The sequence below is a fragment of the Setaria italica genome, chromosome IX (genome assembly GCF_000263155.2).
Source record: "Setaria italica strain Yugu1 chromosome IX, Setaria_italica_v2.0, whole genome shotgun sequence".
NCBI classification, from domain to species: domain Eukaryota; kingdom Viridiplantae; phylum Streptophyta; class Magnoliopsida; order Poales; family Poaceae; genus Setaria; species Setaria italica.
In genome coordinates, this window is record NC_028458.1 from 5608027 (window position 1) to 5729922 (window position 121896).

At 47.3% G+C, this 121896-nt stretch overlaps 18 protein-coding genes and 3 long non-coding RNA genes across 40 annotated transcripts; 11 read left to right on the top strand and 10 right to left on the bottom strand.

The window, feature by feature from the left end:
- The first annotated feature begins 2999 nt into the window (after positions 1-2999).
- Positions 3000-5276, top strand: LOC105913620. Its single transcript, XR_001163049.2, has 3 exons — positions 3000-3261; positions 3979-4103; positions 4890-5276. It is a non-coding gene; the product is annotated as an uncharacterized LOC105913620 (long non-coding RNA).
- LOC101773074 (myosin-12) lies at positions 3669-13520 on the bottom strand. The gene is made up of 40 exons (XM_004981733.3): positions 13224-13520; positions 12996-13124; positions 12416-12559; positions 12156-12301; positions 11898-12054; positions 11740-11798; positions 11483-11642; positions 11238-11387; positions 11010-11146; positions 10786-10932; positions 10486-10587; positions 10304-10361; positions 10117-10218; positions 9987-10024; positions 9630-9756; positions 9383-9553; positions 9175-9306; positions 8979-9085; positions 8792-8852; positions 8512-8689; positions 8213-8418; positions 8021-8140; positions 7843-7941; positions 7536-7751; positions 7305-7444; positions 7114-7218; positions 6891-7005; positions 6739-6798; positions 6575-6640; positions 6274-6444; positions 6008-6163; positions 5499-5705; positions 5272-5418; positions 5112-5182; positions 4913-5012; positions 4756-4812; positions 4623-4679; positions 4459-4539; positions 4214-4296; positions 3669-4108 (listed from the first exon to the last, which is right to left on the bottom strand). Exons 1-40 carry the CDS (start codon positions 13224-13226, stop codon positions 3982-3984), a joined length of 4692 nt encoding a protein of 1563 aa, XP_004981790.1. The 5' UTR covers positions 13227-13520; the 3' UTR covers positions 3669-3981.
- Positions 6441-10973, top strand: LOC111255767. 6 transcript variants are annotated; one of them, XR_002675696.1, is made up of 7 exons: positions 6441-6838; positions 6920-7091; positions 7352-7462; positions 7580-7873; positions 8206-8320; positions 8448-8547; positions 10841-10973. It is a non-coding gene; the product is annotated as an uncharacterized LOC111255767 (long non-coding RNA). The 6 variants fall into 6 exon arrangements; XR_002675693.1 differs by having other exon boundaries at positions 8454-8547; XR_002675697.1 differs by lacking the exon at positions 10841-10973 and having other exon boundaries at positions 7580-7745; positions 7834-7873; positions 8454-8790.
- Positions 13521-19660: 6140 nt separating the features above from the next.
- LOC111255826 lies at positions 19661-21988 on the top strand. Its single transcript, XR_002675883.1, has 3 exons — positions 19661-21063; positions 21239-21327; positions 21620-21988. It is a non-coding gene; the product is annotated as an uncharacterized LOC111255826 (long non-coding RNA).
- A 26-nt stretch (positions 21989-22014) lies between these two features.
- LOC101773480 lies at positions 22015-24955 on the top strand. 2 transcript variants are annotated; one of them, XM_004981735.4, is made up of 5 exons: positions 22015-22826; positions 23638-23714; positions 23808-23952; positions 24046-24424; positions 24510-24955. In XM_004981735.4, exons 1-5 carry the CDS (start codon positions 22432-22434, stop codon positions 24645-24647), a joined length of 1134 nt encoding a protein of 377 aa, XP_004981792.3. In that variant the 5' UTR covers positions 22015-22431; the 3' UTR covers positions 24648-24955. The 2 variants fall into 2 exon arrangements, with proteins under 2 accessions (XP_004981792.3, XP_022678929.1); XM_022823194.1 differs by having other exon boundaries at positions 23638-23952.
- Positions 24956-29382: 4427 nt separating this feature from the next.
- Positions 29383-30732, top strand: LOC101785254 (photosystem II D1 precursor processing protein PSB27-H2, chloroplastic). The gene is given in 3 exon segments (XM_022829637.1): positions 29383-29490; positions 29492-29687; positions 30533-30732. Coding segments are annotated over 3 exon segments (504 nt in total).
- A 531-nt stretch (positions 30733-31263) lies between these two features.
- Positions 31264-40936, bottom strand: LOC101774449. 3 transcript variants are annotated; one of them, XM_004981737.3, is made up of 11 exons: positions 40748-40936; positions 40438-40558; positions 36955-40092; positions 36544-36676; positions 36308-36396; positions 35278-35516; positions 33854-33940; positions 32944-33043; positions 32338-32551; positions 32106-32255; positions 31264-31843 (listed from the first exon to the last, which is right to left on the bottom strand). In XM_004981737.3, exons 2-11 carry the CDS (start codon positions 40450-40452, stop codon positions 31836-31838), a joined length of 4173 nt encoding a protein of 1390 aa, XP_004981794.1. In that variant the 5' UTR covers positions 40453-40558; positions 40748-40936; the 3' UTR covers positions 31264-31835. The 3 variants fall into 3 exon arrangements, with proteins under 3 accessions (XP_004981794.1, XP_004981793.1, XP_022678791.1); XM_004981736.3 differs by having other exon boundaries at positions 32075-32255; XM_022823056.1 differs by having other exon boundaries at positions 32075-32255; positions 40741-40936.
- Positions 40937-42760: 1824 nt separating this feature from the next.
- LOC101785655 (late embryogenesis abundant protein 3) lies at positions 42761-43460 on the top strand. The gene is made up of 2 exons (XM_004986178.1): positions 42761-43183; positions 43287-43460. The coding sequence occupies exons 1-2, from the start codon at positions 42761-42763 to the stop codon at positions 43458-43460; spliced, it is 597 nt and encodes a 198-aa protein (XP_004986235.1).
- A 795-nt stretch (positions 43461-44255) lies between these two features.
- Positions 44256-45183, top strand: LOC101786055 (late embryogenesis abundant protein D-34). The gene is made up of 2 exons (XM_004986179.2): positions 44256-44894; positions 44996-45183. Exons 1-2 carry the CDS (start codon positions 44256-44258, stop codon positions 45155-45157), a joined length of 801 nt encoding a protein of 266 aa, XP_004986236.1. The 3' UTR covers positions 45158-45183.
- Positions 45184-55107: 9924 nt separating this feature from the next.
- Positions 55108-58480, bottom strand: LOC101775108. Of its 2 annotated transcripts, none has more exons than XM_022823361.1 (10): positions 58311-58480; positions 58066-58125; positions 57924-57963; positions 57370-57548; positions 56691-56729; positions 56518-56604; positions 56331-56391; positions 55758-55882; positions 55564-55655; positions 55108-55480 (listed from the first exon to the last, which is right to left on the bottom strand). In XM_022823361.1, exons 1-10 carry the CDS (start codon positions 58356-58358, stop codon positions 55360-55362), a joined length of 852 nt encoding a protein of 283 aa, XP_022679096.1. In that variant the 5' UTR covers positions 58359-58480; the 3' UTR covers positions 55108-55359. The 2 variants fall into 2 exon arrangements, with proteins under 2 accessions (XP_022679096.1, XP_004981795.1); XM_004981738.4 differs by having other exon boundaries at positions 55108-55477; positions 58311-58479.
- Positions 58481-60004: 1524 nt separating this feature from the next.
- On the bottom strand, positions 60005-67343 carry LOC105915067. Of its 11 annotated transcripts, XR_002676054.1 has the most exons (6): positions 67229-67343; positions 66945-67022; positions 66709-66842; positions 63714-64607; positions 62563-62692; positions 61823-62409 (listed from the first exon to the last, which is right to left on the bottom strand). XR_002676054.1 is itself a non-coding variant. In XM_012848724.3 (5 exons), exons 1-5 carry the CDS (start codon positions 67302-67304, stop codon positions 62115-62117), a joined length of 492 nt encoding a protein of 163 aa, XP_012704178.3. In that variant the 5' UTR covers positions 67305-67343; the 3' UTR covers positions 61823-62114. The 11 variants fall into 11 exon arrangements, 2 of the variants coding, with proteins under 2 accessions (XP_012704178.3, XP_014661214.2); XR_002676057.1 differs by lacking the exon at positions 66709-66842 and adding an exon at positions 60005-60243 and having other exon boundaries at positions 62280-62409; positions 66945-67310; XR_002676053.1 differs by lacking the exon at positions 66709-66842.
- Positions 67344-67474: 131 nt separating this feature from the next.
- Positions 67475-74595, top strand: LOC101775927. The gene is made up of 8 exons (XM_004981739.2): positions 67475-67636; positions 67780-68215; positions 68306-68593; positions 69568-69770; positions 69976-70148; positions 72328-72863; positions 73044-73116; positions 73788-74595. The coding sequence occupies exons 2-8, from the start codon at positions 67877-67879 to the stop codon at positions 74285-74287; spliced, it is 2112 nt and encodes a 703-aa protein (XP_004981796.1). The 5' UTR covers positions 67475-67636; positions 67780-67876; the 3' UTR covers positions 74288-74595.
- A 905-nt stretch (positions 74596-75500) lies between these two features.
- Positions 75501-77285, bottom strand: LOC101753523. Its single transcript, XM_012842577.3, has 3 exons — positions 76289-77285; positions 76042-76194; positions 75501-75950 (listed from the first exon to the last, which is right to left on the bottom strand). The coding sequence occupies exons 1-3, from the start codon at positions 77093-77095 to the stop codon at positions 75684-75686; spliced, it is 1227 nt and encodes a 408-aa protein (XP_012698031.1). The 5' UTR covers positions 77096-77285; the 3' UTR covers positions 75501-75683.
- Positions 77286-79903: 2618 nt separating this feature from the next.
- LOC101776332 lies at positions 79904-80784 on the bottom strand. The gene has a single exon (XM_004981740.2). The coding sequence runs from the start codon at positions 80569-80571 to the stop codon at positions 80206-80208; it is 366 nt and encodes a 121-aa protein (XP_004981797.1). The 5' UTR covers positions 80572-80784; the 3' UTR covers positions 79904-80205.
- Positions 80785-83290: 2506 nt separating this feature from the next.
- Positions 83291-86619, top strand: LOC101776734 (tRNA (guanine-N(7)-)-methyltransferase non-catalytic subunit wdr4). The gene is made up of 10 exons (XM_004981741.3): positions 83291-83520; positions 83848-84012; positions 84300-84480; positions 84642-84698; positions 84785-84855; positions 84999-85074; positions 85155-85214; positions 85343-85446; positions 85534-85594; positions 86023-86619. The coding sequence occupies exons 1-10, from the start codon at positions 83387-83389 to the stop codon at positions 86413-86415; spliced, it is 1302 nt and encodes a 433-aa protein (XP_004981798.1). The 5' UTR covers positions 83291-83386; the 3' UTR covers positions 86416-86619.
- A 4670-nt stretch (positions 86620-91289) lies between these two features.
- Positions 91290-92877, top strand: LOC101777146. The gene is made up of 2 exons (XM_004981742.3): positions 91290-91728; positions 91843-92877. The coding sequence occupies exon 2, from the start codon at positions 91880-91882 to the stop codon at positions 92639-92641; it is 762 nt and encodes a 253-aa protein (XP_004981799.1). The 5' UTR covers positions 91290-91728; positions 91843-91879; the 3' UTR covers positions 92642-92877.
- Positions 92878-94379: 1502 nt separating this feature from the next.
- Positions 94380-97211, bottom strand: LOC101777560 (autophagy-related protein 16). Its single transcript, XM_004981743.3, has 5 exons — positions 97070-97211; positions 96842-96974; positions 96426-96607; positions 96146-96341; positions 94380-95724 (listed from the first exon to the last, which is right to left on the bottom strand). Coding segments are annotated over exons 1-5 (1524 nt in total). The 5' UTR covers positions 97072-97211; the 3' UTR covers positions 94380-94713.
- Positions 97212-97373: 162 nt separating this feature from the next.
- On the top strand, positions 97374-105210 carry LOC101778233 (ATP-dependent RNA helicase SUV3, mitochondrial). Its single transcript, XM_004981745.4, has 17 exons — positions 97374-97690; positions 98240-98351; positions 98786-98907; positions 98987-99177; positions 99374-99514; positions 100530-100652; positions 100958-101035; positions 101379-101547; positions 101675-101787; positions 101908-101988; positions 102519-102584; positions 102814-102878; positions 102999-103044; positions 103126-103242; positions 103849-103940; positions 104033-104137; positions 104633-105210. The coding sequence occupies exons 1-17, from the start codon at positions 97621-97623 to the stop codon at positions 104670-104672; spliced, it is 1731 nt and encodes a 576-aa protein (XP_004981802.1). The 5' UTR covers positions 97374-97620; the 3' UTR covers positions 104673-105210.
- A 304-nt stretch (positions 105211-105514) lies between these two features.
- LOC101753943 (pentatricopeptide repeat-containing protein At3g22670, mitochondrial) lies at positions 105515-107888 on the bottom strand. Its single transcript, XM_012848902.2, has one exon. The coding sequence runs from the start codon at positions 107245-107247 to the stop codon at positions 105574-105576; it is 1674 nt and encodes a 557-aa protein (XP_012704356.1). The 5' UTR covers positions 107248-107888; the 3' UTR covers positions 105515-105573.
- A 6402-nt stretch (positions 107889-114290) lies between these two features.
- LOC101779047 (serine/threonine-protein kinase HT1) lies at positions 114291-117142 on the bottom strand. The gene is made up of 5 exons (XM_004981747.3): positions 116767-117142; positions 115375-115487; positions 115075-115283; positions 114678-114984; positions 114291-114589 (listed from the first exon to the last, which is right to left on the bottom strand). Exons 1-5 carry the CDS (start codon positions 117140-117142, stop codon positions 114374-114376), a joined length of 1221 nt encoding a protein of 406 aa, XP_004981804.2. The 3' UTR covers positions 114291-114373.
- A 1606-nt stretch (positions 117143-118748) lies between these two features.
- LOC101778633 (protein LIFEGUARD 2) lies at positions 118749-120006 on the bottom strand. Its single transcript, XM_004981746.2, has 2 exons — positions 119521-120006; positions 118749-119419 (listed from the first exon to the last, which is right to left on the bottom strand). The coding sequence occupies exons 1-2, from the start codon at positions 119792-119794 to the stop codon at positions 118941-118943; spliced, it is 753 nt and encodes a 250-aa protein (XP_004981803.1). The 5' UTR covers positions 119795-120006; the 3' UTR covers positions 118749-118940.
- Between the last annotated feature and the right edge of the window lie 1890 nt (positions 120007-121896).

Here is a 121896-nt window from a genome sequence, read left to right on the forward strand (position 1 = left end):
GAATAGATGGTTCTTTCTCCTTCCCATCTAACCGTTCTGGACCATTGGTAGGTGTTTTGTTATAAACATGAGTAGTTTAGTAATTGCATTTTATACCATGGTAGGCTGGTGCGAGCTGCTGGCTTTAGGCGGTGGTTTGCCGCTGTAGGCTGCAGCTTTGGATAACAAGATAAGGACGTCGGTACGGTGGCCCCGGCCGCGACACGGTTTACTAATTCCGGCGCCGCCCAGAGCGTTCTCCGCGACTCGCCCGTGTCTGGTTTTCGCCTGCGCCGGTGGCTTCCTGATCCCTCTTCGTCTCTCGATCATCCTCCGGCCGCAGCAAATATCTCGGCGGCCGACGGTGACGGGCGCTCGTTTTCTTCGCCCGCGCCGGTGGCTTCCTGATGGATGACGCGGTTTCCAGCTCCTGGCGCGGCACGGCTTGGCACGAGCGCACGACCAAGTCGGCGAAAATATCCGGCCAGAATTTTCTTTTAATTTTTTTTGGAGAAACACACTCACACAGCGGTCCCGTTTCAAGCGTCAACGTTCCTCCACAGGGGTCCAGCCCCACGAGGGCACAGTGTCTGTCCTGTACATGGAGATTCACGTGCCGCGCACGAGTCATGGAGGAAAATGAAATGTCCTGTAGTTCCATGAAGAAGTGCTAGGGCCATGTTTAGTTACTCCCAACTCCCAACTTTGACACTATGCAAAAAGAAGATTCCCCATCACATCAAACTTGCGGTACATGCATGGAGTACTAAATGTAGATGAAATTAAAAACTAATTGCACAGTTTTGTTGTACTTTGCGAGACGAATCTTTTGAGCCTAATTAGTCAATATTTGGACAATAATTCACAAATACAAACGAAACGCTACAGTGTGCTACAGTGCTGTAACAGTAATTTGGCACCTCCCAAATTCCCCAACTAAACACGGCCTAGGCCATGTTTAGTTACTCCCAACTCCCAACTTTGACACTATGCAAAAAGAAGATTCCCCATCACATCAAACTTGCGGTACATGCATGGAGTACTAAATGTAGATGAAATTAAAAACTAATTGCACAGTTTTGTTGTACTTTGCGAGACGAATCTTTTGAGCCTAATTAGTCAATATTTGGACAATAATTCACAAATACAAACGAAACGCTACAGTGTGCTACAGTGCTGTAACAGTAATTTGGCACCTCCCAAATTCCCCAACTAAACAAGGCCCTAATTGATGACCGAAGGCACAGCAAGCGAGAGAGGCCTAGAACAAGGCCAGTGCTGCACCCTGACGATCTAGTGTTCTGTACTTCTATCTAGGAAATGGAAGAGAGAATCTGGTTGGCTCTAGATTCTCCAATGACATGGTGCTGCAGATCATTGAAGTGCAAATTGCAATACTAGTATTTGAAATGGAGAAAACAAGCATACAAGAGTTTCAGACAATGTATACTCCCTCCTCCCTCCTAAAATAAGTATTCGTTTAGTTTTCAAATTTTATCCTACAAAAAGTGTTCTTTTAGCTCGTCGGCCTGTTCGCTTCAGCTTATTCAGCCGGCTTATCAGCCACCAAACAATGTTTTCCTCTCACAACAAATCAACTGTTTCAGCTTTTCAGCTGGCTTATAAGCTGAAGCGAACAGGCCCCGTACTAATCCTCATTTAATTAAAATAACACTCACATCAGTAAAAAAGTACATGGAGAAGTGTGCGCATTAAATCAAATGATCAATTAATGTTATTTTTCTGGTTCTAATGCACGCATTTGTTTAGGATTCAGAAAACCAAAACAGACAACACAACTTAATTAGGGGTAATGTGCCCGAAATTTTCGAAATAAACATTTATCTTGGGACGAGGTAATACATAACTATGCATGTTCTGAGAAACGGACGGTCAGCATGAATTCTGAAACTCTAGACTCTAAACGGGTCCATCCCTTCATGATCCATCCTTAGGGGGACGGTCAGCCTGAATTCTGAAACTCTAGACTCTAAACGGGTCCATCCCTTCATGATCCATCCTTAGGGGGTGATTGGTAGCACTCCACTCCAGAAAAAACAGCTTCACTCTACCAATTCCACGAAATTTCTTACCAAATACGTCCAGCTCCACCAACTCCAGCTCCAGAAAAAAAAGGTGAAGTTGAGGGGGCTAGATCCACGTTTAACACTGATTTCAAACCTTCTCGTAGAGTTGTGGGTAATTACCCACCATGCCACTAATTATACAGATACCGGTTCGCCAAACAAAACAAAAACACTCTCCATCGCCCTACCCTTCTTCTCCGTTGTTTTTTCCCCACCGTCGTCGGGTAGCGCCTCGGCCGTCGCCTCCAGCCGACCGATCTGGCCCCGCCACCCCTAGCTATCACAGCCACACCACCCTTAGCCTAGCCGAGCCGCGCTGCCTCCACCTGCCTCGGCCGCCGCGACTGCACCGCCACCTCCTGCCAGGCCTCGCCGCCCCCAGCCTGGCCGGGTGCCGTCGTCTCCACACGCCACCATGCCCCCCGCGGTAGCGCCTTGGCCTGCGGGATGACACCCCCCCTTGCACCATGGCTGTGCGCATCATGGAATGCGGGGCCACCTCCCTGCGCCATGGCCGCGCTGGGGCTGCAGGCTGCTAGGCCGCGGGTCGCGCCGCCGCTGCACGCTGCGCTAGGCTGCGCCGCCGCTGCTAGTCGGGACACAGCACTGAGCCCCGTCGCTGTGCCGGCGACTGCTGCCACCCCATGCAGTTGGATGGCCTGCACCAGTCCGCGACGGAATAGTGGCGTGGAGCGGTGAAGTTGGTGGATGTTGGTAAAGGAGAGGATGAGATAGATAAAAGGAGACTGACACGCGGTTCCATTTTTAAGGGTATAATAGACCTTTCAAAATAAGATCTCTTGTTTTCTGAAGTGCTTCTTACCAAACATGTGAACAATTCTAATATTTTTCTGGAATTGGTGAAGTGGAGTTGGTGGAGTGGAGTAAAAAAATTGTGGTGGAGAACACCCTCCTAATCACGACGGCCTGCACACCCAGGTCCGTTCCCAGCTTCAACGTCAAGGTGGCGGCCAGTCCGCATCTCAATTTCACGGCCAACTCTCGCTATCGCAGAACCAAAACCAAATCACGCGCGCCGCTACCCCCCGCTCTGTTTTCTCTGAGATGCGGAGTTGCCCATTCGCCGGGTCCAACTCCAGGAGAAGAAAGAGGGAAGCAGATGGGATCGTGGGACGGACTTGGAAGGGATCAAGGGAGCGCTGCGCGGGGGTTTCAGGCCCTCTTCATCCGTCAGGTAACACGGCCCTTCCACCTGGCTGGAGCCATTTTGTTCGGCAAGATTGGGGATGGTTTGGAAGCCTTGGAATGCAGAGAAGGGATGATGTCTCGTGCTGTTATTGTAGAAAACGGTTAAGAGACCTGAATCATTTTGGCTGATAATCTGATATAGTGATAATGTGAGATGTGTTCCGCGGAGTTAGTTTCCACGGAAAATTATAATTATGCAGACACGAAAGTACAATGGTTTGCTTATTGTACCTGTATACAGTATACTCCGGATCCTGCCTGGATGCTGGAAGAGATTAAAAGATGTTGAAGCTAATGCAGTTGGTTCGTTACAAGTAGGATAGTACTTACTCTGATGCTCATTACTCAACCATCACATGCGCAGCATTGCATTGATGGTTAGCTCACCAAGAAGATCAGGAATATGTTTGCGTTGAATGTGGTTGGGTACAAATATATATGTTTCCATTTATACACTTCCTCAAATAATTACAATGTCTGTTCCAAACAATCAAAACAATGGAAAGAACTGTATCAGGATATCCTATATTTCTCTTTCTTTTTTCCTGAACAAAAATCCTATATTTCTCTTTCCTGTAAACATTCCCACCCAAAAATTTTAAAGGGAAGAAAAAATTGCAACTCAATCTGTGCACTCCTATAAAAGAATCTTCAGTCCTTAGCAACTTTACAAATAGCTGTACCGGTATGTCTTTGTTTGTAGAAATTAGTCCGTATGCTGCTGCAGAAGGAAGTGAAACTGCGAGTTCTGCCTCAGTAGTGGCGGTGGCTCCACATCTGAAGGGTCGATGTCAAGCATCAGTCGTGCTATATCATCCAAGGATATAGGTATGCTGCATTTTAGTACGTTTTAGGCGTTAGATCAGTGGTTACTGTTCTGGTTTCAGTTAGGAAATCAACTGCATATTCACATCTTAGTACTGAACTACCGATTATACCTCGAGTCGTCATCTAGCAAGAAAGAACTATTTGGAGTAGTTATCGAGTCATCTGTCGTCATCGTTCTCATCTTTCCAATAACCTGAAATAACGTTTGCTCTTGTTAAGATGTTCTCTTTTGCAACACACAGATGTATTTCGCGCTTGTCCTCGAAAAAAAAAGTACTTCACACTTCCAGGGAGGGGAATGCACTTAGAATTGCATACACGTCAAACAATGTGAAGTTAGCAGATATGCACTTACCTCTTGGGATAGACCTTGTGCACCATATTTGTCATCCCAGAACATTGTTGCTATGCGATATATTTGAGTTATGCTCAGAACCTGTGGAAAACATGCAAATTTTTCATACTCTACAGCTCGCAAAAAAATCCAAGTGTTTATAAGATTTCTTCTTTACAACTTACAGGGCAAAGCTCATTCATGATTTCCTCCAGGTTTTTGTGTGACTTCTGATGCAGAACCTGTAACATGAATTCATTTAATGAGTAGACAGATGAAACTAGTATGTCTGGGAAAGCTGCATGTTTTCAGGCATACCAGGAAACCAACTGCCTGCCTAATGTGTTGCAGTTCATCCCAAGATGCCCCTGCATACTGCAATACAGCGATACATTTCAATTTAGAGGGCTCTTGCTGATTACAGCTATTGTCTTACTTTTTCTCTATTACAGAAAAAAAAAGGAGGGATCTTCACCTCTTCAGTTGTTCTAGAGCACCACTGCTCCAGTTCCTGTAAGCCAGCCTTTAAGAACTCCCCATTGCTAAAAGAGCAGCATTCCCGACGAAGTAGCAAACTAAACAAAAACAAAAAGGTAGAGGCATGGTACAGTCCAGAATCAACCATGTAAATTCAGTCAAGAATAGTTAAGAAATGGTACAGTATATAGTAATACCTGTTGAAGAGTTGCACATTCAAATATGCATATACTTGACTAAATGTTTTCTTGATTATCATTGGAGGTACCTACATACAAAATTAAAATTGAATTCAGTAATTCATTTCTGTAGTTCCTTAACTGTAAGGTAGCTGAAAAATATTAAGATTGGACTCACATGGTTATTTTTCATTATTTCCAGTGTATGATCCAGGCACTTAACAATGCTTTGCCAATGTACACTTGATGCCTGTCTTGATAGTGCATTAGAGTGTATACTTTTTAGTGATCCCCGAGATGGTCTCATGCGATTAGCTCTTGGAGCCTGTGAAGATCAGCAACAGCAATAGTTAGAGAATTGTATTGCCTCATATCCTGGTAACGGAAATGACTTCTTTGTGGTACCTGTATGCACAGAGTCAAGAATGGACTTATTTCCTTCTTCAGGTTATCTCTGATTGTCCCATATATCTTCTCAACATATGCTGTTAACTGTTGCTTGAACCGAATTGCTGGATATTTTGCCTCTACCATTGATGCAGTGTCAGGCCTTCCTACCATTCCACTGTATCCACTAGTTACACCTAATCCTGACGATGATATCCGGGCACTCTGAAATGAAAATGTTGGAATGTAAGCTCATGTTTACAATGTAAAGATCACTCCTTGGTACTAAATGAAAGTTGACCACTGAAATCTTGATGTCCCAGAAAAAAAATCGATAGGAGAAATCACATTATATCTTCAAAGGAGAATTAGGGTTTGAACTATGGCTTTAATTTATAACAACATTGTGCTCTACCAGTCTTACCGCTGCATTAGCCTATATTGGGAGCCCTGGGTCAAACTCAATGTTTCAACTTCAGATAAGAACCTTTATTCATGCAGAACAGAAGTCTGGATGAAGAACTTACCTGCACCATTCTACTGAACAGGCTGCCTGTTGCAGTCCGGCTGTGATTCGATCCTTTTCTTAATGAACTGCTAGCTTTGAGGGTATTTTGTAATAAGCAGAGGAGAGTTGATGTTGTCGACAACCAATAAGCTAGCTCTCCAGAACTTTCAGCACCCTGTAAATTAAATTCCGGTGATGAGTTTCTCAACAACTTGCTTGCCAACATTTGTAGTTCCTACACCATGGAAAAGGGAAAATGGTCTGCATGTTTATGGTATCAACAACCTCAACTGATGACCTAATTGTTTGGATGATTCGATCAAATATATTAGTCTTCTCTGCTTCAAATGAATGCCAGTGTAGGAGTGATTTGTAGACAATGCATGCGGCAGCTGGTTTTTTGTCATCAAATCTCCTGTCTCCTACCAGACTTTTAATCAGGGCATCATGATTTTCCTGTGTAAGTGTGAAGGAAATACAATTTGTGAGAAATCAGTCTTCAGTATGCTCATTGTGTGTGTCTTTGATACACAGAACTTTGTTCACCACATTAGTACTATATAAAACAATAAAACAGTGAACATACTTGCTGCCGATCCGTCAGTGATTTTTGTTTGCTTAGATTCTTTACAGGAGGAACAGCCACCTGCTCCTGCATGTCGAGCATAAGTTCCCATATTAATAAGATATCTGACTCAGATTATGCAATATCTTATAATATGTTTGCCAGGTAAAACTTATAGCACATACATTGGCTATTTTAACTTCTTCAAGCTGGTGTCTGTTATCAATTTCCTTGTGAACGAGGTTCTGACAGAAAATTCAGTGCAATTCTTTTAGTTATCAAATGGTAAATATTCCAAACCATTGTTTTCCCAAAAATTTTCTTCAAGGAAATTTACCTCCATTACGGATGTTTGATTCATTTCAGGAGTGACTATGGCCTGAACAGCAAGCACAGAATTACTGCGGAGCAACTGGATCTCTGACTCCAAAATGGCAATCTTGCTTTCCAGTCTAAACAGACAATTTCTTTTACTTGTGAGCCTTTATCATAGGATATGAACACAGTCCAGAAAGAAAAGAAAAAATGCGAATGCGAGGTATGCATATTGAGGAAGATACCTTTCTATCTGTTTTGATTTATCCTCATCTGCTGATGCAACAACCAAAGATTGTTGTCGTAGAACTTGGTTTTCAGATTCCATACTGGATAAACTTGTTTCAAGCCTGCAGCAAATAGTAGAGGTAGTGTATGGGTAGGGCTTGTAATCTTAACAAGTTAATTTGACCAAAGCAGAAAAAATCATTAATACCTTTCAATCATCTCTTGAAGTTGATTAACCTTGGATTCTCGTTCTAGTGTCTCCTGTGACAATTCATCAGATCGTTTTTGCAACTCAAGAAGCTTCTCTTCAAGATCTTCAGCCTTCTGTTTAAATGTACTTACTTCATCCTGGATCCAAACGTGGATGTGAGAATTTCTCTAAAGGGTTAAATTATATTATGTCTGAATAAAAATGTGGAATTTATTGGGGGTTGATTACCTCAAGTTCTTTATTTTTACTTGTCAACTGCTCAACTTCTGCAGTATCCACAACTGGCACTTCTACTATCTTTGGTGGTGCCTGTTCAATTGCTAACTTCGCGGCTTCTTTCTCCTTCAATATTGCTGCATGGGCTTCCTCAATCTTTTCTTGCATTTCTTGCAATGCAGATTGCAACTTTCCAATTTCTTGGCCCTTGGCTTCTTCAAGGTCAGTCTACCAGCAAGACAAAGTTAATAAACTCATTTGGGACCAAGTAACATACTAAAGCACTACAGAAACTGCCATATTGATCCAGGTGAATTACCCTCAAACGCTTCTCAACATCTAACCGCCATGTAAGTTCTTCTACTCTCTTTTCAAGCTTGTCTTTAGCTTCTTTGAGTGCACCAGTCTCTCTCGCTTCCTGTTTAGATAGCTATGCTTACTTTACATGCATTAATAAGGAATGATGTATTATGTTTCACATGTGAAGTTAGACAAACCATTCTCAGTTTCCGAAGTTCCTTTCTTGCAATACGTGCCCTCCACAAGCACTGAAGAATCAACGAAGCTCTCTTTTGCTGCTTATAAGCAACATAAGCTTTGTGTTGGCGCCATCGAGTCTGTGATTCATAAAGCAGTTACTTATGGTTTCTTATGAAAACTAACTACAAATCATCTGTTACAGCGCGAACCTGGATAATTATGGAAGCCTTGGTCTCTCTTCGGAACCTGTGTTCATTGCGAGCTGCCATTGCTCGTAATCCTGTCTGTATTACTATAGCTGATTCATATACTTGAAGGTACGCTTTTCTGGCAGAATGGGTACGTGCATGCTTTTGTATCCTAATTGAAGCAGCATCTCTTCTCATATACTCAAAAAGCTTTCTAGCTAGTCTTGCTGCAGGATTTGATTACATTATACGTCAGTTTCAGGTACGACCAGTTTTACTGACCTTAAAGACACAAAGTGCTCCGAGCAGTGAAGAAATACCTCTCCAGAACTTCTGAGATTTAATTGAGGCTTTTCGTAAGTTGACGAATTCCTTTCGCATAAGATGTGTCTTTATACGCCTCTGGATTAGTCGCGCAGCATTTGCCAATACTTCTGCTCTTCGAGCATCCAGCTCTGCCATCTGACCAGCTCTTAAGAATACCTTTGTTTTCCCTATCTGATATAAACAAAGGTCACATGTGAGATTAGGTCTTGCGAAAAAAGTTTATGCTGTATAAGATTGTTTTATCTCCTGTATTCACCCATTGACATAGGCTACCTGATATCCTTTCAAACCCATTCTATCACATATGGCTGCACAAGCGGCCTTCTCATCAGAGCTGCAAAAGCATTGAGCTCACTTTAATCGTTCAGAAAAATCAGAATATATTTTACTGGCATATTTCACTTAGAGCTTCACCCCTATTTATATCACCTACTTAAATCCCAAGCTAGAGCATTCATACCTGTCCACAAGCTCTGGTGCAAGCATTCCAAACCGATCAATGAACTCATCAAATGTCCTCTTTGTTGGATAGCCAGCACAGCTGATCCGGATTGCTTCCAGAACACCCTGTACCATGACCATGTGCAAATGTTGAACCAATTGAGTTGTAGAACTTGAAATAATGGAACATAGTAGAACAAATTCCACATACATACCCCACATCTCAATTGATTCAAGACGTTGAAGTTCTCAAAGATGCCTGGTTTCAGTACAGTATTAGGCTTCACACATCTAATGTAGTGAGGTTCTGTTGTACTCAGTGTTTCCATGAGGGATTGCAGTTGTTGCTGCATATATCATGGCTAAAAGGGTTACTGGCCATTCAAAAGCCAAACATAGAGATCTCGTTCCAATATGACACACCTTAAAGCGAGTACCGATTGAAGAGAATTTGGACTGTTTAGAAGTCTCCTCAGGTAATGGAGGAAAGAGATTTGCAACAAAATGGCACCTTGAAGAATTTAGTAGAGCTTGATGTTCAGCTACCACATAGTCTTTGTTCTTATCTAGGAACTGATCTGCTTGATATGTGACCTATTAATTGAACAGCTTGTTAAAACTCAATGCTGGTAGATCTTATAATTCATATCTTAACTGAATGGTTGCTTACATCTCCTGCATAGTGGTTGATTGTAAAGGCGGTGCGAGCAAGTTTGGGCTTGCTGAAGCGCTTATGTGCCTTGTATGTTTGGTACATCTTCTGGGCAAATGTTTCATGTGTGGACTTTGGAAACATGCTGCATGAAAGACATATGTCATATCCTTATATTTTCCTTCGAATTGCACGCCATGGAATTTTTTTTCTAGCAGGGAAACTATCCTATGTTAATATTTAGTGACAACAAAAATATATTGAAGAATGTTTTAGAGGTATATCAGTTTGCGCATGAAGATACATAGATAGTTTCTCAAATTAATCTTCTCTAAATTCCATTAAAAACAACTCCTTAGGGTCCACAAATCATACCATGCCTCATCCAGGAGAGCAATTATTCCTCCAGGTTTCTGCATGCAATGTTCGAGCGTTATTGATCAGCTAATATTTGACTCTTCTGTAAAAGGAGTACATATACTACTGATATGCTCCCAGAAATTACCTTCTCAAGCAGGTCCAGCACATCCTGATTGTCTACAAATTCAACATAGCTCCAGTCTATTTCTTCCCTTGTGTATTCCTCTTGCTCCATCTTAAACACATGCTGCAATAGGAACTCGTGTTAGATATATCCATAGACATTAGGTATTCATTAATTATTCTCTTAGTATCTTCAAATCTTGTCTAACCTGATTGAAGTGCTGCTGCAACTTCTCGTTTGTCAAATTGATGCATAGTTGCTCGAAACTGTCACATGTGCAGAATTTGAATCGTGTTTCAGCTTTTCAGGTACCAAAAAATAGTATAAAGCTAAAAATGCGAAGTCATACTTGCAGTAAGACCAGACAGTTCTAAACTGCTAACGGCAAACCTGTTAATCTTGAAGCTCTCGAATCCATAGATATCAAGCACGCCTATTATATCGGTCGCATCTGGATCCTGACCAATAGAGTTATTGATCTTGTCTACAATCCTGTCAATTAAAATAAGAACCCAATTGTTTAGATGGCCTCCAGTACTAGTGGTGCTGGTACAAGTCTGAAGTGGTAACTCAACATTCAGACTGCATCTTTCAGTCTGTAGTCTTTACATATAGCTGACAGCTAACACTAGTAGCACTCATGTTTTTCTTCTTTTTACGCATTTATGAACATGATGTCTTCATTCTTACCAGTCAAACAGTCTTGAGTATACCGTCTTTGCTAAAGCATCACGACTTAGTGCAGCAGAATCTGGATCAAGGGGTTTCGTGATATTTCCATCAGGTGTTACAATAACTCGCTGGCAAAGGGAATCTTCAAGGGCCTTCTCGTTACACCTGAAGACAAGTTTATGCTTTAGATAGCAGAAAGATGCAGATCATCCAAAAGAACTTTTGAAAGATACTGGACTTACATTAGCAGTTCTGCAACTGTTTTCAAGTGATGGACTGATTTATCGTCTCTCAACTTGGATGAGTCAATTTCCTTTCCTTTGGAGAATTCAATATTTCCTAGGTGAAGGATTGCAGCTACTACTCTGAAGATTGCATCCTTGAGCAGTGCAGAAGATGAATTAGTTCTCGCGTCAGCAATGTATTTGCTATTCTATGCAATTCTTCTTCTAATGTGGAGTACGGAATACCTGTTCCTCTTGATCAATGCCAACGATATCCATAGCATTTCTGGTTTCAATGTATTCTCTTGCATCATCCACATTTGCTACTTCGTAGCAGTTTGTTTGGTTCAAGTAATGGAATGATCTTGGGTCTCCTACCTTGAACCTTTTTACATCCTGAAATAAGTTGATCATTCTAAAGAAGTTGGTTTTTGGTCACTTTAACCAAGAAGAAACTAGAGGCTGTACTTTTTGTTCTTCTTGACAATTACCTCAGGGGGCGCGTTACAAAGCATGTAAAAGCAATGGTAGTTCCTCTCAGGATCAGAGACCTGACATACTCGCGATCGTTCGAGGAGATATGTGCGAACAGCAGCCCCAGATATCTTCCCATACTTGTCGAATTGGATTTCAACAAACTTACCGAAGCGACTGAAAAAATTGACACGTTTAAGTTATGCTATAAAAAAAAATCCAAAATGTAGTATATTGTCAAAGTGCAGTTGCAGTTACTGATTCAAGAGTCCACCTTGAGTTATTGTTCTTCACTGTCTTTGCGTTACCAAATGCTTCTAGTACTGGGTTAGACTATATATGCGCATAGTACAAGAATAACGGGAGTTAGCGCGGACGCTGAGATCAAAGAGGAGGAAAAATGTGAAAGAAAAATGACCAGTTTTTTCCTACCTCTAGAACCTGTTGCTCAACAGTACGCCCCTCCGTGCCGGACCTTCCTCCCATGAATGCAAGATACCTCATGAGCATCTTCGTCGTCTCCGTCTTACCAGCACCACTCTCGCCACTCACCAAGATGGACTGGCTCCCGTGATCATTGATCAGCGCCCTGAAATTTTTGCCAACAACAAGGAAGAACGCCGATCAAAGTTCAGAGGCAATGAAGCGTCTACAGAGATTCTGATTGCAATAACAACAGAACACACAGACCTGTAACAGGCGTCTGCAATGGCGAAGAGATGGGGGCTGAGCTCCCCAAAGGTGGCGCCCTTGTACTGCTCCATCATGTGCACGTCATACAGATGAGGCAGCCTCTGGAAAGGGTTCACCGCAATCAAGATGTTCCCGGTGTACGTCTGCCATGCCAACATTGTTAGCTAGCTGAAAGCCTGGAACTAACACAGTTCTGCTAGCTGTTCTGGACAGGAAGAAAACTGAGGCGGAGGTCTCTGGACGGCAGGGGTACTCACGTATATCTCGTTGAGACCGTACCGGCAGGAGAGGTTGTGCAGGACCCCTGGCTCGTGGAGGTACGCCAGCTTCGTCATGTCGTCCACTCCCGAAGGCGGCGCCTCCGTGTCCTTGGGGTATATGCTACCAAGGCTTGCCACAACCTGAAACCAATTGCTCCAATCTTAGAACGTACTACATGTTAAGCTGTGGAAATCAATCACAACGAGCATCGACGTCATCTCGCAGTAACAGGTCCAACCAGGCAATTCGACAAATCGTTGTCAGGCATCCGAGTTTGCCTTGATAAACTAAAGTTTGCCTTCAATAGTTCAATTCTGAACATTTTGCGTCATTCTCGATGAGTTCCGCGACTATTCGACGCCCTTTTTTCTGCTCGTGAGTCCATGCGATTCGCACCGAACAGTTTCAAATCTCACAGGCTCTAGCTCAACTCATTTGATCTCGACCACACAGTGCACGCGCAGTGCGCGCGTGAGTTTTCAAGGACTGCTGCTGCAGCGGCGGCGGCTACCCCGGTTGGATTGGTGAAAGAGAAACAAACCGAGAGTTGAATGAATGGGGCATCGGAGAACGCACCGTTTTGCCATTGGTGGTGGCGATGGTGGCGTCGCGGCCTTTGATCTCGGTGACGACGCCGTCGACCCAGGCCTCGCCGGGGTCCTCCAACCACACGTGCGAGCCGACGATGATGTTCACCGGCGTCCCCTGCGTGATCAAGCAACAAGTAAGGAACAGATTGCTACTCCAAGCACACACACCGTACCCTCTTTCCAGCAAGGTGGAATAAAGACAAGAAAAACTGACCATCTGGTCGCCGATCCCCGGCTGCCGGCGAATTCGATCAGCTCGTCGTCGTCGTCGGCCGACGGCAGGAACGGCTCATGGGAGCTCGCGATCACTCGATCGGAGCTGCGAGCGAGCGAGCGAGCGATAGAGGAGGTTATCGATCAGCGGGTGGCTGGCTGCGAGCTGATGCGCACGCGAACAGGTGGAAAGGGGGCGGCGCGGGGCGGTCCGCGGCCTGGTGGAGCAACGGAAAGCGTAGGGAGGAAGGAATATACAAGCTGGTGACCTGGTGTGCGGGGGGAGGCAGGGCGATGCGGAGTGGGGTGGCGGTCGCCGGGTGTGAGCTGGTTCGGCTCTCCCTTTTGCTGGGAGAGGGAAAAAAAAAGAGGGCGGAATCGCTATGGCCACTCGAGCGCCGCCCCCACGGAGCACGTGCTGTTGGAGCAAAATGACACCCGGCATGTTCTCCAGAAAGAACAAAATACATTTTTATTTATTTTTTATTATGGCCAATCTCATTATTAGGGCAAAAATGTCAATAGCCTGAGCTTACGGTTTTTTTTTTGAGACCAATAGCCTGAGCTTACGTGACGGTGAACTCATTGTAGATCGGTTGTTTAGGCCTTTAGAGCCCATCATCATACTAGGGGGTGTTTGGATACACCATTCTAAACTTGAGTACCTGTTTGGATACTAATTAATAGTATTAAATATAGTCTAATTATAAAACTAATTGCACAGATGGAGTCTAATTCGCGAGACGAATCTATTGAGCCTAATTAGTCCATGATTTGACAATGTGATGCTACAGTAACCATTTGCTAATGCTAGATTAATTAGGCTTAATAGATTCATCTCGCGAATTAGTATAGGGGTTATGTAGTTAGTTTTATAATTAGCTTATATTTAGTCCTCCTAATTAGCGTTCGAACATCCGATGATCCTCCTAAAGTTTAGATCCCTTACAGCTTAGACTTGCTTGCAGTCTTGCAGAAGGCAGGGAATGTGACTGGTGAAGCGACATAAATAGGCTCAAGCCTCGAAATTTGGAAAAAAAATTTGTTTCATAACCCAACAGGAAGAAAAAGCTGCTGCTAATCAATTGTCTCACGTACAGGAAGAAAAAACCCTTTCCAGGAAGCATAAATAATCGCGCGGTCTCGAGCTGGCCGAATTATCGCCAATCTGTTCGGTCGGTACCTCGATCCAAAATATTCAGAGCGTGGAAGTACCAAAGTGGTGGTCTGGTGGGTGCTTTGGGTGGTTCGGCCAGTCGGCCAGCTCGTGGCCGGCGCGGCTGTCGTGCGGCCCCGCTCCTGCAGCCTACACGAGCTCGGCGGCTTCTCGACAGCGGCCGGTCGGTGGGCGCTGGCCGCTGGGCGGTGGCTTCCAGCCTTCCCCTGCTTCTTTCGGCCGCCCGGTGGGGGAAACAAAAGGGACGTCCCCGAAAGCGGGGAGAGGAAAAATTGTGCCTTTCGGCCGGTCGCTTCGTTGGACTGGCCATCACCACCACCGCCAACAGCGTCTCGGAATCGGCGGCCTCGCCACCCGACTCGACAGGTTCCCACCTGCGTCTCCCTGCCGAATCTGACGCGAACGAAAACTCACCGGGGACGGGGAGCTGCCCGGCGCCGGGTCGCATGTGGCGTGCCGGCGCCGCCGGTTCGGCACGTCGGGACTGCCCTTCGGGCGGCACGTCTGTGTGGCATCGCGCGTGGGCTTGAACGAGGACAGGGTCCCACGCGTAAGTCATTGGGCCGTGGGCCCAATCGGAGTTGTGGTAGCCTGAGTAGGACCAAGTCAAACTTTCCTTTTTTTTTTGGGTGGGGGGGGGGGGGTGGGGGGTACCTTTGGCTACCAACATCTATAAATATTTGCATCACGAGTGAAATCTGTGGACCAGCCGACCGGATTCTGTATATTTGTACCGTCCTAGAGGATGGACGGTAGCCATTTACTCATTTCTTTTAGAGAACTTGCAAGAACAATCTGGGGTTTTTTTGGAGTTGGCGACAACCTTAATCCGCATGCATTGCAAGAGGACAAATCATAGAGTTTACGGTTAAATGTTTACGCATTTGGCCACCCTTGGCACAGAACAGAAAAAAAAAACAACCTAGTAGGCCAGAGCGTCCATCTGGTCTGTTAAAAAAAAAGCTCTATCAGACTATACTAGAGCAAAATAAGCAAGGGCATGAACATTCACCGATGCTCAAGTACAGCATTTCACTTTTGCTGCCGGTACTCGACGGCAGCTGAGAGCCATCACCTGATCAGCCCATCACCAGCATCTTGCTGCACTTGCTCAGTTTCCAACCTGCAGTTCCAAGCCGGCGGCCATTTGCAAACACAATTCACCTAGCTGATCCTCTCCGGTTGAATTGCAAGTGCTTCCAATTGAGTGTTTACAAACTACAAAGCAAAAGACCTAAACACCAGCAATAAGTAGTTCCATGCTTATTGTACCAATGACAGTTTTCAAAAAAAAATGTACCAATGACAGTGCAATCTACATGACAAGAGTTTATATTTTTTTTAAAATTGCCATTTATTCCTGGAGCTTAGTTGAATTACTGACAACAGAGATATCTAAGGATTTGAAATCAAATTAATAAAGGTTAACACTTTCAGATTATTCTCAGCAACATGTATCTGAATTTAACCTAGTCAAAACATGACGCGGTTGAATCAACCATCGACATTGCTTACGTTACGTTTTCCTGAACCACCAGAACCAATTCGAAATGCAGGTTTCAAAGTAAAAGATAAGCGAATTCCATACATGTTAAAAGACTACCCCCAACAGCAGTACTGTCTCAAAAGTCCTACACTCTTCAAGCATTCACTCCCTCATTGTTTGTTGTCCATGGAAGCCACAGTTACAGGATCCATATACCATGCATGCTGGGGATGGATTACATCAGTCAATCAGGCAAATATTACCATGATACCAGTATCCATATCATGGTTCCTACATCCAGAATGCCACGGGGTGCTCAAGCATCGACTGGGTAACTTCTTGAGGCATGCTGCAGTACCCCAACCAGCAGCTGTAGTCGCTGCCAGTCGTCAGGTCTCATTCTTGTCATACATCAGTGAAAATGTTGTCAGACGGAGAAAGCGATACCGTCTTGCTCCTCATTCACCTCATAGTCTTCATTCACCTCACCATCAGAGTCTTCATTCAAGTCATCGCAATAAGCAAGCTCATCAGCCTCATCGCTGGGCTCTCCATTCGTCTCATCAGAACCAGGCAGCTCATCTGCTAAGTCAGCTTGGATGGTGATGCACTCCAGGAGGCAGAAGTTGCTTTCGACGCCCATGTATACGAGGGTGGCACCTATGTGCTTCTCACCTGGGACCTTGCTAAACAGCTTCTCCTTGCTGAGCTTCATGGTCGGGCACTGCTGCTGGCTGGCGCCGTTTGAGTTGGTAGACGCTACATCACATGAGCATAGGCGGCCAATGTTGGCTGGATCTCCGGAAAGCCCAACCCAGGCATCCAACTCAGGGACGAAGTAAGCACGGCCGGTGAACGGCAGCTGCTATTGGCCATGCAGCTCCCACTTCCAGCCATCCTTCGACACAGGCTCCACCGTGTCCAAGCTGAATGTGGCCGGGACAGCATCGCCCCCAACGCTGACGAAGATGGTTCGCCCATCAGGGTGCATGGCGTAGGAGATGACATGCTCGCAGTGAAAGGTCGGCGTCGGAAGCTTGGACCACGCCCACACAGAGACAGACTTCTCCCGATTGGGGTCACCATATGGCGGCGGCGGGTTGAGCAGCTCGAAGGAACCGGCGGCCAGAGAAAAGAGCCTATCACCGACGGGAATGTAGGTGGGGTTGACCCGATCCGGCCATGTCCCAGGGCCATACGACAAGCAACGCATGACAACGTCGTAGATGGGTGCGCCGGGCGCGAGGCCGCCGGAGTCCATGGGGTGCAAAGTCAAGATCTTGGAGCCAAAAGCACCAGCAAAGCACTTGGGTTCGCCGCGCCGCGCTTCGAAGCGTAACGAGGCTGACGGCAGCCTACCAAATCCGACGAAGATGGGGCCTTCCGGTGGGGCGTCGACCGGTATCAGCTGCGGGCGCCTGTAGTCGGACAACAAATCAATCTTGCGGACGCTGTATCCCCCCGACCACTCGTCCAAGACGAGGTAGAGGTGCCGCTGCCGCTCGACGGGCCGCCGCTTTGGCATGCCCGTTTCCCCCTTCCCCCTCGGCATCCTGCGCCGCGCTCAACCGCCTTCTTGCTGCCCTGCAGTTCGAATCCGAGCATTCCATTGTGAACAAGAATCAGTCAGCCCTCATCCTACTACCGCAACTTAAGGCCCCCTTTGGCACGGCTCATCCCAAAACGGCTTCACCGGTGAAGCCAAAGCCGGTGAGCCAAAAAAACTGGCTTCACCCGGCTTCTAGTTCATTTTAGTCCCGGCTTACAAAACGGCTTCACGCTACAGTGTCTCGATTTGCGTGAAATAGATGAAGCCAAAGCCGAAATAAGCCGTGCCAAAGAGGGCCTAAATCGACAGGGGTTTGTCCCGCACGCCGGCACGCGTCGGCGTCGCGTGGGCTTACTATGGTAGCCCATTGGACCGTGGGCACAGCTGGAGTCGTGGTAGGAGTAGGTAGGATTGGGCTGGGCTGGGCTGGATCTTTTCGTATCCCTTGATTAATAATCCAAATATATGTTGTTAAGCCAAACAATCAACTAAATCTTGCACCACTATGTGCTAGCCATCCATCCGATACTATGTAGCCATGGTCCATGTAGGGTAGTCTCTTGTATGGATGACACTGCAATCTGCGTACAATAGTTCATATGTTCAAAAAAAAATTGTCATGAAGCTTACGAATTACTGTTGACAGATATATCTAGAGATTTTGGAATCAAATTAATAAAGGTTAACACCTTAGTTTTTTCCCTCAGGCATAGAAATCTGAATCCAACCTATTCAAAACCTGGTGCAGTTAATAAATTATGGACTTGGCTTTCTTAATTACTAAACCTTTTCCTGAACCTCCAGAACCAATCGTAAATGATTATCAATTTCATATAAAGCCAATCAAATTCAATACACACTAAAAGTTTACCTTCACATTAAAGCGCTTCCGATGATCTTTCTTCTCGATCACCTCATCGACAGAGTCCTCATTCGTCTCATCATCAGAACCAGTCGTCAGCTCATCAGCTTCGACGTAGATGCACTCCAGGAGGCGGAATTTGCCAACATCACCCATGTAGACGAGGGTGGCGCCCATGTGCCTCTCTGCCGGGACCTCGCTGAACAGCTTCTCCTTGCTGAGCTTCATGGCCGGGCGCTGCTGCTGCTGGCCGGCGTCATCGGAGTCGTTGACATCGTCGGTAGGAACCACGTCACATGAGCAGAGGTGTCCAATGGTGCCGGGATCACCGGAAAACCCCACCCAGGCATCCAAGCCAGGGTCATAGTAAGCGCGGCCGGCGAACGGCAGCTGCCACTGCCCACGCTGCTTCCACTCGCAGTCGCCATCCCTGAACACATCCTCCGCCGTGTCGAAGCTGAGGCTGGCCGCCGGGGCCGCCACGGCGGCGCCCCCAACAACGCTGACGAAGATGGTCCGCCCGTCGGGGTGCACGGTGTAGCCGGCGACGTGCTCGGACCGGAACAGCAGCTCCGGGAGCTTGTGCCACTCCCACATGAAGTCCTCCCAGGAGGCCTCGTCGCGCGGCGGCGGGTAGAGCCGCTCGAACGAGCTGCCGGCCAGCGCAAAGAGCCTGCCGCCGACCGCAACGTAGATGGGGATAGCCGGCGGCTCCGGCCACCGCTGGGGGCCGAACATAAAGCTCCGGGTGCGGACGTCGAAGACGGGAACGCCGTCCATGGGCTTACGATCCGTCCCGGAGACGATGGGCTGCAGAGCCAGGATCTTGGAGCCGAAAGCGCCCGCGAAGTGGGATGGCTGGCCGCGCTCCGCCTCGAAGCGGAAGATGGCGGAGGGCAGGCGGTGCGAGCTGGAGTACGTGGGGCCTTCCGGCGCGGCGCCGCCGCCGTCGATTATCAGCTGCCGGCCAGGGTCGTCGCCGGACGGCAGATCGATCTCGTGGATGCCGTATCCCCACGGCTAGTCATCCAAGACGAGATAAAGGCGTCGCTGCTTTTCCATGCGGCGGCGCCTCTTTGCCATGCTTGGTCCTTCCGTCCTCACCATCGGCATTGTGCGCGCAACCGTCGACGCGCCACAGATTTGGTTCCTTCCGTGCACCCTTCTTCCTGCCGCGGAGCCCGGGGAGAAAAAGGATTATGGGGAGCCGGTAAGACTTTTACGCTATACTACTGTTCGAAAAGACTGGTCCGACGGTTAAGATTAATTGTATACTACTAAAATCTTAATATGTAATATAAGTAGTATGTATGAGTAAGTATAAGGTATGATTGAAAATATGCAGATGGTATTGTTGAAATATATCGAATCTTTCTTAATTGTTTTATCTTCTTTCCTTTTACTCCTCATCTCTTCATTTCCACATCTCTTGCACGCGCACTGGGGCGGCGGCGGCGACTGCGCGGTGGGCGGCGGCGACTGCGCGGCGGGGGCGACAGTGGACGCGCCAGCGGCGGCCATGACTCCCCGCATCGGCACCGGCGACGGCCACGACTCCCCGTACCGTCTTCACCCCGCATCGGCGCCAGCGGCAGCCAGGACTCCCCGCCCTGTCTTCATCCCGCATCGGCGCCGGCGGCGGTCCCACCCTATCTCCCTACCGCATTGGCGCCGCCCTTGATTTCCCATCCTATCACCCTCCTGCATCGGCGCGGCCTCCGCGCGAGGAATAGCCACCGACCGGCAGGGTGGGTCTGCGCACAACAGGCCGCAATAGGCGGCGGTGGCGGCCCAAATTCGAATTAGGTTCGTTCTTGTTTCCTTGGTAAAATTCGCTGTCTAATTTGTGCTTCTGTTTGAACTTATTATACTATAAATTTTTGCTTCTGTTCGATCTTATTATACTCACTGTTAGGAAGGAATTAGCAACAGGGGAAAAAACCTTTCAGCATAATGGAACTATTTCTTATTTTTCTGAACCTCGCATGCAGGACCCTATCCTGTCAAAAGTGTCAATGTTGTCATTTCCTTTACACACAGTCCATTCCTATTAGACCTGCTTGTCACGAACATGCCAGCAATAATCATATTCCAAAGATACCTTGGGTAGCTTAGTTTACCTACCTTTTCTTTGCTGAAAAGGTTACCGGCATTTATTTCTCAGAAGAAAAATTGATTTAGAGCAGAATTGGTTTAACAACTAGGTTAGTCGTTTCATTATTGCTTTTGGTGATCTTAAGTATCATCTTCGTACATGGGGAGGAAATATGAAAGTAACCCTGCGTAACTTTTTACTTTTAGTGGCCTATTTATATGTAGATAATTGAAAAACAACCTAACAAGAATCATAAGGGACTAGTTGATGAAAAGTTTTTCGCAAATTATGTCATCCCCCTTAACTCGAATGAAACTCTTGCAAATGAGGCTGTCGTACAGAAACTGATCTGAAACTAGTTTGTGCGAGGCTGCATGGAGTAGTATTTAAATCCTAGTAGTGTTATTTAGTTTTGAAAACCCTGTACAGAACCGTCTTCAATTTTGTTTGATGATGCACCACCATTTACATCTGTGTATTTTTTTCTTCTGTTATTTTGCATGTCCTTTCCTTCCGTTTCTGAAATGTTCTAAGCAGCAGTGTATTTGGTTGATTAAATTTGCAGTGTAGTTGCTCGTTTTCCTTTTTCTTTTTCTTTTTGACTAAACAGGAGGGGAGGCTCGGTGCAGTCGCTGATCTCAAGGTAGCACAGCAATTCCTTGAAAAGAAAAGGTAACATAGCATGAACTGTATTCTCAAGGATATACCATGGGCTATTTTTCTTTTACCATTTGTCTGAGTTAGCTCATGGTTTAAGCACATACTATTTCCAACTGAACACTATAATCATTTGTCCTGTGCTTCATACTACACTCTTAACAGTATGTCTGATACCTCTTGGCAGCAGGAGTCTACCTATCAGGGAGATGCAACAGTTTTTCTTCGCATTATAGCAGCTGCAAGCCTCAACCAATGGTGTTTCTTTTCGCATAAAAGGTGATCAACTTGTAATTGCCTCTACATTTTTGTTATATCTTGCTTTCATGTCCTTGCTATTCTAAGTTGCAGGATCGGAATGTTTTCTGCCTTAAATTAACGCTGAACCATGTTGTACCATTTATTTGATCATAATAAACTGAAATAAGTATGATCCTTGATATTTAGGAACTAGAACTGTGCCATTGTTTGTTGACTATGGAAATGAAAAGAAAGTGATTGGATTGGAATATTCGATCAGAAAGTAAACACGAAAAAAATGAAGTTTAATCTATTTTTCATTGTTTTCCAGCGTGTAGGTCTCCTCGGCAATGCTAGCTGGAGAGATTAACATCAGGCCAATGTGAATACTATCCATGTCACAATTTTCACATCCAGTACGCTACGGGGTGCTCAAGCATCGGCTCAGTAACTTCTTCAGGCACGCTGCAGTACCGAAGCCGGCGGCTGCTGACAGTTGTCAGGTCTCCATTTTTGTCATAACTCGCTGAAAACGTCGTCAACCGGATAAAGCGCTTCCGATGATCTTTCTTCTCGGTCACCTCATCAACAGAGTCCTCAATCTTTTCACCATCAGAACCAGTCTGCTCATCAGCTTGGATGTAGACGCACTCCAGGAGGCAGAATTTTCCTTCACCCATGCGGACAAGGGTGGCGCCTATTTGCCTCTCTTCTGGGACCTCGCTGAACAGCTTCTCCTTGCTGAGCTTCATGGCTGGACACTGCTGCTGGCTGGCGTTGGTAGGCACCGCATCACATGAGCAAAGGTGGCCGATGGTCCTCGGATCTCTGGAAAGCCCCACCCAGGCTTCCAAGCGATGTTCATAGTAAGCGCGGCCCGTGAACGGCAGCTGCCACTGGCCATGCTGCTTCCACCTACAGTCACCATCCCTGATCACGCTCTCCGCTGTGTCGAAGCTGAGGGTGGCCGGGGCACATCCCCCAATGCTGACGTAAAGGGTTCGAACATCGGTGTAGCAAGTGACATGCTTGGACCAGAACGGCAGCTCCGGGAGCTTGTGCCACGCATGACACGGCGGTGGATACAGCCGCTCGAAGGAGCCATCAGCCAGGGCAAACAGCCTGCCACCAACCATGACGTAGATGGGCTTGACCGGATCAAGCAGCTGCCGAGGGCCACTCATCAGGCTCCGTGAAGGCGTGAACGAACATCGTAGCCGACGCAAAGTACAAGGGCTGGCTGCCCCCTTCCTCCAAACGGAAGAAGGGAGGGGGCAGGCGATGCGAGCCATTGCAGATGGGGTCTTCCCGTGCGGCGCCGGCAGCGGCAGGTATCAGCTGCTGGTCAGGGTCACCGGACAACAGATCAATCCTGCGGATGCTGTATCCGCGCGACCAGTCATCCAAGACAAAGTAGAGGTGTCGCCGCTTTTCTTTCGTACCGGGCCAATTGAGCCACCTCTCCATGGTTGCTGCTCCGTTTGTGTTCCCCTCGGCGTCAAGCGCGCAGCCACCTACAGATCAAAATCGAGTCCACTGTAAGTATCAGAATCAATCCGCCCTCTGCTCCAGTCCTACTGCAACTTAGATCGGCACTGAGGCACGGCATCGGCGGCGGCTCCGGGACCGCGGCGCGGCGTCCATGGCGAGGACGTGTGCCGGTGGTGAGCGGCCGAGCGGCGGTCCCAGCCGCGTGTGCTGGTGGCCGCGCAGAGCACGGGACTCCCGTGTCCGCGGGTGTGCGCACGGAGGCCCGTGGCCGTGAACTGACCAGTGCTGCGCTCGGCGCTCGCGTCCTGCAACAAGGAAGGCGGCGAGCGGCTCGACGGCCGGACAGAGGCGCCGTGCAAGAGGGCGGGCGGTGTTGCTCGTTTTACCTTAGGGATTGTGGACGGAAGGCGTGACGCGGTGGCGAAGCGATGCCGTGACGAGGACGAAGACGTGCTCGCGGTTCGACTTGGCGTCGGCGGCGAGCAGCATCTCCGCGCGACGCAGGGACAGCTCCGGCTCGGGCGGGGTGAGGTCGCCTCCTCCTCCTCCTATTCCCCCTCCCTCCTCCGTGTCGTGTGGCGGCGGTGGAGGGGATCAACCCCGGGGCGGATTTCACAGGGTTGGGCCCGCTCGCAGGGGGGGAAAGCGAGGCGCGGGCGCGGCCGTTGCCGGGCTTCTGTCGTCTAGCCGGTTGCGTTGGGCTTAGCCCAACTTGGCCCAGGCGGGTTGTCAGTTTTAGGGGCTTAGCCGGCCGGCCCTTATGTGCGGCAGGCCGGGAGCCCATCCGCCAACCAATCCACTCCCGATATCGCAAGCCTTGTTTTATTTATTTATTTATTTATTTTGAATGGTTTGAAGAAGCCTTGATGGGTGCTGCTCTGCTGGAGATAAGGTTCCGGATTACCAGAAGAGGCTCGAGGTGAACCAAGAACAAGGTACAGCGATCGAAGCTACGCTCTGTACTCGCGTTAATAAGCTCATCCATCCATCAACAGCCATTTCTCGCGTCCGTCGCTGCTGCGTTGCAGAGGTCGTAGCTAGGATCAACAATGCCTCCCCCTCCGCCGCCTCCGACGCCCGCGCTGAACAAGTGCTGCCGCTGCTGCTCGTCGCCGTCGCCGCCGACACCGCCGAAGCTGCAGCGAGCTGCGGAGACCAGGAAGAAGCCAATCTGTACGTGCCTTATCATCACCACTCTCCCGTCTCCTCCTACTCCTCGGCGGCGCTCTCGCATTTGATTGATTCCCGCGTGCTGTCGCGAAACAGAGCAGGCGGCGGAGCAGCGAGGCTGCCGATCACCAGGAGAGCCCACGCCGCCTCCCTCCTCCTCGGCCTCGTGGGCGTGGACGTGGCGGTGGCTGCGCCGGCGCCGGCCAGGGCGGACGACGAGAGCGGCGGTGGCGAGGAGGGCGTCCTCGGCGCCATCAAGTCTATCTTCGACCCGAACGAGAAGACCAAGGCCGGGAAGGTGCTCCCCAAGGCGTACCTGAAGGCCGCCAGGGAGGTGGTGCGCACGCTCCGGGAGTCACTGGAGGAGGATGACGGCGGCGACATGGCCAAGTTCCGGCGGAACGCCGACGCCGCCAAGGAATCCATCCGCGAGTTCCTGGGCGGGTGGAGAGGCCAGCAGGCCGTCGCCGCCGAGGTACGCCACGCCCATCCGTGCTTGCGCATCTTTCAACTCTGCTCAGTTCAATGCGTGGCGATCTTCAGAGATTGTTCATCTGCAGGAGTCGTACGTTGCGTTGGAGAAGGCGATCAGATCACTGGCGGAGTTCTACTCCAAAGCAGGACCTTCAGCACCGCTTCCACAGGATGTCAAGAACAAGATCCTCGATGACCTCAGCACCGCGGACGCCTACCTGTAGATTTTGCTTTCCACAACATTGTTCGTGGCTTCGTGCACATCTCAACGATGAGGAAGAGTTGATTCTAATTTCTACTCCGGTACTTTTATCGCAAATAAAGCTTCCTTCACATAACATGTGTTCCGGCACGATGCACAAAAACATTTTAGCCAGGGCATGATGGCATGCTGCATGCACGGAAGCCTAATTCTTCAGGTGGACAATTCTGTAGGCACCAGGAATTTGCCAACATTTTAGGAACACAACAGGAATTTTGTAGGCAATTTGGCTTGACGAATCAGGTGGACGCTTGACAGTTCTACCTTACAGAGATGAGAATTGTGTACAGAAATGATAGATGATTGCGGGAATGCACTAGCGAAAACATATAATGCTATTAACTAGATAACAACTGGCATAACATTTACGACCATTTGGTGGCTCCATTGGCCCTTGGAGTTTAGTTAGCAACGAAAAAAGAAAACTGCAGAACTGTCTTCCACATTCTTCACTAAAAAATGCGTGCCACTATGATGCATAATTTGATGTGCACTATTAAGATATGAATACAGTTATATGACTTTGTCAATTGCATTGTGATTCCCAGAAATGGGCTCTACGTACGGCTTGACTATTTTTGGGATTGAATAAATCGAACACTACGGTATCTGTTGGTGTCTAAATGTTGAAAATGAAACACATACATCATACGACACATGTATGGAGTTTGGAGAAATTTGGAGTTCATTAGATTTTTAAACCAAGTAAAAGGAGGTTAAGCGACATGTATTTTTATCATCTAGCAGAACCTTGTCTTCTCCATTAGAACTAGGCATTTGTCGCACCAGGTCGGGTCGGAAAAAATCTCGCTCATTTCAAGTCGAAATTTTTTGCATTAGCAGGTCAATTTTTGGAGGTAGACTCAGGCTTCCCATTCTTTTTAATTGAAAAAATAAATCAAATAAATTATCTTAACGGGCTCGGGTTGGTTGGAAATTTTTCGAGCTTAATTTTGCTCACCACACCCGGTTCTACAGCAAGCGTGGGCGCGGGCAAAATCGCAGCGGGCTCGGGCACAATCCCAGCGGGCTCAGGTTGAGCCCATAGGCCGGGCAGAACCTGTCGGCGCTGTGCTAGCTACGCACGACGCCATACCATGTATCGAGGGTGTCAATTCACACGACGTCGTACGAAAGTGTTCATTTCTGATTTTTGGAATCTTTTCATCGGGGTCCAGATATAAAATACTTAAGAGAAAAAGGTTAAAATGCAAAAAAGAATTATCCTCCCGATCCCTTCGTGTCGATCCCATCCTTCGTCTCCGGCTCTCCGCCGCCTTTCAGTCGCGTCCACCTCTCAAGACGATGCCGCGACGATCTCCTCTTATGGTCCCATAGGTGTAGCAATCCCCTCGACATAGCTCTCTCTCCATACTTGTAATTAAATCCTTGTAGGTTTTGTTTCCAGTATCAATAAAGTTCGCAACCCAAGGTTGCCGTAGATTTCCTAAAAAAAAAAGTCGCGTCCACCTCTTTCTCTCGTCTCTCCTCTGGCGTTCCTCGGCTTGAGGTGAGTACATGCGATTTCCTTCGCCTTTTTCGTTGATTGCCCCAGATTCAGATTTCAATATGATGAGGATTTGTTGATTTAAGTTTGTGGATTGTTCGGTTCTTGATATTTGTGGATTTAAGTCCTAAGTATAGTAGGATTGCATTTGCAATGGATTATATATATTCATAGGATCGTATGCTTTGGCGGTTCGATTTGCAGTGGATACTCGAATTCCTGGATTTATCGATCCAAGTACTAGTAGGAGTAGGATATGGTGGTAAATCTGCAACAGATCTTAGGATTTGTCCCTTAAAGTTGCACTAGGAGTAGGATTGTGTTGCGTTGATTCCTGTTTTGCACTGAGTTCATTGGAAGAAGAAGCAGTGGGTTTAAGTTGGATTAAGACGGATTATTGATTCTGATTTACAATTGATTCGAATTCGAATTCGAATTCCAGGGCTAAGGGTTCCGCAGGAGGAATCGGGCCTATCGACTCGGCGGTTTTGGCCATAGGAGGATGTCGACGGGGACGGAAGAAGTTGTAACAAGCAGGACGACGACACCGCGGCCGCACCTCTATCTCATCCTTGATGACTGGGAGACAGGATACAGCTTCCGCATGGTTGATTTGTCGTCTCACCACGCTGGTTGGCAGGTACCTGGAGGCATGGTTCCCGGAGGCATCCCTCGGCAGACTGCCACCTACCTGCCACCCCGCCTTATTCCGCCTGAACGCGCAGCGTGGGAGGCCCAAGCACTTCATCGCCGTTGGCTCCAAGATCTTGGCCATGCCTCCGAGGGAAAAACAGGATGACCTCGATAGAGGCGGCGCCTACCTGGACGTCCGCGTGAGGGGTCTCACCTTCGTCCCTCGGCACACCGACGAGTACTGGCCCATCTACTTTCACATGGGCAGCAAGCTCTTCGCGCTTGGGAGCTCCTCCTTCCAGTGCCTTGATATGCGGCTGCTGGAAGAAGAAGAAGAAGAAGAAGGCCATATAGTAGGCAGCAGCAGCTGCGGCGCGACCTCCCGAAGCCGCCCTTCGACGCAAGTCTTGCTTCCGCGCATGTGGTTCACCTTGACGAACAAACCATTTTCGTCAGCGTTGGGTTGATCGGCCCCGATGCCACCTACAGCTTCCACATGACGGAGGATGGGAGGAGCTCCGGCTGGAAGCACGTCGGTAACTGGATGCTTCCCTAGCTTCAAAGGCCGGGCTTGCTTTGACCCCAACCTGAACACCTGGATTGGAATTTCGATGTGCGGAGATGAACGTGGACGCATCTTCTCTTGTCAGCTGGAGCCTGCTACCACCGCCGGTCGCCGGCCGGACGTGAGTACGGCCATGGGTGCGCCTGTTCAGCCGGAACACAGGCGAGGCGCACATATAGGTGCCACCCTCGTCTGCATGGGCCGTGTGGAGCAAATACTGCCTGGTGGAGTCCATCGGCATTGACTACGTGAAGCGCGAGGGGATTACATGTTCAAGCAAGAGAGGCCTTACTTCCGCTACATGTTCCGGGTGACCAAATTTATTTTCTCTGGAGTGTGATGAGAATGGAGATTTAACTATTGGGCACAGCCAACGGTGGGTTCGCTACTACTTTGCCCCGAAAGATCAAGTTACTAGGTTTGCTTTGTCAGTGTCCCGTGGCTTTCTTTATGTGAAGGTTTTCGGTTTGGGTGTTGACCAGCAGCTAATTCTGCGTTAGTGTTGGGTGTAAACGGCACCTTACTTGTGTTCGTGCTGGATGCAACACTGTTCTCCTCGTGTGGTCTATGTGACTCGTATGGCGATAAAGCAGTTTCCTTGTGTGCTCGTGCTGGATGTAAAACGGTAGCCGGAGCAGGAGCCTGCGAAGCCCGGCCAAAGGGCCCAGTTATAGCCAACGCTTTCGTAGATGCTGTTTTTTTTTTTTTGCTGACACCTGTTCGGTGATATTTGAAATTTGAAAATTTCTAAGCTGTCTTTCCTATGCAGCATTTTGAAGAATTAGTGATGTGTCCTGCTACTGTTTCTAGTTATATTATGTATACATATTGGAGACAGGCTCCAGAATATTGTCTTGACAAGTATGCAGACATATCCCCCCTAAACATAGGTTTCAGGGCATCAGTTGCTTATACGAAGAAGTTAGTTGAAAGTACACTCCGTTTGCTGCTGGTGAAGTGGAGACCTCTGATCCCTGTTGCACCAAGTCGAAGAACTCAGCTGAATGCAAATCAGATTTCAACCAAGGTGACACCTGGTAGGCTATTGGAGAACAAGGTACAGCGATGGAAGCTACGCACTCTACTCGCAGCAATCAGCTCCTCCATCCGTCTCCACTAAGGACGGCATCCGTTGCTGCTGCACTGCCAGAGGTCGCGGCCAGGATCGACAATGCTTTCTTCTCCGCCGCCGCCGATGCCCACGCTGGACAGGTGCTGCCGCTGCTGCTTGTCGCCGTCAGCGAAGCTGCAGCGAGCTGTGGAGACCAGGCAGAAGCCTATCTGTACGTGCCGGCCTTGTCACCAACTCACCATCACTCTCCCCCCTACTCCTCGGCTGGTGCTCTCGCAGTCTCGCATTTGATTGATTCTCGCGTGCTGTCGAGCAACAGAGCAGGCGGCGGAGCAGCGAGGCTTCCGATCACCAGGAGAGCCGACGCCTCCTCCCTCCTCCTCGGCCTCGCGGGCATGGCGGTGGCGGCGCCGGCGCTGGCCAGGGCGGACGATGAGAGCAACGTCCGGGGCGGCGGAGAGGGTGGGAAGAGTCTTCTAGGGTCCGGCGGGGACTACGGTGGCGCCGGGCAGGCCGGAGGAGGAGGAGGAGCCGAGGGGTCTGCCGGAGGAGACGAAGGGGCTGGCTGTCCAAACCGAGGGTGGATTTGCAAAATAGTCGGATCGCGATTATTAATTGCGATCCAAATTAGGGGGCTATTTGAAAATACTCGGGGTCTCTTTGTAACATTCGGATCGCGATCCAAGGGGGCTCTGTGAAAATATACAGGGACCTTATTGTAAACAACCGGATCGCGATTGGGGTCTTGCAAATAGTTGCGCCGGCGAGGTCGCGCCACCTTCAGCCGCGGCAGCGCGTGATGCAGGAGCAGTCGCGGCGGTAGGGGTTGGCTTGGGCGCCGCCGCCGTGGCGGCAGTTGTAGTAGCTGGCGCTGCGGCGGGAGAGCTCGCGCCGCCTCCCTCCTCCTCGGCCTCGCGGGCATGGCGGTGGCGGCGCCGGTCAGGGCGGACGATGAGAGCAGCGGCGGCGGCGAGGAGGGCGTCCTCGGCGCCATCAAGTCCATCTTCGACCCGAACGAGAAGAGTGAAGACCAAGGCCGCCAGGAAGGTGCTCCCCAAGGCGTACCTGAAGGCCGCCAGGGAGGTGGTGCGCACGCTCCGGGAGTCCCTGGAAGAGGACGGCGGCGGCGACATGGCCAAGTTCCGATGGAACGCCGACGCCGCCAAGGAGTCCATCCGGGAGTTCCTGGGCGGGTGGAGAGGCCAGCAGGCCGCCGCAGCCGAGGTACGTAACGCTCATCCGTGCGTCTGCATGTTTGAGCTCTGCTCTGTCGAGATCCTCCTTTTTTTTTCACCAGTTCATCCACAGGAGTCATAGGGTGCGTTTGGTTGGGAGACAATGTAGAACGGGACGGTCCCGTTCCAGTTTTTCGGGATGGGATGATCCCATTTCTTGTTTGGTTGAATGGGATGGGATGATCCTATTTTTTGTTTGGTTGGAGAGATCGCTATAGACGGGACAAGCACCGTTTTCTTCTCCTGTTAACACCAATTCGTGGGACACACCTGTCATACTAACAGGTATTTTCTTCCTCCACCGGCCGGAAGCGGTGGAGCTCGCGCCCGCCGGCCACCGACCGCGCCCGCTTGACGGCGCCCACCCGCGCCCGCCGGCCGCTCCCGCTCGCCCGCCGACCGCCGCCCGCAACCGCTCGCCCGCCGGCCGCCGCCCGCGCCCGCCCGCGCCCGCTCGCCCGCCGGCCGCGCCCGCTCGCCCGCCGGCCGCCGCCCGCTCGCCCGCCCGAGCCCGCTCGCCCGCCGGCCGCCGCCCGCTCGCCCGCCCGCGCCCGCTCGCCCGCCGGCCGCCGACCGCGCCAGCCGGCGCTCGCCTGCGCCCGCCCGCACCCGCCGGCCGCCGGCGCTCGCCCGCGCCCGCCCGCGTGGACAGACGGCGCGTGACGGGGGCGAAGTGGGATGCCCCCGTCCGCTCGTTTTGGTGGGACGGGGGCATCCCGCATCTGGAGGGTATATTCCCTCGTAGGGATGTCCCCGTCCCACCTGTCCTCCAACCAAACGCGGGACGAAGTGGGATCGTCCCGTCCCGTCCCACTTCGTCCTCGCAACCAAACGCACCCATACGTAGCGTTGCAGAAGGCGATCGGGTCACTGGCGGAGTTCTACTCCGAAGCAGGGTCCTCCGCTCCGCTCCCACAAGATGTCAAGAACAAGATCCTGAATGACCTCAGTACCGCAGACATTGTTCATGCACATCTGGACGATGAGGAAGAAGTGATTCTACTCCAGTATTTTTCATGCTTATCTCAACGATGAGCAATAGCCAAGAAGTGATTCTACTCCGGTATTTTTCACCTGCAAAGCTTCCTTCACCCGAGGGGTTGTTTAGATACTAGGTGTTAAACTTTAGCAGTATCACATCGAATGTTTGGATGCTAATTAGGAGGATTAAACATGAGCTAATTACAAAATTAATTACACAGATGGAGTCTAATTCGCGAGACGAATCTATTAAACCTAATTAATCCATCATTAGCAAATGGTTATTAAACCTAATTAATCCATCATTAGCAAGTGGTTACTGTAGCACCACATTATCAAATCATGGACTAATTAGGCTTAATAGATTCGCCTTGCGAATTAGACTCCATCTGTGCAATTAGTTTTGTAATTAGCTTTTATTTAATACTATCCAAACATCCGATGTGACAGGTGCTCAACTTTAGCATCCTAAAATCAAACAGGACCTAAAACACATTGCAGATTCCAGAACGATGCACGTGGACATTTTAGCCGGGCATGGTGTATGCATGCAGGCCTCATTCTTCCACAGTAACACAACAGGGATTTTGTAACCAATTTGGCATGACAGATCAGGTGGACAGTTTCTCGCTAACGCATACATTAGTTTATCTTACAGAGATGAGAAATATGTTACAGAAATGAGAGATGATTGCGGGATTGCGCTAGCAAAAAACATAAAGTTATTAACTAATTAACAACTGGTGTAACATTTACGACTATCTGGTGGCTCCATTAGCCCTCGGAGTTTAGTTAACGACCAAAAAGGGGGAAAACAGAACAGAACTATCATCCACATTCTACATGCTGAGTTTTCAGCTGCACATGAAGTTAGATGGTCGGAGTTCACGCTTTTCAGTACTGCACAGGCTGATTCTGAAGTCCAGGTAGACGAGTCAATTGAATCATCAATCTCTGGCAAAACAACAGGGCTACCGCTGCAAGGCATCTTCCAAAAAAAACTGCAAACCTCTTTCTGCCAATATGCTAATTGCTGAGTCGAACTCAAAAGGTACAAAAAATATGGATGCGCTCATGGCTTCGTCCATGTAAGCTTGGGGCCCCCTCTCTTGGTAAGCAGGCACACCATTTGATTGACCCAAAAGTTGCACCCAGACTTACCCATCTGCAGGAGAGATTAAAAGTCATGAGAATGAGAACCATATAAAGATGGAGGTATTACAATGCACATAAATTTATGGCTATTTTCTAGGCACCAGACAAATATCTACTTTTCATCCTTGCAGAATATGTTTCGCTTAAATCCAAACAAAACCGTGTTGCTTATCTGAATATTGTTATCTTAAACAACTATATCAATATGTCAACATCACATGCAAGCTTTGCTTGGAATTACCAAGGATGGGGAGACTGTTGTGAAACATCACCATTGCAAGTGCCATCACCATTTTTGCTGCTGTCCATATGCTCTGTGACCCCAGAACCTAGGGGGTCAGCACTTGCAACAGAGCAAAGAGAATCTTCAATGGCCACATCAGATAGTTTTCCGGCCTTGTTTGCAGAGGAAACGGCACCCACTGTAAAAACGGTTACTCACCATTAAGTAAAAGGATAACAAAGAACTGGGATATCAATAAGGAATAAGTCATTTGTTCTGACCTCCTGAGGGACATGGGTCTTTGTCAGGTAAAGCCTTCTTCAGCAATGGCTTTTGGAGAAGACCTGTACCAGGAAAAACTAACATGCTGATAGCCTTCACTTCTTGCTTCTCAGAATCTTCAAGTGGACTAAAACCAAATTTAGATGTCCAGGTGTCCACAAGTTCTGATATAGCAGGAATGATCAACTTCTCAACGTTGAGAGAGCTGAGGATCTGAAATGGAAAAGCGGAAGGAAATAACAATAATAAGAGTTAGATAAGTTCAATTAAACAAGACATCAAGTTAGTAATATATAGCATATTATGGTCATCATATATACAAAGTCCACAGACAGGTTAAATATGCTATTGATAGCGACGCACTCTTTTGGGGAAAAAAGAAGTACTAGTCCACATTGGGTTCAACAGTGCAAGGTGCACATTTGTACAGCGGTACCAGGATTGCACATGTTCAAACTTCGAAAAGGCACACATTAAGGGAACTAACATTGAAGATATAAGGGGCTCAATGCATTTTCTTGAAACAATATGCTACATCCTACATTAGCAATAGCACCATGAAACACGCATGCAAGGATCTGGATTCTGGGCTCAGATCAAGATACCATTTCAATTCCATCTAGAAGCCGGCGGCACATTCCTTGACGCCTGTACATATTCCGGGTACCAATGAACGGCATCTCAGCTAACTTGGTTCCATGTATCCTGTTTAAGAACAAAAGATGGTAACAATAAATCGTATCAAAGTCCAGCAATTCAAGAAAGAAACCCAACTAAGAGCAGCCAGAGTCTCTGTTTGTGTTTACTCATCCTATAATTCATGTAACAATAAGACAAAACAGCAGTGTGCAGAAAAATAGAAGGTAAATAAAATGTTCTGACAGATGTTAGCAAACTATAGAAAGTTCACACAAAGACGTAATGAATTTTGTAAACTATAAATTTCATCAGACCGACATGAATACACCTCCCTAAACGAAGCATTCAAATCTTAGTAGTAAAGAAGAAAACAAAATGTGAAGGGAGATTTGCCACCATGGCACTGCAGATACCGCAGGTGACTCCTCAACACCACCATGCAATTATACATAAGAAAACACTGAGCATTTCAGTAAGGGTATAATTTCCTTCAGATTTTGGAACATAAAATGGTTATTCCAATCATGTAGAGTATTTAGAGAACATGGGTACGGCCATTGTTTAGAACTCTAAGTAGTAAAGTAAGGTGCTAAACAAGATCAACACTATTGCAAAATTACCAAACCAGAAGGCAGTTTTGTTTGAAAATCAAAAAACGAATTGACTCAAATAACAGTGGTTCCTGGTATGGTTGCTATTAGGAGCATCTTTGTGCCCAGTACACTGAGACAAACATTGGTTTGTTTAAAGGGTTTTTAGAGCACATTGTATGCTTCTTCTCATATGCTGCAACGTGCTGGCATTCAGTGCTATATAGATGCCTAGACAGAGTCACAAGATATATCAAGCAAAAGAAAACAAGAGGAAACAACTCACCTGACAGATGCTGCAGCTATCATTTCATCTCCATGTTCCAAAATAAATATATAGAATCCACGGAAATCCAATCGGACAAAATTTGATCTGCATGCAAGAAAAGCAAAAATAGAGAACAATCAATCATCTCTGAGAAAAGTTGGAATAACATTTACCATACAGAAAACAAGCTGTAAATGTACATAAAAAACTAGAGCATTTATAAAGAAACCAAAAAATGTTCCAACTTCCAAGCAATGATGCAGGCCACTAAATCAACATAACGGGAACTAACCCACCCATAACAGTGTGTTAAATCAATCCCACTCAAGCTGCATTCATGACCGTGTAAGCATTAGTGATTAGTCCACCCGCCAATCACGTTTGATATATTCTTTTTGAACAATCAATTTGATATATTACATTATAATCGGGATTCTTGACGCCATTAATCACATGGTGCATTGATCTCTTTTGTTATTTGATGTGTGCATAGGTGAAGTTTTACTGCTTACATCCATTGCTTGCTATCGCCTATGCATAGTGTATATTTGGCATATATCCCATATCAGTATATTAATAGTGGTTCCATGAAAATTTGTTTACAAGATATATCATGTGTAGGGCCACATACTAGCACCAAGTGGTATGCAGCCATTGCAAGCTAACCTGCCACATACTACATACAAAGGGACTTGTCAAAAATAGGTCTGAGTCGACCTGACACAAAGCCACACCCTATGCCTTAGGCCATAACAAATCATGACATGGATGGAGTAGATCAGGACAAGCAAATGCATTCAAAAGTTGTATGTAGGTCAACAGTGATTAAAGCACCCAAGGTGATATGTGCACTATATGTTAGTCCTCAGAATGTTTGTTCAAGAAAATTGGCTTAAATTATCCCACATATAACACAATATGCTTATGGCCCCATGGTGCTTCCTAACCCTGTTTTATGAGGATATGATCGAAGTCGTTCCAGGTGAAATTAGTGAACATAATGAAGATGGTTTTATCATTAGAACATTAGATAAACTCACATACCTATTCGCAAAAGATAAACTCACATACCTAAATGTCTAAAATTGAAGGGGCCATTTTTTTTATTATCTCCAGAATATTATGACAACAGTTAAATTCATGAGAGGAAACCCATTTAGTGCACTCAGGTCAATCTATGAGGAGCTATGCACCTGTTTATGCCTTATGTGAAAGATGGTATGTTAACAATGAGCACTGACTTCAGTAATAATGTCAGACCAGCTCATCCCAATGGCCCCACCAACCAAAACACAACCACCAAAATACCAAATACACAGAGGGAGGGAGGGTGTGAGATGTGGAAAGAATTAGAAGGCCAAAGCATTAACAACAATCTGCACGCTTTACCAAGGATAATTAAACTTGCATGGACTACTGCGAGCTGGTAGAAAGACGCGTACCCACAGCTATACACAACATTGCGTATCAAGTTGATGCCAGTTCTCTGGTCAACAATCGGAAGAAAGCATTCATCCATTAACGAAAGCGCAACAGCAATCTTGGAGTTACACTCAACCCTTTCGTCCAAAGCGACAACTGTTTCTGGTACATCATCATGGATGCGCTGAATAACTCGGCATGAAAATTCTTGTTCAAGATCCTTTTTGACTCCCAGAAGATTCTGCAATTCCTCAAACAGCTGCATCACACAGATAGTAATTTTAGACTCAATAAATATATCATGGGAACTCAATGGGCGGGGTGGGGCTTGGGAGGAGGGTGCACATCAATGAAAAGAGTAGATAGAGGACAGCTAAACAAGAAGTCTTAATGGTAAACATATTGCCGTTAATAGAGCATTTTATGGAAACACTAAAAACCAAATAAGTGTCTAGTATCAGAAAGCCAAAGATCAGCATGAAATTCACTAGTAGAGAAAAGCTTTTACTAGTTGGATTAAAAAGTATCAGATTCCCAAACCACTAAATGGCTAAATAAAAGTTTATATGTGATTGCATATAGCTATGGAATTCAGTTAAACGGGAAAAATGAATCAGTTACTTGAATTTCCATACATTTCTATGATAGTTGTATCATACGAAGTAAAGATAGTCAGGCATAAAAGGAAATATCATAATCAAAAGAGAAAGCCAGTAGAACAGGCCCTGATAGATGACATATGGTGCAGACAGGGACGGAGTCAATAGGGGGGGCTGGCAGGGGCCATGGCCCCCCTCATGACCTCATTTTTTTCTACAACACGTCTATAGACCAAGAAGAAATTAGCTGCATGTTCTAGTGTTTGCTATATGAATTAACGTAGCTGCCCCCCCCCCCCCCCCCAATTTAATGGCTGAGGTCTCAAACAGCAACATAAAATACAAATGCCATCACAACAATCATGCTCATAGAAAACTACAGCTACAAGGTAGTACATCAAAAAAGGAACGAGACCATGGGGGGAAAGAACAGGAGTCTGAGAAGTATTACAAGTCTGCAACTGTGTTGGCAGAATACATTGCATGATGGATCGGAATCACTGGTTATGGAATCAATCTCAGGAGAGCAGGCTTGGTGATCTGCAGACATCATCATTATGAAGAACTCAAAACATGATGACCATAAGAAAATACAGTAGTAAATAGTAATGAAAATCTGGTGTAAGAATTGTCAAATACTTCAAAGTTGAAAGAACTGTGAAGAAATAATATACAGAGATCACATACACATCTCATCGCACTGGGAACAACTACGCAATGAAGAATCAGCATCAGCAATGTCTTCAGTATCATCACTAGAATGTTCATGACAAAATTTACATGAGCAGTTTGCACAACACCAGTCATCTGAGGGAAGTGCCTACAAAATTGGAAGTTCATATCAATTAGAGAATACATCACTGAAAACATTAATCAATTCTTATCAGCACAGAAAACTGGAGTAGTGGAGTACTATTATTGGTATTTCAAAATTTTTATCATGTCCTAATGCAGGAACAGCTAAATTTTAAAAAGCAGGCACATAAAATGAAATGCTGCCAAATTTTCTGATTCAATCTAAAGAAATGTTACGTTTAGTAAAAAATGATTAAGCAAATGGCCTCCCACAATACTGATGTCAAAAGCAAAAATATATACCTCCAGTCCTAGACAACTCATGTGGAATGTCGAGGGGCATCCATCACAGCAGATCAAATTGCCTCCATCGCCGCAAATACCACATGTGTCATCATTGGGGTCATCACCCTCAATGCTAATAGGAAAGAAATCCTGCCTTTCAGAATCAGATTGCTTATTCCATGCATTAGTAAGACAGTGCATGAGATCAATGTCCAGCCCATCTACAACTATGTTTCTGTATGGCTTCTTCACGTCACCGCCAGCATGAGCCACAAATTCAAGCACTGCAAGGACCTCACTACAGCAGCTGCAGTTAATCCCATCCCTAGTGACTATACCTTCCAGTAAAACTTTTGAGTGGCTTTCATCCATACATTTCAACTTAGTGTTCACCGATAGAATATCCAGATCAATCAACCAGGAGAAAATCGTACGTTTCCACTCATATGGAACAAAACCATCAGTGCTGCTGTCAGACTCCTTGTTGGATCCACGAGCAAGTAGAGCACAGCCACCTCGCTTTTTTCTATCATTTCCTAAATGTAGTCTTCTCGATTTTGTAATCTTATTCCTCTTTACCTTTGACGCACCCTTTCTAAATGCTTTCTTTCTCAGCCTTTGAATCTCTACTTTGGTTGTTCGTTTGTTTACAACAACTCTTTTTAATTTGCTAAGGATATCCTCTGTTAATGTACAACCTGAAGAATTAGAGGCTTGCCTTTTGCCAGGGCTACCAACAGATTTTTTTGATAAACTCTGGCCTTTAGAGCTGTCCTTTTGCTCAGATTCCATAGTTTCACGAAACGCATAATATGCTTTTGTGACTGACCAGTAAGATCCTTTGCCACTAGGAGGTATATACACAGAATCCATGTAATTTCTACCATTCCTGGGTCTTAAATCAATCGTCCAACCAGCACCTAGAAGTATGGCCTTTATCTCATCACTTATTTTTTGCTTTTCTTCGCGAAGACTTCCTGTATTTATCTGCTCACTTGGGCTTGCAGTGTTCATAGTGGAAGCTCTATCTGACCTCCCCTTACCTTCAGGCACCTTCACTTTCCCCTTTCCTGCTTGCAGAGATAAGGAGCTAGATTCAGAACTAGTCAGAACAGGCCTACCCAAACGACCAGCTTTGGAACGAGCAGAAGCATGCTTCAACTTAGATCCAGCCTTTTGTTTATGCCCAGATTTTTTCCTTTTCTGCTGATTCTTTTTCACAACAATGTCTTCTTCAGAATCACTAGAGTCATCTTGTTGTGGCACGACAAGGGCAGCAGCATCACGACTACGTCCTCTACGAGTTCTCCTGTAGGAAGTATCACGGCCAATCTCATCATCATCAGATTGATCCTGTGTCAGCTTGATATCATTTTGATTAGTGCGGTTAGAAGATCTGCTCGACAAACTTGTTTGATTGCGATGCTGCCGTTCCCTCAGAACACGTTTATTTCCTGAATCACAGTTCTTCCCAACAACCTTCTCTCCAGAAGACTTATTCGGTTGCTCTATATCTGGATCAGAAGATGTATTTCTTGTCTTTTTCATGGATGGCATGGCAATTGGTGACCTTCCAGCAATTTTATCAAGCCCTGATTCCAATATCCTCTTCTTGCTGGCAACAATCTTCGCACCAACAGACATTACTGGTTTCTGCACAGGAGTCTTATTTTCGGATTTAACTCCATCAGAATCCGTATGCTCCATATCATTTTTCTCAGTGATGGCTGAACCAGAGATATTCTGATCCACTGCAGAAACAGCAGCTTCAGTTGCTTTCTTGACAATGCTGATGCTTCTCGCAAGTGGTTGCGACTTCAAATTTACCTTTGTTTCATTTTCTGATTCCTCATTCTCTGTGGCATTTGCATGATTATCATTCTCAGTGACACCTAAGTCTCTTCGATCAATAACCTTTCCTTTCACTGTTTGCTTCTTCATAATGGTATTACGCTCTACCAGCTCAGCATGGTGAGTTTTCGGGGATACTGTACTGCTCACTTTCCTTGTATAGTGAGCAACAACATCTCTCTTCCTCCCTTTGCTTCCTAATGTAGCCTCATTTGTGGTAGTTTTGCATGAGCTTCCAGAAACTTCCCTCTGTCTAACTGTAGCTGACCTTGTAACTCGCTTCTCAAATCGCAACTCCTCTTCGCATTTCACCTGCTTTGCCTCACACGATTTTCTAGATATCGACTTTCTCCTTGTAAACACAATGTCACGTGATGAAGCATCATTGGTTTCATTCACAGGACTGCCCATCTCATCCTGCTTAGTGCACTCAGTTAGATCAGTGTGGTTATCTACTGTGCATCTTCCATTCTCAGTCAAAGAAATCTCAGTTTCTGTACATAAATTGTCATTGTGAGAATGCTTCTCAACTTTCTGATCTCCACTGTGAGGTACCACTCCATCGGTACAAACCACTGTATCCTCATGCTCAACAGATTCTAATCCACTGTTTGGGCTGGTGCTTCTTAAACATGTGCTCTTGCTATCATCATTTGCAGCAACTAAGTCTATGACCTCACCCTGGCAAGGCCCATGGATCACCTCATTAGCTTGGGACTCATCAACACTCAAACTGATTGTTCCAGCTCTAGACTCATTCTGCACCTCGTGAGTTACAGCAGAAATGTTCTCATATGACTTGATTCTCTTATCGTCAGATTCTGCAATGTTACCTTGAGTGCCTAAGCCATGACCTTGGGCAAATTCTGTCGCGGAAAGACCAGACATTTCCATATTATTTTCAGGACGAGCTGACTCTTCCGAGACATTGCTCACATTCACCTTAACCAATCCATTGCCTTCCTCACCATTGCAAGCATGTGCTGTCAGCACCCCGCTTTTGCAAGCCTCAACAATAACCTCAGAGTGTTTCCTCTCCAAACTGTCAGTTTCAGCCTCAGCTCGCAGCCTCATGGCATTGGACCTCAACACCCTTTTTGTTACAGTCCCATTCTCATCCGCCGAACCCCTCGTCACTTCCTTTCTTTTCCTCCCAGTCAAGGCAGGCCCTCCGCCGAGATCCTCATCACCAGAAGACTTGTTTGCCTCCAAGGAGGCGGGAACCTTCTTCAAATCCTTTGTTGTGCCTTCTTCCATTCCTGGCATTGGAGTTCCCTTAGAGCCGTTATGGCCCATTTCAAGCCCCTGCAGAAGGTCAAAAACCACATGAGATGATCAGACCTCGCTGTCCCTGTCATCTGCTGTTCACAAAATAGTAAACCAACTAAACAGCGCAATCTAGCCTAAACCCTAGTTTAAACCTACTCCGCCAGCCCGACCTGATTAATAAAATTCCGGGCAATGCAAAACAAAACGGGCAACAAAATGGACCAAAAGTGGCTACTTTAATTCGGTTTCCATTAAAAAAAACTAGTCTGAAGCCAAGACCACGCACCAGCCCCCTACCGAGAGAAAGGAAGCTAGCAAAACATCGCCCAGGTAAGAAAAGAGCAAAATTCCTGGCGAAATTTCGGAGGGGAAGCAACTCACCGCGGCGTCTGGCATGGGGGTTCCGTTGAACCCCCAAAATTTCCGGGGAATTCGGCACCACGAAGCCCTGTGGCGTCAACCGCTGCCGCCCGCCGATCTCCAGCGGCCGAAGAGCAACCACCTAATCAAACCACCCAAACGGATGAACGGGTCAGTACGGCGCCACTCAGCGCAAAAATCCGCGTCAAACCGAACCGGAACGGAGGTGGATTTGAATTCCTCTCAGAACAAGGGGAAAAAACTCCTCCTCGAACCAGGGAATCCATCCGCCACCCCCCACCAAAGCAAGAGCAGGGGACGAACCACTCACCGGCGGGAGCAGGAGAGGAGCGACCCCACCCGTCTCCCCCCTCCCGGCGGGCGGATCTCCGGCCAGGCGCCGCGGCGGGGTCCAGGAGAGGAGGCGCGGCGGGCGGAGGATCCAGCGGCGAGCAGTGGGAACTGGGGGGGGGAGAGAGAGGAGAAGGGACCGGCGGCCTTGCGCTGTGCTCTCGCGTTTCCCCTGACTGGGGTGGGGGGGTTTTATTTGTTTGTTTTTGGGATCATCCTGCGTTGATAGTGTGCGCGTCGGGTGGGCGGCACCGGTAGCTGACCCGCGGGGCCTGCGCCGCAGCCGCGCGGCGCGGCCGGGGCCGTGGCGTGGAGAACCAGGACGCGGGCGGGCTGCGTCGGGGGTTGAGTGGGCCGCGTGCCTGGGAGAGTGTGGGTGCGAGAGGTCAGAGTCACGATTGGTTTTTGAATGTTTGGGGTGTGGACTGACATTTTCCCTCCAGTTTCTAGCTCTGCTGGTTGTCAGACTAGAGTAGCTGGCCCCTGGCCGGCTGCTGCAAGCCTGCAAGCACAGTGGCGGCCTGGCGACTATGCGTGACTATGACTTGGAGGAAAAGGTAGACGAGGAGACAAACATGCTCGATTTGATGCCTGGGATTTCCCTCTGCTGTGTGGAGTGGGAAAAGGAACGTGTCAGAGTGATTTTAGCCTTGGAGAAGCTATGCTCGTGCAAGTCCACGGGCATGTATCCTTTCATCGCTTTCATGTTTAGATTTTCATTGAATTTGAATAGTATATCGTCTCAAAAGAACAAAAATCAGATAGCGACGAGGTCGTACGGTGCGGCTAGATTTGATTGAAATTACTAGATGGCTTATTGTATCAAGAAAACGGTTTGAATCATGCGGTGCTTGGTAGGTTTGTAATCCCATCTCACTGGCTTAGGGCCTGTTTGGCAACCATGTGTTAAAGTTTAACACATGTCACATCGGATGTTTGGATGCTAATTAGGAGTATTAAACATAGGCTAATTATAAAACTAATTGCACAGATGGAGTGTAATTCACGAGACGAATCTATTAAGCCTAATTAGTCCATGATTTGATAATGTGGTGCTACAGTAACCAATTGCTAATGATGGATTAATTAGGCTTAATAGATTCGTCTCGCGAATTAGCACAGGGTTCTGCAATTAGTTTTATAATTAGCTCATATTTAGTTCTCCTAATTAGCATCCGAACATCCGATGTGACACTGTTAAAGTTTAACACCTCGTATCCAAACACCCTCTTAGTGAGTAGTGACCGACAATTTACTTGGTTCGTTGTGCAAAATAGGATTTAGTCGGTTAGTGTTTAGCGACTTGTATGTTGCATGGGTTAGGGTTTTAGTGTCTAGTGGTTTGTAGATCGAATATGCATGGAGTAAATGATGTTGTTATATGTCACCGATCTCATAATGACTTTAACGGTTGACTGTTCACTCAACGGTTGATGGCTCACTCGGGTGTTTTATTTAATTATTTGTTTAGTGGATGCGCATGGTAAATTCGTAAACCATGGAGGGATGGAGTTATATATTACTTTGTGAAAAGAAAATGTTTCACTTGAGTAAAAACTTTTTATATTTGGATGCATTGTTAGATGAATTGATTATATATTCTGTTGCAATTAATTGATACGTCAAACTACATTCGTGATGAAGAATGAGTTATGTTGTAAAAAAAAATCGTCGATAGGAGTTTACAGTCACTGTCAATAAATAACGGAATGTTTGAATTGCTACTAATAATCGTCATTGAAAGAGACCTCCGTTCTTAAACCAATGATGTTTATTTTAAATGTTATTTATTTAAGAAGAGTAATGGCGAAGTAGCAAGAGATCTGCAAAGGAAAAAAAACGTCAGGATTTGCAAGAACGTGACATGTTGAACTCCACGTGCCATTCCTCCATCCGCCTCACCGCTCAACTGCTACTATGTCCTACGACAATATAAAAAGCAGCGACACTGCCCACCGCCGCCGCCACAGCGACATCATCGGAGACCACAGCGATGGAAGCCCGACCGAGCAGGATAGAATGCCCGGAGCCCCCCAAGGAGCCCGAGCCGACGAACCCCGGCCGGGTGTTCGACACCGAGCGCGTCGCGCCGAGGGACGCCACGGAGTCGGCCACGGAGCAGCTCGCGCGCGGCGGCAGCCGCGGCGACGGCGCCGTCGACGAGACGTACGACACCAGGGTCAAGATCGCGGAGGCGCTGGAGGGGTCGGCCAGGGCCATCGGGGACAAGCCCGTGGAGCCGTCCGACGCCGCGGCGATACGCGCGGCGGAGGCGAGCGCCGTCGGCGCCGGCGCGGGCCGCGCGGCCGTCGTCGTCCCAGGCGGGGTCGTCGAGCGGGCGCAGGCCGCGGTGGCGGCCAACGCTCGCCTCGCGCTCGTCGGCGAGGACAAGGTCACCATGAACGACGTCCTGACGGTAACCACGCCCTGCACGCACGTGAACTCTGATCGAACGCGTCCGTGGAGGTTGATTTTGTTGTCGCGCCGACGACGTCGTGCCTGCTGCCTTTTTTTTTCAGTGGGAGGCGACGATGAGGCTGCCGACGGGCAAGGCGGTGACGAGCGAGGTCGCGGCGGCAGCTGCGGAGGCGGAAGCGGCGAACGACCCCCGAGGGAAGACGAACCCGCGTGGGGTGAGCGCGGCGCTCGACATGGCGGCGAAGCACAATTCTGAACACGCGCAAGCGTCATGAACGGAGAGGAGCCCAGGCACGCCCTTTCGATCGGCGCAAGGGCAACTTGATCGTAGTCTGTTCGATGAGTTTCACAGTTAGCTTCATCATAGACTGTCCATGGCGAACTAATCAACCTTGCGTCGGATTAGCACTGAATTCACCGTTGAGCTCTGTGCGCGTGGAAAATCAGTGTTCTTGCTGCCATGGAACTTGGAACTTGTACTGCTGCTTCCACGAAATTCTGAACTCTGATTATCGTACAGTGGCTTTGCCGAATCAAGATTTATTCGTTACTCTGCCGCAAAAGAATTACGGATCAACCTGACATGACGCAAATGCCGAGAGGCAAACGTGAAACGAAGTCGGAAGGCAGGGACGCCGGCCGAACGCGCCACGCCCGCGCCGGCCGAACGCGCACTGCCGCGACACGGGTACGAACGCTGGAGCCCGACGACACGAGACACGAGGGCATGGCATGGGCAGCCGCACCTGCTTCCATGCATCGCGAGCGTTCCGCGAGGCTCCGCATGGATGGCACCTGCCGGTTCGCCGACCCCACCGCGCCGAGCAAAGGCGACCACGGACATGCCGTCGTGGACGTGCCCCCAGAAAACCAAGCGCCATAGCGCCTCCGGACACAGCTCCACGTCGCCCCGGCTCCCTTGCGTGTCCCCGCCACGCGCCTCCATGCCTGCCGCTCTAGCCTCTAGCTCTAGCTCGCGGCCTACCTGTATATATGGCGCGCCAAGCCGCCAACTCGACCTCAGCGCTTGGCACTGGCTAGTGGCCGTACTGTCCGTGGAGGAGATCGCCATGAGCCAGGGGCAACCGAGAAGGCCGCCGCAGGGCGAGGCGGCCCCGCAGGTGCCGGACCAGCCCATCAAGTACGGCGACGTGTTCGACGTCACGGGCGACCTGGCCGACCGGCCCGTGGCGCCCAGGGACGCCGCGCTGCTGCAGTCGGCGGAGCAGGCCGTGCTGGGCCGGACGCAGAGGGGCGGGCCCGCCGCCGTCCTGCAGTCCGCGGCCGCGCTCAACGCGCGCGCGGGCCACGTCGGGAAGGGCCAGATCACGGGACCCGCCGCCGACGCCGGCGCCACCGTCACGGAAGCCGAGCTCCCGGGCCTCCGCGTCGTCACCGAGTCCGTCGGTGGGCAGGCCGTGGCGAAGCTCGTGACCCCGGCGCCGGTCGTGGCAACGGACCCGTCGGGCGCGGCGGACCAGGACGCGGTGACCATCGGCCGCGCGCTGGAGGCCGTGGCCGCCACGGCCGCCGGGGGCAAGCCGGTGGACCAGAGCGACGCGGCTGCCGTCCAGGCCGCCGAGATGTGCGCCACGGCGTCAAGCGCCACCGCCCCCGGAGGCGTGGCCGCGGCGGCGCAGGCGGCGGCCGACCACAACGCCCGCGCCGCGCGCGACGAGGACAAGGTCAAGCTCCGCGACGTCCTCTCGGTGCGCTCTACTCAGCTTTCCCTCTCTTGTCTTTTGATTCGCACAGCTGTGGCGTGGTAGTGACTGTGCGGACCTTGGACTTGGATGGCCTGTGCGCGCAGAACGCGAGGGAGAAGATGCCGGCGGACAGGGGAGCAACGGGGGAGGACGCCGAGAGGGTCGTGTCTGCTGAGATACGGAACAAGCTGGACATGGCGACCACGCTGGGCGGTGTGGCGGAAGCGGTGACCACCGCGGCGAGGCTCAACCAGGAGCGCCCGTAGCGTACTGTGTCCGTTTTAACATGGAAGGCTGGAAGTGTACGAAAGCACGTACGTATGCAGGAGTCTACTCTTGCTCTCTCTTGTAAAAAGATGTGAATATCGCTGAATGTAGCGGCAATAAGCCTTTTGTGAATTCAATGTCTGTCTCCATGTCAAACTTCGTACTATACCAGAACTGAAATACAGAACGAGACACAGAAACTGCTATATGTGATGCAAGACTTTCTTTTAAGTCAGGAGGATGCCGGCCTGAAAACAGCCTTAGTAGTCTGAGTTCAGGACACAGGAGAACCTTAATTTTTTTAAAAAAAAAGCGAAATAACATGATGCGATGCTGTCCTCTACTTCCAATCAGGAGAGAGCAGGCCTGATTCTCTCAGTTCTTTTTAGTGATCCAATGGAGGATTTTATAGACAGGAAATTTCAGTGTGACATGACATGAACATACAAAGTACGTGCTGCTCAACAGACAGATGCGCGCTGCTGTTCATTGCCCGACAATGGGCGCAGCTTCCCCGTGGAAAAAGGGCAGGTGACTGCATACCAAATAAAAACATCAAAATGTTTATCCGGCTAGTAGCACCTGCTGTTCATGGCTTAGGAAAATCAGAATAAATGGATGAGAATGGTGCTATACGGTTTTTAGATGTAAGGTTATCACATCACGGTGGCTGAAGATGCAAATGGACCAACAGCTAATGCTATGCTGAATCTCTGAACCCGCAGTCGGCAAGGCAGGTAGTGATGTCTGTTCTTAACCAATTAGAAGAAACAAAAATCGAAGTAGTCATCGCCACAAAGCTCTAGTTTTCAGCTCAGGGCCAAGTATCTAAATTTGTGGAAGTCCATCAGAAATCTGAACCCGCCAGCGAAAATGTTTTGGAAACCTGGCTGAAACCAAAGGGACATGTTTGTGAAGATCGACAGTTCGACACTGAGAGTTTTTAATTAGGATACGAGTTACGTAGCAAACCAAGGAAACTGCTCAATCTTATGTTTTAGCGAATCCAGTAGGGAATAGAAAGGTACCATTTTTTTACACCCACAACGCCATGAGATGCCGCACAATAAATCCAGTCGAAGTTCCTTCAGTCACGCTGTAGTACCGGACCCGGTGGCTGTTGCCGGTGATCAGGTCGCCATTCTCGTGGAGCTTCAGGGAGAACACCGTCACTCGAAGCAGATAGCGATATGTCCGGGTCCGGGGTTCCTCTTCGTCGACCTCACCGTCATCGTCTTCGTCTTCCCGTGCGACCTCCGTGTAGAATTGATTCTGCTCGGTAACATTGTTCTTCATTTTGTCCTCAATAATGCAGACGCACTCCACGAGGCAGAATCTGCTCCTGCTCTTGCTTCCCATGTAGACCAGGGTGGCTCCGACATGCGTCTCGGCGGGGTCCTCGCTCCTTGCTGAGCTTCCATGCCGGAGGCTGCCCGTCGCCGGCGTCAGAGGATCGGCGGATACCACGTCGCAAGCGCAGATGCGGCTGTAGTAGTCGCAAGAGCAGATGCGGCCGTGGTCGTCCTGGTATCTGACGAAGCAAATCCCAATCCAGGTGTTCAGCTCTTATCTGACTAATACAAAGCAGAGACCCGGCACCTCACCATGCTCGCCATGGCTCGGAGCATGGCTGACACACGCGCTCTAGACGGCGAACGGCACCTGAGCGGCTGCGCCTCGTTGGGTGGCGCCGTTCTTGGCGAAGTGGCGAGGACGTTCCAGCTGGAGGAGGACCCTGCGTGGATGGCGTGGTGTCATGGCGCGAGGGGGAACAGCTTCGCTGCGGTCGCAGCGGGCGTCGGGGCCTCGGGGATCGTCGGAGTCGGACGAAGGATTTTCTCCGGAAAAACGACAAAATGGTTTATTTGCAAAATATTGTATCGTGATTAATAGGCACGATCAGGGAAATATTTTGCATAAAGACTTCTAATTTGGATCGCGCCTATCCAAACTAGGGTCTAATTTGTAAAATGTCCAGACATGCTAACGGGCCCCGCCGGAAACACGCGAGGTGATGAGGGTAAAGGGGAAGAGGAGCCACGTTGCAGAGGGGAAGAGGGGCTGCCGGAAACGCGAGAGCCACATGTCCTCGACGACGAGAGCATCGGTAATCCTCGTGCAGTAGTCCTGCTAATTGGGTTGGGTTTATTGGTTTTAATGGTTTGGTTCCTATAATGAGCTCATTTGGATTGGTTTGTAATGGGTTGGCTTAATAGATGGTTTGGTTTGGTTTTGGCTTTACAAACAAATAGTTTGGAGGGTGTTTGGGGTGTGTGGTATTATTTTGGGGTCCAAAAGGCTCTCAACCCGTCCGTTAAGAATCCAAAAGCCTGGAGCCTCGCCTGTCGGACCCTAAAACTAAAATCTCGTGTTCACATCTTAAAATTTTAGAGAAATTGACATAAATTTGTTGCAGTTGAATTAGTTTGAGAGTCCGCTACTTTGTACAAAGTAGCGCGGCTAGACTTATATGTGGGCCCCGCGCCAAGAGTCGGACCCTAAAACTAAAACTTCGCGTTCACACCTTAACATTTTGGAGAAATTGATCGAAACTTGTTGCAGATGAATTAGTTTGACAGTCCGCTACTTTATGTAAAATAGTGTAGCTGGACTTACATGTGAGCCCCGCATCAAGAGTCGCATACAAACTCAAACAATAAAAACCATATTTTGCATCTAGATTACTAACTCCTAAGTCAAAAAGTACCTAATAGGTTTTTATTGAGTACCTAATGGTTCTTATTGGGTTGTAACCATATTTAGCAAGCAGTTTGTATAACTTTGCAATGGAAAGTTTGGGGTGGTGTGGTGTGTGATGGTGGAGATTTGGTTTAAGGTGGATTATATTTTTTTTCTTGTGAGAATGGATAGGTGGGGTTACAGCTTAGGTTACAACCTAATTAGCAGGGTCGTGCTGCGTTGTTTCCAGCCGGAGAACCCCTCCTCCGGCATGTGGAAGGTGAACGTGGCGCTGGTGACCAACCCGACGCTTACGAAGATGGTTCGCGCGGGGTGCACCGTGCACGGCGTAGGATGTGACGCTCCCGACGTCGAATGGCGCGGGCGGGAGCGCGCGACACGCCCGGGCGGCGCCGCCGGGCTCGTCCGCCGGCGACGGGCTGAACAGGTGGAAGGACTCGTGGCACAGGGCGAAGAGCCGGCCGCCGACCGAGAACAGGAGACCCATCTTTACAACAAGCATGTGCGGGCTTGCGGCAATTTCCTTGCTGCCATCTAAAAAATAGCTTGTTGTGCAAAAAACCAAAATAATCTCCGAATTACTCGGAAAAAACATTAACTCAAATTTCTTTTTTGAAAATAAAGGAACGATCTCTGAATACCTCCCGTGCAATTCACCTTCCAAGTGCACTTTTTTCTCGTGCTTGAACATCAAACTTGGCTTGGTAGCGGGTGGTTCAGCGCATGTGCACGAGATAAGTGGTGAGCAACATGGACGAGAGAAAGGGTACTCCTATGTGAGCAAAGAGTACAGAGCAGGGCAAACTAAGGTGGTTTCTTATAGTGAAACCTATTTATACACGCGTCACCTGAAATATTCCCAAATTTCAAACGTTTGTTATTTAATTAGGAAGTCTTCTAACCAAACAGATGAGATAATAAGTACATATCAAAGGCTATCGTCACGCATCTATAGCTTTGGATTTTCAGGTCTGCGCCAAAGTATCGGAATTTGTGGAAGTCCATAGGGAATCTGAACCCTATGGACTCGATACTGCTCAGCAAATATGTATTTACATCCAGAATGCCACGGGATTCCACCCAACAAAACGATCGCTAGTTCCTTCAGGCACGCTGTAGTACCGGATGCGGCCGCTGTCGCCGGTCGTCAGGTCGCCGTTGTCGTCAAGCTTCAGAGAGAACGTCGTCACTCGAAACAGAAAGGGAGCGTCTACCTCGACCTCACGGTCTTCCATCTCCTTGGCGACATTGTTCTCCCTGTCCTCGATGCAGACGCTCTCCAGGAGGCAGAACCTGCTCTTGCCCCCCATGTAGAGGAGGGTGACACCAAAGGTCTCCTCGGCCGTGTCCTCGCTGAGCAGCTTCTCCTTGCTGAGCCTCCTGGCCGGAGGCTGCCCGTCGCTGCCGGCGTCGGGATCGGCGGGCACCACGTCGACAGCGCAGACGTGGCCGTACCCGTCCTGGTCTCTGTCGCAGCGGATCCCGACCCAGGCGTTCAGCTCGCCGTCGAAGTGCGCGGGCTGGTACCCGCCGCCACTGCTAGGCAGCATCCAGCCGCCGCGCGGTTTCCAGCCGGCGAGCCCCTCCTCCGCATCCCTTTCCTCCGGCATGCGGAAGGAGAGCGTGGCGTTGGGGCAGTACCCGCCGACGCTGACGAAGATGGTTCGGCCATCGGGGTGCACCGAGTAGGAGAGGACGAAGGCGGTGGGGAGCGGCAGGCACGGGAGCGCGCGCAGCGTCGGGGCGGCGGAGCACTGGCCCTGCGCCGGCGGCCACGGGCGGAGCAGGCGGAAGGCCTCGTGGCTCAGGGTGAAGAGCCCGTCGCCGGCGGGGATGTAGATGGGGTAGTAGGACTCGGTCAGATTCGTCTCCGGACGACGGCCGAAGCCGATGGTCCGCGTGCGGACGTCGAAGACGGTGACGGGGTAGTGCGGCAGCAGGGTTTGGGCGTCCCTGGGATGTATGGCCACGATCTTGGAGTCCGGGGCGGCCACGAAGTGGCAGGGCGACTCGCGCGGCCCCTCCACGTGGAAGATATATGGGTGGTGGAAGGCACTGCTCGCCTCGCCGGAGCCGGCCGACCCCATCTACATCCCCGCCGGCGGCAGGCTCTTCGGTCTCGCTGCCGGCACCTTCCACCTGCTCTACCCGCCGCCGCCGCATCATGGCAGAGAGGAGGCCAGGGTGTGGTCGTGGCGGGAGCTCCCCGCCCTGCCGTTCAAGCGCAGGCGCGTCACCTCCTACGCCGTCCACCCCGACGGGCACACCATCTTCGTCAGCATCAAGAAGCGCGCCTCCGCCGCCACCTTCGCCTTCGACACGGCGGAGCGCGCGTTGCGGGACGACATCTGCGGATGGAAGCGGCACGGCAAGTGGGCGCTACCGTTCACCGGCCGCGCGCACTTCGACGCCGAGCTTGACGCCTGGGTCGGGCTCTCCAGGGACCCGGACAGCATCGGCCACCTCTGCTGCTGCGACGCGGTGGCGGTGCCCACCGGCAGCGACGAGCTGTGCCCGGACCGGAAGCTCAGCAAGGAGAAGCTGTTCAGCGAGGACCCGACCGAGAGGCACGTAGGCGCCACGCTCGTCTACATGGGAGGCAGAAGCGAGTTCTGCCTCGTGGAGTGCGTCTCTATCGAGGACGACGACCGTGCTGATGATGATGAGAGGGATAGTGACTGCAACATGGAGGAGGAGGACAGCTGCGCTGATGATATGAGTGACTGCAACATGGAGGAGGAAGACGACGGCTGTGGTGATGAGAGGGATGACTGCGAGCAGGATGGGCAAGACGTGTCATGGACCCGTCGGTATTTGTTTCGTTTGACAACTTTTAATCTGAAATATGACAAGAATGCGGACCAAACAACAGGCAGCAGCAGCAGCCGAGTTCGATACTACGGAGTGCCAAAAGGATCGACGGAGGTTGTCCTCAGTAATCCGGTGGCATTCTGGATCGGATGTGAAAAAACTGAGAAACATCGCATGGACGTGTCGAATATCGTTGGATTTGCGCTACTCATGTACTTCGACTTTCTATTGCGTTTTTCTTCTTCTGATCTTTCGCTCACTCTCCTAGTGTACTTTGAACTTGTGCAGTTCTTCTTTCTAATTAGTCAAACCCCTCGTGTCTCCAAACTATCAATTTTGTATGTGACATGTCGACAACTCACGATACATTGTTTCAACCAATCATACACAAAACCATAATGAGATAGGCCTCGCACAAATTGTCGAACAATCTTTACAGCCCAACAATCTCATGAATTAATACTCTTTCTCCATTTTTTTTCTTTTTGTTCAAATGGAGTTACATACATAGTTCACATTATTAGTGATAGAATTCCGATATATCCAATATTTTCAACACATATTGAATCCTAAGAAAAACTCCGCCTGGATTGGTAAGTATAGCGAGGCCATGCATGACAGTAAACCAAGGAAACTGCTCACCATATATCATCACGAACTGAATAATTCGACACGCGATACGGTACAATTAGCATAATGTTTGTGAGTTTACATCCAGAATGCCACTGGATTCCGATGAAAGCCATTCGAAGCTACTTCAGGCACGCTGTAGTACCGGACCCGGCGGCTGTTGCCGGTGGTCAGGTCGCCATTCTCGTCAAGCTTCAGGGAGAAGGTCGTCACTCGGAACAGATACGTCGGGGGATCCTCTTCCTCGACCTCATCATACTCATAGGCAACATCATCCCTGCCGCCCTTGATGTAGACGCACTCCACCAGGCAGAACCTGCTCTTGCCGCCCATGTAGAGGAGGGTGGCACCCATATGCACCTCGGCCGGGTCCTCGCTGAACAGCTTCTCCTTGCTCAGCTTCCACGCCGGGCGGCGCCCGTAATCGGAGCCGGCGGACACCAGGTCGCAGGCGCAGACGCGGCCGATCTCTTCCGGCCGGTACGCCGAGAGCCCGACCCAGACGTTCAGGTCGCCGTCGAAGTAGCCGCGGCCGCGGAACGGCAGCGCCCACCCGCCGTGGTGCCTCCACACGGAGCTCCCGTTCCCCGCCATGTGGAAGCTGTAGGTGGCCTCGTCGTCGGGTATGATCCCGACGCTGACGAAGATGGTCTGCCCGTCGGGGAGCACGACGTGGGAGACGACGTCCGTGCAGTCCACGGGCGCGTCCGGGAGCTCGCGCCACGACAAGGGGTCCAGCTGGCTGGTGCCGCTGGCGGCGTCCGGCAGCGGCATGTCGAGGACGTGGAAGGAGAAGGCCCCGAGGACGAAGAGCCTGTCGTCGCCGATGGGAAAGTAGGTGGGGCCGAGCGCGTCCCTGCGCCCGCCGCCGATGGGAAAGTGGGGGATCGGATGAGCGCGTCCCTGGGCAGAGGGGCGAAGGCGAGGGACCGCGCGTGGACGTCGAAGCAGCTGGCGCCGCCGCCGCCTTCCCTGAGAATCATGGCCATGATGCTCGAGCCCGCGGCCGAGAAGTAGGGGGACATGATGACGCCGCACGGTGCGGACGCCTCGAAGCGGAAGAGGGATGGTGGCAGGCACGGCTGATGGCGCCGGCCTCCGCAACGTCGGCAGCAGCGATCAGACGGCGACAAATCCACCTTGCGGATGCTGTATCCCGATGACCAGTCGTCAAGGACGAGATAAAGGTGTCGCCGCCGCGTCTCCCCGGGGCCGCCGTCGCCGCCTCGCCCGACGCGCCGCCGCTTCCTCGTCCTGGGCTTTTCCTCGTCGCTTTCTTCCATCACGTCCAGCTGCCGGCAAACCCAAGTGTTCCTCCCCTGTTCGACGGGTCCGTTTCCTTTCGCGCTCCCTTGGTGCTGTCTTAGACCCTGGAAGATCTGCAAGAATTCGAATTCCAACTCATAATTGTGAAACAGAAATCAATCCAGTCCAACCCCACGTCTACTGCAAGTCTGCAACTCCATCTTGACAAATCCTAACGACATACGAATCCGAGTCCGATTCGGGAAACCACACCAGATGTAAGGTAAGAGATGGCCGTCGCCCGTCGGAAAACAATATAACCATCAAACTGGTGGGATGGTCTTTTGCATTTAGCTTCACCACTGGTGAAGTCGTTACTTTTTTTTTTTTGAGTTTGCTGTAACGAATCATACTGATAGCTGCACGCTGAGAGCAAAGTGGTTCTGAGCAGATTCTAAAAAGCAAAGCATCAGGATACCATGACACCAGCAAAGCTACATGTGCATAAATAAAGCCAGACTTCAACTCAGAAGTCAGAATTGTTTACCCTCTTCAAACTCGAAATACATTATGAGATAATGAGTAGCACAATCCAGGTACTTTGAAGAGGATATCATGACATGGTGATGTCTCCATACAATGGATTTCAGGTTTTCACATCCAGAAAGCCACCGGATTACTGAGGAGAGCCACAGTCGACTCTTTCGGCACTCTGTAGTATCGAACTCGGCAGCCGCTACCTGTTGTCAGGTCTCCATTCCTGTCATATTTCAGAGCAAAAGTAGTCAAACGAAGCAAATAGCGACGGATCCCGGACGTCACGTCTTGCTCGTGCTCTCTGAGGTCGCAGTCCTTCGTCTCATCAGCAGAGCCGTCCTCCTCCTCATCGTAGTCATACAGCAGGTGATCATGGCAGACGCAGTAGTCTTCCCCCTCCAGGTCGCCGCCATTCCTCTCGTCATCAGAGTCGTCTTCTTCGTAGTCACTCTGCTCACCATCGTCTTCGATGGAGACGCACTGCACGAGGCAGTACTCGCTCCTGCCCCCCGTGTACACGAGGGTGGCACCTACGTGCCTCTCGGTTGGGACATCGCCGAACAGCTTCTCCTTGCTGAGCTTCCGGGCCGGGCACCGGCTGTCGCCGCCGGCGTCGGGGTCGGCGGGCACCACGTCGCAGGAGGAGAGGTGGCCGATGCTGTCTGAGTCCCCGGAAAGCCCAACCCAGGCGTCAAGCTCGCGGTCATAGTGCGCGCGGCCGGCGAACGGCAGCGCCCACTCGCCGTGCCGCTTCCACTCGTGCTCGTGCTCCGCCGTGTCGAAGGCGAAGGTGGTGGCGGCGGAGGCGCCCTTCGTGATGCTGACGAAAATGGTGTGCCCGTCGGGGTGCACGGCGTAGGCGGCGACGTGCCTGCGCTCGAACGGCGGGTCGGGGAGCTCAAGCCACGACCACGCTCTGGCCTCCTCGCCGTAGGCCGGCCTGTAGAACTGCACCGGCGGCGGGTCGAGCGGGTCGAGCCGGTCGAAGGTGCCGTCGGCGAGAGCGAAGAGCCTGCCGCCGGCGGGGATGTAGATGGGGTCGGCCCCGGTTGTCTCCATCCGAGGGGCAAACAGGCAGCTCCGCATGCGGACGTCGAAGACGGGGAAGTGGCCCTCGAGCACGGAAGAAAGCGCCGCCGCCGGGGCTATGGGATGCATAGCCAAGATCTTGGAGTCGAAGGCGGCAGCGAAGTACGTGGGCAGCCCGCGCTGTGCCTCGACGCGGAAGGTGGCCGGCGGCAGGCGCTGGTCGCCGGTGCAGGCCAGCTCCCACCCGCCTGAGAAGTGGGCGGCCATCTTCCAACCAGGGGTTTCGTCGGAACCGCCGAAGCCATCGGACGACAGATCTACCTTGCGGATACTGTAACCGCTCGGCCAGTCGTCGAGGATAAGGTAGAGTTTGCCGCTGCCGCCGCTTTGCCACACGGCCGCCGCCGCGCTCGAGAGCCCGCCGCTTCGCCGCACGGCCGCCGCAGCGCTCCACGGCCCACCGCTCCGCCATTTCTGCGAGCGGAAATTGCAGATCTGATTTCCTATACCCTAGTAGGAGCCCTGCAATTCGGGTCCGAAACGGCTCAAATTGTCAATCTGAATCGAATCCGGGAGGCCCAAAAGAGAAGGAGATTTACAGGACCGTCCGCAGAGGAGAGGGGCCGCTGAGTGACGGTCCTGCTTCTTTGAGTGTCAACAGATAAGATTTTCAGCTAATCACCAAACTATAAAAAGGCGCTGTTCTTGGACTAGGAAAAGATTCCAACACTGGGGGGTGCGAAGCAAATTATCTGAAGCGATGGTGTAAACTAGGGGGCAAAAGAACTGAACTCAAGAAGAGAGTATACAACAAAGAATTCAGCAGAACACAAGTGCAGGACTATGTGAAAGAGCTAAGCAATATACAAGCATGGCGCCAGCATAGGCGAACAGTAGAGGTCGCCCCATGACACATCACATTCGCAAAGCCTTAGGACCAGCACACTTCTTCCCCAACCAAAACATCGATAAAATTATTCAAAACACCGAGCAGCAGTTAGCGGAGGAGGATAAGTTAATGTATATTCACCATATGCTGTGCAACTTGATTTTGCTGTCTTACTCTTTACACGCTAACCAAGTAACCAGGGTCCAGGGCTCGCTGCTCCAAACTGTTACCAAAAAAATTTGACGAACTTTTGGCTAAGGTTTCTAACACCAGTTTGTGAATTTCCTTCTCTTAATCTACACTGGGGAGGTAGCTCTTCAAGAACATGTCTACGAGTACACCAAAAGCTTGATGAAATGTCTAAACATCTGTAAGAATTATAGATGATACAATCATGACATAGGCCAGGAAGAAGAACATGACAATCTGGATGAAGAACTTCGGGTTGTCCCTCAAACTTGGGCCCACCACTGATCTACTGCTTGAGAATACAAGAATAAACTTTCAGTTATGTAAACTCAGCGCTGAGCAAGAACAGTGCAACGAACATGTCGCATATCATACCTGGCAATCCGCTGTGAGAGCCGATGGAAGGGCAGACTCTGAATGAAAACAACACCTGGTCCCGTGAGAGATGCTGTTAGCTGGTTTTCACCCTGCATACAACGATGTTTATCAGTGCAAGGAAAATAAAGAAATATGAATATAAGCAATTAACAAGGAAACATGAAGCATGGGCTGGAAGAAAAGGCACTCACCCCAAAGACTGCTCTTCTAAGTTGGTTAGGGCTCTTCAATTGGAAGTTGATGGTAGTTGTCATAGCCACAATACAAGCAGCATCAACAGTAATAACCTCTTGGGGAGCAAGGATTTTCTGCATGACTAGAAAAATTGACAGCAAAGTCTTCCAGTTAATAGGAGGATCCCATCCACATGTTACCAAAGTCAAGAATAACTTGCTAGACTAAAAAAAAAGGATATGAGACCACATCTTGTTCATAGAAAACAAACTGAGGTCTCGTACCTAGCGGCTGGTCTGCTACTATAGAAATTTATGTGTAATTACCAAATGATGTACACAGCAAGTATGTTAACAACATCTATATCTGTTAACATAATGTGCCAACCTAATGTTGCATGTAAAATTTACTACAAACCATATCATTTTCCAGCAGTGTATCCTAAACCATTTACGGCATTAAAGCTCATCTTTTTAAGTACAATACCTAAAATTTCTGTCCAATTTGCATTGCTAAAGTGCAGAATGACATTACAATTTCAAATACTGATATCTATCGCAGTATGTGGCACAAGTGTGAAAAGTCCGTACCTGATCCACCGCCGACAAGAAAAGCCATCCCCTGGCCCCTAAGCTTTTGTTTAAGGATCATCTGGAGAAAAAATGTATAGCTTTCATATTCCAGCATGCAACTTAACAGGGAAACATAGATAAAAGAACCAAAAGGTACATATCTTGTCATATCCAAAGTAGCAATATAACTCAACAGTTAACCAACCTCTGCACCAATCTCAATATTCCGTGGTCGTGGCTCAACTGTACTGGTGACTGACACATCATTGACTGAACACAGAAAAGCATCTGCCTACAATGATAATTCAGTATATGAAGTTCTCTTGAATTTCAAGCAAAGTTCTCTTGAATTTCAATCAAACTTTGCTAAGAACTTACATGGCAAAGAAGTTCTCCACCAAAGTTTGCTAGATCTACCTGCAACAAATGCAAGCAACTGCGATCAGACTAAGATAGCAATTTTGCATTCATATTAGTGCACAATTATAATGCTGATGCCCCTACTACCGAGCACGTGCCATAAATGCTGGTATGCTTGACATGTACTACCTCCATATCATTTTATTTGACGTTGGCTAGTTCAAAAATGAACTAACCAACGTCAAATAATATGAGTTGGAGGGAATATCAGGTAAGAGGCAGGTAAATGGCTAAGGCTAACCAAAATGTATTCCTATACTTTGTTAACTGTGGGACAACCGAACAGTTAGGTTAGTGAAGATTGGAGAATAATCTAATAACAGTATTTAATTGGATGGTGTTAAAGTTGAACAAGAAAACTAACAAATCCTTGTCTGGCAAATAGAAGTTCAAATTTTCAAGCCATAGAGCAATATCATGGAAGTTTCAACAACTAGCACATGCAATCAGCAATCTTGAACTTGCAAATGTATGAGGACATAGCGATGTTTTTCACATTAGAAATGATCATTTTTTTTAGTAAGGGAGCTAGGTTAGGGATAACAGCTCATAGCCACATGCTACAAACTACAACAGAAAATACTAAATGAGGTGATACTAAGAGGAATGCTAACAAACTACAACAGAAAATACTAACCGGCAGTATCCTCCCAGGAAATGGTGCAGCAATCCCGACATATCCATCATCGGATCCAGTATTGAAGAAAACGGTGCTGCTTACGCTTTTCCCAAAAATCCACTGCCACACGCCTCCATCATTTTCAGGCAAGTAATTATTGTCCATCTGCATGTTCCCGGACATGTAGCACATTGTACCTAAAGAAAACAGCAATGCTGAGAAAATCACACGCTGACGATCTCAAGGACAATATGGTACTATAATACATTTTTCACAGCACAATATGTATGCAACAGATCGTTCACAGAAATTATCAACCAGAAGGTTAATCCTTTCGAACTACAGGCTGGGTTATGGCCAAAAATAAGTATTGAGTAGAACTGCAATATAATGTATGACTCAAAAATAGACACTAAAGCCGCAAGCTTCTGTCCGAAGATATGTAAAACTTACAATTTCTTCTACATGATGACTATTTAGCACCTTATTTACTAGTTTTAGTTTAATTGAAGGTCACATACAAAGATACTTCAGCAGACAATCTGCAGAGCAGAAGGACTGAATTCAGTTACCTGGTTTTGCAGTTAACTTCTCCTGAGATTTCAACATCACCTAAAAATCAATTGCCCCCAACAATTCCAAATGAGTAAGGTTCAATTCATGTGAAGAGAGGAACTACGAGTAGGGAGAACAGATTTGAGCACCATAAACTACCTGCAGGACCTGCACATCTCCTCCGGATATCTGAAACGCCGTCACAGATCCTTGCTGGCTCTGAAACCGAGACCCACACAGTTCAAACCGAATCAGACGGGACGAACACAATCGGAGCCCATGAGCAGCGGATCGGGTGGATCCAGCCCCACGAGCTCGAATCGAACCCTAACATCCTACGCGGAGATGAGACCATCACGCGAAAAAAGGGATCAGATCGTGCCGGTGAGGGGATGAGCGCGGACCTGGTAGACGTAGGGCTGGAAGGGAGTGGAGAAGAAGGGTGCGGCCATGGCGGGAGACCTTCTGGAAGCTTCTCGAAGCGGTCACTGCGCGCCGGCTCGGAGAGTCGTCGACGGGTTCGGGAAAGTAGCCATTCGGCGGAGACGGCGAGCTGTTCTTTTAGGTTCGTTTAGGTTCTCTGAGCTTAATTACGACAGGAGAATTTCTTTTTTTGTTTATTTCTGTGCCACGTAGGTTTATCTAAGCCGTTAATTGTACGATGGGCGGTGGCCTGATGCGCGAAGGGTGTTCCCGTGGCCTGTCCACGCAGGCTTCCTGTGAACGTGGCGGCATGCTGTTGGTTTGAGTGACTTGCCACGACGTGTCCAGTGAAGCAGCGCCGTTTTCCTTTTCTTTTCTTTTTTTTTAGAAGTAAGCGCCGCGTTCTTTTTGAAATAATATAGTGCTGCATTCTCATGTTGAACTTATGTGGATTTTTGCTGACTTTACCGTAGATGTTCGATATAGTTCGATTTCTATTTCGGTAAATCATAATAATAAACTATAAATATAATGGTACACGTCGCAAACAAATATCCATCATACTCAAAAATCATAAAGATGAAAGGCAAACGTGCCTCAGTTGTCTAAATTCCATCCATGTCTAAGCTTTCGACTCAGCACGTGTGTATAAGTAAAAGGTATTGTGGGCATATGGAGAAATTCTATGAATTTCAAGATACGATGGACTAGTCTCTTAAGGAGAGGTAGGCACGAAATGATTATCCTTTTTTTTTCTTTTTACTTACTTTGTCCATTCCTTGATTCCATATTAGATGCGATAGAGAGTATAGGACTGTGCCTAAGCTACCTTATGGTGTTTGCTTTTGAGGGTTGTTGTTTCTTTTTCGACTCCCCATTGTATCCTTGACAATGGTTCTATTTCTTGCATGGTCGTGTGTCCTTGTTGTACATGTTCAAACTTTTTCTCTTCTTAATAAAAACATGTTATGCATGTCTTAAAAAAAAGAGTATAGGACTGTTTCACGCTAAGTTCACTTCACGACTAACATCAAGCCTAATCATACATCATACATTTTCATGTGGTATAGACAATAACATCTATTTCGATAGACCTAAGATGATTTATGATTTATCCTTGAACAAAATAGGATGTAGACATCCACCTTTTTTTTCTCTTTACTTGTTTCTATTGTATTAATTAGTAACCACAACATTTTTGTTCACTCCTTGGTTTTACTTGCATTAGATGCGGGGTTGCAAAAGTAGTTTTCGTGTCTCTTTTCCAGTACTTGAGCTACTTTTCTTGAATCGTATTTATGGATGTTTAATATCTTACTTATTTTCTACATCGATAGCGCGCCATCGCACCCGATGCCTAGCTGCTACTATTCTCTTAGATGTTTAAGCTCCTCGTTCATGGAGTTCATCGTACTATAAACATCAATGGGTAGTAAACGTATTACGACGCAGCGGCGGAGCTACGTGGGGGCAAAACTGGACGCCTCCCCCCCTTGCCGCCGCCATTTAGTCCACAAAACTGCTAGGATGGCCGGCGCGCTACGCCGCGCCCGTATATGTAGCACGGCTGTTTCGCGTGGATGCGTTGCTATCTGTCGTTGCAGTTTTAGAAATTTGGTACGCTGTAGAGATCTGAACATGAAGACATTTCATTGTTGTTAAAGAAGCATACCAAAATATTGGTGGCACATTCCATAAATTCATATAAGTCATAACCCTGCCAGTAAAGGGTAAAAATTGAAAAGAGAAAATTCAATGCTAAAAGGAATCTATAGACATTACAGGCTTGTGTGGAAATAGCTATGTTTATGTCACGACCATAATATAAGTGTCTGACACATGAATATGAAATTCTAAACACCGCCATTGCATCAGCATCCAAATCATGGCTGACCAGTGTAAATTGTACCTTTCCTGCTAGCAATGAATCACAGTAAATCCAGAGAATGTAAATTTGGCAAAGCCATCATCAAACAACTACAAATAGTGAGACGATCAAGCACTCTGATTCTGAGGTTCTTGTCCAAATGAACCGCTTGAAATGTAAAATAGAGAAGAGAGAGCAAAGTTTAACCAATTACACATATTTTGTAAGAGAATATGCTTCGTTTAACAATTTGCATAAATAGACGCCACGGAATGTATATTTGACAAAGAAAATATCCCTATTGACCAACAGTCCTAAGTTGAGTAACTGATGGCAAGTAAAGTGGACCTTTACTTCTTGATTGCAAATGTGAATTTTAGTACAACAATAAAAAGTGTCAATTTGACTCTTCGGCAACACGTATGAAGCACATTTTCGCAAATCATACACTAATAAGAACTCTTTCGTTTCGTGATGATATAAGTTGCAAGCGATAAGGTCAGGTGATCAGATCCATCAAAAAGGTTGAGCAAGGAGTATATAGTGTGGTAAGATCAACATATCCAAAATAATTATGTGTAGCTGAATTGGTCTTGGCTTTAGAATATACATGTCACCTGAATTGACATCGGCAATGAGCATACAGACTGCAGTATGAAAAATAATGGGAATAAAAACTAAAGATAGCTGCAAGGATAACCTCAATAGGTGGATGAGTGACTTGGAAGGAAAATTTGCCGAGCATTTGAAAACAACATGCGTATCCAGAACCATGTGTAGCATGGCTTCAAAATAGACATGTCACCTAGATTGACATGGACAATGAGGATATGCAGTATGAAAGTAATGGGAATACAAACTAAAGGCAGTTGCAGGTATGACCTCAATAGGAGAATGACTGGTATGCACTTCCCATTTGTTACCCTTTCGTAGAATGCAGCAATTTTACTTTTAAGTTTCTTAAACAACAAGATATGCCACGGCTTGTAACAAGACTATCTGAGAATCTGTAATTAGTTGAGTTAGACTTAGAGGTAGATAAGGAAGGTAATTTACCTATTTTCCAAGATGTAATCAAACCAAACTCCTGTATCTATCTCTAGGCTATTGTCCTATATATGAACACGTAATCGTGGCGAGACAAGATAGGCAACTGCGTTCACCTATTCTTTCATGGTAATCAGAGCCATCCTTCCACCAAATATCCAATAGGCTCACCATCCATGACGTCATCTTCCTCGACGACGTTGGCGCTTGGCATGGCAGTTTCTGAGAAGCTGACTAGGAGAATCATGTGCTTTTGGAAGGCGCAGATCCTTCCTAGCATCCGGGGAGCCCAACTCATGGGCTATCTAGATGGGACGACGCCTGTTCCTTCGTAGACCCTAGAAGTCGTGAAGGACACCAAGAAGACGATCGTCCCCAACCCTGACTATGAAGCTTGGCTGGTCAAGGACCAGCAATTGCTCAGCTACTTGAACAACAACCTCACCAAAGATGTGTTGGTGCAAGTGGCGACTATGACAACGGCGGTCGAAGTATGGGCAGCCCTTGAAGACATATTCTCAGCTCGATCTAGGGCGTGTGCGACAAATATTCGCACGCAACTCTTCACCCTGAAGAAAGGAAGCATGACAATGACAGTGTTCTTCACCAATATGAAAGGTTTAAGGGATGAACTCGCCACTACCGATAAAATTATTGATGATGATGAGATGATTTCGTATATCCTAACCGGTTTAGATCAAGATTACAATCCTGTCGTGTCTTCTGTTATGGGTCGGTATGATACCATCTCCATGAGCGATCTTTATGCTCAGTTGATGGCTTATGATACTTGTCTTGAGATGCTTCATGAAGGACAGAGTCATGGCCAGTACCAATCTTTAGCCAATTCAGCATCAAGAGGGCGTGGAGGCTACCACGGTCGAGGAGAAGGAGGAAACCGTGGCCGTGGAAACAGCCGCGGTCCCAACTTCAATTCCAACTTCAATCGCAACAGCAACAGCACGCCTAAGCAAGGAGGCAAGAACAGCAAGCCACAATGCCAGATCTGTAAAAAGGTCGGCCATGAAGCTCCTACCTGCTGTTACATGTATGATGAGAATGGAGAAGAACAACAACACCCCAAGATTGCTGGAGCTGCAACAAGCTATGGGGTGGACACAACCTGGTACATGGACAGCGGAGCATCTGACCATATAACCGGTGACCTGGAGAAGATGACAATAAGAGACAAGTACAATGGTCATGATCAAGTGCATGCAGCAAATAGATCAGGTATGTATATCAGTAATATTGGACACATAATTTTACATTCCCCTAGTAGAAAATTATATCTAAATAATATCCCATGAAGCTCCTACCTGCTGTTACATGTATGATGAGAATGGAGAAGAACAACAACACCCCAAGATTGCTGGAGCTGCAACAAGCTATGGGGTGGACACAACCTGGTACATGGACAGCGGAGCATCTGACCATATAACCGGTGACCTGGAGAAGATGACAATAAGAGACAAGTACAATGGTCATGATCAAGTGCATGCAGCAAATAGATCAGGTATGTATATCAGTAATATTGGACACATAATTTTACATTCCCCTAGTAGAAAATTATATCTAAATAATATCCCATGTGCCTAGCGCAAAGAAAAGCCTTGCCTCTTTTCATCAATTTACATCCGATAATGATGCCTATATGGAATTTCATCCAAATTTCTTTGTTATCGAAGGTCATACATCAAGGTAGATGCAGGGGCGACCTCTATCCTTTATCATCAAGAATTTTATAAGGGAACAACATCAAGCAAGCCTATGGAGTCAATAAACCATCTACAATTAGATGGCATAGTAGATTAGATCATCCAGCATTTCCTATTATTGAGTTTGTGCTTAGAGATAATAGTTTGCCTTGTTCTAGAGATAAAAGCATTAATTCAGTGAGTGATGCTTGTCAGATGGCCAAGAGTCATCAACTTTCCTATTCCAAATCAGATAGTATATCTAGTGCTCCTCTTGAACTAATTTTTTCTGATGTTCAGGGACCAACACCTATCTCGGTTGGAAGACACGCTTATTATGTTAGCTTTATTGAAATCGATTTCAGTAAATACACTTGGATCTATCTGCTCAAGAAAAATATGATGTTTTTCCTGTTTTTCAAAACTTCCAAAACTTAGTTGAAAGTAAGTTCAACAACAAGATCATTGCTATGCAGATAGATTGGGGAGGAGAATATGATAAGCTCAATTCCTTCTTCCAAAAGATTGGCATAGCCCACTGTGTCTCGTGTCCTCATGCCCATCAGCAGAATGGAGCAGCTGAACGCAAGCATCGTCATATTGTGGAAGTAGGTTTCTCTCTCCTTGCAAATGCATCAATACCCCCTAAGTTTTGGGATGAAGCTTTCCTTACTGCTACTTATCTTATAAACCTACTTCCTAGCAAAATCTTAAACTATCACACGCTAGAAGAAAAACTTACAAGAAACATCTGATTATAATTCCATTCGCACCTTTGGTTGTGTTTGTTGGCCAAATCTACGAGCATATAATACTCGAAAGCTTTCCTTTCGATCCATCCGTTGTGTCTTTCTCGGCTATAGCTCTCTTCACAAGGGATTCAAGTGTCTTGATGTCTCATCCGGCCGTGTTTACATCTCAAGGGATGTGGTGTTCGACGAAAATATTTTTCCGTTCATAATCTCCATCAAAATGTGCGAGCCCTTCTCCGCAAAGAAATCCTTCTATTGCCACCACATTTACTAGGGGATGTAACTTGTGCTAACCCGATTATCACCAATGACTTGCCTAGTGTTGAGCAGGAAGATACAGGAAGAAATTTGGATGAAAACGGTGAAGGAAATGCCACAAACGGAGCTGTAGAAAATCCTGGCACCATATCCAATGCGGATCCTCATGCAGCCGACGGCGCGCGATCCAGCGCTGATTTGCCTTGGGGTCGGACCAGGCCATATCAAGACTCGACGCGTGGCGGGGGCGAATCTAGTCCGACCGTGTCGCCCCGGCCGCAGGGAGCTGTGCCGCCTGCGCCCAACCTGGAAGCGCTAGGTGTCCCACCTGACCAGGTGCTATCACCGGAGCGGACACCACCAGCAGGAGGCGGATTTTCTGCGGCGTCTTCATGATCTGCTGCGGCTGAATCTGAAACAGTTCAACAAATTGAATCCTCTCCTCCACCGATTGAGCTATCTCGTCCCATGACTCGTTTATAAAGTGGGATTGTCAGGCCTAGAAGTTCACTGATGGCACGGTCAGGTATGGCTATTTTTGTGCTACAGGAGAACCTCAAACACTTGAAGAAGCTCTCGGTGATTCCAAGTGGAAGAAAGCCATGGAGGAGGAATACATGGCGCTGCTCAGGAATCAAACTTGGCATCTTGTTCCACCTAAACAAGGCAGCAACATAATCGACTGTAAGTGGGTTTACAAGGTAAAGAAAAAAATCAAATGGCTTCATAGGTAGATATAAAGCACGCTTAGTAGCTAAGGGTTTTAAGCAATGTTATGGCATTGATTATGAGGATACATTTAGCCTAGTTGTTAAAATTGCTACTATAAGGCTTGTGCTATCAATTGCTATATGTAGAGGATGGTGTTTGGGACAATTGGATGTTCAGAATACGTTCTTACATGGTGTTCTTTAGAAGAAGAGGCTTACATGAAACAACCACCTGGGTTTGAGAAGGCAAATGCTCCACATTTTGTTTGCTGATTGGACAAAGCAATCTATGGTTGAAAATAAGCTCCACATGCCTGGTATGCGAGGTTAAGTACCAAGCTTATTGCTCTTGGTTTTAGAACTTCTAAGTCAGACACGTCTCTCTTTTATCTATCAGAAGGGCAACATAACAATCTATATGCTTATTTACGTTGATGATATTATTGTTATGGGGTCCTCTCAAGAAGCTATTGTGGTATTACTTCAGAATCTTAAACAGGACTTTGCACTCAAAGATCTTGGAGAATTGCATTATTTCTTAGGAATTAAGGTAAAGAAAGACAATAATAGGATTCTTCTTTCTCAAGAGAAATATGCACAAGAAATTCTAGCACGTGTTGGAATGACAAATTGCAAGCCATCTACAACACCATTGTTGGCTACAGAGAAGCTTTCAATGCATGAGGTAAAGCTAAGTGAAGAAGATAGTACGCGCTACAGAAGCATTGTTGGAGCTCTCCAATATCTCACCCTTACAAGACCAGATATTGCCTATTCGGTAAATAAGGTTTGTCTATTCCTCCATTCACCTATAACCATTCATTGGACTACTGTTAAAAGAATACTTAGATATGTCAAGTACACGACCAATCTTGGGTTAAAGATTTCACAATGCAAGTCAATGGTTGTAAGTGCCTTTTCTGATGCGGATTGGGCTGGTAGTGTTGATGATAGAAAGTCAAGTGGTGCATTTGCTATATTCTTTGGAGCTAACCTTATCTCTTGGAGTGCTAGAAAATAAGGCTACTGTATCTAGATCAAGCACAAAAGCTGAATATAAGTAGATGGCAAATGCAACTGCAGAAGTTGTATGGTTGGAATCTCTTCTAGCCGAGCTTGGAGTTAAACTTAACGAGTCTCCTTATCTTTGGTGTGACAATTTAGGTGCTACCTATTTGTTTGCTAATCCTGTGTTCCATGCTAGAGCAAAGCACATAGAAATTGATTTCCATTTTGTTAGAGAACGGGTCACAAACAAACAGTTGCAGATTCGACTGATATCCTCTAATGATCAGTTGGCGGATGGATTTACCAAAGCTTTACCTGTCAAGAAGTTTGAAAAATTTTGAGGCAATCTGAATCTTGAGAAGAAGAGAAGTTCAGATTGAGGGAGGATGTTAAACAACAAGATATGCCATGGCTTGTAACAAGACTCTCCGAGAATCTATAATCGGTTGAGTTAGAGTTAGAGTTCCAAGATGTAATCAAACCAAACTCTTATATCTATCTCTAGGCTATTGGCCTATATATGAACACGCAACCGTGGCGAGCTAAGATAGGCAACCACGTTCACCTATTCTTTCAAAGTTCACCTATATTCCATGTTTATCTGTTAGATCATCGCTCTCTTATCCTCATACCATTTCTCTGGTATGCACTTCCCATCCTTATACATCAAGTTATCCTAGAATTGAAGAGTCACATTTCTCTTTCTAGCCGGTAGACACCCTCCCGTCTTTATACGAATCAAATTGGGCTATAAGATACTGTAATTATCTGCAGCAGTTTACATTCAGTAGCAGGAAGTACAACCATTGAACCATATACTAAGAACTCTAGTGCCAGATATGAATCGAAGACCTCTTGATTAATAGCTTCCAGTGTATGAGCCCAAGTTCTGAACGGAGCATGGAAACAAGCAGGAGCAGATTTAGAATTATCCCTTTTACTTAAAATCTATTGTTACAAAACATGTCCATGGTACTGTATTAGATTGCTCACCATCGTATTTATGATCTAGAACAAAAATAATCGAAGCAGGAACCTACCTATTAGAGCATCAGAACAACCAAATGGCTACAGTTGTCAGTCAAACAATCGAGCATGCAGTTGAGCTATCAGAGCACTTGCATCGTATTCGTATCTCTGATGTCAGATACTCAGATCCAACCTTAGGACACGTCTAAAACAAATGCAGATAATACAGTGGTTAAGAGGAGAGCCAGGGAACAGAGTGGTAGAGAGGCCATGGACTGGTGGACCAAGCAGACAGAGGAGTAATCACCTGCAGGCTGGGAGGCAATGGTGGTGCGGAGGATCCACGGTGAAGCCAGCAGGCCACCAGCGCTTCCACGGTGCAAACCTACGTCAGAATCAAATCGGATTAGGGAAGTGCAGCCACGATGCCCAGCGACAGAGGAAGTGCAGGCGGCAGGAAGCGGAAGGGGAAAACCAACAGGACCCGGCAAGCGACGCGGTGTCCGTGGGAAATAAGCCTGGAGGTCGGCGACCTCGCCGGCGCGGACCCGAATCAACCGTCAGGTCACGGTGCTCCTTCAGCCGCAATACCTTCTCCGCAGCACCATGCTCGTCGGCCGCCGAACGGGCGCCCGTGGTCCTCCATCCGAAAGGTGCCGCTGTACATAATTCATGCAAGATAAGGATGCTACACGATAAAATGAATCGAGACTTGCCCAAGCCCGAATCAGAACGGCGAAGCATTCGGGCCGGCTATAGGGGCCCCTGGGAGACCAGCCCGGTCAGGACCGGCCCATTCCGGCTCAGGGCCTCTTTTTTGGTCAGCGTACTAGGCCCTACCAAGCAAACTAAACGCTCTCGCCCCAACTCGCCGAGCACCGTCGTCTCTCCCCCCACCCTGCCGCCGATTGATCCTCCGCCGGCGCGCGGCTCCTCCCTCGGTTCCGTGTGGAGGAATGGGGGTTCGTCCGGCCGTGGATTGATTTTCTCTTTTCGCTGGTGAGTAATCCCGGCTTGCCTGTGCGGATTGCTCCGGGCCGGGGACGAGTTGGTTCTGTCCGAATTCTTCCATTCGGTAGTTGCGGAAATTGCATGCCGCATAGCGCTCCACTAATCAATCCATCTACCTGTGCTTCCATCAGGTTCTTCTTCCTCGGCGCGTAGGATCAATATAGCCGAAGCTCAAAGCTGCCGGTGAAGTTTATCAGACCAAGAATTTTGGGGTTCAACGAAGCCCCCATGTCCTACAGTAAACCCGGCCATGCTTCAGGCCGGGACGCGGTGTTCTGGTCGGATAAAATGAACGAGTATCTAATCGATTCGCTGCTTCACCAGCAATCCATTGGGAACAGGGGTGAGGCCAGGTTCTTCTCGGTAGCATATGATAGCATCGTCACTGGTGTCGGTGAAAGGTTTGGGGTGGCCATTGACCGGAACAATATCAAAAACCGCCTCAAGTATATCAAGGAATCGTTCTACGAGTGCAGGAACATTCTTAGTGAAGACACTCGGATTAAGTGGTGCCCAGAGAGCAGAAGATTCAATGCCGATCCAAATGTTTGGAGGGAGTTGATCCAGGTTCTTGTGCTATCAGTCAGTAAAGAATGAATGTTAACTTTTCTGGTTACAGACTTGCTATAAATCATTTGCTTTGTTTTTTTGTTGTAGAGAAAACCGGAAGCAAAAAAATGGATGACAAAGACGATTGACCATTATGATAGGTTAATGGAGTTATTTGGTAAAGAGAGGGAGAAATGTCTGGTTGTCGAGAGTTCAAAAGATACCCCGAAGAAAAAGGCGCGAACAGAACCACCAAAGCAGCAGAGACTTCAACGTACTCCATTAAATGGCCATTCCGTTGCTGAAAGTTCAAATAAGCTTTCGCAAAAAAGAGAAAGTTCAGATAAGCTTTCGCAAAAAAAAGAAAGTGCAGATAAAATGGCGAACAAAAGTGAGGTATCATCTTTAAACTTATTAATTTTCAATGAAGCTCAAGTTTATTTATCTTGTTCTCATTGGTTGACAAAGGAAGTGGCATTGGTAATACTGATCTGCGAGGCCTAGTTTTGCCACTTGTAAATCTAGGGGTGCCATTCTTTCTTAGGCAAGTGTTTAGTTGATTATCAGAATTTTGGTCTGCTATGTCTCCTTATCCTGATGCTTTGTTTGTTACACACCGAGTCTTTCTGCTAACTATGCTACAATTGTGTGGATGTGTGTCAATTTTGTTGTCGCAGAGCATAAGGCTTGCCAAGCACTAAGTGTGGCAAAGCTGGCTATTAACCAAGTAAGCGTGCAAGCGCTTTTTCTCCCTGGATGCTTATGTGAATTCCATAACGTGTAAACATGATTTCATCATGTATCTTTTCTTGCATGGTTGCACCATTGTTGTACATAGTTGTTTGCCTACTATTTTTTACATTTCAACTTGCCCTGTTCGCTTTCATGTGATGCTTATTTTGAATAGGTTGTGCCTTTTTATATATAAAAAGTAGCTCAACTATTAGTGAATTTAGATACCCTGTTATGATGCTCGCTATATGTTGATAAATGTATTATCTCTAGTTAAACAGATATACCTGTATGTCACCTGGTGTCATCCGGCAAAAATTTCTAACACCTTGTATTCTATATTTTATTTGTTATGTTGATTTCATTCGCTCGAGGCTCGACCAAGGAAGGATAATTGAATGCTTAGCATAGTCCTGTTGACTGTAAATAGTGAAATGATTATTAGGAAACATTATAACTAGGGTTCACTTGGCGACTCAATAAGTTCCCTTTTATCCATACTACTGGATGAATTTATTATCCTTCTTTAATTATCATTGGAATTTGCGAGATATTGACATAGTGGGATTTACAGGGTAAGAACGCATCGTGTTGACTGAATTTGGTGCAATTTTGCTCTGATGAGATTTTCTTTCCAGATCCCTGACGAGGCAATAACAAATGTGGAAGTTGATTTGTCAGAATTGTGCAGAACTGAGAATGGCATTGTTGCCATACCTGTTCGTGCCAATACATATGGTAAAGGTTTGCCCTATGCTCCTGACAATTGGCCATGTTCTGGGGATATATGGTACTGGAAAGTGGGAAACAGGGCTTCTGGAGCGGGCCATTGGGCTGACAGGTAATGCTCCTATCATGTCCTGGTAGATCTGAATTTGAGCAGCACCATGTAAAGAGGGAAAAATGAATAGCAGCTACCAATTCCTCAATTTTGCAGTAGACCGGCCAAGATTTGCTCTTAAATTATTCCTTCTATATTGGTTGTGCCAAGAAAATGAAGTTTATATATGCTGTTTGACTTTTGTGATGGATCCAACTGTGAGCAGGTATCTTACGCCGCCATCGCGTTTCCGTGAAGCTACTCGTAAGAGAGTAGGATTCGCAAGTAGAATACAAGTTGAAGAATTTATTAAGAGAGAGTTTCCAGATGTTGATCCTAGCACATTCTTTTCTATGTTTATCTGGAAGATCCCTGCTGAAGGACACAGGATCCAAAAAGGTAAACCTTTCTGCTGCATTTTTATGTTGTTTTAGTTGTCATGTAACTAGTGTTTTAAATAGTAGTTCGTTGAGGTTATGAAAAAGCTGTTATAATGGCTGCTGTAGTGATCATGTTCAGTGGCTTATAGCGGAGTCGTAACAGTTCGTGTAGGAAGTAAATATAGGTGCTTGTGTAGTGGTCTGTGGAAGCTTTTCTGGAAGAAAATTGTTTCTATTTTTATTCTCTATGCATTTGCACAATATCAGCTATAGTAAATGGCATTTAGGTATGTTTTTGTTGGATCTTGTATCTGATTTTTCTAGCAGCAGTTAATAAGTAACACTATTTTCTGAATATGCCTGAGGACCTTCCATGTTCCTTTCGACCTACTGATAATTTCTTCTATTGTCTTGATTTCATATTGTTGTGCCTTTTTTCATTGTTGCTCCAGCCTTAGTTTATTATACCTTATGTTTATAGGTGTATACATATTGTTAGTGTCTTAGTGTGTTTGGTTGCTTGTATCATTCGGTTCATGTATGAAATGGTTCAAAATAATAATGATCCTGCATCGTTCGAGAAAAAAAATTGTAGCAACTCATCCAGGATGAAGCCATCCCACTTAATTTATTATTCTACTAATAGGAGTGAACCATATGATACAAGAAAATTGGTTGAACCCCACCATCCAGGATCATCCATACATGGATCATGTGGTGCATGCATCCAAACTCACCCTTAATGAACCTCATCTTCGTGCAACTATAGCTGACTCTGTCGCACCTAATACATCCACAACTCACATCTGCAGTTCGAAAATATCCTTTTAACTGTACAACGGAACCTGTTCCTTTTGATTCCTTGTGGTAGCATGCCCTCCTTTTTCTCACTTTTGTATTTTGTTGGATGATGGATGTAGGTCTTAGGTTTAGTTCATCCCTAACCTTATCACTCGATTCCTCCTAAGAAACATGACACATTTTGCCAACACTCTTGTAGTGTAATGTTAAGCTCCCCAGTTAATAGAGAGACCAAAAAATCCTCTTGCTGGCAACCCCAAAAAATAGTGGTGTGGCACTTGTGGTTGGTTTGGCGCTTTGGGCCCTCCTACTATGGGGTAGTTGCAGTGGTCGCAAACCCAGTGGGTCAGCCCTGGTTACGGTGCGCCCTTCAGGGGTTTCTCAGCCAGCTTGGCTGAGGTTCCTTCTCAGTTGTAATGCCACGGGAACAGTCTTTCCCCCACCGGCCGAGTATTTTGGAAAGGCAACCATTTGTGTGGATACAAGATAAAAAGCATGAGTTGCATATGCAATTGTGTGGTAAATAATAAAGTCTATGACGAATTGGCCATACGGACATGTAGTACAACCTTCTTTGCGATATCTCTATTCTCTCGCACCTTTCACATCTGCAGTTGTTGTTGTTGTGTATTGAATCGCCTTTTACAATTACCTCTACTGGTGAAACCGATTTAGTGTCCTTGCTATGTAATTTAGTCAAAATCATGTTCTGATTTCAGTCCGTTCACACAATTTTCTGTGTTCACACCTTATATGGAAAGTATTTCGATATTTAAATAGTTTTTTAGTTGCGGGCTTGTTTGGTCCTGTCAATGTATAAGTTTAGGCCCATAGAGTTCTCCCATGCCTTCATATTTTTGCGCATGTATATGTTTTAGGCTCATACAACATTTTAGTGGACATATCATGTCTCTATATAGTGGTCTAGAAATCCATCCCTTACATCCCCCAATTCTCAAACCCTAGCCACCAATTAACTCTTGCTGCCGATGAAGCGGTTCTCCGCTGTGCGGCGCTTTCTCCTTCCCCGTCAGTCCCCGCTCATCATCAAGAACAGCTCCATCGGGGCTCGGACTCCATCTTCTATGAGATCTCTTCCTAGTGCATACAGTAGATCTGATCTTTTTGCCTGTAATGAAGCATCTGAACTAATTTTCCATCTTGTTTTCCCTTCATATATCTAGTCTAGAAATTGCTTATTGTTACATCGCTGATGTGGTGGTATGCAAAACCAATTTTTTGGTGAGGGTATTTCATTACTTGAGATTCTGCTTGTTCTGGCTTTTACATGCTAATGGATCACAAGATACATCATACATTGTTTCAGTACGTTTCCTGCTCTCTCTTTTTCTAGATTGCTTGCTTTAGGCTGCTCTTTAATACCTAAGCATTTTCAGGCACCCAGCAAGTGAGGCTCCATGAACCTGAACCTGTTATGGCTGATCCAGTGTTCCCATGTAAGGCTAGGAATAACTTGTGCAACCTTGAAAGAGAAGGCTTTATTGAATCAGCACCAGCACAAGCTTGTAATATTTGCTGCACAGTGCCTGGTTTCTGTCGCGAGTGCTGCTGCATTCTCTGTAACAGGACAATTGACTATTCTTTTGGAAGTTACAGCTGCATAAAATGTGAGGCAGTTGTGGAAGAGAACTACATATGTGGGCATGTTGCACACCTTGATTGTGCTCTTCGATGTTACATGGCTGGAACTGTTGGAGGAACTATAGGCTTGGATGTCCAATATTACTGCAGGCGCTGTGATAACAAAACTAACTTAATGATGCATGTGGAGAAACTCATGGAAACATGTCAATCTCTCGAATCAAGGGATGATATTGAGCGTATCCTGAATATGGGCTTATGCCTCCTGCGTGGCTCAAGACAAATGAGAGCAAAAGGCTTGGAGAACCATATGGGATCGGCGATGGCAAAGGTATAGTATGTTTTTGTGATATATTTGATCATCTCTTAATAGCACAGTGCTCTAGTTGGCATGGCTCTGAACTGGTGATACCACACAAGACACAGTGTCCATTTTTATCGTAGTTTACCCTAGCTTTCCTTCTTTTCAGTAATTTAAAGTCATGGACTGATGATTTATTGCTTAATGCAGCTGAAATGTGGGGTTGATCTTGTTGAAGTTTGGAAAGTGGAAAACAACGAGGGTGGGGCAACTCTCTGTGCAGGTAAACTTATTTTTGGACTGCAAGTAATCATAGGAAGAGTATAACTATATTTATCCCCAATGCTGTTCTAGGACTTGATGCCAGTCCAAAAAACTCAACCTAGTTGCAATGCCTTTGGCTTGGCCTTTGGTGTTCTATGTAATTCTTAGAAACCTCAACTCTGTAGATTGTAGTGAACTTTGGGATCGTATTAGACCAAATCTGTCTGAGAGTACATGTATCGCTCATTTGGTAGCACCTACACTTGCCTGATTGCTGTAGAAATGACTATCTTCATGTTTAAGCACAATTTGAATAATTTTGATGAAACCTTGGTGGCCTGACATAAAGTTGGATAACTAGTGTGTTGCCCCCCCCCCCCCCAAAGGACATGTTGCTCCATTTATTTCTTGTGTGTTATTTTTATTGATATGCAATGCAGGACAGAATTCCCCACCTACTAGTGGTGTGACTGTGTCTGAGAATATCCTGCAGATATTGACATATATGGCTCCTTTGGTAGCATCTCTGCTTGCCTGATTGCTGTACAAATGACTATCTTCATGTTTAAGCACAATTTGAACTATGGCATTTCATGAAACCTTGGTGGCATGACATAAAGTCTAGTGTAGGGGGATGTTGCTCCATTTATTTCTTGTGCATAATGGATTATTTATTGATGTGCAATGCAGGAGAGAATTCCCCGCATACCAGTGGTGTGACTGTGCTTGGGACTCGGCAAGTTTCTGAAGTGGGTATGTTGACAGAGCATCCTGATCTAATCGATCCAAATGACTTAGGAATTGCTGTGGAAAATCTTCCAGTGTACAATCCTGGGGATCCAAACACCATTTCTGCCAAATTTGAGGATGAGATAGATCTTGCCCTTCAAGAACTGAAAAAATCTCAGGAAGCGGAATATAGGGTGGCAGAGCAAAGGCTTTATTCTCAAAAAGATCGCATCCTCAGTCTGTATAGGCAGCTTGAGTATGAAAGAGCTCAGCTTTCAGATCCCATGCCCTTATCTGACACTTCACAATATGGTGTGCTCCTTGCCAATGTGTTAAGCCGCGTGCACCAGTCAAAGTGTGAGGAGGAGAAGTTTAAGTGCATGCTGAAAGTTGCTGGTGGATTTGGGAAAGCACCAGAAAGTGTCACCAAGGAGTTCTTTGGGTTACCTGCTGATAAGTAGTTAGAAATCGATATCTCAGGACTTAGCTAGTGATAGGTTGCCAGGGTTGAACTTTGCCTGCGGTGTTGCACTTGTATGGGTTGTATACATCCTACCCAGTACCAAGGGGTCGCCCTCTTAGGGTTACCCCATCAGTCTGGTTTTGGAAGAAACCTTTAAGCGCTGTGGATGCGCAGATTATGTGTGCACAACTGCACATGTTGTGCCGTAGGAACAGTCGTTCAATGAGAGATACTGAATGGACCGAATCTGTGCTCCCTGGTTTTCTGCATCAGTTTACTGGATTTAAGCGATGATTATGTTATAAATGTTTAACCTGTGTTTTCCTGAGCACATGTTGTTTCGTCGACAGGTTGCTGCAGGACTTATTCTGTGCAAAGGTAACACAGGGCTGCTGCTGTTGTGCTGTTTTTAAAAAAAATGCCAAGGGGTGGATAGATGGAGGCGATTTGTCTATTTGCAGGCTTGCAGGAGTTGCTTTGTGCGCTGCATGATTCGGTGCTTTTTGGAGTTGCGATTATAAATATTTTTTTTCAGTCCACATGTTGTGATCACGTAGTAGCCCAATAGAATCCGTTGTCCTGGAAGAATGGCCGATACTATAAAAAAAATCCATTATTTTTGTTACCTGCGCGTAGATGAGGGTCACCAATCCATCCCATGCAGTAGCTGCGTGCCCAGTAGACGCATCCAGTTCAGCGAATTTGTTGTGATACAGCAACAGCAGAGTGAATTTGTAATTCGCCGTCAGGAAAGGAAATAACCTGTAGCAGCTAGCACACATTCCGAAGTGTGCGAGGACTTCAAAATCATGCACTTTTAAAGCAAGCGGAAATGCACGCGGGATCTGAAAACATGAATCTATGAACTCTGCAAGTCTTTTCTCAGGACATTGAAGAGCAACTGAGTTCTCTGAAGTCTGTTTGGGCGTTCAAGTACGAATTGAAACTTCTGCTTCCCCTTGTTGTTGAATGTTTGATCTTATCAAGCAATCTCACGAGTAAATGAACGAGTTCTCACATCCAAACCAGCAAGATCTATCGAAACACACAAGTTTCAAGGAACTCTGCAAAAAAAAAAGGCAGGAAATGAATCATTTTCTGAAAAACTATGGAGAAAATCCTTAGGTCCCTGCACCAAAAGGGGATTGTGCCACGACTCTGTGGTTCAACACAGATCACAGGCACACTGACACCGCACACGATGTTGTTCATGATCCTAAAATAATAATCTGATTAAAGATTTCCAGCGTTCAGATCCGGCTGTCTGCCTACACATCACTGCAACCAAACCAAAAGAACACAGAAGTCCTGATCAATCTCACAGGAGATGAGATGAATCTACTAGAACTACTAGAAGCATCCTAGAAAGCAAATCGATCTCCGGTCAGCCCAAGTCAGGTCGGGTTCGCTTGTGCGCCACCGAAAAGCCGCCGCTTTGCCTGCAGCCTTCGCCGCGCCCGCCGCGCCATCGTCGAGCACCTGGACGCGAGCAGCTCCGCGGCGGCTGGTATAAGCCGCGTGCCCTCGAACAGCGCGCTCCTCTGGTACTCCAGCACCCACGTCTCCGGCTCCAACCGCACCGCCGACGCGCTCTGCCTCCGGTAGGCCCAGGAGCTGCCGTTGCTCGCCCGCACCGTCGGCCACACCTTCCCGTCGGACCACTGCAAGCGAATGCGAGACGCGGGAGAGCTCAGCGACCTGATGGTGCTTAGTCTGGGCAAAGAAAGGATTAGATCTTGGTGGTTTGGTTACCTCGGTGATCTCGCCGGAGAGTAGGGTGAGGTGCCGCGCCGAGAGCGTGGCCGGGAGGAGACCGGAGGTGCGGAGAGGGCTCCCCCAGACGCTGACCTCCTCCGCCACGGACTTGTGCACCGTGCAGCGCCAGTGGAACACGTGCTGATCGTTCTGCACAAACAAATTACAATTTTGTTATCAGCGATTTGTCTCTTCGATCAAATCAAGAATGTCAGGAGGCGCAGGAACGGCAGGGATGAGGAACCTGGTGGAGTCGCCAGACGGAGTCTTGCGAGCTGCAGTTGGCGGCCCTCTCGCCGCCGACGAGCTGCCCGACCCTGCGCTCCAGGACGCGGAGCTTGTGTTCTAGGCCGCCAGGCGCTAGTCGCGCCTCGGCCCCGACCCTCGCCACGGCCTCCGGCGACAGCTTGGGCCCGAACCCCCTCGCCGCGGCCTCCGGGACGAGCCCCGTGTCCACCCACAGCAGGAGCAGGAACCCAAGGACCGTGGCCGCGTAGAGCGCCCAGTCATGCGACCCGCGGGCGCCGCTCGCCCCGCCCCCGCTCTCCCCGGACGCCTGCTGCCCTGGCGCCCGCCTGGACTTGGCCGTGGACCGCATCGGCGGCGTCCACGGCGGCTCGTTGAGCTCGGACCCCTCCCCTGCGCCGGCGCCGCGGTCGCGGCAGAAGAGCGCGGGCCTCCGGCCCCTGGCGGCGGCGGCGGCGGCGCCCGCAAAGAACCTGCGCGCGGAGGCCGCCTCGGGCGCGCGGACCAGGTCCCGCGTGGCATCTATGCTGGCGAGGCAGATGTCGCAGGCGCAGTTGGCGTCCTTGCGGCACCCGGGGTAGTAGCAGCTGTCCCCCGCGCGCGCCGCCCACGGCACGACGGCCGACGGCGGCGTCCCCGTGGAGGCGGGGGCGGACGGGTGCGAGTTGGAGGAGCAGGAGGAGCCCGTGCTGGAGCCTCCGCGCGACGCGGTGGGCGTGCCGCTGACGGTGGCCGCGGCCGCCCTCCTGGGCGGCGGCGCCGCCGCCGGTGGGGACGGATCCATCTCCTTCCTCTCGTCGTCCATTGATTCGTCGGTTTGGTTTGGTGGGGTTGGTGGGTTGGGAATTGGGATCGGGGTGTTTATACGGGAGGGCGTGGGTTTCGAAATTTGAAGCGGCGTGCCGGCGCAACGGCATCTGCGACTGCGAGCAACGGTCGACTCGGCCAGGCTTCTCCTGGACGGCACTGCAGCAGCACCAGATCTCTGGGTGGGGGACGGAACTGGATGAACTCGTGTTGAATTGAATGGATCGTTGGCCGGCGGCTCGAGCAAAGCGCATCGGCCCAGCAACTGAGACTTGCTCCTCGGTGGGCCGGCCCTTCAAGCTTCTGCAGCCAGCCATTTGGGTACAGCAAGCCCACACGTTACGACGACGCAACCAGAGCCATCTGCCTCCCATGGGTCCGTCCATGGACGGACACGAGCTGAACCCCACCTGCGTTTCCCGTCACGCGTCACGTCGCGTCGGTCGGGATCGGGTGGGGTCGAGCAGCGCTCCCTGGCCGGCGGACCGCGTGCCCCGGCCTCTGCACGTGTGAGGCGTGACGTCCCTCCGGAGGACTCGGCTGTTGGTTGGTTGGTTGGTTGGTTCCTTGAAGCCTGAAGGAGGGTGACGCCCACGGCCCACCACGGCATGTCGGCCGGCCCCTTTCCATGCGCCGGCTCCTAGGTTTCGTGCAAGTGTCAGCACATGCACACAAAACCCAACCCCGGGTTAATCCCTAACTGGTGTTTAATACCCATACTAAACTTTAGCACCTATCATATCATATCGGAAATACTAAGTATTAAATATAGTCTAATTACAATAACTATTTGCTAATAATAGAAATTAGTCTTAATAGATTCGTCTCACGAATTAGACTTTATCTGTATAATTAATTTTATAATTAGTTTATGTTTAATTCTTCGAATTAGCATCAAACATCCGATGTAACCATCTCTGGAGGGTCGGCCTGGTCGGTCCATCACCGTTGGAAGCTTCTGAATCCCTCTCGTAAATTTTACATGGCTAGCTTCTCAGACAAGTGTCTCCGTCGCTGTCGGCGAGGCACGCCGCTGCTTCTGCCGCGCACCGGTGGGTTGACTGGGATTAGATGGGCGGAAAGACACTTTGCTCTGAAGGAAGCGGTGACTCACGACTGCGAAATGGTTAGCTTACGTGTGCAGGACCGTGACCTGCTCACTGTCTGAACTCTGAAGGCTCTCGACTCTGCTCAGATCGACTGTCTGAATCCTGATGCGCTTGCCCCTGCTGGAAATTTGTTCTTCTTCGTTCTTCAGAGTTCAGACAATGTGTTTCGTGTCGCCACTTACAGTACCTAGGAGTACTGTAGTACAGTGTTTGTGAACGCTGCAGCTTCTTGTCAAAAACATTGTGCAGTTGGATCATGGATGTTCTGCGTGAGCTATGATTAGTACTGGAGCCGTCTTCAAAAGCGTGCGTCAACTTTTCTCCAGGTTACTACTGAAAAGCATGCCTTGAGTCTTCAGGATCGGACAGGCTTGCAGCGCGCACATCATTGCCTCGGAGTCCGCTCGTCCTTTTGGAAATCCTCCCATCAAGGCGGCTAATTGGATGAACGTGGACGGTATAGGAAGGGATAACGATACAACACTGTCCTAGGAGTATTTTCATAGTACCATGCACAGTGGGTCAGTGGCGTATGGTCAACAAGTCATAATCTACTGGCCATATATAACACTTGAAGTAGTTCATTAACAAAAAAAAAGGTTACTCCATCAAGGGATAAACTAATCTTTTCCAGGTCCTCTCTTGGACATGACCAGGCATTTTATTTCTCGAAAAAAATCTGTCCACCTTTCTCTGTCTAGCCCAAAGCAAGCCAGGTGTATGAAAGCAGTTGCCACAGGAACGTGTTGCTATTCGTTCTTTTCTCAAACAACGGAGACGGCCATATGGGTGAGGTGTCATGGTGGACGGACTGGTGGTGGTTGAGAACCGAGTTGAGGATAAACTTTATAAGGGAATTCCAATTTTCTCACAAAAGATTCAGGAATAAGAAAAATCCAAAACAAAATGATTAACTGCATCCCCTCTCTCCCAGTTTACATCTGTGTCTCTATGCGTCTCCGGGAACATGGGATCGCCATTTTTCTGCATGTGCGCCGAGAGCGAGAGAACTCTGAAAACAACGGATGAAAACGGCGTGTTTGGTTCTTGGTTATGAGAGAGGTTGCGAGATGATAGTTGTTAATAATTAATCAATTTTCAAGAAGAAAAGGAACGCGATCTCTCTCTCAAGGACAGATTCTGGGATGCGGACGAGCGCGGAAGAGATTCTTAATCAGATCAGCGGATACGATAGCAGGCTCTGGCGAAGAAAGTCCGCGGAAGAAACCAACCACGTTGCAGTCGGCGGCGAGGAAGGTGAGAACCGGCCATGGAGCGACAGAGACGGCGCCGGAGGAGCAGCCCCGCCATCCAAGCGCCGATCAGGGCGCGCTGGAACGTGATCCAACGGCTGGTTAACCAGGTGCCAAGCTCAACTCGGGGTGTAAATGTAAATATAATTTGTTCGAGGGCAATTTCTGAAAAAAATTTGCAGATGTTTCTTCTCCATCTGGGCGCCTGGGCGAAGAACGCGGACGTGCTCGCACGCCATGGCCGCTATCCAGAACGACGCCGGGGCGGACTGGGTCGACTGCTCAGTGCGCCTGCGCTGTACGAGAAAGTGTCAAGGCAAGCTACGCACGCTCGACGGAGGCCACCCGGTAGTGGAGTGTGCTGACTGCTGATGAGGCGCAGTGCAACTGTGCAAGCTGCCGCCGGCGATGGCGTCGTCGCGGGAGAAGACACGGATGGCCGAGTTTAATCCAAGAACAACCAGCTCATTTGATATAAGTTATTTGATTTCTCCATTGATCAAAGCCATAATCTCAAAGGCTTGATCGATCCTTACAAGTATGTACAAACTGGTTCAAAAATCAAAACTTACATAGAAGTCGCAACACACCCGTGGGCCATGGCGCTCGGTCTAACGAAGAACGCTAGCACCAGCGCCTACCCTAGCGAGGCGAGAGGAAGTGGCGAAGCTTAGCAGGCAACTCACAGGAGCCATTAAGCCAAGCACGACGCCGCGCCGCCGCCTCGATTCGTAGCGCGATCATAATCAGAGCCCGACGGACACCGGCGAGGCGCGGTGGTGCCCCCTCGGCGACGGCGCCGGGGACGCCGCGGCGGCCGCGGCCGCCTTCTTCCAGGACGCGGTGCGCAGCATCTGGCGCATGCCGTCGGCGACTCGCCCCGCCGGCCCGCCGCTCTTGAGCGTGCGGCAGATGGCCATGTGCGCGCGCACGGCCTCCTCGACGTCGCCGGCGCCGGCGCCCGCGCACTTGCCGGCCTCGTACTTGACGGCCTCCGAGCACAGCCCGCACAGCCACCTGCCCCCGAAGTAGGCCCGCACGCCGCCGATGTACTCCCCCGTGCACTCCTCCTCCAGCCCGCAGCACTCGCAGCTGACCGCCTCCACCTCCATGGCCACACCTCGATTCACCAATGATTCAACAGCAACCGCCCGGCCCCGAACGAATTCAGGCTCCTGATCGATCTGTTCCTGGACTGCAAGAGCTTCTGGATTGGGTGCAGTGCAGGTGCAGCCGTGCAGGTCGATGTTGTTGCTTGGGAAGTGGAGCTATGCGTTGTTTGTGCTTCTCCCCGTGGATTGGCTTGGCGTGTTTATATGATTTCTTGGAAGGAGAGAGAGGGCGGCTCTGCTACAGTACCTGACGCCGATGGTTGCATGGCAGTGGCACCTGTCGCCATCCGACGACCGGCGCAATTAACCGGATTGTTTTCGCCGGGAAAGACCGAGCTTTTTGGCACATGGAGGGGGCGCCATCAGATGATCAGATACATGCCAGGCCATTTACTCCCTCCTCTGCTGGTAGTACGTGCAGTACAGAGACAATTCCTTCTCGATCGGTTCTGCATGCCCTGAACAGCAGGGAACAGTTCAGAAGAAACACCAGATACTGCTTCATGCAGGAGGAGTGCCCCATACGTACGCATTAGCCTGCTGATCGAGTCATTAACATTGATTGTCCACATGGATCCATGATGGCACTTTTGTCAAAGATGAAGTCTGGCTTTTGGTCAAAGTATGAGCAGATTATCCGGTCTCTGCCCTTGCTCATAGGATAGAGGCCAGGCTGCTGCTGATATCGTCTACGCCGTTAGCTTGTAACAAAGGGCATGTGGTGGTGGAATCTAGCTAGCTCATCGATCAGATGTGCAAACTTTTCAAAAAGTTGGCCGATCGACATGGCCTCGCTCGGAATTGATCAAGCATGCATACGCATGCAAATTAAAGTTTTGCTGCGGCTGCAAAGAAACATCATCTGCCGGCCATGCATGCCGCCGAGTTTTCAGTGATCCAGTATGGCCAACAAATGCTACCGAGTAGCTGCATGCCCCAATGGGTCACGACTCTGAGATGAGGCCAATGCCTGATGCCCTGAACCGTGCATGACGATGAGCAATGCCGACCAATGATGGCGAGACGGGCACCATGTGTCTGCATGACACTTGGCAGATGCTATACATGTCACATTAGTATGTACAGTTCCTGTGTACAGTTTTGTCGTAACGGGTCACCAAACTCTTGCTTGTACAAGACCTCCGCCGCTTCTCTCTTCTTGGTAGGGGTTGCTTGATTCATTGCATTGTTCTCGAGACAGAAAGGAGATACAGATAGGATCGATGGACTACTCGTCGCACCGGACCCGACATGATCCTGCAGCAAGCGATAATCCACTCGCCGTGTGTGCAGGAGCAATCGATCCATACGAGACGAGACATCGTATTTCTCCCTGTCGGCTCGATCGCATTCATCAGGCTGACAAGGTGACACACTGACATGGCTCTACACGGACGCGGTGCTCATACGCTTGCCCCATCGCTAGCGATCGGCATCTCCCCGGGCGTCGGCGTTGGGTCCCGTCGCCGGTCGGGGTGACACGGCCAAGTCCAGGTGCTGCCAGAGGTCACCGGCGGCGACAGATGCTTGGTGTGGCTGAGAAGACGCACGCGCCACCCATCGATCACGTCGATCTCGCTCGTCTCGTCTCGTCCATTCTCACGTACGCCCCCGGTTAATTGCCAGCGAGTAATCTGCTTAGCTGTTGATCATCCTCTCGCCCGTGTCAGGGCACGTAGCGGCACGTCGCCGGCGCCGGGCCGTTCTGTGTCGGGATGGGGCTCTGGATGCGCCGCGCTGTGCATGGACGTGACCAGGTGACAGCACTCCGCGGTGCGCCGAGGCTGCCAACACGCAGCGGAACAAAGATGTCCCAGCTCGTCGGCGAAACACACACCTGGCTGATGAGTGACTGACTGACAGGCTGAGGCCTGACCGGCAGGCAGGGACATGGCCGTGGGCAACGCCTTCCCCGGAGGCCACCTCGTGTCTTCCGTCACTTCGTAGGTCATCCGTCAGTCTGATCTGCACAGTTTCAGGGGACTGTCTATACGGATCGTTTTCAGAATGCCTTTCTAATACAAAATCGTGCCTGGTTCCTTGTCTTTTCTGTTCGGCTTACAGTCTTGGATAGGCAAAACACTTTTCACTGCAGAGTCTGTTTGGTTTGTGCTGAAAGGACTGAAACTATATGAAACCAAGATAAAAGTATGCGTTCGAATGTAATGCGTGGACGCCAAAAGGGAAACTCTGCCACTCTAAAATGATCTGTTGCAAAACGGGTTAGATGACTAAACAAAATGATTGTTTTTTCCTGAAACGAAAAAGAATCAAGGAGAGCTACCGATTATTATATGTTTATTAAAGAAAGAAATGTAAGATGATGTGGACATCGCTATAGTTATTAGGTGGCACTTTAAACATCTTCTTAAAAATATATTTTTAGTAAAAAAGATTATGCATATTGAAATATCACATTTTCAGCCTACATACGTTTATATGTCTACTTATGGTCAAATATATAATTATTTACTTGCCAAAATAATGTGAACTAAAATTGCCAAGAATTCTAATACGATTTTTTTATCGGAGTGGATACTTTATAGAAAAATGGAAAATAAAATAAGAACCAACGGAGCAAATGTTCGTGGAGGCCCAAGGCAAAGGCAAAGGGATGGCAAACAGACCATTGCCTTTTGGGCTGCAGCTTGAGTCGGGCCGCTTTACAACCCACCAACCCATGCACTCACTCCTTCATGACACTGGCCTCTGGGCCCCACGAGCGAGCTGCCCGTAAACCCTAATCCCTGAATCCCTCCCCGCCTCCATCTCGCGCTCGATTCGAATCCGAGCCCCCTCGCTTGCTGCTGTTGCAATGGAGGACACAGCTGTCGAGGAGGCCGAGGTGAGCGGCGCGGCGGAGTTCGCGCCGGCGCTCATCGCCGCCCACCCGCACGGAAACTCTGTTGCCGTCGCCATCGGCCCTGAGCTCCGCGTGTTCGATCTCAAGTAAATACCCTCTTTGGTCTTCGCTTGTATCGCCGATTCCTGATTAACCCTGAACCTCGTATGTAGAAAGAGCTCGTATTTTGATTGCACTATTGGTAGATTTTGTGTGGTAATGCGTTTTTTTGAACTTAGCCTAACTGCTCATCGTGCAGTTGTAGAGTTGCCCTTTTTCCCCCAGCAGGTTGTGTAAATTGTTATCAATGAAATTTCATCTCTCGAATACTGAGTTTTGTACTGCCCAATTCACATGTCCTAGTGAGAAGTGGAGACTTTGTCTTTGATTCACTTGGTAGAATGTGCGAATAAATATTTATTTTGTGCACCCAGGGTTGGTTCTCCAGTTTTATTGTCAGATGATTGTGGCGGCCGTTCTCATTCAGACGCTATAAGAGCTATTTGCTTTAGTGTGAGTGGTGCTTTATTTGCATCCGCTGGTGACGACAAACTTGTGAAGGTTTGGAAAACTGATTCGTGGCGTTGCATCCGGACTATGTAAGTGACATACTCTGTTCTTCTGTTCTCAATGTACTGTTCTTCTGTTCTCAATGTGAATAACACATTGGCACCGGAACAATGGGCCTTTAAGTTTTCAGTATCCATAGTCTATGGAATCTGTTATATCTGTGTAGTTGACATTTTTTAACTGGAATAGCCCTATACCAGCAGCTTGTTATGTTAATTCTGTTATGAAATTCCATTATATTAGTTCTTTCTATGAAATTTCACACTTTTGATAATGTAATTTAGATAAGAATTTGGTGCAATGTTTTCGCTTGCAGAACTTCAGAGAAGAGGGTCAGTGCAGTTGCTATTAGCAACGATGACCTGTATGTAACTTTTGCAGATAAGTTTGGTGTTGTTTGGTTAGTCACTCTGGGGGAAGATGGTACAGAACAAGTTTCAGTTGATAACAAACCTGTGTCAATTCTTGGTCACTACTGTAGTATCATCACTAGTATGGTATGAACAAATTCTAAATTGTGTATTACTATTACCTATGCTATATATTTGTATCTCCTCCTGACGTGTGCTACACTTCAGTGTTGTCAGTTGCTCCTTTCATGTCCCGTACGGCCGTATAATTAACCATGCTTATGTCATTTGGTTGGTTGGGATTGCAGAATTTTTCACCAGATGGGCGGTTCATTGCTACTGCTGATAGGGACTCCAAAATACGAGTATGATTTCTGTTCTTCGCACTGATTGCATCGAGGGAGCATAATTTCAGACTTATTCTCTTATTGCATTGCAATTAATTTCGTAGGTAACGTTATTCCCAAAGAATCCTCTTAAAGGGGCCCGCGAAATACAAAGCTTTTGCCTTGGACATACAGAGTATGTACTATGTACAATTCCACTGTTTATAGTTTTGTTCTGTTTTTAGGTTCTTTTGGTATATATATAGGAATTTGAGTTTTAGTCATGATTCTGATTGTAGAAGTTTCAGAGCTTAGTTGTTGACTTGATACTTCTTGCAGCTTTGTGTCATGCATCGCCTTCACAAACATTTCTGAAAATCAGAGCTTTCTTATATCAGGAGGAGGTGATTCAACTGTGGGTACCTAGTCGCTTTAGTATATTGACATGTACTTTTGTCTCAACAAGCTTTTCCTGATGTTATTTCATTTGCTAAGGTTCGCTTGTGGGACCACATAAATGGATGTCTCCTTGATACGTGCCAAGTCAGAGACAAGGTAGCATCTTCAAGATATCACTTTGCATTTTTCGTGAAAAGAACATTAATATACATTCTTTCTGTTTCTCAGTTTTCAATATTATTCAAATTATTTTTGTATATGACAGTTCTTAGAACTACTTGCAGATGGAAGAGCTCTTGGAATTGAATGAAACAGATGATAGCAGTCTAGCCATTGCAGATATACGTCCGAGTAATGATGGCTCATTGGTTGCTGTAGCTATTCAAAGGTAAGCTTGACTTGTGGGGCGGTACTTCCGCCAGAAAGTGATGGTATTTATTGTGTTCTAACATGGCGCTATTTTTTCACATTGCAGTTTCAATGGCGTAATGCTTTTAGCATGTGATTTAGTAGGAAAGAAGTTATCTTTCCTAAAGGTATGCCTATTGGTAGACAAATTTAGTGTCCTTCAAGATAACTTACATGACCTAGTATAAACAAGATTTACCATTTACCATTAACACGGTTGACATTGTTCTGTGGTCAGTGCTGATGGCCATTACTTTCCAGGTCCAAATTGTTTTTTCATGCCAGTTTTTATCTGGTTTTATTGTACTTAATTTACTGGCTGAGAAGCCTGAAATGTAGCTTATGCAGTTACAACGACTCTTATGCAATGCCAGTCTTACACTCTTACTAGCTAGATGTTGATTGTCTCACTAAATATGGTAACTAATTGGAAAGCTCAGATAAGAATTTGGGTATTTGTGGCTCAATTATGCTAGAATTCTTTAATGTCTCAACTGTTCGACAATTGCTTTCTCTGTATCCTATTGATTAGCCGATGCACCTTATCCAATTGCAGGTGATTACAATGGAAAAGAGCTATATTCCTACTAGCTTAGCATCCAGCTTCTCATCAGAACTCCTATGGACTGTCATGGGTGCATCAAACATGCCCAACCAGGCTTCCTCCCAGTTATTAACTCGTTTAAGGATCATTCGTCGCTTCCAAAAGGATCTGCTATCTTCCGATAACTGTCCTGCAATCCTTGAAGACAGTGAGGTACCACACGGTGAGAAGCTCCTTTTGGCGCTGCAAGGAAGCCTCGACGTTGCAAAGCAAGAGGAGGTGTTAGCCTCAGTGCTGGCCGCGCTGAAGGTTTCGATGCACAAGATGCTGGTGAAGAAGCACTACTCGGAAGAGAGGAGGGAGCAGCGGAAACGGGGCAGGAACGACAAGAAGATCAAGAGCTAGCTCAACATGTGCCTTCCAAGTCTCAGCAAAACAATAGAATTGTTTCCTTGTTGCGTGCTGTACCATTAATAGTTTGAAACACAGGAACTGTATTAACAACTGTAAGAGTAAATTTTCCACTCGTTTTCTTATGATGTACTACTAGCATAAATAGCAGTAATTCATGCTGATCGCATCAGTAGAAACGTCGCAGTTTTCGCGTCTCCTTTTGTCTTGATCTGCTGTGACCTGTGTGGCTTTAAACGTTAACCAAGCCAATAATTGCATGAAATTATCGTGTGGTATCAGGAGATCGTCTCTGCAGGAGAATCAAATTGCGTCTGATTGAACTGCACTCGAGTGACTGATTGCCTCTCTGTTTGTCGCGATCTCAGCAGGCTGATGCCCCCGGGACCCGAAGGCTCAACCAATAAAGAGAGGCCCTGGCGCACGACGTGATCGCCGACGTGACGCTGGTGAGGACAAAGGGTTTCTGTTTCTCTTTGCTTTTGCGAGAGCTCCGGGTGACGTGTCCGGTGGTTTGGCCGAGCTGGAACCAACGGGCACCGCACATGCAATGTTTGCCGTGGCAAGAGGAACACGAGCATATATTGGTTCACAAGCCTCTCCAACGGCATCTTTGTTGACTACGCTTGATCAGCAATTCAGCATGGATCTTTCATATATTTCCAGAGAATTTCGCAACAAACAACGCGATCGGTTATTTTGACGTTTCGAAATATGATTCATGTGAAATTCCTTCGTTCCAAACCGGCGCCAGCCGCTAGGACTACAAACAAAGGGGGACTAGGAATTGATTCTTGACCCGATTGAAAAGGGCTAAACGAGGCAAGTTTGGGAACATATTCTGACCTAAAAACCTTATCCGGTGAGCGGGGATATGCAAAGGCAGGCACGGTTGGTCAGATAGATTAGAGTTCTCCGCAAGAAAGTTAAATTCGCCCGGTCAACACCATGATGGCCGGCCTGTTGGTGGTGTGGCTGCCTTTGCGTTCTTCCCTTGCAGTTGCAGATGCGATCTTCCACTGCAGCATGGAACTTGCTCATCCTCCAAAGTCCAAAGGCCTAAACAAAGTTATCTTGTTTGGTCCAGTTGATGATCGGTCGCTGCGTAGCGTCGTGGTGATCGATCACAGAAGCTACGTGCCAGGTTTTCCATGGCTGCCGACCTTCGAACCTTCTGATTGGTCCCTCCTCCAACGATGCCACTGCACCTTGGATGTGAGTAACTCGGTACCGCGTCTCGTCTCGTCCAACTCCAATCCAGAGAGAGACGAGGGTGCGTGACAAACTGAAAGGGGCGAAAAATTTGAACTCCTCGGTACTAGGATGACAAGGGAAGTTCAGTACTTCAGTCCAAGCCGGATCAGAACAAATACGAAACGTTTGCACTCCTCGGTACTAGGATGGCAAGGGAAATATCTGGTGAACAGTAGCTGTCCAAAACGTCCAAAGAATGAGAATGCCAAACCGAGTTCACCGTCACGATTTGACGACCCGGCGACCCTGAGCTGCGATCGAACGCCCTGCTTTGGCAGCAACTTAGCAGCCGCCGGATTGGCTTGTTTTTTTTCTCTCACCTCGACAGCTCCACATGAAGCTTCCATGGCGCAGCTTCACTTCAACCTCAACCCCACTGTTACCAGTAGTCCGGCACTTTTGTTTGAGCTGATGCTTTTGTCTAGCCTTGGTCACTTCTCCGCTTTGAGCTGATGCTTCCTCTCTTTTGTTTTTTTCTCCGCTTTGAGCTGGGGGGCTTCTCGCTGAAGGCGAAAGGGAGGCAAGGCAAGCACGCGTGCTGGACCCGGATCCGTTTCAGTAGTGTTTCACTGACCCCAGTGACAGCAACTGCCCTGGTCTTTCACCTTTCTACCACTGCACAAGCACATTGTTGATGTCGCAGAAAGTCAGAAACTAACAGCAGGCTTTTTACGATTATCCTCGCTGATTTCTTCCATCACGACTTTTGTTTGCAATGAGACATGTCCAATCACTGCACTGTTGCAGCATGTGGAGTTGCAACGGCCAAGCATCATGCTCTGCACAGCCTGGTATTTCCAGTTTCCCATCACCTGGTTTGGGTTCAGAAACGCATCTGTTTTCAGAGGAAAGACAGTTGCGAAATGCGTCGGTCAGGAGGGCATGCAGGTTAGGTATCCCTCCCCATCACCCCTTTGGGCAATGTCAATGGAGAAGAAATGAAGGTACATGACCCGGATTGCGCCTCTAGAATCCTAGACAGGAAAAAAAAACCTGATCAGGAAGAGAGAGATGGTTAACTGTTTCTACAATGATAAAAAGGGGTTCATGTGTGATGATGGCATGGGGTTGGTTGGTTTGTTAATCTGGAACAAGTACCAAAGGAGAAGCAGCGGTTCTTTACACCTGCCGCTCTATCCCCCTTCCAATGTGCCGTTCCATCGCCGCCCACAAGCTTTTGCCTGACGGCTGTATCAGGACAAGGTGCCGCAAATTTTCACTGCCTGCCATTGACCAAAGCACAAAAGCTTCCATCGTCTGCACCCACGGCCATCTCGTCCGTCACGTGCATGTACGATAGCCACGCTACTCTTGCAGTTGCTGTGTACAAAAACAAATAGCAGTGGACACTGGAAGAAGTCAGATGCCATGACGCATCAGATGATTTTGGCGTGTCAACGAATGTTTAATAAGCGTAAAAGAAAACCTTGACCCAGTGTCAGCTGGTACGTACTACTCCTGTGGATCCTGAAACAAAAAAGAAAATTGATCGTACGCCGACCCCTTTCTGCTCGGATCACGAGCTTGTCGCGGTGCGAAACAAAATAGTACAAGAAAATGGTTGTGAAATCACAGCTGATGCTTCAAGTCGTCTCAGCCCATCACTCACTAGTCAAACATGCAAAACAAATGCCCAAACAAAAAGGAAAGGTAGACAAATAATCACACGGATTGATTATTGGCTAGTGACCTAGTGTCAGCTCAGCTCTAATGATTGGCTACGGCAAGAAGTTTGTGAGGACCCGTGCAACAAAGGCATGGCCGTGAGCGGCATGCTAGGTGCAATCATAGTGGCACACCGTGGAGAAAATTTCACCGCCACAGTTGTGCTTTGTCTGGTTGGTTTCACTGGCGGAGCTTGCTCCTAAACCCAGCATGAGCCAACCATAAGAAGAACAAGACTAAATTTTGTTTTTATCAAACCAAATGATAGGAAGTGATGGATTTTGCACAAGGTCAAGGAGGGGGCAATGGCCCCCCTACTGGCCTGTGAGAAGCTCCGCCAATGGTTGGGTTAAGCGTGTCATAAGGTTTGCAATACTGTTTTTCTAAGTTCTTCTAAAACTTTTTTTCCACGTACTTAAGGTGTGTGGGTTTTCCCCCTAAACAAACCATATGTATGAGTGCATGGGTTTTTAATGTGCCAATCTCTTGAAAACCCAAAGTTCAAAATAGATGCTACAAGCAAGTATACGCATTTTTTTTACATAAGAATAATTTCACATAAGAGATTTGGGAGGGGGTGAACTGGGATCTTGGTGTACACCGCGAGTTGTGTTCTGCCTCAAATTTTCTCGGCCCCCCCCCCAAAAAAAAAAAAACTTGATTGGACAATCATTCTATTAATAAAGTTTTTCTCACTATAAATACACACATCTCTTCCATGCTATTTTTCGCATTTAATTATGGTTCCCTGCAGGATCTTGAAAACAATGTAATGCTTGTACCATCTGAAAATTCTGGCATAAATTCATAGCCACACATCGTAATGATATTTTCTCAATAGTCTCAACTAAATCCCTCTGACCATTTTGCAACACTCCCCTTTAATGGGAGCAGTTTTCAAACAATTTGGTTATTAGAGCAGGGGGGTCCCATCAGATCATATTGAATTGGACCTTGGGTTATCCACGCACAGAACAAGATGCTGTCGCGAAGAAAATATTCCTCAGATTTATTTAGTCCACCTCCCAAGTTACTGTCTTATCTCTTACGCCTGCCTCTGCCCCCACACTCCTTGCAGCGCCATTAGCCCCCAAATTAGGTAGGGTCAAATGGCTCATGATGCTGCCATTTCTGTCATTGTAATAGGGGACGTGGAAGGTGAACACTGGCGAGGCCTACCGCGGCACGCATTTGTGAGGGGGCTCTGCAGTGCGATGCAGAAAAGGAGATGCAAACAAACGCAACGCAACGGGCCAAAGAAACAGTTTGAAATGAGTAGTCGTTGTGTCTTTTGTTTGCAAGAAAAAAGATCAAGCTTCGGAGATTTTGACTGATAATTTATCAGATTTATATTTCAGAACGATCTGTTGAGAAATCAATGGTTAGATTGATAAAGTCTAACTTCCAAGGCACTTCCAAAAATAAACACGTCTTGTACTTTTGAACAGAGAGATCGTTTGAGAGATTTCCCTTAAATTCATGTGTTTCAACACTCCTCAAAATTTTTGAGAGGCCATTTCTTTATTGACAATGCTAGATTCCTGGACGTACAATAATAACAAGTGGTTTAACCAGGTGTGATCGATCTACCTGCATTTTCTCTGCGCTGCTCATCTTTGCAAGCAAGAAAAGAAAATTAAGATGAGGTGTTCCTTCACGAAAAGGGCGAATCCGCTCAACTCAATCATTGATTGGATTGGATCATCTGTTAGAGCAGGACGACAAGATCGTGCTGCGCCTGCCAAGCACCCATCGGCAGCAAATCTACCCCTGCCGTGTGGCGCCAACGGAGCCGGAATCTACCGCGCCGCGCATGGGCTCCGATGCCAGCGACGGGCGGTAAGGTAGCCGGTAACACACAGCACAAGGAGCTCGCGAGCTGCGAGGGCGGAGAAAGAGATGGAGATGGGCAGTGATGAAGATAAGGACCTGCCCTTTGGAAGCACACACACACAAACCAACACTGACATCACAGGGGCACAGAGGTCAGGGGAGGAGACGGAGAGCCCTCTTTAAGATCACCGCGCTCTCCCAACCCCCCTCCTCCTCATCGCCCCCCCCCTCTCTCTCCTCTCTCTCTTTGCATTGTGTCACTCTAGACCAGGTCGTAGGTAACTAGCAATTGAGGTCTTAAATTCTTGCTCGAGGTGAAGCAAGGCACGCTGATGCAGGAGCTGAATCGCGAGGTGCCTTGAGGGTCTTGCCAAGGCTTGCGAGGTTCCATTTTGCTTCCACCCCTGAGCTTGCAGTTGCGTTTGAGTGCACCTCTGAGGCTTCTGATTGGCCCTCGCGCTCCGTACTTAAAGCTCACGGTCTCGTCCATGGTGCTGGGGCTTGCAAGGCTTGCTGGTTCTTGCTAGCTGCTGCTTCTTGGTCATCGAACTGAAGGTAGAACCAAGATCAGTCTGTGAATTCGCTAAAAATCACTTGTTTTCGGCGAATCTGATCAGTTCAGTTCATCGCAAATTGACACCTCTTTCGTGCTGCTGCCCGTCCGTGCAGAGTGCTGTGCAGTTGGTCTTGGTCCAGTGTTCTTGGCATGTTCCTGAGATCGAAGATCCAGGAGATGATCCTGAGAAGGAGGTCCAGGTCGATGAACAGCGGCGCCGCCGCGCAGCGGGGCCACGCCTCCGATCAGCTCGCGAGCTCGTCGACGGTTCCATGCGACGGCGACAGCGCCGGCGCCGGCGGCAGAAAGAGTGCCACTGCGCGTGCCCTGTTCGCCTCCCCGAGGCTGTTGCACTCTTCCTCCCTGCCCACCGGCACCGTCTTCGCCAAGGGCCCCGTGCCGGACGCCGAGTCCGAGACGGCCTTCTCCATGAGCCCGACCTCCGTGCTCGACGCGGCGGCGTCCTTCAGGTCCGGCACCGACGCCGCCGGCAGCAGCAGGCGCCGGCCGTGGCGGGACAACGCCCTGCACGGCCTCGCGGACGCGCTGGACTGCGGCGACCAGCAGCCGGAGGGGATCGTCCTCGCCGCGACGTCGCCGTCGCTGCTGGTCAGGTCGTGCTCCCTGGACCGGCGCGTCGAGTTCGGCGTCAAGAACAAGAGCTCGTGGCTGCCCCTCCGCGCCTGCAGCGGCCGCGAGGCCACGCCGCCGGCGCCGGCCGACCCGTGGGAGATGGAGCCGTCGTCGGAGGACTACACGTGCGTCATCTCCCGCGGGCCCAACCCCAGGACGGTGCACATCTTCGGCGACCGCGTCGTGGAGGCCGGCGCTGCGGAGGCCAGCGCCGCGGAGAGCTCGCCGCGGCCGATCAACCTGCCGGCGCGCGGCGACCGGGGCTTCTTGAGCCTGTGATCGATCGGCGCCTGCCTGCGTAGTCTGTTTGATGCCTAGTAGGTAAAGAAATTTGAGTCTGCTGAGTGCTATTATTAAGTTCAGCCTTGATGTTGCCGTATTGTATTGGTTGTTCTTCAGTCTGATCAGATGATCATAGATGTTTTGTTGATCAGATGATGTGCTAGACGTTTTGTTCAGGTTGAGCTGAAGCTGTCATATATGAAGTAATTTCATCATGCTGTTACAAAGACAAACTTGTAAATTCTCAACCTGTAAGCTCTCTGACTCCTGAACGAGTTTGTGTCTGCAAACAGCACAGGCAGATCAACTCTGACTGAACAGAGAGCTTCAGAACACTTCAAGTTCTGACAGTCATTCAGAACACTGAACACCTATGCAACCCTGACAAAAACTCCAGACCATTTCCCAGCAAATCCAGCACAAAACCATAGAAAATTTTCCATATGAAACTATACACTAGACTCTAGAGCATGCCATGAGCAAGTCCCCAATCATTGATGGGTTCCTTGCGGCAATTAACCCATGGAGACGAAACGAGCCCAATGATTGGTGTCTCTTGTGGCGAAGCCCTGCTCGCCCAGACCAGGCGATCGATGGGCCCCCGGCCGGGCCGGTGGGGCGTACGCGCCCACTTGAACGGTGTCTCGTCGCCGTCGAGGGCCCCGCGCGGGTCCACTCACCCAGCGAGCGGTTGCAGCTGGCCCCCGTGGATCCGTGTCTCTGCCATGTGGGGCCAGGCTCCCCATGCTCACTACGCCTGGCCAATTTGATCCCATCTGATCTGATCTCCGAGAGTGTTTCAGTTTCTCTGTCAAGCTTCCTTTCCGTGACGGCGACCGGGTTGAAATCGACGCCCATTTTTATTTTTCTGGCTACTGTTACGTATCATGCCGTCAGCTGAATAGCTGGTGGCCTGCTGTGATGGGCATTGCCTATTTGCCTGAGCATTGAAAACCTCTCTTTCTTGCAGGCCATCATATTCGTGATGATGATGATCACCAAGGCATTTTTTAATGATTTATAGCTCATTGTCTGTTGGGAAATTCTTGTAAAATGGTTTGGACAGATTAGTGGCAGTACCTTTTCAAGGGTGGTGACTCGGCGGCGATGCAATTGTTTTTTTGATCTTTACTGGGGGAAAAATCAAGCAGTGCTGTAATAAAACTCACAATATTTGTCACTATCATGCACTGCTGTAAGGCTTTGAAAGTTTGAAGAACAGTTGTTCTTTGCTTACTCTTCTGGATCTTTTTGTCTTGTTGTAAAATTTGGAGTTTGGAACATAGCGTGTGCTGCGAAATTAATATGGTACACATAAACCATGCTCAAACGTATCCGCGCTTTGCACGTCCAGGCCATCACATGACGTACAGATTTTGACCGGCTTCATTGGCTCCCGTCTCCACGTTCCACAACACAGTGCTCTATTAAGTCAGGTGAAAAGAACAAGTACAGGTGGCTTAATTGATCTCTCCTGCATCAAGTGCAGGTGTAACCGTGTAAGATTAGAGAGTAAGTATAGACTTAACTTCTCTGGCGAAAGTTGCAGGTAAATTATCAGGTTTTCACCACCTCCTCAGAAGGAAAATTATCAGGTTTCATTACATATCATGCCACAGAAGTAAGTCCAGATGACCTCAAGTCAACAAAGCACAAGGAAGGATAATAGCTTATTTAACAAATTAATTGACGCAAAAAGTAAAAATAGCAGATCAAAAGTGGTTAGGAGAAACCATTCCCAAATCAATTCAATGTCATTTTACTTAATGTTGGATAATGTTTGCTAAGCTGACTGGCGGTTTATAAATTTACTGTTAAAAAAATAACACCAAACAGAATCAGCAATAGCAAGAAAATTCTGCCATCAAAACCTCCTAAGCCATTCCACAGATGGCGAATCGAAGTAGTTGCTGTGGTGAACTGTCAATTTTGATATTTACAACGTTCAGAAACCAGCTAGGCCATTCACATGAAAGCTAGTGTTATCAGTAAGGAGGAAAGCTAATATTAGCATACTGAAGTGAAAGCCTCCAGTCTTGGATTGGATCATTAATAAAAATGTAGATATCTCAAGACCAAATATAAATATGATTTCTGTCTGAGGTGGCAAGGGGTCCTAGCCCACACCATGCACTTGCAAGAACCGATGAAGAATGCTCCTGTAGGATGGTTGGCGTGTCATTCTTCAGTCTTGACCATATGTAAACAGAACCATCAGAAGAACCAGCAGCAATGCAATTTTCATCAGGGCTTATGCAAGGTTTGCCCCAGCTGCCCACCACTCTGTTACCTGTGGCCCTGAATGTTCCACAAACCTCCAATGTTCTAACATCAAAAAGGTTGTGCACATTATCTCTCCCACTTGTAAGAATAAAATTTTTGCTCCGCGACACGCAGACCGAGGTGACATCAAGATGAGCAGCTATCTGTGTAGTGCACTTCCCACTACGGATGTCCCATAGCCGGAGATTTCCATCCCTATGACCCGAACAAATGATGTCACCATCAATGAAAGCTAGTGAGTTGGGGTTGCTTGCTGACATTATGGTGCTTTTGCAGAAACCTGTCTGGAGATCCCAAATCTTGATAGTACGATCATTGGATGAACTAGCAACAACAAAGCTCTTCACCCAGCTTGCATCAACAGAAGAAACATTTTTTGTGTGACCAGTCAGAGTGTGACGAGGACGCCCCCCATTGACTTCCCAGACGAACAGCTTATTGGAGCTACAGGCAGCAACCACAAACTTGTTATCATTGGTCACAGCAAGATCATTAACAGATCCCAATACACCATGTAGAGTGGAGGTCAAGGCACCAGTATATGCACCCCATATCTTAACAGTTTGATCCTGACCGCCACTAATTAGCTTGTCTGAATTATGCTCAAACATCAAAGATCCACATCCACCATCATGAGCACGAATGGTGATTGTGCACGTTGATGGGATTGGTGTTTCCATATAACCGCCTTCAGAACGCCGTATGATGCCATCAGCTTCTTGCTGTGCATTGTGTTGTATAGCACCAACTCCAGCTGTCTTTAGCTTTAGAACCATCTCCTCATACATTGAATTGGCCTAGATAATTATTTTACAACAGTTAACACAGTAACTTATGCATGCTAGTGCTATGGGTACGGTATTAGACAAATAAGTGGTAGAAATTTCAAGACTGCTGTAAGAAGGTCATCTTTAAGGATAACGCTTCGGCAGTCAATGCAAAATTATAGAACTAAACTAAAAAAATCTGATTGCAGCGTTATGGTATGGTAAGCATGCTTGTTTTGCCATGATCTCTGATTCTCCATTGGTTATTGCAGGACCATTGCAACTATTGATAAAATAATATATATTGCTAACAGGTTAAAAGATTTTATCCATCATATCAGTGCCAGTTGCTCCGTAGGCAAGCCGCAAACATAATGCTCGAACAATCTGTGATTTCAGATACCGCATACAAGAAACATGCTTTTTTAGCAATAAAAGGAAAATAAGGTACCTCGTTGAGCCTCTCCGCATCCTTCATCTTCTCTAGCATCCATCGATCAATCAGACTCTGGTTCTCATCCTCTGCAGCTTTAAGTTTTGTTAATGCCTGTTCAAGTTCAGCTTTAACTGCCTGGTGCTCTTGAATAAGAAGATCTAAGGCTTTTGTTTTTTCATCAAGTGACTGCTTTAGCTGCACATTCTCTTCGCTGCAAAAAAGCTTTGCACAAGCACTGAGTGCATGTTCTCCATGACTCTGAGGAAGCTTAGAAAAAATGAATCATATTTAATACCTCGTCTTCTCAAGTTCAGCCTGCAAACTTGTAACCATTGCTTCCTTCTCTTTGAGCAGTGCTTTTGATGCCTTACCCTCTCCAATCTCGGTTACAAGCTGTTCGGAGAGCCGGGATTGTGCTTTGTAGCACTGCTGCAGCTCCAACTCGTGCTTCTCAGCTTTCTCCTTCCACTCCAAAGCCTGCAAGGAATTAACAAAACATCTCTCCTTCACTAAACACCCAAGGCATCCTCAAAAAATTCTTAAAAAGAAAACTGGGATATTTCGGCAAGACCGACAGTAGAATTCAGTAGACCCAAGTAGTATCATCAGTAACACACATTTGATTGCATACTTTATGTTCGATCAAACAGGGAGGAAGTTAATTGCAAGATTGGGAAAAGGAGCAAGAGAAGAGTAGGGGATTGGACTTACGTGGGCGGCGAAGGGACGGGTGAGCGCCTCGATGGCCGGGCTGTGCGCCCCTTCCTCAGCGAGGTGCCTCCGTTTCAGCGACCGCAAGGCACGCCGGATCGCTGCCCTGCCGGCCTCAGCCTCCGCCATCGTCCTGCGCACGCGGCAACAGCAGCAAACCGATCCCCCTTTGTCAGGCAAACAGCAAAGAAGAAACTGAGCTACCCGCCGAGTTGAAGGATTCCTCACATTCTCGCGCGGGTTTCGGCGCCAGCGGGGGCGGGAGGAGGCCGCGCGTCCGGTGGCTTCAGTTCTCGGCAAGGGCGGCTCGGTTCTTCGGGCTTCGTTGGAAACTGACTTGGGGGAGAGGAGGACGACGGAGAGGGGAAAAGCGGAGGCGGCGACGTCCGGGCCGCGAGTTGGACTCGGGCTCGTGTGCTGGGAAGCGTGGGCCCAGCCCAAGTAAAGTTGGCCTTGGACTCGAGAAATCGTTGACACGGTTAGGGGCCCAGTCAACTGGGCTAGCCCAATATATAAACTGGGCTGAGGAGCGAATGGAATATTCCGGGCTTGGCGGATACGCATGGTTTTCGTCTCCGCTTCCTCTGCGGCCTTGCTTTCCGGCGAAATCCTCGGCCGCCGCCTCCTCCATCCCCTACCCTCACGAGCGCATTGGCTGTTGTTTCCTTTGCCCTGCGCAATCAAGCTGGTCCGGGCGCCTCGCCGCCGTCGAGTCCTGAACCGTACTGTGCCGCGGAGGGGAGTGAGGGAGGGAGGGGAAGATACGATACAACCATATAATGGCGGTTGCCGCCCTGCTGCGCCGGAGGGTGCTCTCGTCGCCCTCCGCTATCTCCTCATGCCGAAATGGTTCGTGGTACCTTCTTTCTTGTTGGGCGGCTGGTCGGTTGGTTGTTATTTTGGTTGGGGTTCGGGTGCCATGTGTTCGGTGAAATGCCAAAACCAGGCGCGCCATCTGTGGGCACTACTGAGTACTGATCAGTGGTAATGTCCATTTGTAGGTCATTTGTAGCATCAATTTTCATGTTTAATGTTTGATTGGGGAAATGAACTGTCAGAAAAGGTGGTAATTTTCCTGTTCGGTTGTCATTGTTATTCTTCTTTTTTTCCTGATGAATATATATATATATATATATATATATATATATATATATATATCATACCTTTGAAGAAATTTACCTTGTTAGGGGACATGATTGTGGTATCAATGTTGGTGCATCAAGTATTGTATCATAACTATGTTATTGTTTTGTACAACTCTGCCATGTGCTTTGAAATTTGTTTTTGCAGTTCATTTTTTTCAGTGTCAAAGCCTCTGGTGGGACTGTCCATTATACCATTGTTACATAACCAGAATTGCTGTAAACTACTGTCTAACAAACTCCATACTCTGTCCAGCTGTTCACTGCCCTTTCTCCAATTCTGATCTACATTCAATGGTGAATTCTACTAACTTGAGGTTTTGGAGGGGCTACCACAACTCTGGAAAGTTTGATTTGACTGATATGACGTAAGAATCAATTTAAATACCATCATTTATGTAAATTCAAGTTTTTTTCTTCATATTCTTGTTTATTTCATGCATTTGTACCATATCTACAAACCCATTTCAAGGCATCTAAAATAACTGTCCAGTTGGGATGCTGTTACATGACGTTATTCATCATAACAGAAAATAGTTACTCCAATAAGTAATTATTATGGTGGTTAGAAATATGGAAACTGTTATAAAAATGAAAAGGATGTGCTTGTATTGTAGTTCATTAAATTCCCTGTAGGAATGACCATACCTTTCTTTTTTCTGGAGATGGAGCAATATTATACTGAAGAGTAATGTGAATCTTAAGATTTATTACATGCTAACATGTAGCGGAGAAAGCTGCAGGTTTTTATTTATTACCCCATATATGCTTCAATGAAATGGTGTGATATCTTGAATTATAGGCATCCCCATATGTGGTACCCAAAAGCCCGAGAAAAGAAGCGCAATGTATATTTACATGTCGGTCCTACAAACAGTGGGAAAACTTATAATGCTCTCAAGAGTCTAGAAGCAAGCTCTTCAGGTACTATTTTGATATACCCGAGATACTAAGAGAACTAAGTTTTACCATGGTTGCTCTAAATTGTTATCAAATATCATAGGTGTGTACTGCGGACCTCTCAGATTGTTAGCACGCGAGGTAGCTCAAAGGCTAAACAAAGTTGATGTCCCTTGTAACTTGATTACTGGACAAGAAAGGGATGAAATTGAAGGCGCAAAACATAGCTCAGTAACAGTCGAGATGGCTGATGTGACAACTGAGTATCAGTGTGCTGTTATTGATGAAATCCAGGTACTTAAAGTGAATGCATTTTGTAGACTGCTAGGTTAGGGAGGTTTATATTCATACTATGAATAGGAAGGTAGAGAGTCACGGATTTGATTTTTTTTTAAATAAATGATCCAAACAACTGTGTTTCCCACTGTCAATAAAGAGTTCTTTGGAATATCCCACATTTTTGCTAATATTGTCTTCTTCCATGGAAAAGATGGTTGGCTGTAAATCCAGGGGGTTTTCATTCACACGTGCACTTCTGGGGCTTTGTTCAGATGAACTTCATGTTTGTGGTGACCCAGCTGCTGTTCCCCTTATTCAGCGAATTCTTGAAGCTACTGGTGATTTAGTCACGGTAATTTACATGAACTAACCAAATGTATACTGCTGCTACTGCCTACTGCATATTAAGGCATTATTTAATTCTTTTTCATATATGGTAGTTGTGAATTTGAAGTGTGTTAACTGCCATGTTTCTCAGCCAGTATAGTACCATTATGAATTTAGATTTTCTTTCTTTTTTTTTGTCTTGACAGGCAGTTAAGTTTTTGTACTAGGGAAAGAGATATAATGTAGTTACCTACTATAAGATGAAAATTCAACAATATCAATGTCTCATGTTCTTGCAAGCATTAGCTGCCTTGAAAAGATTAAGGTTTTCAATTTTTGTCCACTTTACTTAAAATATGTAACAATTTTCTGGGGTTGTCATATATGCATATTATAAATTTGAATATCATATTTTGTGGATAACATCATCTGTCGGATGCTCAATTAGGCCTTTGCCCCACTTAGGTTGTAACCATCTTGTCTAGTACCTCCCTGCAGTCACAGATAAATAGGTAAGTGGCATGGACATAGCCATGTCCGCCATAACACAAGTCTTGATCTCTAATTTCTACTTAAATATATGTTTTAAATCTTGTAAGGGCATTTTTGTCTAGTACCTTAGCGAGAAGATTACATGCATTCTTTGCAGCTTTTGTTGGTGGTATGCTGTGTGCTGCTGTTGTTTTGCACAAGTCTTGATCTCTAATTTCTACTTAAATATATGTTTTAAATCTTGTAAGGGTATTTTTGAAGACCGCATTTTTGTCTAGTACCTTAGCGAGAAGATTACATGCATTCTTTGCAGCTTTTGTTGGTGGTACGCTGTGTGCTGCTGTTGTTTTGTACTTGCAAAGCATATCCCGGATGGACTTGAGACTTGAGAGGGCTTTTCTCAAATGAATTTGTTTTTCTGTTGCCCAAATGAATTTGTCCTGCATAGGGTTTTTTTTATTAAAAATGCTGAAGTACTGATGCAAGCATCTGCAGCATGTTGCCATCTAGCAAATGTCCTTATTTACAGATTCTTTGTTGCAGAGCAGGTTCAATATTATGAGAGACTATCTCCTTTGGTTCCTCTGAAATCCCCACTTGGATCTTTCTCTAACATCAAAGCAGGAGATTGTTTAGTAACATTCTCGAGACGTGGGATTTATAGTCTCAAGGTGGGTATTGGTGAACTGGCCATTGCAACATTGCTTTATATCATACTCCTACTTTCCTACATAGTAACATTTAAGAGAGTAAATGTAAAATCTCCCTCTAAATTTTTGCAAAATAAAAAGAAAAACAGTAAATAAAATTCTCGTAACATCGGCAAATCTGATCAGAGGATAGTTGTTTCTATTTAGCAACCCTTGAAATATGTTCTTTTAGCTTATGCTTTTTCATTAGAATGTATTTTTCCAGCAGATGAAGTGAATATCAAGTTTCAGCTATCTTTTTATGTTGCAATTTTTCATGCATTCAGAAAAGAATTGAAATGGAGGGAAAACATCTTTGCTCTGTGGTCTATGGCTCATTACCACCAGAAACTCGAACAAAGCAGGTACGTTTTACACTTGGGTATTTACTATCATACTATTATATCTTCTGCCTTCCATAAGATGTTATTTGCGTAGTACTCGGTAAACATTGTGCAATCTCATACATCATTGATGCTGGACTTCAAGGAACATGGCCAGCCACTTTTTTCTCGGTTTGCATAATCAATGTCATAACCCACAAGCTCATAGTTGGCCAGGATTTCAAGATTTTTCTAGTCATGGACTCATGATTGTAGTCTAGATTGCTGTAAAAGTAACCTTTCTGGTCATTCATGCATAATTCTTGATGATGTCATGATAATTTCTGTGACAATGAGTGAATTAACTTATTCCTTAAGCTTGCAGGCAACAATGTTCAATGATGATACCAGTGACCTTAATGTGCTAGTAGCTAGTGATGCTATTGGAATGGGACTTAATCTGAACATTTCCAGAATTATTTTTTCTACAATGATGAAGTTTGACGGCTTCAGCTTCAGGGAACTAACTGTTGCTGAAATCAAACAAATTGCTGGTATTAAATTTTCTTCTTATCATCTTTACCCCCAGCAGTTTCCTTTCTGCACTTTTGTTTTCCTTGATCCACAGGCTTTTGTTTTCTGCAGTTTGTGCATATTTTGCGTGTTTTAACCTTTTTGTAGGCAGGGCTGGGAGATATGGGTCTAAGTTCCCAGTTGGAGAAGTGACCTGCCTAGACGCTGAAGATCTCCCATTGCTGCACTCATCTCTGAAGTCACCTTCCCCCATTATAGAGGTAATCTCTCACTTCTTCACAATAAATTGATTTCCAGCAGTATGAAGGCAGCAAGAAGTTCTATATAGTTAATAAATAGCAGCACAAACAACCACAGATGCTGACATTGCTTTTCTGCAGCGTGCTGGACTTTTCCCAACATTCGATTTATTATCTTTATATTCACGATTGCATGGAACTGACTTTTTCCACCCTATACTGGTAAGCTAAACAGACCATCGCTCTTGCTATGTTATATGGTAAAATGCATCAATACAAAAACATATTGACTTTTGATATTTATAGTCAGTTATTTGTCAATGGCAAAGTTAAAATGTTTTACTAGATAAGCAATTTAGTGGTGATACTTTGGCTGGGGCACGGTAAGTTGCTGTGCTATTTTTCAATAGCCACCAGGAGTTTCTAGCAATATAGCTACATCACAGTTGTACAAATGGTTGGTTCAATGAATTATGTCCTCATCATCTTTTGCATTGGCATGAATTTCCTTTGGTGCAGTTTTACTTCTTTTGAGGTATCTGTGCACTTGCTCAGACTTCTGCTGTTCAGCTTGAGTTGGCTTGTTCAGAATAATTTAAGTAGAGTTTGGTTTTTGTCTATCCATTTCTCTTGAATAGCTTGTTATCATATTTAGTTTTATCCCATTAAATGTATACTGTGCTTTCTTTCTATTTACAGATATTTTTTCTGGTAAGAAAATGCGTGCTAGTTTTCTTTTCGTTGTGCTGCAGGAACGTTTCTTGGAGAAGGCTAAACTATCTCCAGACTATTTTATTGCTGAATGTGAAGATATGCTGGTAATTCTTTCCCTAAACCCTTTTTCTTTATTTGTTCAAATCTTCTACAAGGAACACTACAATAAATCAAATTCTGATCATCTGAGCAGGAATGCAGTGCATGCCTGCTGAAAAACAATAGTTTTGCATTATCTTTATAAGAATAGCGAACTTTCTTCAGTAGATTATGTTTTCTCTTGAGTTACAAGTGTAATATTTTGTTAAGGATTATTTCTTTCATTGTTAACAGAAGGTTGCTGCTATTGTTGATGATTTACCTCTTGGGTTGTATGATAAATATCTCTTCTGTATCAGGTATCTGTATTACTGTGATATTATGCCAACCTATTTATTTATGTGTTAGACCTTTTGAATTGTCTTGCTCCACAACTCTTGTGAAATAATCAAACTACTTTCTGACACTTTGTATTGCAGTCCAGTGGACATGCGTGATGATATATCTGTCCAGGGATTAGTTCAGGCAAACATTTCTATCGTACTATTTTTCCTTGCTATTTTTGTGGAATTAGGACACAGTGTTGCTAATTTCTTCAATGTGCAGTTTGCAGAAAATTATGCAAGGAAGGGCACTGTTCGACTCAAAGAGATATTTACACCCGGAACATTACAGGTTCCTAAAACACACAATCAACTGAAGGAGCTTGAATCAGTTCACAAGGTTATTGCACCTAAATTCTTCTTAGATACTGTTAGATACTTGTCCGTCCATAGTCAACACTCAACACCATCGTATATCTTCTCAACATGCTTCTGAATGCAAATTCCTTTGTTCTTCAACTTTATATTCTGCAAATGCAGTTAACATGGATTTGAACATTATCTATTGTTTCTAAAACAATCTTCAATCTGTTGTAGTTGTATTCATACAGAAATTCGTGTTCCAAGTTAAATCTATGCTAGAGGGAAAGAAAGATAAAATATTGATAATCATTATCCAGAAATTAGTGTCTTGTTTTAGTTGATACCAGCGCAATTCAAATTCAGGTTAGAAATTTCAAACTCGATCCAAAATCTCTAGACTACACATTGAAAGTTTGTTCTCAAGTTGATATTATTCCACCTGCTTTTGCGAACATGGTATATTTGTTGAGTTGTGAGATCTATCTTTACTATCAAAAAGAACTGACTTTTCTACAGATTAATTAATGATAAAAGCTTTTGCAAAAAGTTTGTGGCCCATATCCACAGCTGTTTTGTTTAAGTAGACTACTCTTCAGAAAATTGCAATGAAGTTAATCACCATTTCTTATGGTGATCACCTCAGGTCCTAGAGTTGTATGTGTGGTTAAGCTTCAAAGTGGAGGACTCCTTTCCAGATCGTGAAGTGGCCGCTTCCCAAAAGGCAATCTGTAGCATGTAAGTGCTTAGATCCAAGAGCTCTTTCTTCTTCTTTTTTTTTGCCATTCGGCAGATCAATTCAGTGGATTTCTCATCGTTGGTATTATCAGGTTGATTGAAGAATATCTGGAGAGGTCAGGATGGCAGCCACAAGGGCGAAGAAAGTTTTTGCGTGGTCCACAAAAGCTCCTTCGAGAATATGATGTGTCGCAAATGTATGATATCTTTAATCTTCAGAAATTTTTTATATTATTTTCAATAATGTCCCGGATGACTGCTAGCTGCATCTTTTAGCCAAAAAAAAATTATCATCTTTCCTCCAATTCACTCCACGAATATATTTTTTAAATGTTTCATGGGAGGGACAGGGATGCATTAGATCTTCAATCTTGCAGAACACCACTAGATTCCCTAGAGGTTCTTACAGTTTGTAGGCTGTAGTGCTATGCTGCATGATGTCTGCACCATTGATTTGATTCTATGGTCTTCTTTTTTCTGTTGTAATCTGTCTTTTTTTTGGGAAAATTTTGTAATCAGTCGCCAATGCAGCTTGACCTCATCATATGTTTGTCAAAAGCCGCTCCTGCTAAATTTCCCATTTTATTTTCCTCCAAGATACTGCCCATACATTGAATCATAATAATCGATCCCACTCTGGTTTTTTAAGAACAGCTCTTTCTTGAGATAACCATCTTGAGTTTAATGGACAGGCGCAAGTACTTTCAAGAAGTTGATGGACAACCAAAATAGAAGGCCTGAACAAGGGGTCTCACCGCATTCAGACCAGATTTTTGCAACCCTCCAGAGCATGTTCTGCCTTTCTGATTGGTTATCAGATCGTAATCGAGGAGCAAAAGAACACTTCGGATGACAGAATAGATCCATGGACGACTTCACCACACCCATTTAGGTCGACTAAGCAGTCAATTTGGCAGTGCATGCCACACATTCACCATCCACCATACTTTGTTCAGTCACTTTTTGCACCTAAACAAATGGAATACAATGTGTACTTGTTTGTAAGGAAAAATGGAGGCATGGCAAATCCACTTGTGAGACAGTCGGCTTACATACATACGGAATGGCTTGTACATGCTAGTCTGAGTTCTAGAAGTAGCTGAAGTTAAAAAATAGTAATAACGATAGCTGTAATGCTGGTTGTAACCCTGTAAAGAGAAACGGCTTATGGCTTTCTTTTTACTTTCTCTGAGACCAAAAGGGGCAGTAATGCTTCTTATGATGAAAAGGGTTGATTCGCTAATGCGAGATCTCTACATTGTTGTTGGCAGCTGTGCGTTTTTTCTTGTGTGCCTGTGCTGTTCCCCGGTGAAACATTCGGGTTCTTTTGATGTATTCGAAGCACAATGAGTTGGAACATTTCACGTTTACTTCCTGTCTTGCTCAATTAAGTGAAGGCTCATGACGAGCCTATCTTTTGAAGTTTCAACCTTTTTCTGCTATTTGAGACATCGATGCAACTATGCAATGCCTGATAAGATGGTAGGCATCATATTATCAAGATCCTGTTCTAGGAAAAAATGATAAAGGCCATCGCTGCTAGCCTGCTACATTACTGGGTTACCTTTTTCACATATTCCAACATTCACCATTTTCATAAGCGTTTGGCAATGCAACACAATGTTGTCTACCATCAAAATCTTCTCTCAATGTTCTTACACCTATTATCTGCTACCTGCTTTCTGAGAAGCTGAATCTTTCTAATTGCTGAATGCATGTTCATCTTCTCAAGCTTGTCCAGCACAAGATCAAATGTCTCCTGCTTCGGAGCAAAACCCTTCAACACCATCTCCTCCAAGAACAAGCAAGACTGCGCAAGCCTCCCATTTCGGCACAGCCAGCTCACCAGCAACGTGTAGGTGCTGAAATCAGGGGTAATGTCCTTCCTGAACATATGGCATATCAGGAACAGAAGCGTCTTCACCCACTGCCTTCTGCAGCACAGCTTCAGCAAGGGGATGTACGTCTTAATGTCCGGCTTGCATGACTGCTCCTCCATCTGAACCAACTGCTTCAGCGCATTCTCAGCCTGAGAGTGGTCACAGGCAGCAGAAATCAGGGTGTTGAAGGTAGTCAAGTTGGGTGATATACCAGTTCTGCGCATTTCTGTGATCACAAAATTCGCTTCTTGAAACCTTCCAGCTCTGCCAAGTATGTATATCAGAGAGTTGTAGAAGGAAGCATCTGGGGTGCAAGCATCCTGCTTCACCTTCTTAAAAGTATCCAGAGCTTCTTGTGTTCTCCCAGCCTTCCCTAGAGCGTGCATTACAATTGTGTATGTGATAATATTTGGAGGGCATCCCTTCCTGCGCATCTCATCCAAGATATTGTCAACTGTCTGAAAATCTTTCTCCATGCAGTATGCTTCTATGAGGCTTGTGTAAGTTACAACCGAAGGACTGAAACCATGCTCCTCCATTTCTTTCATTGTCTTGCGAGCTTCATTCAGCATCCTTGCCTTGCACCAGCCATGGACCAATGTGTTAAAGATACTCTCGTCAGGAGGTATAGTCCCCATCAACTGTTGGAAGGCACCCCTTGCGCGCTTCACGCTCCTCTCCTTGCACAATGTGTCCAATAGCACATTCATGGCCTTTGTGTCCTTGGCCACCCCAAACCTGTCCATTTTGTGGAAAGCATCAATGGCGTCACTCCATCGGTTGGCCCCGCAGAGCCTCCTCATCACCTTTGTCATGGTCGCAAGCGACACCAAGCCCCCAACATCATGCATCTGGTTGATCAAACCGCACATCAAATCGAACTGCTTGAACTTGCCCAGTATGTCCACCATTGAGTTATATGAATCAGCACAATGGCAGTAGCCGTCCTGGGTGCCTGCCCACATGAAGAACCCAAACGCAGCCACCCAATCATTGCCAAATCTCTGCAGGATCTTGTCAACAAGGCGTCCTGACACCCTGACAGGGCAGCATTCCATGGCAATCACGATGGCTTCAGGAGACGCGAACCGGGAGCTCAGAATTCGGCTAACCTCGTCGAGGTCAGCCTCAAACTCGGCATCTTCGTGGGATGTAGGACAGCCGGTGAGGATAGACAGAGGTTTGGATCCAGTACCAGTAGCAGTGCCGGTGCCGCTTCGCTCCTCCAAGGTTTCTGGTTTGGCCGGAAGCACAAAGTCGTCGTCGCCGTCGTCATCCAATGCGGCGCAAGGACCACCATCCTCTGGGTACTTGAACCACTCGGGCAGGTCAAACCCCGCCGTAGAGAAGCACGGCGCGGCGCGCTTTCCGGTGTGCAGCACGAAGCCCCGTGGAGGTGCGCCTAGCACCCGCAAACACAGGCGCATCCTTCTGCTCAGGCCCAGGGAGGCAAACCGTCGAGCACCTCGCGTGCGTGACTGAACCACGCCTCGCTTGCTGCTGACTCCAAACGGTAAATGGTCATACACGAGCTGGCCGATAGGGAGAAGGACGACGACGACAAAGGGCGCTTCCTTGGGGGCCTGAAGGGACCGGTGTCGACATCAAGGATGGCGAGCTCCGGGCAGTAGCAGTGGCTAGCAGGAGGGGAGGGGCGGCGGGGGCCGGCGCGGAGGGAAGGGGCGGCTGCGGTCGTCGCGGAGGGGAGGAGCGGCGGCGGCCCGCGCGGAGGGGAGGGGCGACGACGGCCGGCGCGGGGATGGCTGCAGTGGTGGCGCGGGATGCGAAGGACGGCGGGTGAAAAAACAAGAGTTCCGTCAACGAGTGTTGCACGAACTCTGAAAATACATTTCTGAATCATAAACTTTTTAACTCGTTCACCGCGAATCCACGATCCTCCGCGTTGGCACGCTGACATGGCGGGTGATAGAACTTCGCTTATCTATTTTCCTCTCTCTCCATGGCTGACTTCTACTCTTTCTCCAAGCTCTAGCATCACCGCACCAACCCAACCTCCGTCCATCCCTCCCTTACTTCCTCTCCATGCTTCGGCATCGTCCCTACCTTCCCTCTTCTCCGCTCTATGCGCGCCCGACCTATCCAATCCATCTTCCATTCTTCCTCCAATGGAGGCTGCAACCTACATACCAAATCTGCCGAGCCACTATCCATCCTCATAGGACTTTGGACCATCTGACCAAAACTGGATTACAGGTTTATAGAGGATGCAGTCGGTGAAATAAATGGTAGAGTTTGTCATCTCATGGGACTTGGTGCAGAATATTGAATTCGGTGATGAGAGAACCAACTCAAATGGATGTGGACAGCAAATGGCTCATACACCTCAAGATCAAGATCAGCTTATCATGCACAATTGAGGGAACTTACGATAATTTTGATGGCAAAGTCATTTGGCAGGCTCATGCTTAAGCTAAGCATAATTTTTTTGCGTGGCTGTTGGTACAGAGCAAAATACTTATAGCTGATAAGGCTGATAAGATGGTAGCTCGAAATTAGCAATGTGAACTGGAATACCCATTGTGTGATCAGGAAGCAGAAATTGTAGCACATCTGTGCCTTCAATGCAGTTATGCCAAGGAAGTTTGGATGCTGGTGAGTAACTAGACCGGGGGATAATCAAGATACTGGAAAATGATGATGTGGAAGTGGAATAATGGTGGAGGAGATCGCTTACGCTATTCCACAAGAAGCATGTCGATCTGTGGCCGCGTATCTAATCCTCGTTGCATGGAACGTATGGAAGGAGCGCAACCGACGAGTGTTTGAAGGAAAATCTCTCCGGCCAATGTAAGTGTTCGACATAATACAAGATAATGTTAAGGTGCGCCGGAGAGCGTGCGGTAACTCCAAGTTGGATTAGTGTATCTTAGTTTTATTAATGAGTAAGCCTAAAGAGCTAATTATTCTACGTAATATCGAACATAAACTTCTACCTCCTTAAACGAATCGCTCCTGCTTTATTTGAAAAAAAATGTCCATCCTTGCGCGTCAACAGCCAATCCGTCCCTGCGCGTCCGCCGCCGCCGCCACCACACTCTGCCGCGGCCTAGACTCGACCTGCTCCCATCGATGTCTCCCCCTCCCTGTTCTAGCAAGCACCAGCATCAAACACCACTTCTCAAGCAAGCAACTCCTTTGTTCTATCCAAGGCAAGAACAAGCAGCTGCATCAGCGACCGACAAGCCTTCCTGCTACCTGCTCCTCCCCATCCAATCATCAATCATCATCCTGCAGCTCCCTCACACGTTCAGGCTCACCAAGCAAAGCACCAGTGCCTTCCCTCTCCCTTTCCCCTCTGTTCTTCTGCACCACAGGTAGAGCAGCAGCAGCTCCAATTCCCGCGCGTACCAGTCCTGTCCCAGCGCGTGCGCCGCCGCGGCCGTGGTCTGCCCCGTCCCCGTTCGAGAAACGCAACTGCGGCTGCGCTTCGCCACCCATGCCAACCAGTGAAACGTGAGCGCCGCAGCCACCGCTGCTGCTAGCGCCGGTAACAGGTTCCTCCCGCCGTCTATATCGACTGGCGTCACCGTCCCTGCCGCAGTGCCACCACTACCAGCAGACCCGTCGCCGGCGCTCCAGTAGAAGCTAGCCGGTCGCCGATGCGGACCCCTTCGCCGCCAGGCTCGCCGAGTGCACCAGGGAACGCGTGGCGGCGGCGGCGGCAGGTTGGGGAAGAATGGCCCGTGCGGCGTGAGGAGGGTGCTCGCGTGCTCGGAGGCAGCGGCAAAGGTGACGGACGGCAGATTGTGGCGCCGCTCACGATGTCCACGCACCCCACCATGTCAGCAGTAGATGCCTACATATGGATGAGAAGTTTATGGACTCAGAAATACACTTTCAAAATTTATGAACCTAAGTGATACTCGTTTACAAGTTGATGGATCTCTTATGCATTTTACTCAAAAAAGAACGATTGCGGAGGAAGGCGGCCGAGGGTGACTGCCCCCAGTTCTACAAGTTCGTCTTGTGCAATCATGCTTCATGCACAGCCACGGGTCCGCTTCTTTGCCTAGCTTCTGAAGCACATTGTGGACAACGATCGATGCGAAATCCGCAATTCTGGAGCAGAATCGCCTGACCATCTGGCTCTGCGCTGCCCCTTCGCGGCTCAGTTTTGGACCAACCTTGGTGTTCTGATCACTGATGGGGTTACAGTGAGAAACCTGTGGGAGCTCCCTCGCCGCCGCCCGCCCGCCCGCCCACCCCGCTGCCTGCCACAAACATCCTCCAGCTACATTCGATGTGGTCTTCCGCGGAATGGACCCCCTCCCTCCCCGGCGGAATGGCTCCTCTGCACAGCTTGGGTCACTCAGGGCTGGCCCTGGGGAGGGTGTGCGGCTGCCCAAGCCCCCAAATCCCAGGAGCCCCACTCTAGGTGTGCTTATTGCCCTGCTATCGTAGGTCGCATGCAGCATGGTCTAAGATCGGTGAGTCGTAAATATTGCCCTGCTGCGCAGGTCGCATGCAACATGACCTAAAGCCAGTGAGCCGTAATTATTTACGCATGCGGCAGCAAGGCAGACGAGTAGACGACGTGATCGAGGGGACCGATCGAGTGCCGATTCGTCTAATCATGATTAGATCCAATTCCTTCGATCCTTTCCTTCGCTTGAGCCTGGTACTCCGTACTCGACTGCCGCCCGCCGGTTCTCGGCTTGTTACTTGCGGTTGGCGCTTGTGTAGGTAGTACTCACTACTCAATAGGGACTCTGGACTATCCTCTCGTGGCAAACAGCCCTTGGGTATGAACGACGCGGTCACGCGGAACGAATGACGGGCATAGATCAGATAGGAGATCGTCAATTCACTTCTGTGATCAGGTGATTCGATTGCCAATTCCCCAAATATCATTAATTATTAATTCACTATCACAACTTATTTAATCTCAATTGATTTATAACTATTGTGTATTTATAATAATTTCAGCACCGTGGGATATCATGTCGTCAGAAAAATATGAATCAGGTAACAAGAAAAGGAAAAGAAAAAGACGTGTGGATGAGTTGATAGAATCACAGAGAGGAGCAATGGATAAATTTTGCAAGAGTAATCAGGACCCTGAGAGTAATACGGGCGCTGCGAAGAACCCAGATGAGTTGGCAATAGTTGTTGTGGATGAAACAACTAATGGGAATCAGGAAGAAAGTGTTAACATCAACGTCGATGATAACAATGTAAGTGACTCTGAAAACACAGTAAATGCATCAGGTGCACATGCACAATCTGCTAGTGTTGATGAGCAACCAGTTTACACTTCAGATATTTATGATCCAAGAAATTGGGATAATCTTGATAATAAAGTAAGAAACATATTAGCCGAGAAAGGGCCTATAAGAGAAGAAAATATCAAATTTCCTCTAGATGTTACCTCAAGATATTTTTCATATGCTCATTATTCTAGAAAATTAAGCAATGGAGAGATACATGATAGAAAATGGTTAGTTTATTCGAAGCATGTTGACAAAGTTTTTTGTTTCTACTGTAAGATCTTTAAGTCTAGCACTACCAAGAGTCCTAGTTCCTTAGCAAGTGATGGGTTTAGAAATTGGAGGCATATCAGTGAGAAGCTTAGAGAACATGAAAATAGTGTTGAGCATATTAGTAACATGAACAGTTGGAATGAATTGAGAGCTGGACTGCGGAAGAAGGAAACAATTGACAAAGAATTGCAGCAATAAATCACAAAGGAGAAAAAACGGTTGAGGCAAGTTTTATTAAGAATAATAGCTATTGTGAAATTTATTGGTAAACACAATTTGGCTTTTAGAGGAAGCAGTAAGCAGCTTTATAATGATAATAATAGTATTTTTTTAGCTTGTACTGAGATGATTGCAAAATTTGACTTGGTAATGCAAGACCACCATAGACGTATTCAGAACAAAGAAATTTATTATCATTATCTCAGTCATAAAATTCAGAATGAGTTAATATTTCTTTTGGATTATGATATCACAAGTTCTAGGTTGTTAAAGAGACCAAGTATTTCTCCATTATCTTATATTGTACCCCTGATGTCAGTCATCAAGAACAAATGACTTTATTAGTTTGATGTGTTAATTTGTCTGACGGCAAGATAAAAAATTGAGGAGTACTTTTTGGGGTTCTTGAAGGTGGATGACACATTTGGTTTGGGGCTTTTTAATAGCTTGAATCTATGGAGTCCTTTGGCCTAAATATTAGTGACATAAGGGGTCAAGGCTATGACAATGTTCTAATATGAAAGGAAAACACCAACGGGTACAAAAATGGTTAATTGATATCAATCCAAGAGCATTGTATATGCCATGTGCATGCCATAGTCTAAATCTTACTCTTTGTGATATGGCAAAATCTAGTGGGAAAGTTGTTTCATTTTTTAGAATTGTTCAACACATATATGTATTATTTGGTGGTTCTACGAAAAGGTGGAATATTTTGCTTAAACATGTTCCTAGTTTAACTGTAAAATCATTGTCCAATACTCGTTGGGAGAGTCGAATCAAAAGTGTTACAGCAATAAGATATTAAGTTACTGAGTTGAGATCTGCTTTGTCTGAGTTACGTTATGCTTCTAACATTGAACCTAAGGATAAAAGTGATGCAAAAAAATTATTTGATGCACTTGGCAGCTTTTGAGTTTCTACTTGGTATGGTTATCTAGCATGATATTTTATTTGCTGTAAATAAAGTGAGCAAGAAGTTGCAATCGTCAACCATGTGCATTGACTCTACTTTGAAGCAAATACAAGGTATAACGCAGTACTTTGAGAATTACAGAAATGAGAAGTTTTCTTCTAGTCTGATTATCGCCAAAGGTATTGCAACAGAAATGGATGTAGAGGCATCATTTCCAGAAAAACGTCGTGCTACGAGGAACAAACAGTTTGATTTAAGTAATTGCCATGAAGAAATTCTTGAAGGTGAGAAGGCTTTTGAAGTTAAATTTTTTTTGGTTGATATGGAGATCACTTCTTTGAAGAACAGATTTGAAGAACTCATGGTGTTTAAAGATATATTCGGATTTTTATTGAGCTCAAGTACTTTGAAGTCATTAAATGATAATGAACTTGAAGAATGTTGCACTGAATTTGTAGAAATCTTTTCGTTTGATGGTTCATCTAATGTTGAGATATAGGATCTTATTTCTGAATTAAAGATTATGAAATTCACTTTGCCAGATGGTGTAATGTCTGCTATGGAGATTTTCGAGCATATCAGAGATGTGGATTGTTATCCTAATGTCTCTATTGCTTACCAACTCTTATTTACTGTGCCTGTGACTATCGCATCGGTTGAAAGAAATTTTCAAAGTTGAAGTTATTGAAGAACTATTTGAGGTCAACAATGACTCAGTAGAGGTTAAATGGTTTGGCAACATTATGCATCGAGAAGAAATTGTTGGATGAGGTTGACATCAACCCTATCATAAGTGACTTTGCATCGAGGAATGTTAGAAAAAACTTTTAAGATAATATATATAAATAATTTGATATGAATATTGTTTTTTAGATACATTTATTTATTAGTAACATTTCATATATATATTTGTTATAATGTTTATATTAAAGGGTCCCGAGTTTAACTTTCGCCCCGGACCTCCCAAATTTCAGGACCAGCCTTGGGATCACTGACAGGTGGACCCGATCCCGCATGTCAGTGACCCAACTGCACTCTGAAGCCCCCCCCCCCCCCCCTCCCATTGCTTGCAAGGAAGAAGCTAAGCTATGGCGCGAAAGATGATCAATCAACAACTGAAGGCCGGTGCCCTTTTTCAATATGTAATCTACAAGGCTGCTATTTGAGACATCGATGCAAGTGTACCTGATAAATTGGTAGACATCATTTTACCAACATTTTGTTCTAGAAGAAAATGATAAAGGCCATCGCTGCTACAGTACTAGGTTACTTTTTTCACATATTCCAACATTCACCATGTTCACACAAGTGTTTGACATTGCAGCACAATGTTGTCTACCATAAAAATATTCTCTCAGTGCCTGTTAACATTCACCTATTACCTGCTACCTGCATCCTGAGAAGGTGAATCTTTCTAATTGCTGAATGCAAGCTCATCTTCTCGAGCTTGTTCAGCACAAGATCAAATGTCTCCTGCTTCGGAGCAAAACCCTTCGACACCATCTCCTCCAAGAACAAGCAAGACTGCGCAAGCCTCCCATTTCCGTACAGCCAGCTGACCAGCAACGTGTAGGTGCTGAAATCAGGGGTGTGTCCTTCCTGAACATATATGGCACAACAGGAACAGATGATGATGAAACGGACTTCAGAATTTATATCCCGAAATTCAGCCCAACTTTGGCTCCAGAAATGAATGGGATTGCCAAATAATATTTCATGTTTTAGTAACTTTTAAGCATTTAATGAAGCACTAATATCTGAACCAAACACAATTGCCAAGGCCGCCTTCTCTCATTGTAGATACGCAAGCACAGATTCCATATCATACGAATTACAAGCTACACAATTCCACGGCAAGGGTACTTAAATGTTGTTGCTTATTAGGTTAACTGAGGTGATGAGCTGATAAGAGCCAGACTAGGCACTACGGTTGAAGCCGAAGCAGGAGCACCCGTGCGCCACGTGATCGTCAACGGGCGTCATGCCACCCTTGCCGCTGCCGGTGTCAATCTTCTCCAGCATCGTCACTACCTCTGCCATCTCCGGCCGGTTGTCCGGGTTCCCGTCCCAACACCGCATCATGATGTCTGACAGCGCCCGAGGACAACACCGAGGGATGTCCGGCCGGATGCCCTGCGCACGATGGCACCATATATCATCCATTGATCAGAAATTAGAAGTGACGTCGCAGCCGATCCAGCAGAGAAGGAGCAAAACGAACCAGCTTGACAACGTGGTAGGAGATGTCGGCGAGGCTGTAGTTGGGGTAAGCCATGGCGCAGCAGTATGTCTCCCATAGTAGGATGCCGAAGCTGTAGACGTCGCACTTGTGGTCGTAGGGCTTCCCCTGCAGCACCTCCGGCGCCATATACCCCAGCGTGCCCGTTTGTCCCGTCACCTCGCTGCTCTGCGCCTCCACACGCGCAACCCCAAAGTCGGCGATCTTCAGTGTCCGCTTCCGGTCCAGAAGCATGTTCTCCGCCTTCACGTCGCGGTGCATGATCTTCTTCGAGTGCAGGTAGCTCAGCCTGTAGTTTGCCAGCCGATAACCCAACCATCAACAAAACGTGTGCATTCATATATGTTTGGTGCATCGATGTAAAAGAGCATATACTAACCCTCTGGCGAGGTCGAGCGCGAGATGGACCACCTTCTTGTAGGAGAGCTTCTTGTCACGGTGGTTGTACAGCAACGTCTTCAGCGTGCCTCCATGCTGGAACTCGACCACGACGACGCAGCACTCGTTCGGCACAGAGCGGCCGCCACAGGGGGTCGAGCCCTTCTTGGGGATCTTCAGTTGGGACGTTCCCATTGACGCGCCAACAAACTGCATGCCGACAAGTTTCGAAACAAGGATTTCAGGATATGCACGATGGATGATGACCCTATGAAGAGAATGGTGGATTTAGCATACATACTTTGGTGATGTTGGGGTGATCAAGCTTCTGCCAGACCGCAACCTCCTTCTGGAAGGCCTCCCGGTGCTTTGCCGCCGTGTCCTGCCCATCCTTCCCCCAGTCCAGCACCTTCACTGCATCCAAATACATTATTAAAATGTTAGCGATATTGTATCTTACAGTATGGAGTCTCTCTCTTATGCTCAATATGGAGAATCCCTTTCCTTAGTTCTCAGATGAAACCTAGATTCCCTTTTCTCTCATTACACATGCCGCTATTCTGAATGCTCCATACTTTACAATCATGGGTTGAATCCAGCAATTTTGTTGCCCCTGAATGACACAATGCTTACCTCGACTGCAATCCTAACTATAAACTAAAAAGTCTTAATTAAACCTCAAATAAAATGATTGACATAGGGCATGCCCAAATGCTAAACGATCATCCATAAGTTTCCGTAGCCTGTATCATAGAAGAGTCCCTATTAAATACAACTTTTTAAGTGGCTACTTTCCTCCTTTCTTGCCTACATTTTGTCACATCTTTGGCACTTTAGCAAAGTTATGGCGTACCACTATCATCGTCCTCAATAAATACTATACATATTACCTCTGACCATGGCCATATCTAATAATTTTATATGTTTTTATCAAACCTAAAAAATACACCAGACAACATATGTGGCAAAGCAAAATTCTAAATAGCCGTCCTACACTCCTACTTCATCCCTAGCTACTTCCATGCTAAAAAGAATCCGTGCTTTTTTGTTCCACCTTCTCCTTCATTGAACGGAGCCGATATATCTATGACTATTCGGCTACTCTCTCATCATAATTATGGCCAAGATATCTCTTGCAGCTACCGATTGCGTCAGGCAGTCCCAACCCAATGACTGATGGTGTCCATAGAATTAAATGAGCTGCCACCTAGGATAAAAAATAACGTGGCAAGGAAGTAAATGAAGAAAGAGATAGAAATCGGATCTTGCATGAGATCTAGTTTCTACACACTATCCAAGGCATAATGAGATATGGGTAGTATTAAATTTAATTATGAAATAGTGGTGTTTGCATTGTAAGAGTAGTGTCTAGTACCAGTTTCTTGACGATGTGAAGTTTATCGAAACTACAGCTAGATAGTGTCTTGGATTAGGACTGCCCTCACACCCTCGCTCGGGACAAAACAACACTCCCTCTAGTCATAAATACTTAGATGCTTTGACAAAATTAAATCCGGTCAAACTTTTAAAACTCTGTCCGTCAATAAATTCTAAAAACACCCCTTTTTTAAGCTAAACCAAATACCATTAAACCGGTGACATGGCATTGCCCATTGTCGCCTTCAGCAGGAGCAGCTAGGTTTTCACATCTAAAAAATCTAGGAGACACGTTTATGACGAACAAGCAACGTACCTGCGACGTCGTGGCCGTCGTAGGTGCCGCGGTAGACGACGCCGAAGGTGCCGTGCGCGATCTGGTTCTGGATGTCGAGCTTGGCGAGGTCGATCTCCCACTCGAGCAGCGTCGCCTCCGGCAGCGGCGACGCCGACCGCTGCGTCGACCGCTGGTGCTCCAGCCACACCTGCGACCGCGTCTTCTCAAGCTGCACGTCCAGGTTCTTCAGGTCGATCTTGTCCGCCCGCACGTACATCTCGTTGTCCGCCCCGGCCCTCACGAACAGGTCGCCGCCATTGCCGCCGCCGGCGGCCCCGGGCTCGGTGCTGCTGATACCGCCGAAGCTGCGGCTGCGGCCGCGAGCAACGCCGCCGGTGGGCGCCATGGGGTCCATTGCGTGATCAGATGGAGATAGGGATGACGACGTCTCTAGCTACAGATGCTCCGTCCCTGGTTGCATGCCTGATCTACCTCCCTTCTCTTAAAACCGAAGATGCATGGAGACAAATCTCGTTTAATTTTAAGTAGGGACCAAATGTATGTCTGACCAAATCGATCAGCTTCAGCAAATTAAATCGTCTAAAATAATCAGCTCCAAAAACATAAAAGATGCAATACGCAACATAGATACGAATGTGCGTAAAAACAGGTTAACTAAACAAAAGGAAAAATCGATCAGGACAAAGGAAAATTTATAAGAGTCTAAGCTACGGGAAAAAAAATCAAATCAAGGAGAAGGCTAATGTGATTAGCGGTCTTCTTGATCAATAAAAGGCTACGGTAAAATCCGTTGGGGGAAAAGGGCACCTAGCTAGCTAGGTCTAAAGCGATTAGGGCTGGAAGGAATTGATGACGTGTCTTTGCGAGCGACCGAGGAGGAGTCTGTTGCCGAGGATTAAGGAACGGGGCTAGCTGGTAAACGGTCGTTCCAAGGGGCCTTAACTTTAGAGCCAATGGATTCGATCCGGTTTTTCTTTTTAAGGAAATATAAATTATTCTAAGATCTTTTTGAAACGAGACGAAATCACGAAAACGAAACGATTTTTTTTTTAAAAAAAAAGAATTATTCTAAATTTCTAAGATCTGATTTTTCTGTTTCCGAAGAGATCCTTTAGGATTTGATATTTATATTATTATCATATCACTTACCGATCCTAATTCAAAGTGTTATCGTAGCGTTCTTTCCAATGTCTATGGATTTCACCGAGTTATACTCGAATTCAAAAGAGTTAGGGTAGCACTCTCACAAAATGCTTGGTGTGATTTGACGGCCACTATAAATAGTCCTTCCTATTGTCACCATGCATACGAAACTAAATAGTCCTTCCTATTGTCACCATGCATACAAAACTAGTTATGTTGCATACTTGTATTGAATTACGTATATACATGGTCCGATACTACTAGTATCATAAATCAAGTCAATGGATGTATAAACTAATGTAGTTGTATATTTTTTTCATTTTTTTGAGAGGGTTTGCCTTCTTACTTAGGCAGTTACAGAATATGATTTACAAACGCCTTCCGGCGGCTCTAGCAGCCATACATGCCTGCCAGCTTGTAGATACAAGGAGCTCCTTGCTAAATTATGTGCATCCACGTTAAGACACGCGCCCTTCATGCACGAATTCGATCTTCTGGAACTCATTCGCTCTTGCCTTGATCTCTTGGACCATATGGCATTAGAGTCCCATCATCGCCTATTCGCCTCACCCCGGATGCTCCTAATTGCATTGGCGCAGTCGCTTGCTACCCTGAAGCTCTGAAGTAAAGAATAAGCATGGACAGCGGCGGAGCTGCTAGTGGGCCATGGCCGGAGTATTGGCCTAGTTATCTATCCAGCCCAGCAGACAATGAAGCGGCCTGTTCCGAGTCATTGGGCCAGCCCGGTTTCATCCTTGCATAGATTCCCTACAAGCCTCCTCGCGTTCATGATTTTTGCGCGATACGGTAGTTAATGAAAGAGCGAGAAATCATTGTTTGAGGTCAAGAAAAAAGAGTGAGATAGCAGAGGTATACTGTACACCAGTTAGAAGATTATAGAACTACAATGTGACATTAAACAATCTTTGCAAGCAAAGCAAAGCACATAGCCAAAACAAATTATTTTCACTTTACAGGGGAATCCAGGGAGAAACCCGAGACAGGGCAAGGCAAAGAACATTCCAAGATCCTCCCCCCGGCATCCGTGCTCACGAGTCCGCCGCCCTGAAGAGCGTGAGGAGGGAGAGGAAGAGGTTGATGACGTCGAGGTAGAGCGCGACGGCGGCCCACACGTACTCGTCGTAGGAGTATCGCTTGATGAGGTTGTCGGTGTCGTAGATGATGTAGCCGCAGAAGATGAGCGCCGCCAGGCCGCCGTAGACCATGAGCGAGACGCGGCCGAGCGGGAAGAAGAGCTGGATGAGCGAGAACACGACGAGGATCATGACGCCGGCGAAGAGGAACGGGCCCAGGAAGCTGAAGTCGTGGCCGCGCTTAGCTGCCCAGAAGGTGTACGCCGTGAGGCTCACCACCACCACGGACGTCAGGATCGCCGACTCGAGGATCACCTGCCCCTTGGTGAAGGCGCAGGTGAGCCCCACGGCGAAGCTGATGGCGACAGTGAAGAGGCCGAGCAGCAGCAGGTTCACCGGGTGGTGCTGGTAGTAGTAGTACAGAGGGCAGAGCACTGCAATGAAAATCGAATCCGTTTAGTAAGTGATATTGCGCCAAGAAACCAAAGAGAAATTAATTATTCGAACGAATTGGAGCAGAGTTTGTTCTTCGTACCGATGAAGGGGAGGATGATGAGGAAGATGTAGAGGCCGAAGCCGCCGGGCGTGGAGACGAAGAAGAGCGCGACGGGGCGGACGTAGACGACGACCGCAGCGACGGCGACGGTGAGCAGCATCTGGATGGAGAGGATGCTGTACACCTTCCGGATGAAGGACCAACGCAGGCGCGGGTCCTCCAGCATCATCGGGTACAGCGGCCGCGCCGCCTGCCCCGCCTCCGCATCGCCGGCGTACCACTCGGGGCCCTTGGGCGGTGGCCGGAAGTACATCTTCGCCTCTCCCCTGTTTCTCTCGCTCTCCCCCCTTCTCCTTTTCACAGCGGTGACGGTGTACGGACCCGCCGCGGGTCGCTGCGCTCGGAGCTCACGGCTTCTTTCTTGGTCGCTGTCGTCGTGTGCGGTGGTTGCTGCGGTGAAGGGCTCGCCGGGCGGGGAGGTCTTTAAGGAGGCGGGGAATGGGCGGCCAATGTGGGAGAGCGGTGGATGGCGCGAGAGAGGGAGTGAAAGTTCGCGAGGATTCCGTCCTCGGGGCCGGGGGGACGCGGTTGCGGCGGGGACCCGTGGCTGACGCGCGGGCCCCATGTGCCCGGGCCGCCTTCTAGGCACGTCGCTCTCCGTCTGGTGGCGTCTGGAGGGGGGCGAACGGGAGAGATGCGTTGCTTTTGCTTAGCGGCGGGGGCTGTTTTCTTCTGGGGTTTGTCTACGCTTTTCCGTGCGTCCAGTTGAGCAGCCTAATCCCATTGGGATTTCTCTGGGCGAAGTAAAGCATGATCAAGATTTGGTAGATGGCTAGATGCATAAGCCGAATGCGCTGTAACTTGGATGGATGTCACGAATTGCATCAATAGCTTTGTCTTTGAGAAAAACGCAATTTTTCTTTCCTTTTGGGCCGTGGGAAGAAGCAGACACAGATTGATTGGACAGAATGACTCACAAAGTGGAGTCGGGTCGAGCTCCTTCTCGCCGGTAGTTGTATGCGTGCTATTGGCACCTCAAGTTTCGTGAGGATCCCAAAGTTCCGGTGCCTCGTAACATGCTGCGATCATTCAGATTCCTAATTAAACAAGACAATTTATTTCCTACTACTAGTCTGAACCGTCTATATTGTCATTTAATCTTTCAATTTTTGTGTATTCATACTTTAAAGTTCTACAACACTAAGACAAGAATCGAGCAATTTTCAGGGGGTCTGCTTGCCTGAAGCTACCACCTGTCGAATTCAGAATGTGCTGAACAGAACTTTCAGTCTTTAGCGCGCAGTTCAGGATTCGACCGATCAGTCACTATTGTCTGTTCCTCTTTAGTGCCCACTGCACAATAATGCTCGATTAAATATGTCTGGATCTTGAGCAGACCAAATTAACCATACAGGCATGAAGCATGGACTCATCTTGATTCTTGACAGCGTCAGCCAGAGGATCGGGGAGATAGCAGTGGCACTGGGATGCGAGCAGAGAAAGGGAGTAGGTTTCAGATGAGCTCTTTTGAGCCTCTGTGCTCCATGCGATGTGTAAACTGATGGGCAGATGCAGGTCGCGGATGGGACCTGTACTTGAGCAGCTTTGAACAGCATGTACAGTACAGTAACACACCTCGGGTAGCGACCGCAAGCAGCGACCGCCTGCCGGTCTTCGCCGGCAGCTGAGTGAGCGTATCCTCCTATGTCTCAGCCGGCGGAGCGCCACGGCCGCCGGCAACGGACCCTGAACAAAGGTTGAGAGGAAGAATCTTTCTTGCCCCCTCTCCGTTTCTACCTGATTCTCCTTGCTATGGAGACGGCCCCGACGGAGACAAAGGGCGGTCCCGGCGGAAAGGCGCGCTGAGGACGGTGGCGGCGGCCGCGCCGGCGGGGACGAGCCAACGCAATCAGCCACCTATATATAAAATGTAGGGTTCTACGTGCAAATATTTGGATCGTGACTATTAATCACAATCAAATTAGAGGTTATTTGTAAAATATAAGGGATAATTTGAAAATATTTAGATCGCACTATTGATCGCGATCCCATTTAGAGAGCATCAATCGCTTTGCGAACATTCCCCGCCGCCCTCACGGCAACCGGCGAGGGCGGTGCCGCGGCTAACGACCTCCGCTCCGCTCTCCGCGCCGGCAAAGAACCACCAATCGGACGGATGGCAGGTACCTATGGGGTGCAGGCGACGGGACGAACGCTGCCCCCGCCTCAGGCCGCGGCTCGCCGGAGCGCCGCTGACTTCCAACCGTCTCTCGATTCCCTCGTCCTCCTCCTAGTCTCCCCATCTTGGAAGACGCACGCCTTCGGGCCTCAGCTATCCCAGTAGCTCGATCGGGATGGAACTCTGCAGCAGGGCATGGCAGAAATGGTCGGCGGATGGCAGCTCCCAAAGCACAA

Bases quoted from the DNA above. Each gene is read 5' to 3' on its own strand.
- LOC101773074 (XM_004981733.3), bottom strand. The intron at 12,560-12,995 runs GTGCGTTCTCCG...AATTGGTTTCAG, and splicing joins CCACCACCAATGGCAAAACG to GTTGTGGCAAGCCTTGGTAG. The intron at 9,086-9,174 runs GTATGTATGTGG...GTCATGGTACAG, and splicing joins TGAATCAATTGAGATGTGGG to GGTGTTCTGGAAGCAATCCG.
- LOC101773480 (XM_022823194.1), top strand. From the start codon at position 22,432: ATGGGCTTGACCGGATCAAGCAGCTGCCGAGGGCCACTCATCAGGCTC. The intron at 22,827-23,637 runs GTAAGTATCAGA...AATGGTTTGAAG, and splicing joins AGATCAAAATCGAGTCCACT to AAGCCTTGATGGGTGCTGCT. The intron at 24,425-24,509 runs GTACGCCACGCC...GTTCATCTGCAG, and splicing joins AGCAGGCCGTCGCCGCCGAG to GAGTCGTACGTTGCGTTGGA.
- LOC101774449 (XM_004981736.3), bottom strand. The intron at 35,517-36,307 runs GTAATACTTCTC...TGTGTGATGCAG, and splicing joins GCCAACACAGTTGCAGACTT to CTGTTTGAGGAATTGCAGAA. The intron at 33,941-35,277 runs GTACGCGTCTTT...TCTTGCATGCAG, and splicing joins AATGTTGTGTATAGCTGTGG to ATCAAATTTTGTCCGATTGG.
- LOC101785655 (XM_004986178.1), top strand. From the start codon at position 42,761: ATGGAAGCCCGACCGAGCAGGATAGAATGCCCGGAGCCCCCCAAGGAG. The intron at 43,184-43,286 runs GTAACCACGCCC...TTTTTTTTTCAG, and splicing joins CCATGAACGACGTCCTGACG to TGGGAGGCGACGATGAGGCT.
- LOC101786055 (XM_004986179.2), top strand. From the start codon at position 44,256: ATGAGCCAGGGGCAACCGAGAAGGCCGCCGCAGGGCGAGGCGGCCCCG. The intron at 44,895-44,995 runs GTGCGCTCTACT...CTGTGCGCGCAG, and splicing joins AGCTCCGCGACGTCCTCTCG to AACGCGAGGGAGAAGATGCC.
- LOC101775108 (XM_022823361.1), bottom strand. From the start codon at position 58,358: ATGGCCGCACCCTTCTTCTCCACTCCCTTCCAGCCCTACGTCTACCAG. The intron at 56,730-57,369 runs GTTAGTATTTTC...CATTTGTTGCAG, and splicing joins TTCCTGGGAGGATACTGCCG to GTAGATCTAGCAAACTTTGG. The intron at 56,392-56,517 runs GTTGGTTAACTG...TTTTTTCTCCAG, and splicing joins ATATTGAGATTGGTGCAGAG to ATGATCCTTAAACAAAAGCT.
- LOC105915067 (XM_012848724.3), bottom strand. From the start codon at position 67,304: ATGTACAGCGGCACCTTTCGGATGGAGGACCACGGGCGCCCGTTCGGC. The intron at 62,693-66,944 runs GTGATTACTCCT...CATCTTCTCCAG, and splicing joins CATTGCCTCCCAGCCTGCAG to GTCACCGGTTATATGGTCAG. The intron at 62,410-62,562 runs GTAGGAGCTTCA...CATCTTCTCCAG, and splicing joins CATCATACATGTAACAGCAG to GTCACCGGTTATATGGTCAG.
- LOC101775927 (XM_004981739.2), top strand. From the start codon at position 67,877: ATGTCCTACAGTAAACCCGGCCATGCTTCAGGCCGGGACGCGGTGTTC. The intron at 68,216-68,305 runs GTTCTTGTGCTA...TTTTTGTTGTAG, and splicing joins TTTGGAGGGAGTTGATCCAG to AGAAAACCGGAAGCAAAAAA. The intron at 68,594-69,567 runs GTATCATCTTTA...TTTTCTTTCCAG, and splicing joins AAATGGCGAACAAAAGTGAG to ATCCCTGACGAGGCAATAAC.
- LOC101753523 (XM_012842577.3), bottom strand. From the start codon at position 77,095: ATGGACGACGAGAGGAAGGAGATGGATCCGTCCCCACCGGCGGCGGCG. The intron at 76,195-76,288 runs GTTCCTCATCCC...TTGTTTGTGCAG, and splicing joins CCGTCTGGCGACTCCACCAG to AACGATCAGCACGTGTTCCA. The intron at 75,951-76,041 runs GTAACCAAACCA...ATTCGCTTGCAG, and splicing joins TCTCCGGCGAGATCACCGAG to TGGTCCGACGGGAAGGTGTG.
- LOC101776332 (XM_004981740.2), bottom strand. From the start codon at position 80,571: ATGGAGGTGGAGGCGGTCAGCTGCGAGTGCTGCGGGCTGGAGGAGGAG.
- LOC101776734 (XM_004981741.3), top strand. From the start codon at position 83,387: ATGGAGGACACAGCTGTCGAGGAGGCCGAGGTGAGCGGCGCGGCGGAG. The intron at 83,521-83,847 runs GTAAATACCCTC...TTGTGCACCCAG, and splicing joins CTCCGCGTGTTCGATCTCAA to GGTTGGTTCTCCAGTTTTAT. The intron at 84,699-84,784 runs GTATGATTTCTG...TTAATTTCGTAG, and splicing joins ATAGGGACTCCAAAATACGA to GTAACGTTATTCCCAAAGAA.
- LOC101777146 (XM_004981742.3), top strand. From the start codon at position 91,880: ATGTTCCTGAGATCGAAGATCCAGGAGATGATCCTGAGAAGGAGGTCC.
- LOC101777560 (XM_004981743.3), bottom strand. The intron at 96,608-96,841 runs GTAAGTCCAATC...AATTCCTTGCAG, and splicing joins CCCGTCCCTTCGCCGCCCAC to GCTTTGGAGTGGAAGGAGAA. The intron at 96,342-96,425 runs GTATTAAATATG...GCTTTTTTGCAG, and splicing joins GCTGAACTTGAGAAGACGAG to CGAAGAGAATGTGCAGCTAA.
- LOC101778233 (XM_004981745.4), top strand. From the start codon at position 97,621: ATGGCGGTTGCCGCCCTGCTGCGCCGGAGGGTGCTCTCGTCGCCCTCC. The intron at 98,908-98,986 runs GTACTATTTTGA...CAAATATCATAG, and splicing joins TCTAGAAGCAAGCTCTTCAG to GTGTGTACTGCGGACCTCTC. The intron at 101,036-101,378 runs GTACGTTTTACA...TTAAGCTTGCAG, and splicing joins CAGAAACTCGAACAAAGCAG to GCAACAATGTTCAATGATGA.
- LOC101753943 (XM_012848902.2), bottom strand. From the start codon at position 107,247: ATGCGCCTGTGTTTGCGGGTGCTAGGCGCACCTCCACGGGGCTTCGTG.
- LOC101779047 (XM_004981747.3), bottom strand. From the start codon at position 117,142: ATGGACCCCATGGCGCCCACCGGCGGCGTTGCTCGCGGCCGCAGCCGC. The intron at 115,284-115,374 runs GTATGTATGCTA...GTCGGCATGCAG, and splicing joins ATCACCCCAACATCACCAAA to TTTGTTGGCGCGTCAATGGG. The intron at 114,985-115,074 runs GTTAGTATATGC...GGCAAACTACAG, and splicing joins GCGCTCGACCTCGCCAGAGG to GCTGAGCTACCTGCACTCGA.
- LOC101778633 (XM_004981746.2), bottom strand. From the start codon at position 119,794: ATGTACTTCCGGCCACCGCCCAAGGGCCCCGAGTGGTACGCCGGCGAT. The intron at 119,420-119,520 runs GTACGAAGAACA...TTTTCATTGCAG, and splicing joins CATCATCCTCCCCTTCATCG to TGCTCTGCCCTCTGTACTAC.